At 39.0% G+C, this 144179-nt stretch overlaps 3 protein-coding genes and 1 long non-coding RNA gene across 7 annotated transcripts; 2 read left to right on the forward strand and 2 right to left on the reverse strand.

Moving 5' to 3' along the window:
* Positions 1 to 31748: 31748 nt before the first annotated feature.
* On the forward strand, positions 31749 to 66990 carry ITGA4 (integrin subunit alpha 4). Its single transcript, XM_039554911.1, has 28 exons — positions 31749 to 31969; positions 32058 to 32179; positions 38099 to 38205; positions 38300 to 38429; positions 39771 to 39838; positions 40487 to 40616; positions 44039 to 44124; positions 44457 to 44516; positions 44610 to 44747; positions 45421 to 45532; positions 46693 to 46787; positions 47162 to 47252; positions 48610 to 48655; positions 49025 to 49179; positions 50509 to 50663; positions 53776 to 53925; positions 55200 to 55276; positions 57528 to 57678; positions 58388 to 58486; positions 58928 to 59007; positions 59354 to 59440; positions 60033 to 60123; positions 60810 to 60917; positions 61179 to 61298; positions 62781 to 62900; positions 63418 to 63516; positions 63726 to 63845; positions 64727 to 66990. The coding sequence occupies exons 1-28, from the start codon at positions 31785 to 31787 to the stop codon at positions 64817 to 64819; spliced, it is 3075 nt and encodes a 1024-aa protein (XP_039410845.1). The 5' UTR covers positions 31749 to 31784; the 3' UTR covers positions 64820 to 66990.
* Positions 66659 to 119136, reverse strand: CERKL (ceramide kinase like). 3 transcript variants are annotated; one of them, XM_019290530.3, is made up of 14 exons: positions 101122 to 106224; positions 99244 to 99342; positions 97361 to 97603; positions 89885 to 90016; positions 84917 to 84980; positions 81928 to 82070; positions 75804 to 75878; positions 74557 to 74734; positions 74226 to 74294; positions 73861 to 73886; positions 73669 to 73777; positions 70631 to 70727; positions 69247 to 69422; positions 66659 to 68414 (listed from the first exon to the last, which is right to left on the reverse strand). In XM_019290530.3, exons 3-14 carry the CDS (start codon positions 97557 to 97559, stop codon positions 68333 to 68335), a joined length of 1350 nt encoding a protein of 449 aa, XP_019146075.2. In that variant the 5' UTR covers positions 97560 to 97603; positions 99244 to 99342; positions 101122 to 106224; the 3' UTR covers positions 66659 to 68332. The 3 variants fall into 3 exon arrangements, with proteins under 3 accessions (XP_019146075.2, XP_039410847.1, XP_019146074.2); XM_039554913.1 differs by lacking the exons at positions 99244 to 99342; positions 101122 to 106224 and adding an exon at positions 118914 to 119136; XM_019290529.3 differs by lacking the exon at positions 99244 to 99342 and having other exon boundaries at positions 101122 to 106226.
* An 8923-nt stretch (positions 119137 to 128059) lies between these two features.
* NEUROD1 (neuronal differentiation 1) lies at positions 128060 to 131860 on the reverse strand. The gene is given in 3 exon segments (XM_039555536.1): positions 128060 to 129780; positions 129783 to 130620; positions 131722 to 131860. Coding segments are annotated over 2 exon segments (1086 nt in total). The 5' UTR covers positions 130612 to 130620; positions 131722 to 131860; the 3' UTR covers positions 128060 to 129523.
* A 264-nt stretch (positions 131861 to 132124) lies between these two features.
* On the forward strand, positions 132125 to 139261 carry LOC109951013. Of its 2 annotated transcripts, none has more exons than XR_005602274.1 (2): positions 132125 to 133164; positions 138074 to 139261. It is a non-coding gene; the product is annotated as an uncharacterized LOC109951013 (long non-coding RNA). The 2 variants fall into 2 exon arrangements; XR_002273515.2 differs by lacking the exon at positions 132125 to 133164 and adding an exon at positions 133962 to 134977.
* The last annotated feature ends 4918 nt before the right edge of the window (positions 139262 to 144179 follow it).

Consider the following 144179-nt stretch of genomic DNA (forward strand, 5'->3'; position numbering starts at 1 on the left):
ATGCTTTGTTCCTTTGACCCAAGCGTATCCTCTAAATTTTCTCGTATGCCTCCATTACAAGTATTTCAATTTGAAATCTAGGAGAAAACACTTAAAAGCTTAGAATGCTTCCTCCTATTTAATTGTACAGAAAAAGAAGTCATACTTTGTATTCCTTCATTGATCTACAATAATTCACCCCATCAACACACATCAGTAAATGATGTTCTCTACTTGTTAGCATTTACCATGGCTATGTTTAAATTCTATATTACTCCCCTCTTTCTCAATGTTCATACGTTTTCAAATATGATTCATTACCATGGATGGAATATTTCTGAAAAAGAATTTAGAAACCATTGCTTTTTTGGAACACTCCAATTTTTGCCAACCCAGTAAGGTTGTTGCTTTTTTTTAAACCCTCCATTAACAAGCTCAGACAGAGAAAGTAAAACCATCACACTGTTCATATCAATGCTGTTTTTCTTCATATAATACAAGTGAAACAGCTCCAAATGCTCTAGAGAGAATGATTGAGCAAAAGAAATCTAACTTGATGGTACATGTTGAGGGATGAAATGGACAATGAAGTTTCCATATGTTGTTTTTACACAGTAATTAGAAACTGTCACACACCGTTTCATTTTTTAGTTTCCTTGGGGTTATTTGCATGTATGCAGCTTTCCTTAGAGCAGAATTGCAAGCATCAAACTGGCACTCAGTTGAAATCTGAGGCAGTGATACGTGGGCCTCTTCCACCTTATGGAAAAGAAGCCAGCGGCAGGTACTGTGACGGCCCAGAGCACGGCTCAGCAACAGCCAGCTGCAGCCTCACTCACCTCTGTGCCTCTGCCAAATTTTCTTTTCCAGGCTGAAGTAGTGGCCATTCCTGTAGTGTGAGTCTGTACATTCTTGGGCATGTGGACTAGCTTTTGTTCCCAACAGAAACAAGGAATTTAATATATTACTATGCATGCACATTCAGCAGGAGTTTGGCTCCTCATTCCCTAAGGTCCCTTTGGAAATCCTTACACAGTTTCTGAAGGGCAAGACAGGCAAACAGTGCTCTGGATCTCAGTTTTCCTCATGACTACATGATGCTGACTATTCTTTTCCAGCTCTTTGGTAATGATTCCTTTCTATATCTTGATAAACAACTGGTTCACTTAAAGCATCTGAATCTGGCTCTCAGAATTAGACCAGAGAAGAAAGACCAATAAAACTATTTGCAATTTATCTTCTTTATCCTGCTGGCAATGACAACTGAGAAATTGGTCATACTGAATGTTTTTTTCTAAAATAGGGGAGATATATATGTACTTTTTAAGTCAGCTGAGAAACTAAGTCAGTGTGTGTGTTGTGTAAGTGGGTTAATATTTTCTGTCTCTGTTTTCCAAGACTTCGTAAAATCCCAGAAAGCTGGATGTGTATCTCTCTTGTCCATGCAAGACAGATTAGCCCTCTGGATTGTTGTTAAATCCTAACGCTTAAAGGATCTATATAACCCTGAGAAGCAGGACTGTGAAAAACATCAAAGGACATTGATTACATTCACGGTTATATCTGAGAGGCAGAATTCAAAGATCTACCACGAAACTACTGGTTTTTAAATACTGAACCAGATCCCTGATATCACTGATGCTCTTTTGTTCATTCCTGACTACAGCAAAGTAGGGGTCTTTTGGGAAAAAAAAAAGTCTAAATAAAGTTTTTCAGCAATCAGAAATTACTTGTACTGTAATAGCACTGAAATGCTCCCCTTTGTCAGCTACTCTGCAATTTCCCAGAGATCCCCATCTTCACGCTCAGTTCAGAGATGGCTCTAACATAAATCTAATTCTTCCATACAAATGAGCCTTTGAGAAGAATAGGTCATGCTTACTCATAGTGATTTAAAACTGCATAACATAGATCTTTACTTTTATGTGTATTTTACTGGATATTTTTAGTTTTGACTTATGCTATATTCAAACTACAACTAGAAGTTTTTTTTAAACATGGAGGCACAAATCCTCAGAAAGCTATGAAGATAGGCTATTGATTTATACCAGCAAAATACATGGATATTATACTACACAGGAGCTTTCAAAGGCAGTTACAGTACCTTGCTTTATTTTTGCAATGAGTAAGACAATGAAAAAAATTCAGAAAGGAAAATTTTTAAATGGAAAATTATGTACAGCTAGTTTGAGAGATAGCAGATATTGGTCAATACAGTGGAAGGCATGTCATTGGTTATAGCACAGCTGCTGGAGGTGACTGTGTTGGTATCTGTAGCATGTTGATGTGTGAAGTGCAAAAATGAATCTTATTCCTCAGGAGAATCCTGCATATGTCACGTATATTGTCTCATTAAGCCAATCCATTTATCAACCCACTGAATGCCAATTAAATTGCACAGGATGGTGCAGGTATATGGTGGGCTGATGGTGCCAAACTTTATTACAGCTGAGCTTTTCTGGCTCAGTACATTCCTGCATAGCAAAATGGCAGACATATCAAAGCCAAATTAAATGTTCTTGAAATAATGCCTTTAAAGAGGAAGAAATGCCACAGTCTGGCACAAAAGAGTATGAAATGTAATGTCACTTCTTAGTGTACTTTTAGTTCCAATGAAGATGTCACGGCTCAGATCCAGCCAGTGCCAAATGTCTTCACAGCGTGCAAATTAGATCAGTGTAATTTCATCAGGATGATGATCAGACTCTGTTGCAGTTCTATGGCTGCATACACAACTTCTGCTGACTGCTGCAGTCGGATTGGCACAGCTGAGCTAATGCTGCCATCCTCAGAAAGAGACAGAAGCTGATTTTATAGCATTCTCTTGATGCCAGAGTTCAAAGGATATTCCTAAATCCTGGGAATATGTTGATTAGTATTTACTCTGAAATTTTGACTCAAAGCACTCCCCTTTTTTATCTCTGACCACAGTAACATGAATATCTTTATTCAATATATTCCTGTTATACATTGTCAGATGATCAGGCTTTGACTGAAAGTATTTCAGCTGTTAAAATGTGAGCAACAATAATCTAGGCGAGAAGTCCATTCTGTCCCACAGCTTCAAGGCAGTGGCTGGTAGAAGATCTACTGCTTTGAGACAGGTCTAAAGCCTGTGATGTGAACACAACCTCTTTGGCAGTATTCTTTAAGGGCCCTAACAGATGTACTCTGTTGGATTTAGTATCAGTCACTTAGACAGTATTTTTCTGACTGTTCTCATGACTCCTTTGCTGGAGGTTATGCCCTGTATAGCAGGGATGGGAGAAACTAATATTTTTCTTCAGTTCCCAATTCCCAATTCACCATATTAGCTTGCCTTGTTAATTCTGAGCCCAGCATATCTGATCTTCTGAATCTTTGGATATCAACCCTCTCCTAGAGTGGCTGGTGCACACATTTTTTCCTGCTAACATGGTATGAGGCCAGTAACCCTCAGTTCTGCGGAAGGACAAACAGATGGGAAAAGTATGGGTTTAAAAAGACTCAGCCTGCCTGCTGCCTTTTTGTATGCCAGGTCTCCAGGTATGCAACATGAGCCTGGTTCTTCTCATAAATATCATTGTTGTACAGCAAGATCAAATCAATAATTTGCTGATAAATGCTTTCAGAAGCAGGAACATGGTGTTTGGTTCTAGATAACAGAGCCAGTGCCAAGACACAACTTGTATATATTGAAGGTTTGGGTTTGCTTTAGCTTTTTGAGTGGAGAATATTATACATTAAATTGTTAGATTTGGTGATTTTTCTTCCCCTAAAGCATTTGGTAAAGAGCAATTACTTACACATATAAAGCTAAAATCCCCCAACACCATGGCACACAGCCATTTGAGGCAAGTTGCCAAGTCTGTATCTTCAATTAACCTTCACATATCCCCCCAAACTTGGAACACTATCAGAAGGCTATTATGTTCAAGCCTTACTCATGTGGTGAGCACTTAGACACTGAAGTTGAAATCAATAGCACTGGTGGATACATGATTGCTCATGTATTCAGGTTTGCACAAGCAGACTTGACTTTGTAGCAATCTCATCCAGTCTGAAGCAGGGAGATGCAGAAACTTGCAAATACACAGCGATTTCAGGATTTTGGCACAGAGATCAAGTCCATTGTCCCTCATACAGCATCTTTCCTTTACCTACTTGGTCTCAGATAGCAGCCACTGAAGGTGGGTGAAGGGAAAGGAGCACAGCAAGATTTGGATGTCCCGTTAAATCTTTGAAGTAGCCACTGATTCCAGTAATAGCTCTGTGTTCACCAGACGTACTGTGCAAATGGATTGCTCTCCCTGGAGATTGAAACAGTCTCTATGCATCCCAGATGTTCCTAAGCAGTTTGCTTACCCTCCCCTGTGTGCATTTAATTCTCAAGATGGATGGAGATGGAGCAGAAATGGGAAATGAAATAAAAAGTCAGTTTTGGCTCTGAAAATGTTACTTATGCTCACATGGAAAATGTAAAGCTTCAATAAAAGCAGATAAACACAGTTTTTATGTGGGGGCAGACAAAGGGCTAAATGCCCAGCTGGTACAAACTGGCATAGCTTCACACTGAAGTTGATCAAGCATAGTGCAGCTTGTGCCAGCTGAAGATCTGGCTTACAGTTACTGCTCAGTATCCCCATTGTGTGGGTGAAATCCTATCCGTCTAGGACAGAATACGGAAACCAGCGATGGATATATCATGTGCAAAGGCTACAAGAAGCTCGTAAGATTCAGTCTGAAAAACTTACACAGTTTTTAAACCTCATGAATGCCATTACAAATGACTAGAAATTGAGAAAAAGTACTACTACATAGAACCTGAAGTCCGGGGGAGGGGAGTGGGTGTGTGAAGAACTTCTACCAATAGAATAAAGGGAAATCAAACTTAATAAATGTACATGTTTTTATATATAGTGAGAAATGCTTAATCTGAGGCACTTTTACTCGAATATTTCACATTTGTGGCCTAGAGGATCTACACTCTGAAGCAAATTAGATCTTTCAGCTGAGACAAGAAGCAATTTGCCCCGCCTTTGTGTTTGTGCACCTACCCTAATGAGGGGGGTAGCACCCTAGGCCGCTCCTGGGGCATGCCAGGACCCAGATGCCGAGCTTGGGAAGGCTCTAGCAGCAACATCTGGCTCTGTGGCGAGGTCTAAAGGCAGTTGCGCTAACAGATCTGGAATAGCCTCTGGGTCTGGGCTCACTCATGCTCTCCTAGGACACATTTTCCTTCTGCTTACCTTTGTTTTGTCAAATGTGTGGGGTTTTCGTTTATTACACGGTAGAGTAATATGGAAAGGCTTTCTATCTCACCAGCAAGGATGTTTCCTGTATAGTACTTCTTATTTTCCCACAAATCCTTGCCTCAATAACTGCTGCCCATGTAAATTCTTGCCGCTTGATTTTTACCTCCTTCATTTTATCAAAAAATGCTCTGTAAGATCTAAGTGCTGACAGAAAACTTGTGACATGAACTTTTCTTCTCAGTTTTAAACAAAAAAATGTTTTTTGACAAATCAGTTTGCTAAAGCAGAAAAAAGAAAAAACAGTATCTTTTGATTACACTTATATTTTTGCACACATAGAGGTAGAATTAAGCAATACTGATTGTGCACTAAAATTTGCTCAAGTTGCTTCTGTTAATACAAAAACACCAACAAAAGGACATTAAGCTATGAAAGTTGCCACTACATTAGTAGTTGCTCCTACATTACATTAGAGGTAAACTCTTTCATGCTAATCTTATGTCTGTAAGCCTTTGCTGTGCATTGTATATGCAGTACAAAACTTATGAAAAGACAGATCCTTACATCATTAATATAGAATGAAAAAGTTAAGGACTTCTGAATTCATGGCAAACATTTTTCCTGTAATTGCTCAAAATGTATATATATGACCTAAAAAATTATTCCAAGGGCACAAAGTCTGTTCCATCTACACTTGTGTGCTTCCAAAAATTCAGAGTTTTCTTTGTATCCTTTAATTTGCAACAAAAAATTTATAAAAATGGCAAATCCTTTTTAAATAATATCAATTAGGCTTAAAGGGATCATGGCTTAGGAACTCACTAGGTAAGCTAAATAATATCTTATTGTTATTATTTTATATTATTTATCAATTATATTATTTATATATAAATATATATTAATTATAGTATTATTATACATTATTAAATAATACATGAATAGGTCACTAGCTTTTGGCCCTGAGCGAGCAAGAAATATGTCATTGCACATCTAACATTCACTAATATTTAATAAATTAATGTTTACAGTATTCGACTTTTTCCACAGGCAGAGTACAAAAAGAAATATCATGGGATGGCATATGTTAGTTGGAATGTTCTGTGCACTGCTAAAGGTATTCAACAAATTTTAATACAAGCTGAAATTTGCTTTCATAAGCCTCTACATAGCAAACAAAGAAATATATGATAGAAAAATAATGCTCCAAGAATTGCAGGTGTCTAACGGCAAAAAATTATTTTTCCCAGTAGTCTTGTGGGAATGAAATAACTATGATAGTTATAGTTCTGTGGAACTAAGGAGATCTTCCTCTTCATGGATCAAAAAAAAAAAAATTCAAGAAAGCATAAATCCAGAAAACATAATCCAAGGGAATCAGAAAGGACATGTGGATTAATATGGAAAAAAATTAATTGGAGCATTAAATGTTAAAGAAAGCATGAAATGGATAAACAAGAGATCTCTAACTTAACATGTTTTTTAGGGATTTATGTGCAGCTCTGCTTAGCTACAGGCAAATTCATGGGCTCAGGCTCAGTTTTTCTTGAATTTAGAGTTAAGCTTATGGTACATTTAAGTACCCATACTAGGGTTATGTCATGTGTGAAGTGTCAGAGAGCTGGAGCTGGGCATAGAGATGGTGCAGTGATAGCCATTGCCATGATACTGTGCTGTGTTTGAAACTGTCTCATGGAAACTGAGTTGACCATGACAACCTCATTTATACAGATTTGTGATTGAGCTAATTAATAATCTGGGGTTATCACTAAAAATAACTCAGAGAAGAGTGAGAAAGAGTTGCTATTAGTCTGTAAAATATAGTTACACATATGAATTGGAATCTTGGGAATGTATTTACTAATAAACTGGTTAGTACAGACCCCCAGCAATTGGTCCCTTGCATCTCAAGGAGGAATGTAGCCTGCTGTTCACAATCTCCTAGTACATGATATACTAAGCTTTTCCACTTTTTGCATGCATCTGTGGGTGGGTAGATGACTGAGAGAAGCCATTTATTCTAAATGAATTCAAAATGACTGGAGCTAACTTCATAGGGAAATGAACTGTGGAAAAGAATTTTGGCACCGAAAAAATGGTAAGTATGTCTGACAGATTTTTCTTTATTGTCCAAACACAGCTGAACTATAATAGGGTAAATGATTAACTACAGTTAAGAGGTGATGTCACTAATTTTTAGCATATAGGAAAAAATACATTTACTCAATGCAAAGGAATTTATAACCAACTGTTACAGTCCTGCCAGTCCTTCACTACACAAAAAGCATCAAAATAACTCCAAAAGAGTAAGAATAATGATCAAAGCTTCATCCTGAAGGAGATGTCACACTAGTTTCCCTTGACAAGGGAAAGCTTATCCTCATAACAAAACTTGCCTCTCTTCCAGGAAAAACAATGAAAGCCATGAGTTCAATTCCCCTTCTGTGACATATTGAAGAAGCATGGCACTAACCCCAGAGGGTGTGGGGGGCCAGCCCTAGGGAGACTAGAAGAGGCAGCCACATGACCTTATGGATCAGCTAAGAGTATTTAAATCTGCTTCTTGTCATAAGTGTCGACATCTAGGTGATATTAGACAGAGCTTTATGAAATAAAATCACCTCACTTGCTGCTCTCCATATTGTTTTTCTTAAATAATGCGCTCTTGTGACAGGAATCTGTCCAAATCTCTTCACAGAGTGGTGCCTAGTCAGTGGCCTTGCCACAAGCCCTGACAAAGCGAGTAGCAATGTTTTCTTTATAGCAAATCCAGATACAAATACATGTACATTATCTGGTCCACAGCTATTCTTCTACTTCAGAGAACCTAGCCCTGCCTGATGAGCAGTGAGGGTAGGTAGGGACTTCAGGATCACCCTTAGTGATCACAAGAGTCTCACATTCTTGAGATCAGTGGACTGAACTTCATCACAGGGCACACAACAAAGTCCTACTTTCAGTACATCTGTATTGTTTAATTCCACTGTAAGGAAAGCAAAGGTCATAGTAATGTATATCCTAATCCTTGTCTGTTTCTATTTATAGTTGTTCTGCTCATCTCATTCCTCTGATATTGCACCAAACAGCAGAATGCAGCCTGGGGGGGTTTTTTATGTTAAAAGAGTCTCACAAGACTATTGAAGACATGAGCAAAGCCTGTCCAACTTTGCAAACATGGATCCAACATTTCCATCTTAGGCGTACCTCCAATTTACATGACTGGAGCTAGCAGTGAGGCATTCATGACTATGATATGACCACTCAGGGCATCAAAATTCAGGTGATTTGGAGAAATTTTCACAGAATCCTTCTTCTTTGCTGGGCACACATTTTCCTGAAGGTTTATAGGGGTTTCAGATTTTATGATTTCTATTCGTCCAGAAAATAAAACAGTTAAGTATATTCTATAATATTTAGAGTAGGACTTTCTTTTTTAATTAATACGTACTATAAATTAACTTAGTCCATTGGATGACACACCACATTTCCCTTATTTACAGTGTTGCATCTGCTAACAAGAGTGGTCTCATTGATGCACCCAGCTCTTTAAGACTGTTTTGTTACATAAGTACTCTCCAAACTGAAAATTAATATGAAATGTTGTATCATGTTCATCTTTTCTAAATTAACATTCTTCAGCATGCCTCTTTGGTTAACGCAAAGAAGGCACGGATTACTGTCTTTTCCATTGGGTATAACAAGGGGAATACTCTGTCATAAAATACTAGTTTGGAATGTATTTGGCAGATTTATGGTGATGACTTTGGAAAATGCTGGGTTAGAGAAGTAATTTCGAGCACTCTTTTCAATTCAAGCAACTTGGCTGCTCTGGGGAATTTCCTCTTGTTGGTACCAATATTGGCTATATAAACTACAGGGAACTTGGAGCAAATACTTGGAAGTGCACAAATGAGCTTTCACAAAGGTCATATAAAATAAGCCACTGACACTTTATGATTATAAGTAACAGCATCAGATCTGCTGTTTATTAAATATGCTAGATCCAGGGGAACTTCACTTAAAACATCCTTGTGAAGGAATAAGAGCTGCAGCATGGCTCTGCTCTGTCATAACCCTGAGGTTGATTTACACAGGCTCTGTCCCTGCCACAATTTATTCTAACTTGATGGCCAAGAAGATCAGTAGTGAGACAGCAATAACATAGTTATCATTACTAAATTCTTTTTTCCCTTGGGCATTCCAGCCGGAATAGTTGAGACTTGAAGTGAAAAGCTGACTTCATAACTTTCCAATTTCTTTGATCCAGGTCAAGAAGGGAATCAGAGTAGGAGCAACAGAAAGAGTATATCAGACAGTGATCCTCTTAAACAGAAACAGCCATTCAAGCCCACCCTGGGGCTGGCCTGCACAACCAGAAGAAAAGAAGCTAAACATGCTGGAATACCTAAGAAAAGGATTCAAGTTTAAAATGTGTGATTGATTCCTGAAATTGTTGTTGAATTATGCAAAGCAAAACTATTTCATGGCCCCAGCTCTACTGGAAACAAAAACTTGCCTCTGTCTGGAATCATCTAAATTAACCTTGTTGTTTCTTTAAATACTTTTATATCATTTATAGAGACTTGACTGTCATATTTGGTTACTCTAAGGTTTGAGGACAATATACAGATGCTTACCATTGTAGTCCTGTCTGAGGTTAACAGGACTCTGCATGGTTAAATATCACTTATTGCCTTGACAGTATATAATACACTTAATTTTTTACACACAGATCAAATGTTAGTAAGGAAGAACATCTGTTTCTGCTCATATACTATAGAAAAAACCCAGAAGATTAAAAATTGGTAGCAGAGTTGCAAAATTTTCTCTCAGAACTTAAGCAATCATAATGTTAGCAATCCCTTCTTTTCTGGGTTGCCTGGGCTTTATATTTTTTTAATATTTAATTTCTGATTCATTACTTAATTTTCATTTTAAATTAAGCAGCAACAGATACTCTTGTATACTGAATAAATATATTTTGTAGTTGAACTGTTTGAAACTTGAACAGGAAAATAAGATACTTGAAGGTCCATTCAGTTCAATTTAGGAGTGTCAGCCTATTTCATTCTGTCATGGGGCACTAAGAAAACTGCAGCAGCTGTGACAGAACCACATCACTCAGTGGCACAAAATCTCCAATTAGTCTGCTAAGCAAAATGGCTATAGCAGGTACATGGTGATTTCTGCACTAAGACTTCTGTTCCACAACACGTCACACTACACAGACACACAGCTGCCAAGGTCTTGTGCCATGACTCAAGTGAGCACCGTGCTTGCTCCAACAACCAACACATCCACATCCACCCAGCCTTCAAGGTACAGTACTCAGCCTCCGGCTCAGACTTCTGCATGGGGTTAGACTTTGAGGAGGTGTGCCCCTGCAAATTATTTTTCCATGATTTACTGATTTCTAAGCTGAATGGTCAGGAAAAGCCACCAACGGCCTTACTAAACCACTTGACCCCCTAGCACGGTCGTTAAAGTGGACAGGTGGGAATCTCTGGAGCCAGAGCCTAAGGATGAGGTGAGTACATTAAGTGGGCCTTTGTCTGCCTCTGCAGGTCACTCAGCTCTGTGGGCTTCCAGCCTTCCCACTCTGAAAGGCAGCAGCTGTGCAGTAGCCAAAGTCCCCATGGCAAAGGGGGTGAGCTCTCTCAGGGTCAAGGTCCCATCTTTGAGGCAGCCCTGGCTCCACAGTGGCTTTGCTGCATGACCAGGGAGGGATTCACAAATCCAAGGAATCACACCTCTCTTTTTTATTTCCCCTGTGAAAATTATAATAAATATTAAAAATTTCAGTCCATTTGACCAAGCTAAAACTGCATGTCTCAACAGAAAAGGATTATCATGGGAAATTTCTGCCCAGATACAGTAACTTCTGTTTGTGATTGAGAGATTTTCTTTCTAGCTTTTCCATGTATCACATTTTTTTTAACATATATGTCACAGATACTGATTTACTGAATTAAGGTTTTTCAACAGTAGCTAGTCTTTTTTAAATTCAACAGGAAAAACTCCAGGGTCTTGCCTCCACCATTTATCTGGATTGTTTAAACAATTTAAAATCACATTATTATGTAATATATGTTCCATTTATCACAAATGGTGGTAATTTAATTTAATATAGTAGCTCTGCAGTTTGCATTTTTTTATAAATACTTAACAAGTAACTTTACAAAAATGTTCATGCTTTTTTCTTCTCATTAATGTTTCATTGTTGCAACATTGTTCAGTAACAAACTAAAATTATTGTGTCACAAGGAAGACATTAAACATTTTATAAGAGGTTTTATTTGGTGAGTTAGCCAGGTATTACCTCCTAGATAAAATTTCATCTGCAGATGAAATACCTTCCCGTGTGTCCTTCATTCCTTTTTCCACCTACTGCTACTGTACTACTGTATTATACTTATGTTAAGAAAAAATTGCTAGAGATAATGGAGAAAATACTGTATCAGCCTCAATGTTTTCTCTTCTTCTTTTTCTGTATCTGCTTCCTATTCAGTACTGGAGTTGTACTTAGAGCAGACGTCATCTGGACATTTCTCATGTAGGGTAGAAGGTTATCACGTAGATAACCCCAATTAGTGTAATAATGCCTCAAATTTTTGCTTATAAAATGTTTTGTCTTCAGAGAGGAAATGGACCAGCGTAGGTAATGGGAAACATTCCTTGGATAAATAAGTTGTTTTCCTTTCTTCTTGTTCAAAACCAAAGTGGCTTGCACAGTTTTAGATTTATTCCATTTACTCAGGAAAGCTGTCATCTCCCTACATTTTAGAGGGAGCTGGTGGTACTGAAGCCTTTATCTCGGGCTGCTTCCACCTGGTGCCATTTCTAACTCAGGGGTACATGACCTACCCAAACCTTTGAGTTAGAAAACCATTCCTGTGGTTTTGGCCCATTTAACTGCATTTTAATTTCTGTTGATAGCAACCATAATCATATCTGTCAACAATTCTGAAACAACCTCTGAACACACGAAAAAAGTACTATATACCAGAGATCCTGAACTTCTTCCTTTGCCCCATTCTCCCACCCATTTTATTGTGCCCTTCAGAAATCAGCCCACTTTACCACTTACATACAATAATCTCTTTGTTCTTCACTTGAAATCATATATAACTTTCATTTATAAGCACTGCTTCTGCTCAGCAGTATTTAAAGAATTTTAAGCCTTCTTTTTCCCATATTCAGCAAGAAATAAATTCAGTACTGATTAAGAAGCATTCTCAGTATTTTTATGTGTAGTGTTTTCATGCTATGTTATAGGTCTTATCCAAGACCAGTAAATAGAGTATTGGTTACGTTTTCTTTTATTTCTCTGTGATAAGAGAATAATCCTTCAGATACACTTCATAAAACTTTTGAAAATCTTGTATTTTCATTCTATAAACAAGTTTTTCTAGCACATTCATTAGACTGGAGGCATAGACAAGAGGATATTAAATTAACCATGAGATTTTTTTTAAGTACTCAAGGGATACCAGGCTGCATCTCTAAAAAGCTTGCAGGAGCTACAGATGTGTTGCAAAAAAGTTTAAAAATCTCATTTTATTTGTTTAACTGGAAAGTAATTGTTCTTATGAGTGGGAATATAACATAGCAGAATTTTTCCAGTCAAATGAAATAAGTATTTGTGAAAAAAAATTGGGTTTTTTTCCAAAAGTTTTTGTCTGTCAGGATCCAACCATTCATATAAATGGAGACCCTTGCAAAGCTATTTTCTGTTTGGGCTTTGTTTACATCAAACTTCTGGTTACCCAAATCTCTATGGAAAGGTCTAGTGTAAAGCATGGCTGTTGGATTGTGAAAGAGCTCTGCAACTGCATTAAATTAACACTGAAAACAAATAGAGGGGGGGACAAAAAAGAGGAAAGAACTATCTTGAATTTTCTTCTTACATGAAATAGATTTTATAATTAAAATATTCTTGTGATTTTAATAAGTAAGGCAACTAAAACAAGATACACAACAGTGTTTTGTACATTTTTCAACTCATAGGCTCATTTGAGTTTATGCTCCTGAGTTTTCTAATGAAAACTAAATTCTACTGAAGCCACTTTTTCTGTAACAAACCATCCAACCATACTGTTGTTTGTAACTAAAGTCTCTCAGTTACATCCAAGCCCCTTCACAAATTTTTAGCCACTGCCAAGGTATATAGGAAAGAAAATGCTCAGTCTTCCAAATCCCCAGGCCTTATGGAAAAATGGCCTGGAATGACTTTTCCCTGGATCTTTTCAAAAAGCATTCAGTTATGTACTCTGTAGGGCAGCAGAGTTTAGATTCTCTCAGGGCATAGTTTAAGGCAAATCAGAAGATAGTAGGAACAAAAACCTGTTAATAGGAAATAAGAAGCATTGGTAAAAACTAATCTGAAAAAAGATATTCCATCCCTTCTACTCCCTTCCCTTAAAAAATGTCACCAAAGCTGGAAATAGAATTCTCTTAATTTGTTTTAATTAAAAGTTTCAAAAGAAGAGGAACAATTATGTTGTATTGTTTGAAAACAGTGAATTCTGTTGTATGAATATTGCTGTACTGAAATGGGAGTTTTAAGTTTGGGTGCTTCACAATTTTCCCTGCTTTGTACAGGCTGAGCTGATGGTTTGCCTGTACCTTCCTTAATGCATTTTATACCATTTAGTATAAGGTCTTTGCAGGACAGAAGCCTTTTTTCTAGCACATCACTGGAAACAAGCTAGCTAGTATCTGCTTATTTGAGCATGAGGAGATAGATGAAGTCAAACCACATGTTTGAAGAAAGATCTATCCAAATAGAAATAGCTCATTTTAGCTGCTGAGTCACCTCACTGCTCTCTGAGATGGTTAAAGTATTTGGCAAATTCATGTTACAAAAATTCTTGTTAAGAAGAAATTAGCTTAAGAATCTAAAATCCTAGCAGTGTGCAAGCTTTATTTTTCCATATGCCCCACAGCAAAATTGCTCTTGCTTTAATCAGTTTCACCAAGACCAAAAGACCAAAAGAAGCATGAGTATTTTGGCATTATATCCTCCTGATGGACCTGGTTCTGCTGAAGTTAGGAAATCAGACTTAATTCAGTAAGTGCCTAGCTTTGGTTCTGTTGCTTCAAATATACTCTGCATAATAATAGATGAGAAAAGTATTGTACTGTACAAACAGAAGATACAAGAAGCTAAGAGACTAAGCTTAGATACAGAGTTAAGATTCTGAGTCTTTTCAGGTTTCCCCTACGCATGCTATTTATTGTCGTAGCTGATACAAAAATCCAAAATGCCTTGCCTTCCTGCTGTTGCTGTGTTATGCTATATGCTATGAGAATGAGTGAATTACAATATATTTCAGTTAGTAGGGGAAAATATAAATTTGCAATGAAGTGAAAAATATGCATCATAGAACATAATAAAGAGGAAACCCACTTTGTTTTCTATTTTATGCTGTACTTTCAACTCAAGAACATTCTAATCTGCATTGAAAGAAGATCACAAAACTGAGGACTGTTTTAGTACAGTTGAATGCCTTAACAAAAATACCATTTACTAGCAGAAGTGGTGCTTTTTCCTTCAAAGGAATTTTCCCATATTCATTCTGCTTAAAAATTTAACTGCGTGAAATTTACACTAGGGTATCAAAATCAGTAAACTCCCACCATATGATATCCTGATAACTGAGATGCAGCACTGTATGGCAGTTCACCTTCAGAAGAAGATAAGAGAAACACCATTTCTGTGAAGTTGCAGTTGACACTTTTAGTATTGAAAGCTGTGACTATATGAAGAAAAATTACTCCACATGGATATCAGAGCACATGTAACCTTGAATGGTCACCCAGGAACAGGGTCCACAAAAGGAGCAGCTAAGTAACCCTACCATTCACTACATCTCTAACACAAGATGATAAAAATTATTAAGCAAAGGTTTTTCATGCAACCAAGCTTTAAGCCAAGGATGGCTGTAGAAGATCTGTGTGTGATTCAAAAGATGAAAGGGCAAACTTGTGTAGTATGGAAAAGAGGACAAACAACATCACTAGCTATTGGCTGAACATTGTATTCAGTACCCATAATAATTAAAGTATGTTAACAAATAATTTATGCTACCCTACATCTCTCAGATCCTACAATTTTCATTCTAAATTTCTGAAATTTCATGCTTAAAAGATGTCAGATAATTGGGAGTGCTCTCCAGTGTACCTTGGCTCCTGAAAACAAAAACCTTTAGGAGATGAAAACTGGAATCACATGAAACTGACAAGAAAAGCACACATGAAAATATTATACATCTGGCATTTTTGGATTAATACTATCACCAAAGAATGTTTTATTGTACGCACAGCTAGAGTTGCTCTTGTTGTAAGGAGCACATTCTTGACTTGCTATCTATGCCTTATTTGCAATACAGAAATGAATGGCTGAATATGAGAATTGAAACCTTGTCATCTTTTCCCTTCTAGCAGAATTGGATGAACATTCAAAATTAACACTGTTTACCACATGTCATTTTTCCTGTTAGAACTGAACCACAAATGAATAATGATTTTACAAAATTTGCTTGCTATTCATCACTGCTCACTGACACTTGTCCAAACAAATTACTGCCTATGGATTATCTGAAATGTAAGGCTATTATTTGCACATAATTATATGTGATAGATCACTCAAGTCACATGTTATTTAGCTGTTAATTAGTTGATCTCTGTTTCATAAAAGTAAGCATACCTGAAAATCATTTACCTTTAGAATCCCTAAATCATTAGACAAATCCAATTCCTGGGTTTGGGATTGGAGCTTTTTATTATTTTATATTAAATTTTTTTAACTTTGTGTTGAGGGGATAATCTGACTAACTAGCGATATCTTTCCTGGTACTACATGGAGACGTCAGATTTCAAAGCTCATTCTGGTCTGAGTAAGCTGCCTAACAAAATTTTCATTTCCTTTTTCCTTGACATACAAGTCTCAAGCATCAGGAGAGATGTGCTTGATCCGTTCGCACACACTGCTCACAGATCCTGATCTCACTTTGATTACCAATATGCGCATGCTGGTCTCACTATATCCCTCCTCAATCCACACCATTTCAGACACCTGTTTCATGCTTAGCTTGAAACTTTTGGCCTTTGAAGAGTCATACCTAATATTGTTCTTACTTTGTTCATTTTCCAACTCATTACACCTGTCCTGAATAAAAAAAGCAATATGTAGTGATTTCCAGTACAGTGGGTGTAGTCCAGTAGTGGTTACTACACTAGTGGTTACTAGTTCCAAAGGCTGTAGCCCAGAGTCCTGCTGGAACCCTGGGAATCCCAAACACCCAGACTCCTCTCTTCCTGCCAATGAAAACTTGGACAGAAGGCAGAAAATGTAGATAAATGTTAGCTTTATGGTTGTCTCTACAACAAAGATCCCCAAATATAATTTTACTGATGAGTGGTTGCAGACTTTGCAGTACCTATTTATGTTTTCAGCACCTAATTATTTCTTCTTTTCAGCAACTACCTTGAGAATGGGTTTTAACTTCAGATCTGCTGCATGGATCTGAAAGGGTTACACATGATTTGTACTTGGAGTTCCTCACAGTTGTTGGACATGATATTTATGTTAAAGTTACTATAAGCAGTCTGCTTCATCTGGCATTTCATCCTGGCCTCTGACTTTCTGTTCAGGCAAAACATTCTCTTCAGTCAATGATACTTTTGTGGAAGAACTAAAAGTATGAGCCCAAGACTTCCTTCCACTATGTTACAATGGTGTATCTATACTTCAGACAGAAATGAAACACGGTTTTCTTTCTTGTTGATATGAAGAAAATGGAAGCAATTTTGTAGGCTCCTTAACATAAAATCATGCAGGCCAAGTACTAGTAATACTTCAAGAAAATATGCCATTTATTTCTTTTATATGGAGAGTCAATATGATATTCAAAGTATTTCTAATATGATTTAATTAAAACTATCTTGACACAGATTTCAATCTATTTCCTTAAGTAAGCACTTTAGGTAAGTATTTTCTTTAGTATTCTCTAATAGTTCTTCTTTGTTAAAGAAAAGATTCAGTTGCAACATGCTGTGGGCACTTCCTCTGATTTTTTGGAGTCATTTCCAATGCTTTATGATTATTACATTTGTATGGGACAGTGATTATAGCATAAGAGATTACTGAAATACAATTATTTTTAGACATCAGGGAGTTTTACATTGTTCCTGACTGCATCTGTTAAGATCCTGTAAAAACCGAGCCAGATGCTGCGTGGTATGCAAACACTCTGAGTTGCAGAGATCATATGTGCAAAGACTACAAAAATACTCTCTAAAAAGTAACTGTGATTATGATCAACATGACAGGCAGCTAAGATTGAATTCTGTCCATTTAAATTGCATAATCCACACAATTTTATGGGAAAACTTCAGCTGTCACTGAAACTGGTCCTACTTGTGGCAAAATTGCTCTCAAATATTTAATGTCAGCAAGGACTGCTAACAGAGGCAAGTGGGGGAAAATATTTTAGAAAGATAAAAATAAATACCTACTGCTCAAGGAGTGATTGGAAATAACTCACCATACCAGCTTCTCAGCAGGTGTAAATCAGTTTAACTCCACTGACCTCTCATCCCCAACCCTCCCTCAGGCACATACCATTTACCTTTGAGACATGGAATAAAAGTCTGCAGTCTGCCTAACAAACTGTAGTGCTGCATCTTATAGTTTTTAATATATGATCTGCATGATTTACTATGGTGTATTTCTCTACAAGTCACGGCTCACTGTAAGCTCTGCCGGCTGTTCCAGCCTTAGATGGCAAACACTTACTTACTCCTACACGCATCGATTGAAGTCAGACCCTGTGCTCAACTGATTGGATCCAGAGCTGCAATTTTGATCTAAATACCAGAACTGTACATGACACTTCCTTTGTGCTTATGAATCTGTGCTTCAGATATCACCCCAGACTTAAACAAACGTTTCCCTACTTGCAAGTAGCACAGTGCTTGCTGCATTCTCTCTTTACAGTGACAACAGTCCTTGTTGAAAGACAGTTTGCCATGTTTAATATGTAATTTTAAAAGATGCATAGGCACCAATTTTAACCCTTTTAAAAGATAGTTATTTTGCCTTTCCTGGACGTATGTGTGTGTATACAACTGCATCTATAGCTACATCTGTATCTACATTCGATATCTTCCTGTATTTAAAGTGAAGGCCCCCAAGGATCGATATAGAGCATACTGCTCTTTAATATTTTCATAAATTGTCTGGATGATGGGATCAAGTGTACTCTGATGAAATTTTCTGATGATACCAAACTGATGAGGGAAGTGGACATTTTGGAAGGGAGAGCCACCCTGCAGGAAGACCTGAATACGCCAGAAGAGTGGGCTAACAAGAACCTTGAACCTGGGAAAACATAATACAGGAGCACAATGCAGGCTGGGATCTCCCTGAGGAGCAGCTCTGTGAAAGGGACCTGAGGATCCTGGTGGACAAGCAGCTCAGTGTGAGTGAACAGTGCTGCTGCTGCTGCCACGGCAAAGAAAGCCAGCAGGAAGGACACTGAGCTGCATCAACAAGGACATCACCAGCAGAGAGAAAGAAGTCATTATCCCACTCAGTATCCCAGCATTATGCTTCTCCTGGAGGTGCTACTTCCTGGTCACACTTGGAATATTGGACTCAGTTTTGGTCCCTGATACACAAAAAAAATGCAAACAGGCTGAAGAGGGTCCAGAGAAGGGCCACAAAGATGATCCAAGGACTGGGAAGCCTGCCATATGAGGAAATGCTGCAAGACCTGGCTTTGTTCAGGCTTAGGGGAGACCTTATCACTATGTTCCTGTATTTAAAGGATGGGTATAAAGAAGATGGAAATCCCCCTTTTACAAGGACTCACATGGAAAAGACAAGTGGTAATGGTTACAAGTTTATCCTGGAGAGATTCCAGTTGGACACAAGGAAAATTTTTCACAATGAGAACAATCAGCCATTGGAATAGTCTCGCCAGGGAAGTGATGGATTCCCCAACACTGCACAATTTTAAGATTCAGCTGCACAGGGTGCTGAGCCATCTTGTCTAGACTGTGCTTTTGCCAAGAAAGGTTGGACCAGATGATCCTTGAAGTCCCTTCAAATCTGGTATTCTATGATTCTATGATTCTTTGACTCATTACAGTAATGGACTCCAAACAATTCATGATTGTAAGTGAAACGTTTTTGTTTCCAGATTACTCTTTTTTCTCTGAAATTTTAATGCCAATACTTCTTTTTGCCTTATCTTTTGTAGAAATTAATATGCAAACAAAGGAAAAGCAAAATCCCTTGTGAATAATTACCCATTGCTTGTACTTGACAGCAGACATGAACAATGATTAACAGAAAAAAATTACAATAAAACAAACTTCAGGGAACACTAACATTTGCACTGAGATTTCCATCAGTCAACTTGTTCCATTTAAGCATGAAGACATTTGAAAAGCTACAATTCTCTTCTCTTGTGGAAAGCAGGCACCTACTATTAACTTCTGGGATTGCTCTACCCTTCTCTGAAGAATAAACCTGAATTCCAGCAGTCATTGCAGCCTCTAATGATTTAAAAAGCACTGGATTGCCCTTTTTATAGAAAAGAGCAATACTTTAAAAAATATTTAGCATTTTATGGCTACATCAAACTGAGTGACTGTGACTCCAGTACCTGTTTTGGAGTAGAATTGTACTACTGGACTTACACATGTGACTAAACAGAGCTATTTGGCTTCACAGTCTTCACAAACTGTATCTAATAGCATTTTCAAGAGCTAAACCATGAAAGGAGAAGAAGCAGCCAACACAAGATGAATATTCAAAAAGCTTCTGAAAACAGAGATGATGATACAAACCTAAGGATAATTTCAAAAAAAGTAGACATTGCTGATCTTAAAAACCAGAGGTAAATAAAAGAATGGATCTAGACAAGAAGAAAGCTAGAAAAGTAATGCAGGTATTTCTGCACGTGACTCAGTTGGGTTCAGAAGGTTACTACTGTATTCATGAAGAGATATACCCAACTCGGGCTTTCCAAAATACAAAAATTTGGTTGATTATGAGATTTGCTCATTTATGCCTTATTTACTGTCTCAGATAAGCAATAACTTTGAAAATGAGTAAGTGGTAAATGGTCAAAATTATCTGGAACAGATTTCTTTTTAAACTGATAACTGCCCTTTTAACTCTATATTTTCATACATTTTATGTTTGTAAAGACCTTTAACCTCGACTTTGAAAGATTTACTGCCAGTGCATGAATCACTGGGACATGAGAAGGGCTATTTATTGACTTGTTCCTCATAGTAACTGCAATAGATTTATAGCAGAAACAAATTTTTTTCAGAAAGAGATGTACAATATTACACTTCCTTCTACTTCAGAAGAAAAAAATGTAACATCTTTTCACAAAACAGAATATTTATAACACTGATACCATGTAGTAAGGACATTATAACACACTGTATCATCTCAAAATAGAAATATCTTAGGAAAACTCATTTAACTCTAGAACGTATTTTTCATACATTGTGCCAAGTGTTTATGTAATCATATTTTAAATAAATATGCCAGAACTTTTGTGAGGCTTTTAATTAGAAGATCAATTTTCATTAGCTAGAAAACTTACAAAAAACAACAAAATCACACTGCAAAGCACATTAATCTGATTTTATCTAATGATTATGCTTCAGTTTTCACCCAGTCCCAAATGAATACACAGATTGTGCCTGGCTGAAAACAATGGAAAAACTCCATTAGCTATTAAAAGAGGTAAAATTTCAAACCGAGTCTAAGTTTGAATAGTGAATAGTATGGGCAAATCTCTGCTTCATTAAGGGAAATGCCAAACAGCTTTAATGGCTACTGAGGGTCACAGAGCCATGGCCCATTGCTGAAGATGTCCAGCCTGTGTTAGCTCTAGATCTGAGTTTGTTTTTCTGTGAAACTTACAATTTTGTCTTAGCTACATAAAATATATATTCAACATCTTATTTTTATCCATCTGTGATGACACTCAAATTCTGGTTTACTTTTCTCTGAACTGCCTTCTGGGATGTCAGTAAGCAGAGTTTTATTTTAGATCAGCAGCACTCATTTCTCAAAACAGATATTATGTCTTATTACCCCACAGGCATGTCTGTGGTGCAAACTGTATGCTCATTTATGGTCAGGTTTGTACATGGAATAATCCTGACTTGGAGAATAAAGAGAGAATTGTGATTCAGATATGTCACAAGAAAGAACAAGGCTAAGTTATTTTTGCTGTTTTCTTATGTGGTAGGTTAATAACCACATAATTTTTCATATAAAATGAAAAGTGCTATCATGTGGGATTTATAATGATGTTTAAATATATGTGTGGGGTTTTTATTAATAATCTTTTCACTTGCTCTAAAATCATGACCATAAAAAGATAACTGTATCTGCCTAAAAGAAGAAAATCTTTTGTTCTTAGAATTATGATGCATTTTCGTATCTCTAAGCATTATGTCATAAATCCTGTTCTGTAGATTATCCACTCACCTTATCTCAAACTGATAAAATTCACATATAGAGGACAAGATCCCCAATTGTTTTTAAATTCTGCAACCCTCTGTACAGCCCCAGAAAGGATTCTCATGAGGAAAACATAGTAGGGAAGGTCTACCAGAGGTGAGACCACAAGATAAAATTCTGAGATTGTAATAGCTGTAAACCCCAGTGAGATATTTGTAAAACCAAGAGCTGGAACCTTTGCTTATACATCATATGAGAAACATAACATCACTTTAAAGTCTGTAAAAATCAAAAATGTGTGGTTTCTTACTGTTTAGTTATGAAGAACTAGCTTGATTCTTCTGCAGGTACTAGACCTTGATTAAGCCCTCTTTTATCATGACTCTCATGGTAAACTGCACAAAAAAAAAAGGGTTAAAAAAAGTACTAAATTATGTTTTACGTAAGAGAGTTAAATAGAGAACATAGTTGTGATATGATATAAATTAATTTACATATACCTTGAAAATTATCCTGAATATTGGTTATACCTCTAATTTTACAGCCCCAGTATCTTTACACTGAAAGCAGTATTGAGGAATTGGAAAAGGTCTGGAACTTTGTGTTGGGTTGACTTTGTCTGGCTGCCAGAGAGCCACTTAGCTGCTCTCTCACTGTCCCGCTCAAAGAGGATAAGGGGAGAAAGTATCATGAAAAAGCTTTTGGGTCAAGAAAAACCACTAGCAAGTCACTGGCATTAGGAAAAGATTGCTCAAGTTGTAGAAAAAAAATTCTTTCCAGTTAAAATAGATTTGGAGGCAAATTAAAACATCACCTTCCCCATCACCAACAGTTTTGTCACCCACTCAATTTCACTCTTTCATTCCCAGGTCCCCTATATCCCCCAACCATATCCAAGAGGTGCAGAGGGGATGGGGAGTGTGAGGTTGCTATGACTACATGACAGCCCCATCCTGCCTCTCCCTCCTTCTCACATTTTTCCCCAGCTCCACTGTGGGTCCTGTCCAGGGGCTGCAGGTTCCTGTCCATGGGCTGAAGTTCCTCTCCATAGGTCCCAGTTCTTGTCAGGAGAAACTGCTCCAGTATAGCCTCCTCAGGGCCACAGTTGCTGTTACGAGAACCTGCTCCAGCATGGGTGCAATTCCTGTCACTGGCTACAATGTGTGCTCTACAGGGCCGTGGTTCCTGTCAGGGAAAACCAGCTCCAGCATGGGCAGTCCATGGCCACAGTTCTTGTCAGGAAAACACTGCACCAGCATGAGCTCTCCAGGGCCAAAGTTCATCTCAGGAAAGCTTGCTACAGTGTGGGCTCTCCAAAGCCAGTAGTTCCTCCAGGCCATATCCCCTGGTTCCAGGATGGGGTTCAGGAGGAGCCACAGCTCCAAAAATGGCGTTTTGTCCTCCCAGGCCGCAGGCGAGTCTCTGCTCTGGCACCTGCTGCGCCTTTCCCGCTCCTGCCCTGCCCCTGCTGCTCCCAGGGTTGTTCCCTCACTCTTTTCCCCTCACACATCACCACCTGAGCAGTGCTTTGCCCTTTGTCAGGGACTGTCAGAGGTGTTGCCAGCACGGCTGCCTGGCCCAGCCCTCAGGGGCCACTGAGGGAGCTGGCTGGAACCGGCTGGAGCAGGCCGGAACCGGCCAGAACCGGCTGCGTGCAGCGCAGGGTGACCCCCGCCTGGCCCACAGGGTGCCTGCAGCCGCCCTGGTGCCGCTGCCCTGCCAGGCACGGCCTAAGCGGCCTGTGGCAATCCCTCAAGGCTCAAGGCACAACGCCTTCCTTGCAAGGTGTCAAGGATTTGGCCAAGCCTCTTCAGACTCGGGACAAGATGGGAGAGAGCACAGGGAACATGAGCAGGACATGGCCACCCCCTGAGCTCCCCGGTGCAGCAGCTGGGGGAAATCAAATACAGCCGGGGAATCAGCTCCCAGACAAAGCTGGGAGCGGGTACAAACTCAGTCTCTGGGTCTCTAAAGAGGAGCTCATGTACAAGCTGAACCTTCAGTTCACTAAAATTCAGGGCCATGCTACAGCTGCACGTGTGCCTGCATGGTCCTCCAGGACATGAGTGATTTTCTCACTGGAGTTATTAAACAGCCAGTTCCACTGTGCTTTCTACTCCTTCATAAACATATATGCAGAGAGTAACTGCTCTGTGTATCTGTACAGATCTCCCCACAAAGTCACAGACCAGCAAGTGTAGTTGGATGCAAACTACCACTATGTGCAAGACACACATATGGCCTTTCCTTAACTTTTGGAAGTACTGTTACATTAAAAGGAAAGAAAATTATTCCTTCCTTAGGAAATCACCAGTGTCTATGAATTACATTTTTTTTATAAGAAGGCTCCTTTGCCAAAATTTGTTAAGGCATCTTGTTTATTGTGTTGCTGTAACACACAATTGTTTTGGGAGTGATGTATTTTAGCCAAAAAAGCTGAATATCAATATTCTTTGGTAACTGAAGAAACAATGCACTCAGGGTATTCTCTTCTCAGTATAGATTACACTGTGGTGCACCTGCTCTGAAAAGGGGGAATAACATTTTTTTAAATTGATCCCAATCTATCTAAATATTCCCAAATATCTAGAATGTGTAAACTTTTAGAATAAGTAAATGCAAAAGTATGAGTATGCTATGAATGCTCCGGTCCATTTTGCAACAGAAGACATAACCCATGGAATATGGGATTAAAATACATATGTACATAGTGTATACATGTATACTGGGCAATAAGTCTACAGATTTTACAAGTGCACAAAAGGCCACATACATTTCAAATACACCCAGCTATGATTACAACATTTCAGAAATAAACTGACAATTAAGCCATTTGATAATTAATCAAAACCAAAACCTAAAAAAGAAAATATAAAAGCTACTACATGCAGTACTCTAAAACAGAGCAAGGACAACTCAGAGAAACTTTGTCAAGTAGAACAGCAGCTCACTGGTTTATTTCATTACAAGTTTTATAGCAACTTCTAACATGGTTTATGGTGTCCATTATATAGATTACTATACAGAGGAAAAAAACCAGTCAAACAAACAGGCAAATAGACACAGCCTACTTTGACAAAAAACCAGGAACCAGGACAACTAAGTTTACTTGCAAGTGGATGAACTCTTAGTAGTATATCCTCAACGTACTTGGTTATCTGCCTAGTCTCAATACTACTTCATTTTCCTTCAATGAGACTGTAACTTGAAAAAAATTCTCTTTTAAATTACATAACAATGATACAGATTTGGTCTCCTTAATATTTAATTTGTCAGGGTCTAAACTTTTATTGGACCTGATAACTATGAAATCAGATACACAGCTGGCAAATAACTACTTACGAATGTAATGCCAGCACTGAGGGCATTTTAAGTTGACATTTTAACAACTAGAGCTCAGATAGCTTGCCAGAAAGCTTTTGTTTTCCCTAATTTTTAAAATATTTAAAAATAAATCCATGAAGACATGGATGGGTTTTGGAATCATACTAAGAGTATCCATGAAAGGAGTACTAGAAAAATATTAATATACAAACATAAGATACACAAAAATCTAGAAAAATATTTTCTTTTCATCTCTTCTGAAAAATTCCAGAAGTGTCCTGTTTTTCATATGGCTATACAAAATCACCCAGTTTTCACTGCCTTCTACCATAATTCCTTCTTATCATATTTTTGTTCTGGATGTAGCTGTAGCTTGTCTTAGACTTTTCTCTGCAACTCTCTTGAACTCTCAGGGCTGGCTCCTGTTTTGAGATGCCTGCTTCCATCCTCACACAGATTAGGAGTTTGTGCAGTAATCATTTTGTGCATATCTAGGATTTCATGCTAGCATCAAAGAAATGACCAGTTGATGAGAAATATTTTCAATATACTCTCTCAGGAAGCAGAATCAGACATAATGATTACCATCCTTCACAAAGGTGACCTGGAGTCCATATTCAGAGGTATGATCTCATTGTGATGCTGTCTGATGAAGCACAGTATCACATCTTGAAAAATGTATGTTATGGTATACCGAAGACAAGACTGAAATTGGAATGGCATTTCCTCCAGATGTTTCCTTTCAACAGTTCTCTTCCAACAACTGTTTCAGTTTGGGTTTTTGGTGGATTGTTTTTCAAGAAATAAGGGGGTCTTGTGAGGTATTTTTCCTATCTGAAATACAGTTGTCACTGCTGAAAGAACATGGTCCACACACAACCAAAACCTTTCTAATTTGGGGGCTGTTTTCACAGCACTTACTTTTTTTATGGTCAGCATCGTTTGAGTCACAGTTTCCAAACTATTAATTGTACAACTTGCACCAATCATGGACCATGCATATTTTTTTGTTAAAAATTATTATTAAAAAAAATTAAAATAAATGAGAGAGACAACAAAGAACACTCACACTCCTCTCAAAATATTCAATCATTTAAGTGTCCTTGTATGGACACCTTTGGAAAATAACAATTAATATGTATTAATATAATAACATTGTTATATTGTATTGACATATGCACATACTCAAACACTGACACAAATTGAAACTATCACTGATGGTAAGTGCTACATAAATTCATACCTGAGTACAGAACTGATCCTTCTTTTCAGCAAAACTAATACCTACTTTTTTAAATAACCAAAGCTTGTGCTTTTACCTTGTTCTCTGGTTTATCTTGCTTAGCAGATGCAACAGACCAATGTCTAACTTAAAATTGCTTTGAAGCTAGGAAATAAATCTAGACAAAGTTTTTTCAGATTCTGTTCCATTCCCACTGCATCCAATCTCATCAGCAGCCATGTGGAACCCATGGAAGAATATAAATATGAACAAACCAGAAACACAATATCAAGAAATGGTCAGGATTTTTTTATATGTAGAGATGAATATGTTGAAACATTAATTATGGGAAATTAATTATAGGAAAGTGTTGATTTAAATAAATTATTAATTTTGAAAACAAAAAGAAAACTACATCATATTTTATGTTGAAATTCTCTGAATATATGTATTTCCTTTTCATCTTAAAGTAACTATATCTAACTAAAATATTTGTTTTAAAAAGTGATAATAATGAAAAAATGCTACAACTGTGCTGGGCCAGACTTTTGCAAAGGAAAGCACAGAGATGGTACATGAAAACACTCTTTGTTTTAATTTCAGATGGGAAAGTTGCAAAAGCTCAGCAATTCCTTTGGGATGGGAAAAGAGGTTACTGCCCAATTCTGCTCAGAACTGGTTATTTAGTTGTGTCTGATCTTGCAACTCAAGAATCTTAGACGAAATTTTAAGAAAGAATAAAGGATATGTGATGCATTAATCACACATATACATATAATTATTAATTTCCAGTCCTATCTATCTGTAAATCAAAATGCAGTTATTAGTTAAGCTGTTGTTAATGATAAAAATCTTTTTGTTTGCTTCTCCTAGTCAGGTTGCCATAGTCATTGTCTGTATGACACTATTATTTGTTTAAATATTGGAAAGCTCTTTTGGGAGATCTGTCTTTACTTCAGCAGCACAATTGTTCAAGGGAAGAAAAAATCTTCTTTAAAATATTTCCTAAAAAGTTGAGTTTAAAGCTGATTAAACTAAAAGATTGTTCCTCTTTAACTGATTCTAATTGAAATTCAGATCTCTAAATAGAATATAAGCAAAATGATTAAATTAAGACCCTTGCTAACATTTGCTTCTTTTTGGTGCCTCAGACATCTGTGCTTAATTATCCTTGTCAGTGGACAATATAACCTCTTCATGCAGGCTCACATGTATTTTACAGCAGAGGGAAGATGAAGTTTCTTGAAGAGAACCTTAGAGGCAAATGTAAGAGTGCATTTATTTGCCTTCTATAATTTCTCAGATGACAGCATATGAATAATAGACTTTGTGGCCCATTGCCATTGTTGGGGAGCAGCAGGGGAGAAGCTTACAGGAAAAACAAGACATAGTTATGGTCTGACCAAACTCCTAGATTTTCCATGTTTCAGTAAATCAGAAAGGTTTAGAAATTTCAAATTTGAAATAGCACTATTTAAGTATTTAGACGATTTAAAAATTAAACTTTCAAGTCTTTTTAATTAGGAACAGGAATTCAGCCATGGATTGTTTTTATTTCTAATTCAGAGTAGATTTGGAGACACTCTTCCACAAGCAGTGATAGGCTTACATGACACACAGGAGACCAGGGACAGACACAGCTGAAAGCAGCCATATCCATGAAGATGTTTAGCAACATGTGCTTTCATGTATTTACAACACAGCAAAAGCAGTCATGTGATCAGTTACCCAATGCCAGTCCATACACAGGACTTAATTGCCTTCCAGCTTCAGGAGTCAAAAAGGGTGTAGTATATGTTCCAAAGAAGAGAGCTGACATTCAGAATCAGTATGTTCTTCCTTCAGTGATTTTCTTTCCCTTCTCATCAGCACTGGCATGTATTACAGGTAAGCAATGATGACAGAGCGATTAAAGACTGAAACCACTGTTTTTCCTAAATTGAACATGGGGAAGACAAATTTTTTGCTTGTTTGTTTTCCAGTAACTTTCTTTCATACTCCGCCCAAATGCAAAAGCTAACAAATTAAAATCTCAACAGTAGCTACTACTTCATAATTGCATTTGAAATATTAAATATTGAAGGACCATAAATGAACTTTTATAGAACTTGTTCATATGATGTTTGTTGACATTTAGCACCAGTAATTCTGGTTTACTCTAACATAGCTCTTTTTTAGCTGGGACTCATGCAGAAGAGTATTTCGACCAAGATCCTTGAGCTCCAGCAGGAGATCAGTGCTGGGGAAATGGATTTCTGCTTTGTTTTAAGGTAATGTGTAGGTTTTAACTTTGCAGACTTGCCACTTCTAGAAAGTTAAGGCTGTTACCTGAGAAAGTTCCTAAAGCTGCAGCATCAGTTTAAACCACCCTATAAATACAACCTATACAACTGGCCAGCCACAAAATATACAAACTACAAATCTGATCTAGGTTTGGGGGGTTTTGCTGAGTTATTTTTAACCCAGATCACTTCTCTGATGTGGTTAACTGCTCAGACTCTGAACACTATTGATGCCTTTTCCTGGTCTTAAAATCAAGAGTCAAACACGGTTAGAAGGGAAAAAGGGATTTTACCTTGGTATTTATTTTAAGGATCCTTAGGTGCACACGTCCAGGTCGAATGCACCGAAATGCACACCGCAATGCACACCCCAAATCACACCCCTAAAAGACCTGGTATAACATTATAGGTCTTAGTAATTAGCATATCTATCAAAAATTCCCCAGTGAGAGGCTTGAATGAGCCCCCCTCCTGAAGGAACCTTCCCCTGGATGGTTCTATCTTAGTTTACAGAATGTGTTCTGGAGAGGACTTTGGGGTATGGGGCACACTGATCCCTAGCTACGAAGCTTCTAAAATGTTTAGTCTCTTAGCTGAACAAACAAGTCTAAGAATGTAGGCAAAAAGCACTAAGAATACAGAAGTTGTAAAAAGGTATAACAGGGGTATAAAAGAAAAGGCAAAAAATCTTCATGGCATCGCTATCAGTGTAACAGGGGCAGCAGTATGATTCAAGAATGAGCAGCAAGAGACGAGGACAGTCAGATGAAATGCATACATCTGCTATAAAAAATGCTGCCAAACTGTGGACTAATAAAATTAACAAATCATCCCACTGGCTCCTCTGAAATTGCCTTAGACGGTGAACCAAATTCAAGCACAAGAGCAAGTCACTGCGATATTTTCCTTGTAGTGTTATTAACCCACAAAGGACTGTGGGAGATGTGCTGTTCTGATTGCATAGCAGCAATATGTTTTGGGGAGATTTTTTTTTTTTAATTTCAGGATAACTGATACATAAACTGATATATAACTGATATTTGATTTGTAAATACAGGTATCTGGCTTCCAGTGCTGGTTCCACCTTTTCTGCAAATTCTCTTAATCCCTAATAAAACTCAAGTTCTCTCTCCATTACTCCATATTGTCAGTTGCACTTATTCTGCTCTCTGACTGGTCCTGCACCTGAATGGTACTGAAACCTGCAAATATTTCTCATAATACAGATTTCTCACTCTCCAGTAATTTATATTCCACTGATTTCATTGATGCCTGGTGGATTATGATCACATCCACTCTAGCAGAGTCTAGGAGACAACACACAAATTTCCTCCTGATAGGTGAGGTACAGTTCTCAATTTCATATCATAGCTGATAAACAGCTATTTATGTGCCAATAATTGAATCCCACGACTTAAGAATCTACCTTCTTCTGTCAGCTCGGAACCCTGCCACCATCTTAACATCACAACACGGCTCCTGCATCATGGTGGTGCAACCATGTTACAATTTCTCACCAACTAAACCACAATTTAGCATTTCAGTTCTGAATCATGCTTGTTTTGCTGCTTTGAAAATGAGGGGGGAAACTCCTTGAGCAGTAGAAATGCAGATTCACAGCTGCTGTTGATTGTTTTAACTCCTTTGATGTCAGTAATTGGAAGGAAGATGAATAGCAGCTGAGGAGCTGTTTGACTCCTTTACACAAAACAGTGTCATCCAGAGAAGCCCTCTGATGGCTCTAGAGATGAGGACTTAAAAAAAGATACACTGCTGACTGACTGTCGCATCTTCCACTGTGCTGATCTCATTCCAGAAACTACACATCTGCATGTGGTCAGGATGACATGTTTCACTCTGCATTGCCTCAGTGCCCTGCTCTGGTAGTTGCTCAGCATTTTGCAGAAGTGTTAAATTTTCCACATTTCCTCTAACTGAATGGAAATGAAATGAGGGTTTTATCTCAACAATCTTAAAATGCCATGTTCTGAATTTCCATTAGGGGATGATAGTCTGCCACCTCACGTTATTTCTAATGTGTATAATATTTGAGTTTAAATCATACTGGATTTTATTCCAGACATAGTAAGTAATCTTTGTAACTAAATTTTCATTTTAAAGTTCTGCTGTTCTTGTTCCTCAGGTTTGAAATACCATTATACATAGGTTACTCATATACAGGGATTATTATAGCTACAGGGAAGGCCTAGTATTCAAAGGACTTCAATGAGGCAAGGTTTGCAGATAGAAGTAACAGCCTTAATTTCAGGATGAACACAACTCAGTATGAGCTTAATCAAGAGTCAGCAACTGATTGCTGAAAACGTGCACAGTAAAGCTCCTTGCTAAGATCAAGGGAGCCCTTTCAAGGCCTCCTAAATACCAGATCTCTTGCACAATGCTCATTTTCCTTTGTTCATTTGCTGTCTGGAGTCATGGCTGCTAACTTTGTCAGCAACTGAAAAACTGAACAGGAATGTGAAAAAGTTACTCTAAAATGTAAAAGAAGCCATGGGGGGTTGTTCAGACTACATCACACATGAAAGGAAGGAGACATCAGCAGCGAGCAGTCTTGCACAACATGGGTAGGCCAGGCACACTGTGCTCTGCTTCTGCAGCACGGGTTTCAGGAACCAAATACCCCCCAGCGAGGGACAGCAAGGAAGACCCCCTCAGCACAGCGACGGTGGAGAAGGCTTTCAATACAGGGGTACTGGGATTTCTTCCTAAATCTAAAAGGAAAACTCAATATTCTCCACACTTCCTTTCCCAGAACACGGTCCTACGCTTGGGTGGAGCTGCAAGCCCGGAGCTAGGCGGGAAATTTTAGGACAAGTTTGCAGTATCTCCCCCCTTTGCCGGCCCCGCCGGGCAGGTGTGTCGAGGTGAAGCGAAGGGGACGCGGCCCTCTCTGCCCCGCCGCTGCCGGGATGGCCGCGACCTAGGGGGCCGTGCTCTGCCCGGTGACACGAGGTCTCGGGGGCCATGTCCCTTCCGCAGCGTCCCCGGGGGCGCGGACGGGGCGGGGAGAAACCCGACCCCCGCCGCTTGGGAAGGGAGAGGGGCTGCAGCCGCGCGGGAGGAGGCGGCGGCGTGGCCGTGCGACTCCCCCATTCGGCGGGGACACCCCCAGCCCGGGCTGCGGAGAAGGCGACCCAGGGCGGGGCAGGGCGGGGCGCGGCGCGGCGCTGCCCTCTGCGAGAGGCGGGAAGCCGGCGTCGGTGCGCTGCCGGCCGGCCGGAGCCATGCGGAGCTGCGGGAGGGCGCGGGGCGCTGCGGGCTGGGCCGCCCCGCTGCTCCTGCTGTGGCAGTGCCTGCCGACGGCGCGGCCCTACAACCTGGACACGCAGCACGCGCTGCTCTTTCGCGGGAGCAACGGGACCCTCTTCGGGTACTCGGTTCTCCTGCACCGCCACGGCGAGGAGCGATGGTGAGTCCCCGGCCCGGCCGCCCCCGCGGGGCCCGTCGCGCCTTGGCCCGGCCGCGGCTCCCCTCACGCTGCCGTCTCTGCCCCGCAGGCTGGTGGCGGGCGCGCCCCGGGCCAGCTGGCCCGCCAACGCCTCGGTGGTCAACCCCGGAGCCATATTCCGGTGCTGGATCGGGGGGAACTCCAGCGGGGAGTGCGAGCAGCTCCAGCTGGGTGAGTTGGCGGTGGGGCGTGGGTGGGGAGACCGCTGCGCCGGGCGGCGGCCGGGGACCGAGGGTCGGTGCCCGCCGCGTTGCGCACACCGCTGCTCCGCTCCGCTCCGCTGCCTAACGGGTTGTGCTGGGCCCTTCTGGCTTAAACTGGCTTCTGCCTCTCGCTGAGGGGTGAGATCAGCGCTACTGCCCAAGGACTGTAGCGGCGGCATCAAGAGAAACATGCACCAAAGCTTGATTTGGGGAAGTTAGGTGTGACAGCTGCCCCTTCCCACAGCCGTTTCTCACCTTTCAGCCTCCGGGTCAAAAGCCCCATGAGAGTTTCGGTCTGACTCCCGCACTGCTCTGTGAAGAGCTAGTGCAGCTTTCAGGGCAGTGGGCGAATGCAATACTCTTGGGGATGGGAGGGCGGAAGTATATGCCTAAATCTTGTTTTCTTTGGCAAAGCCTTTCTTTCGTAGAAGCCACCCTAAAGTAACTCCGAACCACAGTTGCCTTGCTGATGGGTTCTCCCTGCTTGCAGATTTATTGAAAAATTGAGTTTCAGGGGAACAAAGCTATTTTTGACAGAATCAGTTTTTACAGGTCCTGCATTTAAGGTAACTCCTCTATCTCCACAGTCTCCATACTTAGGCGATGTAACTGGCTACACTTATCCAACTTTCAAGTGTTTGACACTTGTTAAAAAGAAGAAGGTTTTGCAATGGGTTACCGTGTGAACATGTGTGAATTGCTTTGGGCTCTCTTCCTGTCCCACTTGCATACAGAGCTGTTCACTCTATTCATATACTGTGTAGAGAATCTTCCTCAACTTTTACTCTGCCACCCTCTAACCGAGAGTATCCCATCCGTTGTTATGAGCCCAGTAAGGATTAGCGCGGGAAAGGCCCTGCTATCAGAGTATTTGAAAGCAATAGTGCGCCATGAATTGGTGGGCTGTCAGGGCAGAGCTCAGCATTCTGTGATAAAAATGGTAAAACAATTATTTCTCTACATGTCTGTGTGTAAAACTTAGAACTGACAGGTTCTGTCCAACTGTTTTGCTACAAATGGATATAAAGAGTTATGTTTTGTAGGTGGGCTACAAAAGCCTAAGATACTTCAGTGGTGTTTTTCTTACGGTCACATAAGAAAAAGACTAGCAGTTGCCACTAGAAAGAATGGCAATTAAATTTGTACCAGCCCAAGTAGCTTTTGCGGGGTTTTTTGAGTAATTTCATTCCAATACTATATCTATTGAAAAGTTATACATAAATAAGAGCTTTTTTTTTTTTCTGACTGCTTGTTTGTGAGAGGAGGCTTGCAAAAAGTCAAAGAGGTCAACTAAAGTGAAATAGAATATGCTGAGAGTCAGTAAACCCCTGTTCTTGGATTGGTGGTAAAAATAGTCCTTTACTGTGTGAGGAAAGGAAAGGAAGGCTTGAAAGTTTCAGGTTCTTTCAAAACCACGCACATCTGCAGTGCCTCTCAATTTACTCATTTAGCCAATGGAGAAACAAAAGCTCCAAAGAAATAATATGATGGGTTTTTCCTCAATAGCTTAGGGGATTCTAAGTGAAATGATGCAACAGGCATATGAAAATGTTTATGTGGTTCCAAAGGCTTAAGTTAACATGGCCTCTATTCCCAGGTTCAGAGGCTGCAGGTTTACCCAATGTAGTTTACTGTCCTGTCCTTTTTAAAAAAGTAGTTGCACCACATGAGATTTTTGCAAACTGTAGATTTTCTTTACTGCTAGATGACATCTTTGCATCACTGAGGTTCATCTGTAGCATTTCTGAAGTTAAATAGATGCTGAAAAGAAGTGCTGTATTGTAAAACAGGTCAATGAGGTCAATGAAGAAGCCAGAGGCAGCTGTGGTGCATGGGATGTGAACGAAGTGGGGTAGTATCTGAGGTCACAGAAATACACAAGGGAACTTGCAATTACAAAGCAGAACTTAATTGTCTCTCATCTAACTCATTCAAGTTTGGGTTCTGATCTCACAGAATAGGGAATTTCCTTAGAAAAATGTGTGGCGATATATTACACTGCTGAACAGGCACAATGAAAATTAAGTGTTTCTATCTTGCTCTTAAATTATTGAAATCACATTTTGTTCTGGTAAAAGCATGTTTGAGGTGGTAAGTTTCTAATTATAAGTCATAAAAACGTGGAGGTGATAACAGGCAATAGAAGTGACTTCCCAAATGTTGGGCTTCTGTAATAAATGGATGTGAATTACTTAGAGACGTAATTATGTTAAAATACTTTGTGTTTCTTTTTCGCTAAAGTGGCCTTGAAACTGGCATAACTAATTAATGAAGGATTCATGAACAATTAGGAAGCCTTTGATCACACAAAACTGCTGTTGTATTTTTATATGTCACAAGTTCCTATCTGCTTCTTCAGTTGCAAGAGTTGCTGGGAATAGTCTTATGCTGCAGTCACGACAGTGTCTGGGATAACTCATTCAGACATATTTTAGAGAATTTTAATGTTGTTCAAGGTGTTGCAGGCCCTGGGCTGGTTGAAGAGCTGAAAAGAGCCGTGAGTTTCACTAGCAAGTCTTTGTCTTCCTAGCCTCTTACTGGCACTTTTGTATCTCTCTCTGACTGATGAATAGAAAAGTTTTCAGAGTCTCTTTTCGAGTTCTAGTACCTCTGTTTATGGTATCAAGTGTTCCAGACTGCAGACTTATTTGTATTTGGAGTATTTTTAAATAATGGCTTATGTTAGATGCAGAAGCTTGTAATCAAACTTCAGGCACAAACACAAAATACAGTGCTTCAGGCTGAAGCACTAACTGTCCATCTTCTAGTCTTGAATTTCACATCCTTGCCCATGTCAGTTTGGGGTAGTCACAGAGTATGGCAGAGGAACTTACACAAAGTTCTTTGGACATTTTGACCTATTGAATTTTGGACTTACAAAATGTTACAGAAATTCTTCAATAGCACTGGCTCTCAGATTTGAAACAGTGATTGACTGGCTAAAGTATATAGGAAACAATATGTGCTATTTTCCATCCAGTCTAAAGAAAGAATTAGTTTTAACTACAAATGAATGCAGGAAATTTAGCGCATACCGTTTAACATAAGGCCAGAAAGCTCTGCCTGCAGTTTCAGTCTTTCTCCCTTCCTTTAAGTCTGTGCTACAATTAACCTGTGAACAAATTGCCCTCTAGCTCCCCCAGCTGAATCATTACAATGGTAAAGTGAGCAGTTAATGGTTTTCCCCAAAAGGCAGAGCTGTGTTTGTTCAACTTTGATTTTGGTAAGTTTGGTTTTTGGTAGTTTGGCTTTTTTATGTCGCTTGCATTGCTCATACCTTGCAAGTGATCTCTTTCAAATAGCCTTACCTATTCCAAGGAATATGAGATCTTCTGGACCTAGGTCTGTTACAGAAGTATGGAAAAAGGTGTCACTTAAAAATGTTTTGGGTAGAAGTCGTTTGAGGGGTGTAAGACAGATAAAACCTGTCAGATCTGTTAAAAGAGAAGATATTTCCTGGGTGAGTAAAAGTAGACTCTGAGACCCTGACATCTGGAGCAGGATATCAGAAGGCTTATCGCCTTTGCAGTAGGCTTTGTAGTTTTCATCAGTTAGCAGGAGGACCAGAGGAGTTCTTGGGGGATAAAATGGATCATGAGAGTCTGTTGGGCATGGAAAACACTGGAGCAAGTTATATAAAACTGGTTTCTCAGACGACATTGCAAACCTCTGTATAATAATCCTTGAGGCCAAAACCAGAAGTGGCTTTATAAGTTGTGACCTTATTTATATGCAGTTGCATTGTTTCTGTGGATGTGTTCAGTGGGGATTATAGCAGGAGTGTATCTTCCAGCTGTGTAATGTACACAGGCATGGGCAATTACTTATTTCTCAGTGACTTTATGACAGCACGTGCTTCTTTTCCCTGAGGCAACCAAGCTGCCATGTCCTCTTGAGCTTATGCAGTGCTGCTCTGTTGCTTGTGCAGAGAACTGCATTTTCTCATTTGATAAAGCTTTTATAATGTCATACCCTGAGCAGGGACTCATCAGGGTGTCTGGGATGTCAAGTTATCACTTCTCTCTCCCACAAAGGTCTGTAATTTTCAAGGTGGTTGAATACTTGCCAGCCAGAGAAAGAGAGGAAACATAAGGCAGCAGGTCAGCAGAGGGCCAAAATAATTCTGACTCAACATATACTGGAGCAAAGGAAAAGGGGATTGCAATCCAATGAGTGTCAAGGAATGGTGGTGCTTTTTCTTTTTACAAACCTCTGAAACAGGCACAGAAATGAAGCACTAAGGCTGAACTTACTCATCTCTCACATCATCATTTTCTGGTTTTATTTGATTTACTGATAAAAAGTCTTAATTGCTTGGGATCTAAATTCATTGCCCTGATCTTCTCTACTTCCATTTCCTGCAAATCCACATAGAAGCAAGTCCCAGGTAAGTCATTGTTATAAGAGGATGGAATGCATTGCTAGAAGGGAGTTACCAAAGTGCCTTTTGCAGTTCAAAGGAGGACTAATTCTTACATGTGGGAGTGTAATGGAGTTTTCTTTTCTGAGGAGATTTCAATCAGGTTAACATGCTCTATAATTCATGCAAACTATGGAAATGTCTCCCTTAGGAAGTGAGAAGTTTTCCATGACGTAACTCCAAAATTCAATTCCAAAACTAAATTCTAAACTTGTTTCTGAAAAGTGGTATATATTTAGTACATGGAATTTCCTATCTCTGACATTAGCCAATAGGATAATCTATGTATTCATTTAAACTCTCTAATGCATTGGACAGTAATAAATGCCAGTTCTGCTGTCAGCACGGGTGTTTTGTTTGGTGGGTTAATTGTTGAAGGCTTTTTGGTGGGGCAAGGAGTGAGAAGGTGTGGGGTGTGATTTATTTTTTCCATGCAAACAATGTCCCATCAGCATTAGCACTCTGTGGTCTGTACTGGCATCCTCTTCAGGGTAACTAAACTCACCCTTAAACCTCAAATATTTTGGGTTCACCTGTAACTATTCAATCTGAGAAAGTCTTAAAAATTATGCAAAAGAATTTGTTCAAATGACGTAATGTGTTTCTTTATTTTATAAGATTTTTTTTTTCCATGAACTGACATGCTGATGCATGGAAGGTACTGATTCAATAATTTGATTAATGCTTATTCATACAAACATCTTAAAAATTAAAAGCTTGCTTTATATAACTTAGAATAAATGTGTAGCTTCTCCTTATCCTGGGGACCATTACTACTTTCCAGAAGAAAGCAAATACTTGCTAACTTAGCAATACTGTAGCCTTTTGGGGTGTGGGGGCAGAGTTAGAAGAAATTTGCATGTATTCTCTCAAGGTTTTAAAAAATAACTCTTCTTAAGAACAAACACTAAGAGCTGCTGGTGAATAAGTGCAACAGTGAAAGGAGAATGCAGAACATGCATAGGTGATGATCTGGCACCCCCAGTATAGAGATTGCAGATATACAACCTTTATTTGATAGCCATTTGCAATAGAGATTGTTTTAAGGTCTGCTATCAACAGATATGTAGTTGGAGAGATGTTTGCTTTAGACTAGAGTTTAGGTGGCACTCACAGGTGTTACTTGTGTTTCTTATGAACTTTTAGGCTGAAGAACACTTACAGAGACAGCCTTCACCAAAACTGAGTGTAATGTCACTTTCTATCTTAGTAATGATGGAGAAGCCAATCCTCCGTGCCAGCCTATCACATTCAGAGCCAGTATGCTCCCTTTGGCTACCCACAATCATACCTTTGCTCAAGAAGAAAGTAGGAAATCTACATGACCTGTGTAAGACAGAGACAGAGGTCAGATCCACCAAATCCGAATTACTGCATTGTCCCCCCAGAGTTCTTGGGTGCTCCCGTTAGCCACCACATTGTTCTTCACTTCTCCCTCTGCTCAGAGCATTGGTCCTTGTCTCCTAGGCAACCCCAGTGGAGAGCGCTGTGGGAAGACTTGTTTGGAAGAGCGTGATAATCAGTGGCTGGGTGTCAGCTTGTCGAGGCAACCAAAGGAAAGCGGCTCTATCGTCGTATGTATTAACCATTGGATCTGCGTGTCTTGGTCAGACTGCAATGGCCTTTCGCATGCTTCCGTGTCAAATGCTGTCTGTTTTATATCCATAGGCTTGTGGACATAGATGGAAAAATGTGTTTTATGTGAAAAATGAACACAAACTGCCACATGGTATTTGTTTCGCCATCCCTTCTGATTTTCGAACTGAGCTGAGCAGGAGAATATGCCCATGCTATATAGGTAAGCAGAATGCTTGAGTCCTTTTGTAGGGAAGGGTGAGATACACAATTGGATGGTACAGTTTGTGAAAAGCCTGTGTTGCTCTGAGCAGGTGTTCTGCAGCCAAAGGTTTGGGGGCTGAGTGCTGATTATATGAGCCCAGTTTGTGATGTAAAGATGTTTATCAGTTTAAAGAAAAACTGCTTTCAAAAGTCAAAAAAAATTTATATATAATAACAGGGCATCAGAATAGCTTTTCCCTGGACTGCATTGCTGAAGGATGTGTGCTTCTCAAAAACAGGCCAGTAGAGGACATCCTCCTTTCCTTTACTCTTGTCATTTGCTTGCTCTGCTCGGGAGAGTCACACAGCAGAGCAGCAGAAATACCTGCAAGTGATTGTTGCCATCTGTTCCTTAGCCTTTGATACAAAGGTGCGGTGGTGCTTGTCACAGCATGTGTCCTTGTCCCTTACTTGCCTTCTGCCAAGCCTGCTGCTGTGGCATGAGACCTTCAGGGGTCTTTCCTCAGAGAACTTCAGGAGCAGAATAAGAGTCAAGACCTGAAGCTAATAAATGATTCCATCCATGCTTTTCCATTCTTATCTACCACCCACCCAGGAGAGCAATCTCGTGCCCTGATCTCATGCCCCTGTGTCTTGCCCAGTGCAAGGATCAGCTGATAATCTGACCTTTCTGTGCAGAGAGTGATGCCATCAAACATCCCACTGCTGGCTTTGGAGAATGTTACAAGGGATGGTGAAACCATGCTTTTATCTTTAGAGACTTTAGGTGTACAAATCTATGTATGGAATGAAGGGTATCCTGATGGCAGGCAGTCAGCAAAGAATTGCAGGAAACCAGAGCTGGGACAGAGTGTTGGATTGCTGAGGATGAAAGCAATATGTCAAAGATGGCCATAAAACGAACACTTCATGGCACCAGTGGAGCACAGGGCAAGTTCTGTCAAGATACGTAATCCTGTCAGTCAGAGTGTGCCAGAATTACAAAGTGGAAGGGTATCCAGATGTGGTGCTGAAACTATTTGGCTGTTTCATTCATGGAACAATTTTGAAAGGAAAGTATAGCCTTTAAGGTCACAACATTTCAAAGGCAGGTATGATCAAGTGATACATAGTGTTTTGAGTTTGTTACAATACTATATTGCACCCAAAGGCCATAGAGTGGAAACCAGTGTTTTTAGTGTTATTACAGAACTGACAACCAACTTTTTGGGGGATGGGGGGATTGTGGTTTTTTGGTTTTTTTTTCCCTAAGTTGTCTCAACTTCTGTCAAAGGCCTGGTAACAAAACTCTGGAACTACATGCTTCTCATCCTTTTTAATATTTCTTGCCTATTCCCAGATCATGCACGAAAGTTTGGAGAAAACCATGGGTCATGTCAGGCTGGAATGTCTAGTTTTTACATTGAGGTGTGTATTAAAGATACCAAACGTCGCTCTGTTTATATACTGACTTTTATGTATAATATGTAAAAGTGTATACGTAAATGCAAACATCAACGCCGTATTTTATTGGGGGAGGGAAAAATCACTTTTCTAATTTTTTTTTAATTGAATCTTGCTATGACTTGCATGATAATTCCCAAGTAAGCTTTTAACTTTTATTCCCAAGAATACTTTTACACCTTACTGAATGCAAAGTTATTTTTCATCTGGAAAAAAGGCATGGATATAGCAGAGGATGAAATTTTATTATTTTCTTTAATCTGCTTGATGTAACATTAGTAATGCTTACCTTCTTGCTTTACAGAGTAATACTCTATATTATTTAATCTCCATTCCACCCTAAGATTGTAATTTCTAAAAAACTCCTTTGAGAAGAGAATATCCTGTTTGTTTTTGTTCTTACAGTTCAAAGCTTTTAATAACCATATTTTTACAAAGTCTGGAAAATATTATCTGTAATCTAGTGGTAAACCACAGTGCTGAGCCAGATGCATCTCCAGTAGCATTTCATGGAATTCACAGGAGACCTAAAGAAAAGCATTTTACTTGTTTTGCTTATTTTCATGAATATTTCAGTGTGAATAACATGGCTTTGTTTTACTTTTCTTTTAGGACTTAATTATAATGGGAGCCCCTGGATCATTTTATTGGACTGGTTCTGTTTTTGTATACAATACAACTGCGAATACAATCCACGCTTACACAGATTCAAATAACCAAGTAAAATTTGGCAGTTATCTAGGTACTTAAAATATTTAATACTTTACTAAAATATAAGCTAAATAGCTGGTCTTGGGATGAGTGCACAGTGTTTTTCAGTGTTTTCACTATTAACCCCAGAAGCAATGGTTTTAAAGATGTGTTCTGATTTTGTTAAATATTATTGAATTATAAGGCTTCCTCTCTGTTCTTTTTATGAGGAAACTTCTCCAACATTGGATTTCTGTTCTTATCATCTCTCCACTGACTTTTAATCATTTCTTGATTTAGAAGGTAGAGATGCTTCTGATTAGCAATGGTTTTCACTTCACTCTTAAGTCCGAAATGCTGCCAAGAGCTTTCACAGAAAAAGACAATGATTTTACATATAAGAAAAATCTGAAAAGATTGTTACAGTGAAAGCTGCAAGCAAGTCTTAATTGCATTGTCAATAAGGGGAAGTATGCTATGACCTTTAGAGACAAAGTTTCCTCCAATAGTTTTTTTTTTTTTTTCTTTTTTATTCCAAACATATCTTGGTCTAGATATGTGGGAAGGCAAACCTCATCTATGAATGTCTGCAACCAAGGCCATGAAGTTCTATTCGTGTACCTATATCCAAGTGACAAGCTGAATTTAGGGCTACAGTTTGGAAAGGTTTATTCCAGAAAACATCAGCAGCTTCAGTCATTTCACAAACACTAAGAAAAGCTCATCTTTCCTTTCTGAAGTCCTGAGCAAGAATATTTTTGCTTGTGACCATTGGTTTTAGCGTTTTCCCATTCAGAGTTCCGGTTCACGTGGATAAACATTTCCTGTTTCTGATTCCACTCCTCTGACAATAGGAAGTTGGCATATGTTATGAAATAGCTGTTGTGAAACATAGGAACTAACTAACACTTCAGAATTCAGTTCTGAGCTGCAAAGGCCGCAGTGCCTCTGCGGGAAAGTCAAGCAAAAGAGAAGCTGTGTCGTAAAAGGGGATCAGGCACGCAGATCCTTAGGGTCAACCAGTAGCACTTCTAACCTTTCACAGGACAAAAGAAAAGCTTCAGAGAATGCTCCAGCTTTCCAGTAATAATCAGCAGAAAAACTACTGCACCTGTCTGGGGAAAAAAGTGCATTCCAGATTTCTGCTTCTACAAGTATAAGAACGAGAATTTCTGTAATGAATGAGTCAAATCATTGACAGCCAGAAGCCAGATACAGGCAAATGGGTGAAAACCTGCATAAGGACGATGTTGGAGAGAGTGTAAGGAAGGCCTTTCCACACAAATGTGGTCTCTCTTAGTTTCCTTGGCCATCCAGAACATGAAATCAGCTGGAGTTTGCTTCCAAATACTGCTCTAGTGATCTGGAGCATGTTGGCTCAGCACAGCCATATGTCTTCTAAACTTGCCCTTCTACAGGAAAGTAAAGAAGGGCACCATTAACTCATCTGTGTGTCTTTACAGTAGCAGCTGTGATAAACCTTGAATTTTGCATTTTCATGCTATACTTTAACCTCTGCTTCCTTCCTTCATAATAATCCATAGTGTGGTTGAAAGAATTTAAAGGTACCTTTCTTCCCCTCCCTCAGCTTCTGTCCCATCTTTGTGATTGTTGAAAATAAAAACTTGTTCAGGGTTAATTCTGTTACCAAATTTTCTTTTTAGAAGTCTGAGTTTGTTTTTTCCTTAAGTAATGAATAAAATTATCCCTACCAAGTGGTGGAAGAGTGTGACCAGAGTGTAATTCAAGCACACGATTAGATAGAATTATCTATTTACTCTGTTCTTCTTCTGGTAGGGACAAAGAAGTTGGCATCTTTATTTATGTTTTTCATGACACTGTTAAAGAGTAATAATTAAGAAACTAGAGACTACAGGAAGTGCAAACGTATTGTAGCATTTTCCATATGTTGGAAGAAACAAAGCTGTTCATGTACCAGACAACTGAAAGAAAGAAGGAGCTTAGAAAGACATTCGTAATACATAACTCTAGGTAATATTTTCTTCACTACTTCAGTTTCTACCCTTGGAGAATTGTAACTGATTTTTATAAAAGGAATTTTCTAAGTTACTCAGTCTTTCAAATCAGCTGGCCCTGATGAAAGAGTAACCTACAGTAATTAACAAAGTGCCTTAAAGAAATCATAAAGTAAAAGACAGTTCCTTTTAGAAATCTGAGGATGACAAGTAACATTTCAGAAAACTGAAACTGTAGTAAAGGTAAAGAGAAGAAAACTATGGAGTTGGAAATAAAACTTCGTTTCTCTATGCCTTTCAATTTAAAGTGTCAGTTATGTGATTTCCCCTCCCCTGCCAAACATTCTCATACCATTAAAGAAAAATGAGGACTATGCGATTACTGTAATTTTTGTGTATGTTTGGCTTTTTTTTTTAAGTTCTTAAGAATTTGTAATGTTTAAACTTTAGCAAAACCAAAATAACTAGAAAATAAATGACAGAGGAGGTAAATTAAGGTTTATACTTAATTTTTTGTTGAGTAAATAAAAACTAGGTGTTGACCTTCAAGTGATAAATTTCCCTGTTCATCTCTTTTAGCTTAAAATATGAAAAGAAAAAGGTGTCTTAATGGGAACTTGAATTCTAGGCAGTTATCTTCACAGATGAAAGATTCAAGGCTTGTTCTCATCTATCCAAGATGATTTTTCCATTTTCTCTGCGTGCTGTGAACATCGGCAGTCATTCAGTAAATGCAAGAGTAGCAGAATATGTTATCTGTCTTTCCTGTTTCAGCTGAGCTGTAATGTATTCTGGAAAGAGTAAGGATGACTTGTGCAGCTACAGGTTAAGATGTTAGCCTTTGTTTTGCCATTCTGTGTCTGGATGTCTGCAGCAAAATATGATCCTGTTTAAGATCTGTCTCCACACACAGAAAGGCTTTGGAATGTTGATTTATTTACAAAAGCTACTGTAATTGTTTTTTATTACATAATCAGGCTTTTGCAATTCGTTCCTGACATTTTCATGTGTTGTGTCCATGGTGCTCTGTGTGTGTATGTGCATCTAGAAGTAGCACTGCATTTAATTTTTCTTCAATCCACCTACAATAGTCAAAGCGTAACAATTGAATCAAGTATTACGACATTGTAGTGCATGTACTTTTGATCATTTTTATTTGTATTAATAATATGGACACCTGACCCATTGCAGAATATGCATTAACAGAAGGTGTTTGCAATTTATTTTATTTTCCTTTGAAGTATGGCAGATAATTGAGTTCTTGGGAAGAAATTAGTGTTTCTGACACTTTTTCTTGCTTGATGGAACTTACTGTTTGTATTGACCTTTTACTTGCACTTCAAAAACTTTCTGTTCTTTTTACATTGCTCACTTGTGTGAGGTCTGAATGTCAGACTTACAAAAATTTACGGTGTTGACAGATTTTATACAGCATGCTCCCATTCTTTCTTTGTTATGTAGCATTTCCAGTATTGAATAGTGCATTTCTAATTTGCAGGATATTCTGTTGGAGCAGGACATTTTCTGACACCATCCAGTACAGAAGTAGTTGGAGGGGCTCCCCAACAGGAGCAGACTGGTAAAGTAAGTGATTGTGATATTGTTTTGAAGACTATAACCACACAAAAACACTCATGATCTTCCAATTTAGATTAATATATTAAAGACAGGTATCAGATACGACTTCTCATGGGGGGGAAAAGTTGAAGAAGGAACTAGTGTAGATAGTCTAGGTAACATTGATATGAACTATGGTGTTAAAAAAAGGTGTGCAGGTAGGAAATAGGGGATAGCTGTACTTTGTGATATTGTGCATTGTTTTGCTGATTCTGTAGCACCTGCTGTAGAGAAAACACTGAGAAGTATTTCAGATTACAGTTTTCTGAATGCCACTTTTATTTTTTTTTTCATTTTAGGCATATATTTTTAGCATTGAGAAGCAACTAAATATCCTATTTGAACTAAGGGGTAAAAAGGTAAATGTTTTGTATTACTTTTCTGCACCTTGTAACTTCTAGCACATCTTCATCAAAATTCAAAAATAATAATGATTTCTTGTCTGCACACAGCTTGGTTCTTACTTTGGAGCTTCAGTCTGTGCTGTGGACCTGAATTCAGATGGCTTCTCAGACTTACTAGTTGGTGCTCCAATGCAAAGTACCATCAGAGAAGAGGGAAGAGTTTATGTCTATATTAATTCAGGTTCTGTAAGTATTTTCTCTTAAAAACACATGGCAACACAGCCGTTCTGGTTTAACAGGCGAAGAGGAAGAGTTTTCCTCTCTTCGTATCCAATATTTCAGGATATGGGAAAAGCAGCAGTAGAGCTGTGATGACTACCCAGGAGGCGTGCATAACACACCCCCAAAGGCTGTGGTGTCAGCTGTAGCGCAGTTACTCACAGCAGTGTTGGAACTGAAGACAGACTGGGTTAGTTTCCTAGGAGCTGTAGGTGGTGACAGCCTGTCGCTGCAGCCCCTTTCCAAGCTCTCCTCCACTACTGTGCTTCTCGCTGAACTGCCGTGTGAAGAACAGCTGATTAAGCCCTTCAGAAACAAACAAGGAATGAAACATTTGCCTGCTGTTACTGGTACCTGTCAGGAAAGCGACTGGTACTCCTCAGCTTTGCAAATAAAGTGACTGGACAGATCATGCATTAAAATTAGCTTCTTTTTTCTGAGGTTCAGTAGTGGAAGTGCAATCACTTTAATATTCTTACACTAAATACCATAAAATATGTTTGAAAATGCTTGCTTCTACTCCAAGGAATTTGGTGGGATTATATATGTACTATCCAAGGCAGTTTTAACATTTTGAGTGATGTTCCAGGTCACCTGGAAGATGCTCTGTTAATGTGCCATTGACTCTGTTTTCCTTCAGGGAGCAAAGATGGTAGAACTGAACATAGAGCTCAGTGGGAGTGACTCCTATGCAGCGAGGTTTGGAGAGTCCATAGCCAATCTAGGAGACATAGATAATGATGGCTTTGAAGGTAAGAATACAAAGAAAACCAATTTCTCAAAAGAGAAATTGGGTAATATAAAGTATTTCTTCTGTAGTAATTAAAAAGCAGAGCAGAGCCAACTTCTTTAATGATCTAAACCATCAGTATCAGCCCTGTAAAGATAATGGTGTGTGTGTTGGTGTAGAATCTGACCTCAAGAATGTGCGTGTAATTTTAATTGGCATGATTTTAACTTGACTGTCCCATTTTCCTCTCACCAGTAGAGAGACATAATGTGTTTTGTGTTCTTTAGTTACCACAGTATGGATTCAGTCAATGTGGATTCAATCAGGGAATTGTTCAGTAAAACCAAACAGTCAGAAGCTTTGTGTTTCTTGTGACTTTGGTTTGGTGCAGCATAAAGTATTTCTGATTTGCAGGTAATTCAGGTTTTGCTTATTTGTAAATGCAAGTTTGCAGTTATTAATAGTGACTTTCAAGATGGTTTAATAACCTCCCCCCCTCCCCCCCTCTCTCCCCTGGCTATTTCAACCATGGGGGTTTTTGGTAAGGGCTGTTGAGGATGGATTGGTGAGTAGGTACATTCATTCAGTTTGTTATGAGTTGCTGCACCCCTCTGGGGTTAAGTAATCTAGGCATAAAACATATCCCTTTGTACCAACCAGCTACCTTCATTTCCTCGTTAAATGCCTTTTCAAGCTCATTATTGACCGTTATGGACATTTCTTAGAAAAATAAATGGTTCATTTTGGCACTTTATAATTAGAGTACTGTATTTCAGTAACCTAACCTATGTGGGAAGAGCAGGAAAACCATCACTGTTCCATGAATACAAGGCTTTTTTTTTTTTCTTTTTGTAAAGATCATGATAATTTTGGCTATTTGCATGGTAACCTTTTAACCTCTTAAAGGTCAAAATTAGTATTGCTAGAAATAGACTTCATCTTTAGCATAATAGCTGTATTTGATTGTTGCTTTTCATACATAGTAACTAAGGTAGAATCAGATTACTGGTCTGTTTTGGTTTATATCTTTGTTTGCTTGTATCTATGTTCAACACTGCCTTTGAATTCAGGCAAGTGAATCGGGTCTGGCATTGCATGCATCATCAGGATTTGCATTTCTTTTAACTGTTCCTTGTTCATATTTCCTAGTGAACTGATCATTGCTAAATTTTTTTTCCACAGATGTGGCAATTGGGGCTCCGCAAGAAGATGATCTAAAAGGGGCTGTTTATATATACAATGGGAGGAAAGATGGAATAACACCATCATTTTCACAGGTGTGCTTTTTCAATGCAAAATACCCAATACAGAAAAACCCTAAGTTTAAATCTTAGAGGGTTTTTGCTTCATTTAACGCTGACCATCTGAAGGACTTTAAAAGACTTCAGAAAATTTTTACATGGTCTGTGATTTCCAGTCATAACATAACCTGTAAGAGTGAAAAAAATTGTTTTGGGGGGCTTTAGACAAGGTTTATGGGATTTTACATATTCAGTAATTGAGGAATATTATTTTCAGGGTTATACTTTCACAGTTAAGTCCATAACTGCATTCAGCAGCAGGATTGTTGTGCTAACATTTTTCACTGGAAATTGTAACTCAGAGATTAGTTTTCCAAGAATAATTTTCTCTTTTATGTTTTTCTTCTCAGAGAATACAAGGACAAGAAGTCAGTAATTCTTTAAGCATGTTTGGACAATCCATATCAAGTGGCATTGATGTAGATAACAATGGTTATCAAGGTAAATTAAACAATTTTGTTTATTTTTCATTTTTAAAAGAATATAAATTCATAGGGAACAACCCTACTGTGCTACTTGATACTTTTAACAAAAGCAGAATCTGTTATTGAGATGACATGTCACATCTCATATTTTAGGAAGAAAAAAGAAGAGGTAAAGCTGAGGCCAAGCAGTCAGTTTTCACGGTCATCTAACTATTATTTAAGGCCTGATAACAATGTAATAGTATGATCATAGTGCACAAAGAGGAAGAGAAATGTGATTTATATTTTTAAAGTAGCCATCTCATCTGATAATGTCACAGTGAGCTGGTTTGGGCACTGGAAGCGTGTTTGTTGTCCAGACTGGTGTGCTAACCTAAATGTATTGCTGGCCTTCCCAGAGTCTGGATTTTGACAGGAGTCATGGGCTCCTTGACTCTGAGTGAGCAACACTTTAACCTCACATAGGGCTCATGGCTGTGAATTAAGACCATTGTGGTGTTCTTGTGGCCATGACAAAGTAATGTTAATTTGGTGTAAAACAACTTCACTTTTTCCAAGTATATATTAATTGCTTTTTACATTTCATCAAAACATTTTGACATTTTGCAGACAAGTGTGATGTCAGGGCAGGTATGTCTGTCTGGCTCTTGTGGATGTAAAATCACAAGGTTACCATGAATTGTGTGTCGTATATTTGGCTCTGTCCACAGAAATGTTATCCAGGTTAATTTGTAATGCTGGGCTAAAAGGTAAGTTACAAGTAGTTTGCTGTCAGGTCAGCTGTTGGTTACTAATCTGGAAGTCACATCCTCAGGCCCTTACAGTTATCTGACAATTTACTTTCGCTACCTCATTTGAGAGGTATATGTACTGTCTATATTTATTTCCTTCTTGCACGGTTAGGTGTCAGTCTGGAGTAAAGTAAATACTTTTTTCTATCTCTCTCTATGTATAATTTCATACATAAATAGAGATAAGCAATTCTGCTTTATATATATATATATATATAAATATATATATATAAAACAATGTGCATGTATAGCAATATTGAATATCTGGATGGAGAAGAAGGCAAGTATCTCCTATTTAGCTGAATTGTCCTTCAGTATCAACCACCTAAACTGCTTTTCTTTGATTAAGAAATCAAATCATCACATTATCAATATCTGCAAGTCCAGGAAATTAGCATGCATCATTAATGGACAGTGGACAAGTATTTGAGGAACCATCTTTGAGTATTAGCATACCCCTTTTAATAAAAAAAGGGAAACTGGTGTTTTTATGACCAAAAGGTGAATACGCTATAACGTGCTTGTACCTGACAAGTAATTCCTGTTGACAAATTGTGCTTATTGATATTTTTTTTTGTGCAGATGTAGCCGTTGGTGCATTTTTCTCTGATTCTGCTGTGGTGTTGAGGTGAGATTGCTCCATTTCAGTGCTTTTGAAGACCATATAATTTAACTCAATTTTTTAAGTGCAATTTAATAAAACTCAGTAGTGTAATTTAACCTCATTATATTCTTGATGTCTTGAACTTCAGTCATTAGGCTCTAGAAGGCTCTACAAATGAAACATTTAAATAAACACCTTGAAAAAATGAAAACATCATTCTGAAACTTACTGAGACAACAAATAATGTACATAGAACAATTTGTAACTATCTGAAAAATGCAGATAACTTCAAAATTATAATTCTAAAATATAAAAATAGATTGTCAGAGATGGTTAGTTTTTGCAGCTATTTCTGGCCACTATTTGTGAACACTTACTCTTTTCTATTCGTAGAACAAAACCAGTGATAATTGTTGAAGCTTCTTTAAAACATTCTAATTCAATAAATCGAACTAACTTAGACTGCATGGAAAATGAGCAGCCTGCCACCTGTATGAATTTGAAGATATGCTTTACCTATAGTGGACGAGAGGTTCCTGGTTATATTGGTAAGCTACTGGAAGAAAAAGCCAGTATATGTATTCATTTTAAATGTACCTATTTACAGAATAATGCTACTGGTATTTATTAGACCATTAATCTAAGTTCAGTATAAAATGAAAAGCTGAAAACTTTTTTTATGTCATGATTACCCTATAACATCAAGCCATTATGCTTCTGTTCAGTTTAGAATAACTTACATCTACTTTGAGAGACAGCAGCATTAAAAGGGTGATATTTAGGTGTCCTCTAACAGCAGTCCTCCCAGGCATGGACCAAACCAGATGGGACTCCTGTGGGATGCTGTCGTCAACTTAGCAATAGAGAGAAGACATTCCTTCATAAACCAGCTCAAGCAGCTGATCATGCAATTGTGGGACATTATGTGAAACAGAGGGAGTTCCACCAAGATTACTGAAAAATAAATCTTGTATTATATTTTATATAATGCATGTTTTGCTCTTGGCAAAACCAGGTATTGCTAGAGGCAATATCTATCAGAGGGAATATTCATGGAGAATTAATTTAAAATAATTTACTGTCTAAATTTGACTGTATTGCCTGAGTGATTTTAACCTACTTGTCATGTGCTATTTGTAAACTGCAAACAGCCCTGCAAGTACATGGTATATAAAATTAAATTGCTTAACTCTTCTGTGTGAGAACATTCAATAACCTTTGGGAGCATGTTACAGAGAACATATGCATTGATGACCTGTAAAGTTGTCTTTTGATCTTTATCAGATCTTTTGAAGCTCATATTCCTTTTGAAAGATGAGCAGTCAGACTGGGTCACCCTTGCTGGACTTTTACATAAGACTTTTTAACTTAAAAAAGAACTAGTAGAAACTGTAGATAACCTAACTCTTGGCAAAAATTTAGATGTTATAGATTTGTAATGCTCTGAAACTTGCTTGCAACTTGTTATCATAGCAATTCATACTAACTTAAATAGAAAAAACAGTGAAGTTAAACAATATTTGTCAGTGTGTGTTGACTTAACTGTTGTAATTTACTGTCAGCCCTGTAACTAACTGAAGTGGGTTTTCTATAAACAGATTTTGGTAGAAAACTATGAATACAACCTGATAAACTATCCCTGATACTAAAGCATGTATCAGGGAGCAGCCATGAAGCAATCAATTTTCAGGGTACTAGAAGTTTTTATTTCATATGGATTTATGTCAGAGCATTTTTAAGCAGAGCATTTTAAAATGGATGTTACAGAACATACTTATAGAAGTGAGTCAGAAATTGTAATTTCTACCATAAATTCATTAAAATTGTAACACTTAAAGATTTTACAACCTTTACTTTCCCTGGGTTTTATTTTGTAGTATTGCTTTATAATCTGAGTGTTGACGTGAACAGAAAAGAGGATACACAAGCAAGATTTTATTTTTCCTCCAATGGAACATATGATACAATCTCAGGAAAAGTAAAGATTTACAGCAGTATTACTGCCTGCAAAGATCATCCAGCATTTATGAGGGTAATGTAGTTTTCAGTATGTATTGTCCTGTAAATCCTTTGTTCTCCTTTGAAAAGCAGACCTGCTGTAAAAGGACCTATTCTGTTTTCAACTACATCACATCATTTTGGAAGTAAAATATTTGTATTCAGATCTTCCACAGTTAATATGTTGTAATTCTGATGCTTTTTCTGGGGAAGTCAGTGGGTCTGCCATCTCTTACATTGGTGACAACATGCATTATAATAATAATAACCACAGTGATGAAGTTGGACCATGAGCATTTTTGAAATTTTTTTCATCATTTTTATGGATGACAGATCACACATAGATTGAGGTTGGTTTGGAGCAACCAAGAAGATATGATATAACATGCATATTCTGCTGAATGTTTCTGATGGAACTTTCCTATGTACTGCTTAATGCAATATCTTAAAACTTGTTATTTTTGTGTTTTGTCATTTGTAACTATTTCAAAGAACACGTGTATGGTCTTGCTCCTGTTTTTATTGTGAGCAGATAAGGTAGACTTGGCTAAAAAAGAAAGAACCCACTCCTGATCTACAGGAAGTGAAATGAAGACCATTGCTAGAAAAGTCTGTAGTTCAAGGTTTATAGTGTGGTGTGCTTTGTGAATTTGCTGCAAGGAGCCAAATGCTAGCAGGGTGTGAAGAAGAGCACTTGCTTGGGCTTGCTTGATTTTTTTTTCCTTCAAGGAATGCAGCCCTCCCCCATAATCTGAAGGTGGAAATGGGGTAGGAAGATCACTCATGAGAGTTCCACAAATGAATTTAGAGCTGAACAATATGAAGAATGTGCACTGTGCTGAAAAAGTGATCTCTCTACTTCTCTGCTTACAAACGTGAAACCTGCACAGATATGTCTTTCTCCTGGACCAGATTAGTAGTGGTTACAGTTCTCCCTCTGTGATGGTGCAGAGACAACTTTGCTGTAGAAAAACCTGCTGATAGCAGTGCTTCAGAAGAGAAGCCACCGAGATAGAAGGTCTGCCAGAGCAATGGGCACAGCAGGAGGCAGTTGGAGACCTGCAGGGTGTTGGCCGGGGAGGCCTGTATCAACACCAGGATTAGATGGCACCAGCTGCTGGGTTGACTGTTGGTTTCTGCAGAAGTAGAGTTTGATCCAACAGCCACCATCCTTTGAAGCTGAGCATGGTACTGACCCAGAAGTAAGTTAGTAAGAATCTAGTCAGTAAGATCTTAACTGCCAAAGTAGTCTCAAAGTCACTGTTGCCCTGGAGGGTATGAACTGTTGTGTTCATGCTTGATGTATCACTCTGAAAGATGAATGAGGGACTTGTCTTGAAAGTGGAAAAAAAACCCAATAATCAGGACAAGGATATAATATTTTTAAGGCCATTCAATAAACAAGAAAAAGCTAGTCACTTGTATTCTATCAAACATCTTAGAAGCTTGTCTTCCAAAACAAAAATTTTGGAAAAACTTCGAAGCCCTAAACCACAACTAACAATAAAAATTAGTGGACACAAAGGAACCATATTTTATTAAACTCAGAAAAAATAGACTTATCTCCTGTCAGACCTTGTTTAAGGGGGAGGAGAGAGGGAGTATTTAGATGTAAAGGGGAAATAAGGGCAATAAAATAATGGACTAGTTTGCCTAGACTTTTCTTAAAAATCCTCAAGGTAGCAATTCTGTGACCTTTTGAAGCAAACATCTATCAGGGTGAATGGTGCAGTTGATCCTGTACAAAGGCTGGAAAATAAATTTAATTTTCTACAGCTACAAAAAAACCTGCAGGGAAATATTCTTCCATGTATTTTTCTTCTTCCTTGGTTTCACTTACTTTTTGTTTATGACACCATTAGAAGCAAATTCTTCATCATAAAGCTTCAGGATAGAAAGGAAAGTTTATGTTACCTACTGGAAAATTGCCCAGATGGATCTCAACTGATAGTTGCACCTAAGTGAATGTTGCTTGCAGGAGCAATGGCAAATTGCCACTTACTTTGTAAGAGTTCTGTAAACTAAGAGAGATGTGATTGACAGCTGACCTTGTACAGATTGCTGTACCAGCATTAGCAGGTATTTGTGTAGGAGGAAGGAATTGATTTGCTCCATCACTTCCTATACTCGCTCATTAGTATTTTTTTTCCTCCATAGAATTCAATTTTCTTTTTAATTCTTAATTAATAGCATTATAAGCATCTCCTTCCACCCACTGAGGTTTCTGTGCTTGTATGAAGCTCCTAAAGTTAAGTAAGTGTGAATGTCTGTCAAGTACAGTCCTTGCAAGAGACAATATAAATTTTATATATTTTGAGTAAAGGCTAATTAATAGCTAATTAGTATAATGGAAGTAATATAAAGCAGATGCAGAGAAGACCTTGTGGAAAATTATTGTGAGTTACATAATACGGGATTTGGCCAGTACAAGCTTGCAGGTAAGAATTAAAATAGTGGCCATGTGGAAGGACAATCAGTCTCTGTCTATCCCCTAGACTTAGGCAGTAATTTAATCAGGTTTGTTACTGTTGGTGCTTCAAGCTGTTCAGTTTTCACAAGTAGGTAGTTTGGGTTCTGATCTGAACATTGCTATGCAGGCAAGGCTTCAAGTACAAGTAGTCATTTATTGAGGACTTCAATCTTTTTAATACAGAATGGGAAATAAAGAGGCAGAAAAATAAAATGCAGTCATGACCTGATTTAGTGGTACTGTGGGAGAACTCATTTTGATTTCATTCATAAATACCCATGGAGTTTGTCTGGCCATATTCCACTGGTTGACTTTCTCCATTTTAGCCAACTTTGCCTATTTTTCTACTTGGGCAGTGCAGCATTTCATAGGTGTGTGAGGCGGGATTATTGACAGAAGTAGGCTCACTATTCAATAAGTTTTCTCCTCTTGGAAGAACCATCTATTCTGAAATGCCTGATGCTGTCATTGAACATATTATGCTTTTATGCATTTCTGATTGCCTCCTTCAGCAACAAAGATGTCTGGAAAAGTATATGAGCCATATGGAATTATTTTACATATGAAAAATAAGCGTTGCTGTTTTAGTGAGTTCTAGGCAGCCTTATAATTTTAAAACATAAGCATACATGTTTTGTCTTATATGATTAACTCATTAGGTTTCCAATTTTCATAGAAAGATGTAAGGGATATCTTGACTCCTGTACATGTTGAAGCAAGTTATCATCTGGGGCATCATATTCTACAGAAAAGAGATGCTCAAGAATTTCCACCACTTCAACCTGTTCTTCAACGCAGGAAAGAAAAAGATGTTATAAAAAGCAAGGTTAGTGTATGAGTTCTCTAAAATAATAACCTTTGCAGAACTTGTATACAATCTGTATTATGATTTTAAAATAAAAAAGGTATGTGCAGAGAACTTGCATGTAGTATGTGTGTAGTACTATATGCCTCAGAACACACATGTATGAAATTCACTCTTTGAATATCCAGTCTTTTTCAACAGTATGAGTCTCTTTCCAATATAAAGTTATACTTTAAAATTATTTCTGTGTTAAAAACACAATAGTGTGTTGGTATTGACCTTGAAGTGTTTGAAGTGTTGATGTTGCTGGAATATTAGTTCTGTGAAGGTATTGCAGGTTTTCAAACACGAAGTTTGTGAGGGGAAAGAAAGAGTGTGTTCTGTATCCTTTAGTAAGTATGAAATTAACCTGTTTTCCCCAAAAAAAACCCAGCTTATTAAGAGACTTTGACTTTAGCGAAAGTCAGAGTGTGCTGAATTTTTAATTTTTCACAAATAGTTAGCTCCCCAGGAAAGTGGTCAGAGCACCAAGCCTGTCTGAGTTCCAGAAGCATTTGGACAATGCTCTCACGTATGGGCTGTGACTCTTGGGGATTCCCTGTGCAGGGCCAGGAGCTGGACTCCGTGATCCTGATGGGTCCCTTCCAACTCAGCTTTCTCTGTGATTTGTGTAACTGAGATACAGTTGGCCATAAGAACTCCTGAGATACGTAAAAGCTTCTATTAAAATGGCATGCTTTGACTTCTTGTTTTCATTCAAAATTCTGTTTTAGAAACCTCAAACTTATAGAGACAGAAAGAGGGTGGTGTTGAATACAGTGACATAAATGTACTCTGTAACATATTGATAGCCAAGGCATGGACACCTGCAACTCATGGTGTCTCTACTCTCATCAAACCTTACTAACTATGATAAGTAAAGGCTGTGTAATGAAATTAGTGCAAAAATTAGTGTGCTGTATCATAGGAGAAACTGCACAGACATCAGTTCTGGATCTTCTAAAACATTCTGCCCTCTGTATGTACTGCTGTAAAAAATTGTCTGAACATACACCCACAGGTTTTACTGTGAGAGACAGTCTGGAAAGCCTCTTCACTGTTACTCTGGATGCACAGAATGTGTTTGGAAAATGGAAAATCATAGCCTGATTGAATTGTATGTTAGGAGTAAGAGCTATTAGAGACTTCCTGATCCTTAGTTACTAGGTGATGGGTTTCTTTCTTTGGAAATACTGTTACTCACTATAGGAAGCATAAGACACTGAAGTGCCTTTTTTTTAATTTGGCTTTTACAGTTTATTTTTGCAAGATTTTGCTCCCAAGAAAATTGTTCGGCTGACTTGAGAGTTTCTGGAAAAGTTGTTTTTCCAAAGTAAGTATAACGTAGGTTTCATTTTTTTGGACAAGATCCAGTAAGATTTTATCTTAATTATTCCTTACTCTTTTGTAAATAAATAACAATAATTTGCAAAAGTAGACTACGGACTCCCTAAGAAAATACAAGAAGAAAAGTTGTGCTTAATTGAAGACTATCTTTAAATCAGAAATCTTCCAGGAAATGTAACAGAAATATATATAATTGAAGAAATGTTATGGCATAATTAGAAGATTTTACAGCTCATAAAATACATCTTCACAAAAACATAAATTTGTGCTCTACACTTCATGTATAACTGGGCTAAGATAACGCTGCATAGTGCATACTCAGTATGCAGACATTGTAACTATTGGCAAATTGACAAGTTATTGGTTATTTCTGCTGCTCTTTCTGGAGATACTGTACAAAGTCTCAATCAACAGTATAAAACTGAAGATGTCATATTCTTAAGCAGAAGAGCCATTTAACTGTTTCAAGTTGTATTTTATCATCACAACTTTTTCTTTATTTCAAAGTAAAAAATACAGGTAGTTGGTGTGCAAAAAGAGGAATTGTACCTGTTTTAAATCCCAGACACTTAGATATTTTACATGTGACCTGGATTTCTTGTCATTCATCACTTTTAAAGTTGCTTCTACTTAAATCAAAATACTAGGTTGAACAACCTAAAATGGCATCAAAAGACGCTGACAGTCACATAATGCAGACTAATCACACCTGTATAATCCTTAGCAAAAACTTTGTCATCTTCATAGATTTCAGAGTAAGATGAGTATTTTTCTCCCTACTTTAACACCTAGCCTGTTGCACGAGTCTTAAGCCCTTTCATTTTCTTAGGCTGGATGGTTATTTTATTTAAACACTCATAAACTTTTCAGAAAGAATGATTGTGCAGAATTTTCGTTTGTGACATTAGCAATGCAGTTTTTTAAGTACTTTGAAGTTCTAAGAAAGGAAAACAGATTACAATATACCTGCTTGACATTAGGCACCAGTAGCAGATTTGCAGTGTGAATAAATAGTCTAAATATCTTGATAAAGTGTTAAGTATCACCTTTAATTACCTTGTGCCCCTGGAATCTCAATTAAAAACTAGTTAGCTGTGAAGCGATAATTTATTTTGTCTAGACAGAATGCATTCATTATCCTTGAAGAGCAAAGCAAACACCTTTGGTTTTAAAAGAATGAAATCAAATAGGGATGGCAATGCAATGCTTTATTTACTGAGTAACAAGTCTTCATGCATACACTATCGTGTTTTGTTTAAATTGCGTCGATTTTGGCCTGCTCTGTAAATTTCTAGTCTGCATCATGCATTTTTTAATGAAGAATGAAATATGATTACCAGGGAAAAGCTTTAGTTCAAGCTTTGTTGTAGTCCCAGATGTGCACCTGGTACTTTTGTGTACTTGTGTGTTAAGCTGGGAGGTATCTTTGTGACAGCATATTGTTAATGAGCTTGGCTTTAATGCATGTAAGAGGAGTGACTGGTGGGTATATAAGTAGTAAAACAACGTTCAAATTTAACCTAAAGTTGACAAGCTACCGAAATGTTAACATTGTGTTTTTCTTTAATTTGCTTTTGTCTTGGAACCTATCTGCTTAGGCAGTGCTTTTGCCTTCTGTTGCTTTTATAAGTGCCAGCTTCTTTCCCAAAGGTGTTCAGTGACTAATGCTTTGGTTTCGAGCCAGAATATCTGATAAATGTCTATTTCTAGGCACCCTTTCTACAAGTCTTAATTAAACTTTAATGTCAAGCTGAAGTTTACTTTTAGCCCCTGATAGGGTGTCTGTACTTGTAACATGATTATAGAACATTACATAGATCATAAAATAGGCATGTTTACTATGCCCCTTTTCATATTAGCTCAATCCCAGATCTGGAGTGCAAAGAGTGAATGTTGAAATAATGTGTGAAAATACTGTAGCAGTGGTACATTGCTATTCTGGCCTGTAAAGGAAAGGACTGATCTCGTAAAGGCCAAAAGCCCAACTGACTGATGACAATTTTCTTGCCCTCTCATTAAGCAGGTCAAGCTTTTAGAGGTGCAGGGCTGCAGTTGACCATCATATAACTAGTATTGTACCTTAGTTACAGAATTGAGTAAAACCTTCCCCTTACATCTCCAGCTGGGCTTTGTCAGAACCAACTGAAATTACCTAAAAGAGCAGTGGGGGAAAAGCTTTGCATACAGGCTATGTCTAGAATTACTTTCCATTTATATTATGGTAATTATTTTTATAGGCCTCATGATAAGAAAACATACCTTGGTGTTGGAAGTGTGAAGACTTTATTGTTGAACATTTCTCTGCTTAATGTTGGAGATGATGCGTATGAAACTGTCCTTCACATTCAGATCCCTAAAGGTCTTTATTACATTCGAGTTTTAGAATTGGTAAGGAAAAAATCTCTCAAACAGTAATCCTTTGATATTTTTCTTTTTCAGCCAGGCATTTTTCAAATTATGTTTATGAATTGTTGAGTTTCTTCAGCTACTGAACCTACATCCCTTCATCAAAAGCTGCCAAAACACCAGTTTTTAAGTTCTTAGACTTCTAGCTACCTAAATCAAGTGCAATTTAATCAATACAGGTGACTTCCATAATTTCAGTAACAACTAAAATAATTTTAAAAAATGTTTTAAAATTATTTCAGGGTGTTACGGCTGGTTTTTGGCTGATGATCATGTTTTCAGTGATCACAAAGATCTCATGGAATCTGCTTTTTCCCAAATACACAGGCTTATAAAAAGTCATAAACCTAATTGGGCTCTATTTCTGCCTTTTAAAAATAACTGTTTGCCTTGTAAAACAATCCCCCAGGTCCACCTTTGTGAGGTTGGCTTTTCATGTGGGTGGGTTGAGATCTGCTGCATGTGCCTTAGGTTCGGTAAAAGCAAGAAGCAGATGAAGTAACTGATACAATAATCAATATAATCTGTTATGTTAAAGTGGTGATGGGTGTCCTGGATATTGGCATCAGTGAAATAACACCTGGTTCAGGAGAATACAAAGCACCCAATTTTAGTGTGTACATGTAAATTGAAATGTCCGGAAAAAAACCCTTTTTTCTTTTAATCATTAGTAATTTGTCCTTTATTTTAGGAAGAAAAACAGATACATTGTGCAGTATTAGATAAAGAAATTAATGCAGTGACACTTGAGTGCAGTGTTGGCTATTTATATGTAGATCACGACTCAAAGGTAAGCTATAAATGAAGTTCCTAGATTTAAAAAAACCCTGAATACGTTATGAGGATTTTCATGGGGGAAAAACCCCTTTTTTTCTGAATCTCTTCGTCATTCCAAACTAACATCTTTTACCATGTTGGTATCTGTATCTCTCCTGTTCCTTTTAAAATGAGTTGCTTAAACACTCCCTGCAATAATTCCTTAAGGGACAACAATGTTTGCAAGATGCATCGACTGATTGTGCTTGGCTTCTAGACAAGTGAGCTGACTAATGCTATGGACATATGTGTTAGGTCAATAGAAAGGGAGTAGAAGACACAAAAAGCAAGTATTTTCTTAGTTCTGAATTTTTTAGGGCAGGAAATTCTAAATGACTTTAATAAGATACTTGAACTGAAACTGTGTCAAGGTGCACTATCATTTAATATAAGGAAAATTTTATTTGTTCTACAGCTGGATTATAGTTTCCTCTTGGATGCAAGCTCGTTAACCAGAGCAGAGGAGGACCTCAACATCATCATTAATGCTACCTGGTAAAGTCTAATAAAAATTGAATGAATGAGAAATACTACTAGCTTTGGAAAACAAATAAAGGAACACTGGAAAGGCTTAGCAAAGCATGATTGCAAGAAAGTACATTGGTTGCAAATCTGTAGAGACAGAGAAATTACCAAGAAAAATAGGTGATAGATATTTAAATAATGAGCAGGTTTCTGCCTGTAAAAAATGTGGGGGGCTTTAGTGCCTGACATGTAGTTACCAATTAAATATTTTTATTTTAATAAGCTGAAAGGTCTGTTTAGCATTTGTTTACAGAAAGAGTGCATAGCATATGATGATACCTTCAATACAGATTTTTCTCACTTTGCATTTTTGTAGTAAAAATGAAGATGGGAACATGTTGCTGGATAACATGCTGACTTTACCTATACCTCTAAAATATGAGATTGAGTTAAATACTCATGGGTAAGTCACCTGTTGGTATACCTGCACGTCCATACAACTGTTGTCTTGTTACTATTCTAAATTCACAAAGTTTTTAAGCAGAAGTGTGACATAGCTGACAAAATCCTGGGACTGCTCAGCTCAGCTATCCTGCACTGTGACCCAGACACTTGTAAGAGTTTGTTTCCCCTATTGTAAGATGAGACCATTGGTATCTATGGTGCTTCAGATTTGTTCCTTAACAGACTAATGTTTTTTAAAAAGTGGAATATTTTTTATAGAAAGATGTATTTAATAAGAGCATAGCAGATCCTCAGATTCCTTGCTTAACATGAACCATACTCTGGTTTTCTTGTGGGACATTCATGGAGCGTAGTTTTGGGTGAGGATTATGACTTTTTGTGATTCATCTGCCTTTTTGAGAGGAAAGAATAAAAATGTGGAGGGTTTCTATTCCAAAGGCAGATGATGTCTACCCTGTGTTCCTAGATTTACTTAAAAGCAAACTTGGGTATTTTCTTACAACTAATCTTACTGGAGGCAGCATGGAGCAGAAAGTTATGCTAATGATATATAGCAATTCTGTTTATTAACAATTTCTAAATTGCTGTAGGTTTGTGTCACCAACCTCATTTCTTTATGGAGCAGAAGGGAAAGATTCACCAGTTACATGTATGAAGGAAAATATCAACTTCACTTTCCATGTAAGAGTTTTCCTTTGTAAACCCCGTCATCCTTGTTTTGAGGGTTAATGTTTAGTGTATCTAATGACAGTCTAGACAGTCAGTAAGGAAACTTTTAAGAGTACAAGGGCACCATGAGTTACTTTTGTGCATTAGTGATGGGAAGTTGCTGTTAATCCCTCTTAGAACACATTTTTTGGCCTGGAAAATCTTCCACTGAATCATCAGAGAAAAAATTCTTAACACAAGCAGGATTGAAAGTGGTAGAGCAGTCCTGACTTGCCCCTTTTTCCTTTCAGAAACAATTTGAAAGGAATTATGGTAAGAAAAATGAATTAGGAGCTTCTTCTAAGAGTATCTATAGCATCAAATTTGTCTCCAGTGGATTAAAAGCAGGAGTTTGGACATAGATCTCTCCTAGTTCCTTTTGCATACTCCCTGGCAGGCAGTCTGTATGACCTCAGGTACTCATCACAGATTAGCACTTCTTACTCATCAGCTTTGGAGGAGTGAAGGGTGTGCAGTAAGCCCACAGAATGAATGAGCAAAATGTTAACACTCCTAGCACAATCCACTTTCATGACAGCATAACAGACCAGCTGCTACCCCATTCTGTGAAGTTTTATGTATTTATAGATGTATATTTTTGTTTGTTGAATAGGTACTGTTGAAGCTTTAACTGTGTAACTCTACCTCTTCCCCACAAGGTTATCAGTGCAGGACCAAGCATGTCTCCAAACACCAGCTTAGAGATAATGATACCGAATGCTTTTCCACCCAGGGACTCCAAATTATTCAACCCACTGGATATCAAGGTAAGCAAAGGTTACTTAATGTATTACTAGCTGTATAACTCTGTGAAAAAGAGAAGCAGAACAAAGTCAGCTAGGTACTTAGTCTGTGTTTGATTTGCTAGCCATGGTGAAGCAGAGTGAACAAGGATAGGATCATCTTCAGCCCCAAGTGTTTCAGAATTCTGGAAATAAAATTTACATTTTTTTTAACCTTTCAGAAATCTTTATTCTGATTTTAATCTGATACTTAAATTCTAATAATGACGTTATATTTATTTCCAGACAACAGCTGGACACTGCTCCTATAATAAATATCCCAGAAACTGTAACACAGCAGAAAATAATGAAAACATATTAAAGGATGTCATCACTTTCTTTTCAAAGCCTACTAAGAGGCACATGGTAAGGTCTGTCTTTTGGCATCAGTGGGAAATGAGTGTATGAATGAGCCTTGTACAAGAGTGTATCTTATATAATAAGGTCACCAGAGCCATCTTCCAAGGATGTGTGGTGAGACCTGTGATAAGTTCAGGGTAGTCATAAGTGACTTCAGTGAATGGGGTGAGAACTGAGCTGAGAAAGTTGATTAATGACACATTGCTGAAGTCAGGGTGGATGGCAGGCGCCTACAAAGAGCTGCCAAAGGGGTATGGAACTGAGTGAGTGGGCAAACAGAATGGCAGAGGAAATTCAGTAACAAATAGAAAATGATGCATCAGGGAAAAACAGGATTTATTTTAATTACATGAAGTATGCAGATCAAATATTGATTGTCTTTTCCACATCAAAACAGTGCTATCAAATATAACTAACAGGAGCTAGGTAAAAAAACCCCAAAAGAGTACTTGTGGTGGAAGTTCTTCCTGACAGGTGTTATGAATGTTAGAAATAACTGAATTCCAAGGAAGACTATACAAGTTAATGGCACTGGAAGTCAATAAGAATTACAAAATATATGGAAACCATTTTTGGCTGGGAAGCTATTAAAAATATTTGGGAGGCTGGGAGAGTACCATACATGCCTGGCCTGCTCCAGCTCATCCCTCTGTTCCTGCTCACAGACCTTGCTGGAGATCAGACCCTTGACTACAAAGTCCGAACCAGAACTGCTGTTTTAGCATTGCATTGCTGAGGGTTTGTCCTCATAGAGATCTGTTTCCTGCACCTTGTCTTTGATAAAGTACAATGTTGTTTAATCTGTCATCTTTAAAAAAAAAGCAAGAACAAAAACTAAAACCAAAAAACCAACAAAAAAACCCCAAACCCAAGAAAAAAACCAAAACCACCCATTTTTTAAATATGTTAATTGGGGACTTTTAAGTAAGTGCATTACAGGGAATATCAGACAATGATTGAGATACACCTTGCACTAGAATATCCAATCAGTACATCAGCATGGTAGCCTTGGATAAAGAATAATGATAAAGATTTAATAAACATAATCATGTACAGCCTTGTGGTTTTGTCTTCTCCAAAGCTCTGTGAAGTGTGCTAGTTGTCAGTGTACAAATGTAAGGATCAACCAATTACACTGTTTGTACTGGATAGCATAGAGTCATTTATCATTATTGATAAAAGCTAATTTGAAATAAATGTGTAAAAATAAACCTTAAACATATAAACAAATTATGACGCTTGTTCTTTTCCAGTCTTAAAATAATCGAATTATTGAGAAAAATGATTTGTTTTGTATAACAACTAGGCTGGTCTCTTGTTACTGTGCCTTTAACACCACAGGAATGACAGGGATGGATGACAACCTCGAGTTATACCCTGAGTTTTCAATAATAAACATTAATCTTTTTGTTTTGGTCAGTTCCTGATTGTCTTTATAATCTTAGCACTAAAGTTGATTAAGTTTTAGTCTTTCCCTCCCTTGTACAGTACTGCATGAAGAACGACAGCCTGTGCTTACAAATACACTGCAAGCTGGGAAACATGGAAAGTGGAAAAGAAGCGACTGTTCAGTTGCATCTGGAGGCTACTCCTTTACTTTTAGAAATGGTAACACATGAATTTTTCATACTTGAGGGGAATATTTCAAGGCATATTTGCAGTATTCCCTGCATATAAATTCTAGGTGTTAGTATTTGTTTTCTAACAGTGAAACATGATTCAAACATGATTAAATCTAAATCTTTTAGGTTTTAACCTATTTTATGTTGCCAATGCTAAGGCTTAAGGTGATGTATGAAAAACAAAAATATGTATTTTAGTTTGTCACATTATGGTGTGCATTGCTTTCCCTATTCTGGCTGGGTTATATAGGATGGGGATTTAATTTCAACTCATAATTGTATTTTTCTAAGAAAAGCAGTGTGGATGTGGACTTAAGTAAAATCCAACCTGGCTTCATTCCAGCTTCTGGAACTAATTTGTTTTGTGCTCAGAAAAAGGCACCATTGTGTGTTTGTGTGAAATTGTGGTTATGGCAGCAGCTGTGTTACCATTTTTGCTGGGCAGGAATCAATGTGTTTAAATTATTTTTTAAAAGATAGCATTTTTTTTTTTTTTAAATCAGGATGATGCATCAGTATTGAAGTTTGAAGTGAGAGCAAGAGCCTGGCCAGAAAAAAATGCAAAAGTTATTGAACTACATAAGGACAAGCAAGCTGCATATGTAAGAATTCTCTTACGAATTTGTGATAAACATGTTGAAGTAGAAAAACCAACAGCGATTAAAATTGTAGAATCCTATACATACCTATACACAGGCAATGACTAGAGTGTTAATTACATGAAAATTTAATTAATTTTCATAGGTTTTTTACTATCTTTTACGGGAAAAAAGCCCAACAGTTAACACTAAGCTTATTTTCTGTTTTTCAGGTCTATCTGGAAGGAGTGCACCACCAAAAGCCAAAATACCATGTTACTTTGCTAATTATTACCCTAGGCTTGATAGTTGGTGTTACCTTGTTTTTGGTTCTTTCATTTATATTATGGAAGGTAGGTTTTCAGTATTTCTTAGTTGCTCTCAAGTCAGGAATTCACACTATTGAAGGATTTTTGGATCTGGGTTAAAGCAGGTTAAATAATAAATAACGTTTAATTATGATCTGTCTTTTCTAAAGAAAGAAATTCCTCTTGTAACTTGGGGTTTTTAAAAAGTATTTCTCTGGGTTTTTTTCATTTCATCTTCTGCATATTCTACATTTTCTATTACTCAATATCACAGTCCCTTTACAATGTTTTATGTGGCATCTCATGTTTGCAAATGATTTATGTAATTTAATGATATCAAATGGATCATTTTTGTGGGATGGTGCTCCACATTTAATGTCACTTGACACATGATGACTGGTAGTTTAAAACATGGTTTCATACCAGTATAAAATGTTTAAGATTTCAAACTGCAACATAAATACTAAAAAAATTCTGTGCATAAGTAAAAGAGAAAACTAATAAGAATGCAGCTCCTCTGACAAGTGATTAAGAGATTGTTAACTTCTTTACCTACATGGAGACTTTCTCTATCCATCATTTTTACATGGACATGTAGAAATGAAATAAATTGAACAGGAAAGTTTTATTACCATTTCACATTTTCAAAAGTACTGAATTCTGTGGACTGTTAAAGTTCACAAGCCTAAGTCTTTACTCCATGCAGGAGAGCATTAGCCTCCCAAAAAGTAACAGAAGAAAAAGCAAACCCTAGCTTTTTTGATGGATGAGTAACACTTGATTACTTGGTATGACAAAGCACTGATAAATACCATACTTCATAAATGCCACATATATGCATTTTTGTTTTAATTATTCTTTTATATGGTTTTGATTTGATAACAAAGATTTGCTGACAACAGATTATGACAAATTATGTATTTCAGATTGGCTTTTTCAAAAGGAAATACAAACCAGTCCCTCAAGACACGAACAGAAGAGACAGCTGGAGTTTTAAAAGTGGGAACAAAAATGACTAAGAAGCCAAATAAATGTTTGATTTTAAAATGAAGAAATTAAAATTCAGGTTAATTCACAGGAGAAACAATCTAGGCCTTGAGCTCACTTCTCTTACAAAACATGCTTTATTTCCTTGAACTGTGTGGAGGATACACCTTACAGTACTGTTGTTCTAATATCAAAATAGTAAACCAGTCTGTTCTGAGGTCTCACAGTAATATTTGAAATGCCATATATATAGATCTGGTTTCAAACAGACAGAAGAACACTAAAGATAAAGAGAAGAATTACTTACCAGAAAGAAAGTAAAAATTTTTGGCCAATCCTGGAAAGTATGATCTCAAGCACATTAGCATGAGTTATTCTATTAATTTTAAAGTTTCAATAATATTTTGAGCAGGCGTTCAAGAAGAAATCCTCTCTCATCTTGCTTTGGCATTTTACCAAGGGTAGATTAGCTTAAACCAGCAGGACTGTAAGCAGAATGCACAGACATAGAAAATGGTTCTCAGAAGCTCTGGGCTTCTGCAGGTCACCGTGTAAGCTTTGGCTTCACAGGCACAGCCACATCACTGAAGACTCAGACACCCAGGCACGACAGAACCAGGAAAGCCAAAGGTGGATTCAGAGCAGGGAATTGTGTGGGGTAGCCTGGAGATGCAGCTGTAGAAAGATTAACATATTGGAGATCATAATCTGTAGCCATCTTTAACATGGTACTTGGAAGCATGACAGAATTACTTGTTCCATCCTTTCCTCAGATAGTGCTGCCATAAGGCTTGGGACTTCTCCAGTGAATTATTTCTATGTGGGTTTTTTTTAAAGCAAGTATTTATTTTTATTTATTTGAAGATTTTTCTATAGTACTTATAATAGTATTTAGTGCTGGCATTCTTCCAGAACCTGAAAAAAGAGACAGGCTTCAGCTGACAAAACAGAGACACATACCCAAAAGACTCCAACTGCAATGGGCCAAATTTTGCCTTTAGCTGTGCCACCCTTTACCTGAAAGTACTTAATAAGGAAGTCACTTGGAGAGCCAGCTTGGGTTCCTGGGAAGGTGTCAGATAAATACCATCCAAACAGGCACCCTCAGCAGCCACTCGGTGGAAAGGCAAATGACTGAACAGAAACATGGATCAAACCACTGCTCTGCTACTCCAGGAAGCTTCTTCAGCTAGCTAAGTTTGCACTGCCACCTAGCTTTGGTGAAACAGCACAAGCCAGGGAAAAAAACCTTCCTTTGCTCCCCAGAAGAGCTGGAGAATGTACACCTTCTTCAAGAACTGAATCTCTTGCAGCAGAAGGACAGAGTATGGCCCTGAGGCCAGGCCTTGGACGTCTTTCTGAACTGCACAGAGAAAGGAATGTCATCCGTACAAATGCTTTGAAGCTGCACCACCCTCTGGGAATTAGCCTGAAACTCAAACCCACGAGAGTGCCTTCAGCAAGCGCTTCTGCTAAGAGAGTGCTTGGTGCCATAAAAGCCATGTTGCCCACAGATTCCAAAGGTATTTGGGACCATTTTGTAACTTCCTTTCACTTCATTTGATGCCAAAGATGTGGATCACTCCAAAGTATGTTTCCCTCTAATAGCTACAGTGCAAGGACAAATGAATGTGCATATATTTTTTTTAAAAGTCAAAATAAAGTATGTCAAGAATGAAATACTTTCTTGCAAGTCTATGAAACTGTACCAAAAAATGCTTACCTTCCACATGGCTTTAGTGAATTTTTGCACTTTAACCAAAAAACCTTTGAACAGAAATTAGTTTGACATTACAGCATACTGTGAAAAATATACCTCAAATACTGGAAGAAGCATTCACGTTCTTTTGAGTACAAGCAATGCAAGGAAGTGAAACCAAAGCATTTTATTTATCTTTGAAATAGTTTACATAAGTCAGTACATGTGATCATGATGCCTTGGAAATTGTACACTTTCTATTCAGATCTGATTGTTAACGTGTAAATGTTGGCTACCTGTTCTTAGGATATGAAGCAAAATTATGAAGCTTTTATAAACCAGGTCAACAAAAAATGAATGTACAATGTCCTGATGGTGGCAAGATTATAAAGCATTATTCGATTACATTTTATTAAAAACCCAAACAAGTTAACATGAATGCTGTTTGTTCTCCAAGTTCAATTATTTTGTTAAATTTCATTTAATAAATAACATTTAAATCTACTAAATGGTGCTGGAATGCCTTTTTAGACAGCTTTAAGAAGCTTAGTTTGAATTGCCTTAGCATGTTAAAAATATTTGATGGGATAGAGTATGAATTTTAACTGGAGACTGGTCCCTGTGACTTTGACAACAGGTAACAGTTTGGGTCTAGGAGCCAAATCTTCATCTGCAGTACTTAAGGTGCAGTACTTTGTCCTGTGTATTTATCACAGATGAGAATTTTTCACAAAAAGTATTTAAAATCACAGTAGCTATAGATCTCTTGTAAAGGTTTAAGCCCTTGACTTAGCACCATCATACAAGGACTGGATTTCACATTACCCTTGACTGCTTCCTGAAGAAAGCACCTGAAACAACTCATTCTTGCCCTGAAAAAATTCAGCTTTCACACCATTATTTGTGCTCTGCCTTCTGAACGATTCCTAGATCAGTGACCAGGAGAACATTCATTATCCATGGTCCTGCAGACTGAAAAACACACTCTGCTACTTTTCAACTCAAAGGAAGCCAGTTCCCAGAAAAATATAGTCTTAATTTGCTGTCCTCTGAAATTATTGTATTCAATATTAAGTAAGTTACCAAAAAAAACAAACACGCAAAAATTGTGTTTATACCCTATAGGGAAATTATAAAAACTTAAGTCAACTACGAATTATTTATCATAACTTTAGTCTCAGCAACAACAAAAACTATGCTGAATAACATTTCAGTTCTAAGATAGAGAAAATATTAATTTTATACAAAGAGCAGTTTTTAAAATACATTTTAACAAAGGAAAGCTGTATAAGACATCAGCATATTCTCTTAGATTATTTGACTAGAAACATTTTGAGAGCACAAGTATTAAGGCAATATTAAAAATTGTAACTAGAAGTACTTGATTAAAAAAATAAATGCAAAATAAATTAATTTTTATTTTGCCACCACTCTTCAACTAGAGCTGGTGAGTAGAGGTATGGTTCTTCCCTGTTCTGAACTGAGTTACCTGACAACGTGGATAGCAGCAGCAGACTTAGAAGTATCTCATTCTAAAAAAATCTAGACTATAATGAAAACCAAACTTTTTTCTATTCTGATGGACACTTCTCTAATCCCAAATTTGTAAGAGACCAATATAATCAATTTTGTTAAAGCCTAACAGCTCCTATACAGTTAAATACTGTAATATCATTTAATAAGAATAAAAATATATCATTTAATAAGAATTTAAACCCAGAACTTGAACAAACATCCCAATCAAGCTTCTGCTACAACTGACATCAGTAAAAGTCCAGCACATTGGAAGGCTGTGCATAGAGGTGAGAATAAGATTCTTTATTACAGAATTTCCAGTGTGTCCCTTCTATATGCAGTTGCACGTTGCTTGGGAACTCTCCAGGTCATCAGTGTTCACTCCATAGAGATCAATAAGTTGAGGATGCACCCTGTGAAGCAAGGAAGTCAAACTTTATCAATCAAACTTCATCAACTTTTGCAATGGGTGTGCTGCTCTTTGAGGTTGGGGAGGAGAACAAATATGTATGAGCTTTTATATGGAAATAAATCAGAGTGAATTACATTTTGGCAATTCCTATAGGATCATCTTTAGAAGAATATATTATATATCCTACAACATGATCTACCTTTTATTTCACATATCAGACTTACTCTGAGCTGTGTGCCTTCAGCTAACCCTGTGTGCATTGCAGAAAAATGAGCCACTGCCCCCTTAATTCCACGGGTAATCCTCCCATTTCCTATGTATTTGTAGTCTCGTTCTTAGATGCTGGAGACTACAGAGACTATTCTCAAGCAGCATTAAGTTTTCCTCAGTTGAAGAACTACATGTTTTTCTTAACCTTACACATGCTGCTTTTCCAAGTAGCAATCCCTGTCCCAAAAGGAGCTCCTTATGGAGACACATTATATACATCTGTTCTCCTCCAAGAATTGAAAGGGTAAAGTAACAGGAAAGAAGAAAGAAGAAGCAGTAAAGTAACAAGAAAGAAAACTGGAGTGGAAGCTGATGGAGGACCAGGATGGAAAGGCCATGTGAGTTATAACAAACCTTTCCAAAGCTGAGCACAAGGCAACCAGGCAGAGGCCCAAACAATGGCAGAAGGGCCAGACCCTGCAGTGCACAGCAGCTCTATTGTAGGAGCATTAAGAACACCTAACTTTGGTGCCATCTGTGCTCTACAGAGATGTAACACATCTAAGATTGCAGCACTACTCTGTTATGGGTATATGGTCCTTAAATGGGATATTTGACCTTACCGAATGTGAACTTCTGATGCTTCTTTCATTAAGTCTCCATCTATATTCCAAGGGTAATTTCCTTCTGCAGAGGCAGCGTTCAGACGCGTATTTTCCTTGGCATCAGGTCCACTTTTAAGCCTTGGTTGTACTTTTACTTCTTGAACTGTGTAGGTCTCAACAAAGGGAAAATTGAACTAAACCAAACACAGATAAACATTAAATGAAGATGAAAGATATAGGTGGCAGCTTAGAACAAAACGGGTTACTTGAAATTTAAAAACTGGCTTTTTTTTTTTTTTGTTCTAAGTGGGAACATTTAACTCAAGCTTTGACCACATGAGCCATTATATATTCCAGCTAGCATTTACAGACTAACGTGGTGTTTTTTCCTAAATAGTGCCTCAGAAAAAAAACGGTAGTGTTCCATTTTTATTCCCATATTGGACTCGATCAATCTGCAGGTAAGGGGGTATATTTTGCACATATCAAATATGTGAAAGTCCAAGCAGATTTTTTCCTGTGCTCTGTTCATCGTTACCAGTAATCTTGTCCAAAACCAGGCTACTTAGAATTCTAGCAAATGGTTGTCTTAAGCTTAAAGGACAGCCCACATCTCCTTGTCTGATTTGTAACTACAAAGGCAGACAGAAAAGCAAGGACTTCTTCCAAAAGCATAACTGGAAAGTTTAAACTATTTCCTCAATTCAGCCATTAGTGCTGTCACCTGGAATTGTCACCCATCTCTCCCCCAAACTCCCTGACTGGAGATGAATTCAAACCCAAACCTTCCTGATAAAATGATTTCACACAATCCCAGAACATTTGAATGAGTACCAGTGTCCTTGGGCCATGCAGTGGGTCTTTAGACAGCAATAAGGTCTGTGTTTGAATGCTTCATTTTTCTCTTCCAAGACAGAATAATGACTACAATTTAGAAAAGCAGTTCTGCAAACACTCATAACTAGATGGAATGCATCCCTGCTAAAAATCAATGCTCACAACCTACTGCCACCAGCACAGCATGCTGTGACCTGCTGAAATTAGCAACTTTACCAATTTCTGACAAAGTTACATTATGCTGCCCCAGTTGCGCATTCTTGATCTCTGTACTACACAAAATTCAGCCAGCATGCGTTTCCTTATTGTGGTGAAAGGGCTTTACACCCATAAAACTATGGTACAACACAAACACAATTTAAACCACAACAGATGGACTGAAATAGGCTAATCTGTATTAGTCTAGTGATTTAAAAAAAGAAAAAAAAATCAGATAAAAAGGGGCTAATGTATTCTGACAGGAAGCTAAGTCTCCTTATGAGGATGCTAACATTAACTCTTGCAGCTTGTCTACTTTCACGATTAACTGTTCTTTTTATAATCACCAGAAAGAAATTAACGGTACCTGATTTTCTACACTGGTGTATCTTTTCAGATGCTTTATAAACTCTGTTCGAGAAGTATTTTGTACAACAATAAGAGCCATGCTCCCATTATTCAACCTGAAAAGCAAACCAAAGAGAAAATTCATTAATTTGGAAGTATAACAGGCTCTTCAATAGCCTAGATTAGAAAGAAAAACTTTTAAAAGCCTACAAGAGTAAATTAATAGAATAGTCTCAATGGTATTTCAAATCCTTTTGCTGACCCCCACTCCATGGATCAATATAAATTATCCAATGAAGTAATTTAGCATTGATATATTTATAACATACACTGTAATAATAAACTGTAGTCCTTTATCAATATCCATCATTTCTTGAACACAATACATATAATCCAAGAAAACTTTGCTTTTCTACTTAACAGATGGCTTTTAAACATCAGGGATCACAAATTTCTATTTTTACTCTTCTCTGCAGCAAAGTATAACAACTACCAGAAGTGCTGTGAGGCAGAGCTGTACCCAGAAGACATTGCCATGGTGCATGGAAGCCCCCCCAGCACAGACCCAGTGCAGATGGGTTGCCCACCCCCTCCACCAACACCCACGCTGCCCTAACAAAGGGTGCCATCTTCAACTGTGCCACTGCTCAGGCTCTCTTAGCAGTTCTTCGTACAGTTCTATTTATACATTCCACAGAACAAAATGAAAGTTAAGGACTAAGAATTTTGTGTGAGATAAAACAGTCGTGTACTAGAGATTAAACAAGAAGAGCCCCCACAGTGCAGATGCTCAGTGGTTCTCAGTATCTGGTCACCATGGGTATTTTAGCATCTTTGAGAATTGGGGTCAGACAGTGAGCCAGCGTCAATTCCCACATTCCTTAATGGAAAGTACCTGGACACAGAAGCTAACAACTGGAACATCCATGCAACCATGCCTAAGTCCCATTTGAGTTATAGAGACAAATCAGTGTTCAACAAGAGTATCTGGTGAACATGGCAATCCCTGCTGAGACTGCCTTCTGGAGAGAGATGGTCTATTTCCTGTCTCCTGCACATATATGCATACATATATTTATTTACTTATTCAGCATATATGTTTGGAAAACATCTCAAGAGTGTTTAAAAAAATTACCTCCAGCCTACCAGCACTGGTAGTAATAGTTCAGATAGCTACTGAGCAGCTGCATCAGGAATGTTCTCAGACTATGATAACAGCACTGTCTGGGAGGATAATTGTTACATAAACATTGAGCAAGTCACCTGGCACAGCAGTACTTTGCTGATTCAGAAAAGAGTGATGGTGACATTTAAAAAGTTGCCTCCTTATCTTATTTGTTTCAATGAAAGGGCACAGCAGACTATTAGGCATTCAGCACTAGGGCCTTTCATCTTCAGGAATGACAAAGAATTCTCATTAATTCTCAAGGAAGCCCCATCTGCAGTGAAGCACAACACCTATGTTGTGAAAAACACATCCCACAGGGCTCCCATAGTACAGACAGTTAAATGTATCTGGACATGTTTCTGCAAATTTAGACCAGTGTAACTTGTGTTGCAGGCAGCAGCCAAAGCTTGCATCCTACTTCAAATGTCTTCATATGGCAGAAACCTCTTGGGGAAACAAGAGAGAGAAGAAACCTAGATGAGTTCCTTCCATAGTGGGTCTCGAATCTCTAACAATCAGTGCAACATTTTTGTTTCCCATATTGAAAAGACTTACAGTCAATTCACTATGACAAAGGAAGCTCCTGTTTGAGGAGTCTACCCTTCGTACACTACTAGCTGACCACACTTTGAGATTATCTTTTAAAAGAGATGAAAGAACAAAGGGTGTTCTTATATTAAAAAAAATAGGGAGATCCACTGAGCAGCTACACCGGGAGAGAAACGGCTCATTCACACCTGCGATAGTTGCATGGAGTTGTCACAAAATTCCCTGTCACTGAGAAATGGGGCAGAACAGATGGAAAGAAAAAGCAAAGCTAAAATTCTCATCAGAATTTTCCAACTGACTGGAATATAAAAACACTAAATGCAGAACAAAGTTCCTAAGACAGGACAGCATCAGAGCACTATCTTGAGGAGTATGAGATTAGCGGGACCCTGGTAGCAAAGAAAACTTCTCATTAAGAGTTTAATCATAAATAATTTGGTTCTACATTGTATCCACGAAGTCAAATTCTACAAGAGAAGCCAGTAATTTTGAAGAAAAATACCTCATCAAATTCTTCTCTAATTTTACCTAGTGACAATCTAATGAAACAAAAGAGACTCATTCCATAAACTTCCCTGAGTGTTGGGGGTTTTTGGTGCGCATTCATGCACACACACAAGTCTCTGCATTCTTCTTTGAGGGAGCATTTTGTATTTTGCATACAACTACAAAGTTTGTACTTGCTATTCTGCTTAATTGCCAACTGGATACAACAAGTACATATATTTATCACCTAAGACCTCTTGTGGTCACCACAAAGAAGGCTCTCAACAAGGAGCTAAAGGCAAAATGAGTCAATGTCAACAACCACATTACATAGTCCTTTTTTTCCCCAAACCGTGCATGTAGAAGCTGCATTTCTCAAGTTCAGAGGAAAACAAAAGAAAAAAACAACAATTAAAAAAGATAAGTGTGACTTTTAGTCCTTAATAACATGAGAAAGACTTGTATTTTATTTTTGCTGGCTGTAGAGCAGAAGACAAGGGCCACTTTTATATTTGAAAAAATAAAATAAAGTCCAAGGGTGAAGTTTCCCCATAAAGCCAAATCCTATGACAGATGACTGCTCGATGACTACTACTTAAGTCAGACTTGCCAACTAATTTAATCACAGCAATTATCCACTCATAATTCTAGTTAGACTGCTTGACCTTATTTGCCTGATCCAAAAACTGATTACAATTCCTGGGATTATCGAGTCTGCTGCAGTCTCTGCTCCCTCCCCCAGCCCAGAGGGACTAGACTACCTAAACATAGGCTCATATTCTCAGAAAAGCCAAGGTCTTAAGGTAAGATGTCAGAATTTATAGACATGACTAATTCTCTAAACCCATACTGACCTCGTATTAGGTGCCAAGCCTCTTGGTGCCATTGAACACAGACAAGGGATTGCCATAATGCTCACATTCAGGAAGTGACCCTGAATTTTCTGCCATTGATCCTTGCTACCTAAATATAACAGAGTAATTTTATATTACTCCAGTTAACTGGCCATGGTTCACTTTTAAAAAATCCTAAAAGCAGAAACTCACCTTTTTTCATTTTCTCTTTCTTCTTTCTAAAATGGTGGAAACATGTAGGTAAAAAAATTAAAGTCATTTTTTGCACATTTAAGCAACACATAATTTAGGAAAAAAGCAAGATATTAGTGGACCTGAACAAATCAATAATACTGAGTGGAAGACTACCTGGTAACAAAATCCTCTACAACAGTCCACAGGAAACACTTTACAATGTGTACAAGTTTGCAGTTGTCAAAATAAATATTTTAAAATTATATCACCTGTTGATTAAATTTGAACAAAGTAAAGAATCTTATTTTATTTTATTTTTCAAATTTTATTCTTCAAAGACACTTTTTTGTAGCTTTGGAATTGCTTGACTCAGTTTTACTTACCTGTCCTTCTCCTGACAGTCTTCCTGCGGAATTTGTAGAGGTAGAAATGATAATTCACATTCCTCTGGCCTAGAAAAGTATTGATATTTACTATGATGTAAACCAATATTCTGACTGCTAGACAGACTTTTATCGAAGTTAAGATGTTTCTAGGGAGATTCTGAATGTACAGAATTTCTCTCGTCTTTAACTTGTAAGAGGGATCCACATCACATCTGAGTTAACTGTCTGTAATTAAGATAAGCTACTGCTATCTCTTTATCACATTAATTATTGCTCTTTCCTTAAGAAAATGAGAAATACTAGAAAAACATAGCATCTCTTGGCATACTTGAGATCTGCCAGTGTTTTGATAAAAGCAAAGTCCTTCCTCTGACTGGAGGGCATCCAGCGGTGCTTCTCAGCCAAAGCCAAAGTCCTCGCCCCAAACCCAAACATGGCCGAGAACCCAAAGCGCAGCAGCTTGCTTGGAGTGCTGAAAGTACACACATCTACTGCTTGAATGTGTCCTACAGTTTCATAGAGAGGACAGAAAATAAAAAGGACATCTCTATTTCAAATGACATACAACATAGCATTTCTTTTTCATCTACTTTAGCTGGGGGAAAAAACCCTCCAGACTCTTCTCTCTCTAGGAAATCAAGTTTTACTAACTGAAACCAGAATCAATCTGGATAAAATTAAGACTCTATGAAAGTAGTCATTTCAGGTACTTGAAAACGTTAAAGTTATGGTAAAACATTCAGCTACTCCATAAGGCTGCAAGGGGTCTGACTCTTTATGCACATTTTCAACAACTAGTATCAAAGAAAATGTAATATCACTAATATTTGCATAAATCTCTGCAACCATTTCACCAAATATATGTAATGACTGAACATTGTACTGGAGGACTTATGGGAACTCTTAAATATAGGTTTTAAATATATTCATGTTTACAGTTATAAAATACAAACATATAATTCTTTTCAATATAGGATATACATTATTTCTGTTATAAACCCTGGGCATTTTCCATTAGATTCAGTGCTTCTGATTTTTTAAAGAGAGACAGGTTTGGATTTTGCCTGTAAAGGGTTTTGTATTACTACTTGAGAAACAGAGCAAAGGCTCTTCCACTGCAGACTGCAAGACCAAGAAAAGAGATACTCAAGATGGACCTTCCCCATTTCTCTCTTTTTTTTTTTAATTTAAAAAAAGTCCTAAAGAAAGACTGCTTTGAGAGTAATATTAACATTGCCTAAGTATTTGCTATTTCCTAAGAAACAAATATAAGTTTTTCACTACCAACCTAGTTCTCCTTTCTAGCACAATTACATTTTCACATTCAAAACCCATTTATTGTGCAGACCCAGTGGCAAGAGATACATTTTTTTCTAAGAATAAAGCTTTCTTCTAGAAACTGCTAGTATTTAAAAGAAATAAAACCAGGATAGAATCATTTGGGTTTAAAAGCCTTACAGTATAGTTTACACTGACAGAGCATAGTGCTATGCCTTTACTGAGCAACTGGTTATGACAAACTTCTAAATGCTGCTTTATTATTTGAAATCTGGTAATGAATGTAAAAATATTTACCCATTACAATGTGCAATGTTGCAGTCACTGCATGTTTAATACCATAGAGTGTGTGGGCCAAAATATTTGTAGTACCTGTAAAAGTGAACACAACCTGCTGTAAAAACATGAGAAATGCAGAATAACAACAACAAATATATACAGTATTTTTAATTACTGCATTTTCAAAAAAATAAAGCTTCCCTAAATCGTCTTGTTAGCAGCAGAAATGCTGAATAGTGTTAAATTACAACCTTTGAAACTTCCAGAGGTCTATAAAATCTTCTCTGCAAATTCATTTATAAGAGTCATAAAAAACAAAAGTGGCGGGAAAAACAAACTTTTCCAAAATTTGCCTTTTTGGGTTTTTTTAAACCATCTCCTTAACAATCACCTCTTATATACCTAAGTGCTGTACTAAGGAACTAGAAGATTATCTAATAAGTTGTATTAAGGGAATATTTTTAAGGTGGTAAAATAATACCCATGACAGTGTAAAACTGTACATTTTCCAAGCCAAATGGTACTAGATCTAGTCAAAGACAGCTGCTGTGCTTCTTGCAGGCTGCTTTGTAGATTCTTAGAAGCAATAGTGAATAAAATTAATTACTGCACATCAGCTGCACAAATAAGAAATCAATGACTGAAAGACAGAGAAGGCAGGATGTGACATCTGACAGAGGTGACTTGCATTCAGTGCATCCAAACTCATCCATAGCACTTGTATTGTCACTGCCTGGACACTGGGAGAGGAGCGGAGAGGAGCGGAGAGGAGAGGAGAGGAGAGGAGAGGAGAGGAGAGGAGAGGAGAGGAGAGGAGAGATTTTGAAACAAGGGAGTGAGTAATTCAGGCGGCAAATAGAAGGAAAAGTCAAAACCCAGCAGTGTCAGCACAGAGTTGAAAGAGAGAGTGGAAAACCAGCTGTCAGTTTGCAAAAGAAAGAAGCAGAGTTCTGAAGGCCCGTGACTGGTGGTGATTGACATGTCAAGGCACTTTACCTGGGTAAGAAACATGGAGATACATATATGTAAATTTTGCCCTTCTGCTTTAATGCCTAGGACATAAAATACTGTGGATCAGCTGACTTTTAAACATAAATTTATTTTTTAAATCATGAAAAAGGAACAGTCGTGTATTTCCTAAATGGGTATAGTTTTAAAAAATTTCAAATTTATTTTTCTCATTTCTGTCATTACTTTGCCAAGCAGCAGAACAAAAGAACTCACCTCCAGAAAATAAAGAAGTAGGGCCTGCCACCAAGCAGGCAGAACACTGACTTCTTCATATCACTCATACGGGATGAATAATTCAACAATAGTTTAATTAAAAGAACAAAAATTACAAAAGAACAGTTTAGAACCTAACATTCCCATATGAAAATGAGCTCACACAGATTTCCAAATTATTTTCTTTCGAATTATTTAAAATGCTACAGCAGCAACAGACAATTCTGGATGTTAAATTTGCCCTAAGTTTTATGGAAGAATTGCTTGTCTTTCTAAAGTAGGGTAAAGGAGAGGAAAGGGAAAGACTATCACATTTCAAACAACAGGCACTCAATATTTAAATAAGCACTTTTAAAGCATCACATACCAGATTGAAAAATTTTGTTTATCCCCAAATTCTGCTATCTTTGATGTCATGCAGGTGGTAGAAAAAAAATACTGCAAAGACTGATGTATGTAATTACAAAGCTCTAAAGGCATCATGTCATTCTTATTCAGGAATGTATTGCTGATTTTTTTTCAATAATTTCTCTAAATAAAAAATTGTAGTATAACTGGGAATCCCACAGATCACCAGTAAAGTCCTTAGGGCACCTTAACCTCTGAAAGTAATTCAGGACTTCGTGGAAAACTGCCATAACATCAGAGAGAGGAGCTCTGAGTTTCTGCTATATGAAGGAAGTGAGGTACATCTATTTAGGAAACAGATACCCAAAAACTACAAAAACCCCCACAGTTGCCCTAAAAAGCAATTCTTCACAGAATACAAGTATATGCCCAACACTATTTCATGTTTGAATGACTTCAGGGATTTAGCTTCCAGATCCAACTAGTTCTGCTTTGCCAGTGAAGGTAGCTGAAGATGTAACTCAAAAATACTCAAATATTTCCTTGAATCAAAATTATACAGCTCTTATCAACTGTTACAGGTATCTCTCCAAAACAAAGGAAATCACACACATAAGCAGCAGATCGTTACAAGTCAGGCAAATCACGCTTACTTCCTGTATGTTGAAACAGGGAAGTTGTTATTCTGAAAAAAATATTTCACTTCTCACTAAAGATCAAACTAATAAAAGAGCACAAGGTGGAACACAGTTTGGAAGATCAAGCTTGGTATGAGTTTAAGCTGCAATCATCATTTAGGAGTAATTTATCAAAGCAGATGGCAGCAAGATACCAAATAACCACAGCTGAAGTCGGTACCAATCTTCAAACTGACTCTAATGAGACTTAAATCACATTCCTACTAAACAGGATGAACACAAGTAATTGCATCCTTCTCTTAAATCTTTGGAGCTCATTAACATTTGCAGAAGTAAACAAGGCAAAATCCCACCTTTTCACTACTCCAAGGAAGACAAAACAAGTTCTGTGCTCTAAAACGTAAGTACCACATCCACCCTTCCACAAATTGAAGAACTAGACCAAGCACAGTTTTGTGGGAGCAAGCACCATCATATTCTCTAAAAACCCCACTTGGTACATGCCTACCACCATTTTTGGTCCCAATAATGACTGAATAATGTGCCTCATTAACTAAGTCCTATACAAGCAGGATGCCAGACAAAATAACCCAAAGCAAAACAAACATGCAAACCCAAAACATGCAGCCTATAAACAAAGCAAAAACTATAAAAGTTATACAAAAATTATAATACAAGCTTTTCTGATTTAAATAGTGATTCAATAATAATGGTTTTAATGCCCTTATTCATACTCCCAACTAATCTTTTTTCTCCCTATGCAAGCTCAAGATATCATTTACTAATAACAATTGTTCCCCTGAACACTATCATATTACTTCAGAGACTAAAAACCTTTGATGCCTATGACTTGCACCCCTCACACATTAGTAAGTCACATTTTTAGTTCTCACTCCAGCTACTCAATTTAATGTGAAAAGGTTTCATCCATACAATTCCAGTATCTCTATCATCTATGTTTTTACAGAAACAAAGAAAATTTTATTACTCCAAAAATGTAATTCTGTTCAAAATATCAATCTATTTTCCTGATGTTGCAAACAACTTCCTACCACCTCCTTCCCACCAAAAGTGCAAAAGCATCTCAGTAAGGACAGAGTATCTGCAGGTCATGTAAAGCATGACTGATGTAGGTACCAAACAGAAATTGTAGAGAAAAAAACTGTCCTTGGAAGTGCAAGCACTTCTGCAGTACAATTAACTTAATTAACCAGACGGCATGAATATTCATAAGGCTGTTAATGTCTCCCCCATCCAAACAGATAAATGTGATGTAATGACTTCCTAGTCAAGCATAGCTAAAATTCTGATGAAAACTGCACCAACATTTTGGTTCTTTGCCTGAAATATCATGGAAATTAACAGTCCCTCAGTAACATTTTATTTTCTGAATTAATTGGGAATCATGAATTTATTTAAATGAACCACTTTGGACCAAAAGGTTCACAGGCATCAGATATAGATTGTCTCTTGTTCTGTAACAACTGGATAGCTTTTTTAATGTCCTTCCAGTTCCCCCTCCCCTTTCTCTGTTTCCCCCTCCGTACAGTTTCTTAGCAGTAGTTCCCATAGCAACAAACACTCTTGCTAATGGCCAGCAGTACAACTGCAGGCTTCCCCACATCTCATCCATTTGATTTGGACCATAATAAGGCAGCTCAGTAGAGTATTTCAGTAAAAACATACTCCCCTCTGGACCTCTCTCTTCAGGAGGTAAATTGTTTCAAGAGCATCTCCTTCACATCAAGATGATTGAAAGTTCAAAATGCTGTCTTAACTACTTATTATAGAGGCTAAAACCAGATTTTAAGCCACTCACATAATACTACCCTGTAATACAGTTGCTGTTTCTACTTGGCTGGAAAATCGTAATAATTTTGTACAATGGATTTCTGGTGGGGGAAAGAAGTTAACTGACCAGAGTTGCATCCTCATGAGAACATGTATCATACTTACCTGTTTCCTAACTGACTACCTCATGGAATATCAGCAATATGGAAATCGAACAAACAATAGATTATTTTTAAGAACTTATTAGGAATTCCTCACAATATCATTTTATAAACTGTTCTCATCCTCTTTTACAAAATCTATGCCATTCTGTGTAAGAAGCTGTACAGAATTCTTTTGGGTATACAAGTGCTTTCTGACCATGATGCATTTGTCTTAAACTGAGGAGAGTAAGCACCAATGATGAGGCACAGTGACCTCCACACAACAGATTCAATGAGGTGAGATTCAATGAACTGAGATATTCAGAGTGACTGAGCTGGTAAGTGATAGCCCAACTTATGTACTCAAATTCATTAATTACCCTCATGTCTTTGAGACTGCTCTCTTTACCAAGGGTTTTTTAACCTGAGAAAAAACCTAATGTAATCTTGCTCTTTTACAAGCAACTAATACTCTTTTTATATGTGCAAACCAGGTCAAAGCATTTAAAAATCTGCTTGCTCAGTTCAAAGTGATGTGTTCCTTTTTTTTGGTAGAAACTAAAAACAGTGATTTGCTGTTTTACTGGCTGTGGGAATTTTTTCCTTACTAGTTAAAAGCATCTGAGAAACTATGCCAAGTAGTCTTAGCAAACATCCACACCAGAGAGTAGTGTTCATGCAAAAGTACCTCTCTTCTTTTCAAGAGAAGTGATTCATATCCTAGTCCAGAATCAACCCTGGCTGTACTGATTTGTGCTGCCTTTGGCTGGGGTAGGTTTAACTTTCTTCCCAGTGGCTAATATGGAGCTGTGTTTTGGATTTGTACTGAACACAGGGTTGATAACAAGGAGATGTTTTTTTCATTGCTGAGCAGAGCTTACACAGAGCCAAGGCCTTTTCTGCTTTTTGTACTGCCACGCTAGTGAGGAAATTGGAGGTGCGTGGGAGGGTGGGAGGAGACACAGCCAGGACAGGTGATCCCAACTGACCAAAGGGATATTCCAGACCATATGACATCATGTTCAGTATATGAAATAGGGGAAGGGTGGGACATTTGAAGTGATGGCATTTGTCTTCCCAAGCCACTGTTACATGTGATGGGGCCCTGCACTCCTGGAGATGGCTGAACACCTGTCTCTCCAAGGGAAGCAGGGAATGAATTCCTTGGTTTGCATTGCTGGTGCACACAGCTTTTTCTTTTCCTATTAAATTGTCTTTATCTCAACCCAACAGTTTTCCAGCATTTACCCTTCTGATTCTCTCCCCGATGCCACTGGTGGGGGAATGAGCGAACGGCTGCGTGGGGCTTGGCTGCTGGTTAAACCACAACAGTTCTTGCTGAAGCCTTCCTGCTGCGCAAAGTTACACTCCAAGAAGGGCAAATACAAAAACTGTGAGAAGAAGGGACACACAAATCCCCCAATACAAACAAAATCGCACCACAAGACACAAGTTAATAAAAGGAGCAGACTTTTCAAGAGAAATAGATTTTCACATCTGTAAAACTAAAGAGAGAAAGCAGCTTTGTGTGCAATTTTTTTTTTTTAATATAATGCACACAGTGTATTTCTGGGACACCATTTTAAAATAGACCCTAAGCATGAATCCAACTAAGAATTCTGCCAAGAAAACTGGAGATACAAGAAAGGAAAATCTAGAAAACAAAGCTTTCGTTTGGTATAATTTCTGTCAGGAAATAAGGGTGAAATTCGATCTTTGTATGGATCAGATGAAAATTATTTTAGTTTTATTCCTTCTCAGCTTCTTCCTTCAGGCAAAGAGCTCATCTGTGCCATTACTAAAAATTATCATTACAATTTAAAATCAAGTCATTTGTAATCAATATAAATCACTAATTTAAGACATTTATTCAATAGCTCCCTTACGTAACTGAAGCTTTAGCATCAAGAACTGCCTTTAGTAGCCAAAACTGCAGAACATGCCAGAGGCACTTAAAACAGATGACTAACAAAACATAACAGTACCTTTCATTCTCACCTGCTGGTATTACTCCAAGAGGAACCGGTGCTCTGACAGGCTTTGATACATAGTCTGTGTCTTTCCCAGCATCTATCTGGGCTCTAAGTAGTAACCCATGAGCAACTTCGCTGACAGATCCATCTCCACCAACACAAACTACCCTATTACAAAACAAAAATGCCAAACACTTCAAAACAAACTCTTTCATAGCTGAACCCCACACCATATACATAATGAATCTTCAAAAAGCTAAAAAACATTCTTTCTTTAACAACAAGCTTGGGCTTCGCTCCCAGATCAGTGAATGTTACCTGAATGTTCCTTAAGCATTCTTATTTCTGCTTTCAGTCTGAGTAGGAGTAAATATATTTAACTTACATCTAAGTTAATATATTAACTTACCAAGTTTTTCTTATCACATGAAATGCACATAAACTGATCAGGTAGAAGAAACAAACACGTTTAAGTGCCTCAGTGGAAAAGCTCTTTACATCTTTCAATCCTGACCCATACAAACATTCCAATGCCTTTTAATTGCCCTTATAATAACAACTCACCAAATATTACAATAAAATAAAAAAACCACTTGAAAACAGCTATTTTCACACACTATGCAGGCAGTTGAGGGATTTAGCAAGGTATAAAATCCTAGTGCCAGCAATCCTTTGCACAAAGGTACTTAATCACTGCTTCTGGAGCACATAATTAAACTCCCACCTGCTGTGGCTACAGAGAAGAATGCATTTGTCTGTAAAAGCTCTGTTACAGCAAACCATTTTTTATCTTGTTTTTGTTTATTTAAGTACATATTACAGAGATTCTCCAAATTAGGAAGCATATTTTAATAATAAGAATAGTAATAATAAATTCCAAGCACTTATGACAGAAGTGTCAGAGTTACTTTAGGAGGCATTCACTTAAATTATATTATTTTGTTTTATCTCTGAATGCAGCTGGGAAACCATGTCCAATAATTCAACCAGGTAAAGCTGGTCAGATCTTTATAAGAAAAAACTCATTTTATGAGTTTAAATGTTTAAAATCGTTTACCTCATCTTCAATATTTTCTTCAGTTCCTATTACTATTTGCAAGATGATTTTCCATCCCTAATTTTTAGGAATGTTTCTTCTATCTAGCTAAACACTGCCACATTAAATAAAAAATACAATATGTAGTTTGAAGAATAGAATACAAAAGTTTGAAGAACATTTTCTTCCTGCTCGCAATCAGGAGTCATCGCCTGTCTTTTGACTCATTTTTTGTTTATTCCCAGGCTTAAAATTTTCTGTCACAGTAGCAAAACCAGTAATCTTTGAAGTCTGATAAATTGAATACCCAGAAGGACTTGTGTGGATTGTCTTCTGGCTATTAAAACTTTTGAAAACAGATATATTTTCCTCTGATTTTGGAGAGCTGTGTAGATGAAGAGTCCCAGGAATAACATGAATGCTGCTAAATTTGACTTTTATTATTTTACCATTAATCATCAAGAGTTGCCTTTTTGGCTGGAAATAAAGGTACCATCAGGCACCTGGGATTCCAATGCTAATCAGTGAGAACCTGCTATGCATAAGGAGTAGAAAGTCTTGAGCAAACAAATTTTACTTAGACCTTGAAAAAGGTTTTTGAGAGGAAGAAACATTTAACCATCAGATGCAACTTTCTTAATCAACTATTCACTAAGGACTGACTAACCTGGGCTACTCTAAATATCCTTAATATTTTAGGCTCCTAACTAGGAATGAAATATGCATGGACACTGTCTATTTCTGTCACTGTACAATGGGAAAACCCAGCTGAGATAGCAGCATCACAAACGCAGTCTCTCTATTTGTCACCAAAGCTCAGCCATAAATCAGGGGGAAAAAGCCAAATTGACAAAGTGCCTAAATTTTCAGTGTCCCTAAAAAAGAGTGGATAGCAAAAAAGGTAGAGTATATAAAACATATGCCTATGGTCCTTCAAGACAGAATGGTAGCTGGGGAAATCAGAGAAAAGAAATTATAACTACAAACAAACAGCTTTGAAAAAGAATTAACACATAGGAGTGCTGCTTTCAGAAAGCACTGAGATATAAACTTCCAGTTTACTACTGCAAATCATAAGCTTAAGTTTACTTCATATGCTGTTAACATGGAAGGAACCATAACTCTCCTAGAGAGAAAATCAAGCTCAGAAATTGCATGTTGCTATGTTGCTTACATACTGCAGTGGATTTTAAAAAAAACAGTTGTCTTTCCATTTCTCCATTTTCACTTCAATTAGGTTTCTGCCAGTCTGAAACAGGCACCACTTGACGAGCAGGTGCTGATTAGAGCAGCAGATTAATGCACCCTGGCATGGCCTTCAGTCCACACCTAACCCACCTGCAGCTGCCTCCCAGCCTGGGCAAGGCGTGCAAGGTCTGTGTGCACAAACTGCACACGAACCAACTCGCCTCCTACCACCACACACAGCGCCCAAAGGAGGCACAGAAGTGCTGCTCCAGACAGGACAGGGGCCTTTTCACCTCAGAAATCCTGGCATCATACTAAGGGTTATATTCTTCCAGCTTCTTCCGCTCCTGTTCGCCCTTAGGTGTGACTACTGGAGAGAAGCCTTACAGGGGAAGAAGTTCCCAGTGACTCTACCCAAAGATCAAAGATGAAACAATTCAAATATGACTCAGTGTAGAAGATATTTGTGAAAGAAGATACAATCCAGGCTTTTTCTTCTTTGTCTTAGTATTCTTACAGAGACTGAAACTTTCATGAAGCATATTTCGGAAAGCTTTATTTTTTTATCTACTGTTACTCTTTATTTACCATTATTTATGAATCCAAGATACATTTCTATTGTCAGTAATTAATAAATACCAAAGCATTTAACAGAACTGACTTTCCCAGGTTTCATATATATGAGAAACAGAGTAACTCATTAAATACCCACTAGCATAATTTTGATTGGAATACAAACAAAAATAACATGATGAGGTTTACTAACATTCATAGTCACTAACCTACTTACCCATCAAATGCCTGCAGTTCACATTCTTTAAGTACTGAGAGAGCATGTCCTTCATATTCAGTTACTGCAAAAAACATTAATTATCAGCAGATTAGACCATTTTAAAGGGGTTTAAATTATTTTGCCCATAAGGAACAAAAGAGTAATTCAATTTAGATTATTTTTTAAATCATTAATGCATTAAAAGTATGAGAAGTTATATTTTACAGTTATGCTAAAAGGCCAAACATTAAAATTCAGCTGCTATTAGATACATGGCTATTTAGTGTATTTAAATTCAGATAATTCAAGAGGATGTTTGTTGCATCAAAATGCAAGTTTTAGCACTGACATAGTGGGTAAACTTCAGGAAAATAAGCATATCCTCAGTTAAGATTGAATTACTTCAGGATCAATCAAATTTAATTGCCTTTGTGTTAGGATATGCAAATTGCTAAATCAAAAATAAGAGGACTTAAACTCAGAAGTATGAAATCAAGCCAAATACCAGTGACAACAGAATATAACACACAGAGGAAGGTGGCACAAGTATACACCAGAGTTCATAGCCTCTGGAGGAAATGAATCTGTCACTCCACATTGATGTCTCTGTGTTTGCTGATACCCTATATAGTACTGTAAATGCCAGTGAAGACAGGATAAACTGGCATACTACAGATGGCACGAAGCATCATAACTACATTTAGCATTTTCTAGGGCAGCTTTGCCAGAAGAGACAGCCCAGCTGCAGCCACCCATCAAAGATTTTTGCTGACTGACATGACACTTGCAGATGGATTTTTTGTGTAAGAATGTGCATCATTATATGCAAAATTACATTAATCTTTCATGCTTGTCTGTCCCTGGTGCTCACATAGTTCAAGGCTTTTCTCCAGTGTTCCTAAACACTGCTAAAATTATTAGTCTTGGTGTCTAAAACAATCATTCCATATCTGTACCTGTTCCAACAGTATTTCTACAGACTACTCAAATGCTGCTTACAAGAACTGAAAACACCCCTATCTCCTCCTATACACACACACACGTTTGTGTGTATAGTGCGTGCATACACCTTTTCTCCTAAAAAATAAAAAACATCAAAACAAAATCAAAACAAAAGTGATACTATTTTTACACTTCACATTAAAAAATTGTATATATTGCCTATAACTTCAAAATCCCCCAACCAGTATGAGCAAAGTTCTAGTGCTTGGTGTTTTGAAAATTCTTAACTATAAACTAGAGTTGTTTTGATTATCTGGAAGGCAAAGATTTATCATTTTGCTGCAGAAACAGCTATCACTATAACAACTTCTAGAAATCATTTACAGAATTTACTTCCATGCAGGGTCTCTCTGGACTATCCAAGCACAATATTTAAGCTACCATATTCAGCTTTGCATTACCAATAGGAATTATGCTTTTATCAGTATCTGTAGGCTGTGTGAAAAGTGACCAATAAAAGTGTGCATCATGCAAAAACGCAGAAAGGTTCAAGTATCTTACCATTGCTTAGCTGTGAAAGAAACTCTTCCCATGAAAACATAGAGTTGGTTACCAGGTTACATGCCTTTTTAAATGAACACGATGACATTTAGAAAGTTATGAGTACAGTCTAATTAAAATGGAACAGTAAATTACATTTATTTTGTAACAGAAAACATGCTCAGTGCTTTCCTACGCTTACTATTACAGAATTAATTCACTCACAGAACAAGGATGTGAAAATAAAGAGGGCTCATGTCTACAGAGAAATCAAGAAAGACAGTAAAAATGACTAATGTTAACCAGATTAAGAACAACTCCATCCTCTTTGCATCTAATATCTTAAGTTTGGAAATTATGTAGAAGAAATGCTCAAGGCTTAAGATTGGGGAATTCCAAGAAATTTAAAATTTGATGGGAGAATGACAGAGGATCTATTTTGACACACTGTGACAAAAAGACAGTGAAAAAATGAGGTTTTCAGGAAAAACTTTGGGAGAACATATAGAAAATCACTCAAGTAGAAAAAAAAACCTAGAAAAATCCAACACAGACATAAAAAGACCATGTCTAAAAAGTTTTCTGCAGGCTTGACAACCTCCAGAGGGACATGTATAAATCATTCTGATGGCTGGAAAAAAAGCTAAGTGTTTGAATATTTGGCACTCTTCCAATTCAGGGGGAAGAACAAACAAACAAAAAAACCTACTCAATGTATTTTGGTAATAGGAGGAAAGCTTCTTTCGTTGTTTGAGAAGGATCCAGATTACATATTTGGCAAAAATATAATTGCAAAAATATAATCACAAAAGTATTACTTAATGATTTTTTGACCATTTCTAACACATAATTAAGAAACTTGGGGGTTTTTTTTCAAGAGTGTTTTGCTCTTAAATCTCAGATAACAGCATTCTGAAGGAAGGACACCAAAGGTGCACCTCCTTTGAACAGAGTCACACATACTCCAAACACTTTCAAGCCCTCCTCACATAGCAAACAAGAACTAAGGGCTTGGCCTCTACACATAGAAAAAGCAATACACAGTTAATTCAAGACTTCCAAACAGGGGATGCTTTCAAGTGATACCTAAATATACTGGCACTCATGCCACACACTAAAATCAATGGGATTATAACTGCTAATGATAACATTTTATTTTCATCCAGCATCAACACCAGTTATCTGTTGTTATTTATCTTATGGTAAATTTAAACCAATGCTATTTGTCCAGTTCTCAAGTATTCTTTTTCTTTGTGATTCTACCCTAAAAATAGGAGTTTGGGAAGACTTGTTATTTTTGCCTAGATGTCCGGGTTTTAAGTGTACATAAATGGAAGCAAAAAAGTCAAAAAAAGAAGTGAGACAAGCTAGGATTCAAGTCAGGGTTTCCTTCATTTATTTTTCTTTAATTATGTGTAAGATTTTTCAAGATACTAATGTATTTCTAAAATACTAGCTCCAATTATCACAGTTTGCCAGTACTTGCAGGTATCTCAACAGCAGAGTGAGCTTTTGTAGAACTCAATTTTTGGAAGAGTCTAGCAGCCATATCCCAACTGCAGCACAAAAGATTGCCCAATTCATAAAAGAGGCCAGATTTTAACTATTATTTCACCTTAGCTACAGTTAAAAAATTGTTACAGTTTAAATTTGCTAATTCACACTTTATAGTGCACTAAGCACTTCAGAGACTTGCTTACTGCACATAACAAAAATAACCCAAAACCCCAACAAAACACAATCCACTCCCTAAGACCTTTGGTTCTTTTTATTGAAATTAATACTGCTGCAGCACACAAAGTCATTTGGCGGGGGGAAGAAAACCCTAGAGAATTTAAAAATAATTAGAAAAAGTAAATGTTACTTCAGCACTCGCTTATTTGCATTCATGTCTTTAGATTGCTGTATGTCCTTGGATAGGAGAGAACATTTCCACTCCAAACTTCTAAACACATAAGATGTTTATTCCAAGAGAAGCTACCATGAAGAATAAGATTTTCTGAGAGGAAGCAACAACCAGCTACCAATGTACAAGATGGGCTGAGGAGAGCTCTGTCTTTCAGCATTCCACTGTCAATTTTTGATGGTCTGAGGTGTTTTTAGTAGCCTGCAAGCTTTGTATTTTGTATGCACTAGAAGCCACTTCAGAGGTTAAAATTTGCTATAAAATTTTTGTGTTCAATGGATTTTAGGCTTTAAATATGTCTATGTGGAAAAGTCTAAATGTAAAATATCTTCAGTGCAAAAACGGTACAAAAGCATTCACAATTTCAGTACCTAATGCCACTAGTTATGTAAATACTGGCCATGTTCCAAAAAAGCAGGAACAGCAAGATGCACACTCCAACTTCACAAAATCCAAAACAACTATGGGATGAAAAAAACCAGTCCTAGCTACTTGAAATAAAGCGCTTAGTTTTATTAGAATATGATACCAGTGGACAGGACTTTTACTCAGCACCCACCACCACCCTCTTTTTTCCTTTAATGCATAGTCCTTAATTATCTCTACTAGCATTGAAAACTGATGTAGTTTTCTCATTTTGCCTGTAGGAGGAGTGTTAGGCAGCTAATAAGCACAATAGTATTTCAACATTGCCAAAATAACCTTAATTAAAGGATAGGCCATTAAACATTTTTCTGGCTCAATTCCGAAGTTTCCTATTAAAATTTAAAAGGCTAATAATTAAAAAATAAACTTAAAACTGTTTTTATTCCACTAGTAAAAATGTTTTTGAAACCTCTACGAATTATATTCGCAACTTATATTAAAACTTTTTTTAAAAATTGTGACCGAACAAGGGTAAGTTCAATTTCTAACATGACAGCATTATTAGTCTGTTCACACTATGATACATGCCTTCCAGGTGGAAAAATATGTCTGTGAGAATTAAAACTTATATAAAGCTGCTGGCATTCCCTCTCAGTTAAGTATAGTTAAGAAATTATCACTGCAGAATTATAATACAGACAATCTTTTTCACATTTCTTCTAATGTGTCTTTAATCTTCAATTGATTTTACTTTAAATTTTGGGATAAATAGTTAAAAAAATACATAGATACAGGTAATAAAATTAGCAAGCTAATTTTCATCTACCATTATTGTATTATTACATTCTCATGGCTAAATCGGATTTTCTCAGAATAATTTTTGGACTGCAACCTGAACTAGTCATCATTTCAGAAGAAGTTTAAGGAACACCTGCAAGATGAGACCTCTTCTAATTTGCTTAAACTGAGACTGATAATTTTTCAAGTCAATTACAATAGACACAGGAAAAAGCCTAGATTACTAGTATTGACTGCTATAGGTGAAAAATACTGAATCAGTAACAGAATTACAAAAACTTTTTTTTGACAAAATAAAAATACATTGTGTTGTATTAACTAGAGTTCCAAATGCACTACTTGCAGTCAAAGGCAATAAGGTTTAGCAGTAAATTCAAACTGTGCTTAAGCATTAGTTTCACAAAGGATTAAGCTATGCTTTTGAAGCAACTTACCTGTGACATCAGTTTTTATGTCAGCAAGTTTAAAAAGAGGTGCAACTTTTTCAAAATAAACATGGGTGGCTTCCCTTTTGTGGCTGCTTGGATTAACAAACACTTTCAAGGATTTTGGTCTGTTTTGAAACCCTAGAAAGAGAACACAAAACATTTCAGATTACACACAACCTGACTATTTTTACAGCTTAAATGAATTTCTAATGTCAGAACTGTTCCAATAGTTTGACAGGATAAGTAAATTATAGTTTTAAAAAGTCTAAATTTCTTCTTGCATGCCCACTACTTATCTTTAAATTACAGTATTGATTAATTTTGTGTGTACAGCTAATAAACAGTTGTAGGAACCAGAACAAAAGTGCATATGTCACAGCCTAGTTAAACCCTGATTCAGGAGCAGGATGAGTGTGAAGTTAAAAGTCTGGGCATCAAAAAAGAAAAGAAACCCACACATAAAAATGTATCCTTGTTGGAATTTAATGTGACTCAATTTCAGCAGGCATACAAAAGTAACACCCAACAAAACTGACACCACAATCCAACACTTTTCTGAGAGTGCAAATCAAACAATCGAAGGGAAATTTCCTCGTTGTGAAAGAAGTACAAAAATATAAAGAAATTGAAAACTTGGCAGTATCATTTGGAAATCTGACAATTATTATTCATTTAGGTCTTTGGAGTAACAACATCCAAGGAAACAACACTGAGAAATAGTGCTATGCAAAGCTGAACCTTGTCTTGCACATTGATCCCATGAAGTAATTTTATTATTTGAAATATGGCATTTTTGTTGAAGAGTAAGTAACTCACACTAAACCAGTAACATTACTTTTCAAGTTCTCTTTTCTAGAATTCCTACAATTGCCAGTGAGACTGCTTTGCTACAAAAAGCAAGCAGTAGTGTGCAATACTGCTCTTCTTCTGGTATTTACTTAAAACACACAATTTGAACAATTCTAAATTTTGTTTTAGTATCAGGGTAGACTATCACTTTCTTAGTCAAATAAAAGCTAGACTATCTGGCAAGTGTACTGCTTTCAACATTCAAGAACAAAATTAGTAGTAGGCCACAACTCCAAAAGGGAGTCAAGAATGAAAGCACACTTTCCTGCCCCATGAAGAACATTAGTTCAATTTTTACAGCCACATGTACCTTCAGAGTGTCAGCAAGGACTCATTCCACTCACTCTACCTCAAAAACTGAACAGGAACTCAAAGAAATTATAACTAAATACTATTTCAGCATTAAAGAGGAAAGTATTCCTAAGATCAAAACATAATTATAAAAGTCACGGAGATTATTTTTTCATATATTTAAACACACCAAAGAATCTCAAAATGAAAACTAGCACTTTAGCCAGTTTGTGTCAAAAAATTTAGAAGATTTCTTAAAGATACTGAAGGAAATTATTGGATCAGCTTGCTGCTATAACATAAAAAGCATACACAAAAAATTGTATAACCATATGTATGTCAAAATGTTACACAGAGTGCCAAGTCATGGCACAGCAAAATAATCCTGGAGAATCCTGCATGTCCTCAGTAACAAATACCTGTGTTCATAATCATCTCTTTCAAAAGGAGAAAAAAGGAAATAGGGAACTTGTGAGGGACTGCAGTTGTGTTGGAGGAAAGAGTTGCTGTTCATGAGGACCTGCTTAGCTACAAGAAAGGTCTGAGAAAAGCCTGAAAATATTCAATAAAGACAAACACAAAGCCCAGTACCTGAGCCAGCAAAACCTCAGAGCATGGGCTGGGGCTGGGCCAAGCAGGCAGCACCTCTTAGAGAGCACTGGCAGCTCCTGATGGGCAGGAGCTGGACACAAGGGAACAGGGCCACTGCAGCCAGGAAGGGCAAGGGCTCACTGGGCTGCAGCAAGAGGACAGCCAGCAGTGCAAAGGATATCCCTATACCCTTGTTCTCAACATCTTTGGAGCCTGAAGCTAAAAAATTGCATCCACATTCAGGCCCCCCAGCACAAGACAGATGAAGTGGAGCAAGTCCAACAGAGGACTGTGAATACAACGAGGGGCCGGAGCAGGCCACAGGAGAGTCACTGGCAGCCACCTTGGACAGCCCCAAGGACAAAATCTACCTAAAGGTTTTCCTTAAGCATCTACTGCGGGAGTAACAGGCCACCAAGCCAGGCTTCCTACAGGTGCAAGGACAAAGAGGCAGTGGACACAAGTGCCACAAGGAATATCCCAATGTGAAATAAAGAAAATTGCCCTTCACAATGAGGGCAGCTAAGCCATGGATGACATTGTCCATCCTTAGAGATTTTCAAAACTTATCTGGACATGGCTCTTAGCAACGTGATCTTTATTAGAAGCTCACCTGTCCTGAGCAGGAAGCTAGAACAGATAATCTCCAGAGGTCCATTCCAACCTAAATTCTTCCTGATTCTCTGGAAACTGCAACAAGGACTGCAGATATGTACTACAGTGGAATTTCTTATTACAGGAATTACAACATAAACAAGGAAGACTAAACAAAAGCTCCCAAAGACTATTATTACATATAAATAATCATCATAAACACATTATAATAATGCCTTAATTGAAATCTACTAACTGGTATTGCTGCAGTCTTTTAGAAGTCAGAAAAATATTAAGACCAAAAAAATAATTTCTGTGACTCTATCCTTTGCCTAAAACATCACTAGAAATTAAATGGAAAACTGTAAGAATAAGGATTCCTGCTTCAAAAGAGAAAAGATTTAACCAAATCCATTAATGTGCTGTCATGTTTCTTATTTACAAGAACCCGTGATCAGCTGCTCCTCCTAATACTCAACCCCCCACCAACACCCAGAGCTAAAAAACTGTAAAAAATTACTTCAGTCATGGATATCTAAGTATACCTTGAAACTTACAAAAAACAAACCAGAAACACCCCCCCAAACATACAAATATAAGAATATAATACATAAAGCAGTGGGAAAGAATAGGAAACAGTTTGTAGAAGAAGAGAAAGCAGCTGAAGTATCAAAAATTCTGTTACCCAGACAGTGTGAGTTACAGTATTGTGAAACAGACATCAGGAGAAAACTGAAGGGTATAAAAGCAAACATCACTACCTCACTTCAATGTTTTTGAGTATTACATGTAAAAAATTAACCCTAGGTGGTAGTATAAAGTTTCAGAAGAAATTCTAAGTAGGCAAAAGAAAATAGACTTTTCAGTTGGTGGGGGGAAAAAAATCCTAGATTTTTGAGGAAATGGTTGAATTTAATTTCTTTTTAAAGAAAAAAATCATTCATTAAACAATTCTAAACCAGAAACTGTATTTATGATTATGTATATTTGGCTATGGCTGAAAAGTCGATCAGAGCTAAGACATAAATCCTAGCAAGATTTTCAAGAACCAAATGCATTCGCAGGATGAAAGTATTACAATATTCTCTTTATGACTATTTGAATATCAATTTACTTTTTTAGAGAGATAAAATATTTCGTTTACAGACTTTTTTTCAAACAAGGCTTTTGAGCAGAGATGGTACACTATTGAAGTGATTTTGTTTGTGACAAATAATTGCCAACTGACATGAAAGGATGATCACGACAAAATTTATTACTTTATCATTCCTGGTGTGCACTAGACACATTAAAACACACCAAACAACTGAGTTTAATGAAAGCATATCCAGTAACAGCCACAGATTAAACTTTCACACAATATTATTGTGAAGCTTCTTTAAAGTGTTTTTAAATAATAATCTTTTAATTGTCTTTAAACAGCATCTATATGAATGAATCAATGTCATTGACTACCGTGTGCAACTGATCCCAGTCTGCCAGCCTTTTGGGGCTCTCCTAACTGGTATTCTGTTATCGTTTTCTGTGGCTGCTCCATTTGAAACGAGCCAGCAGCCCAAAGCAGGAAGGCCAACTGTTCCCCCAGTACTAACAAATGTGCTAATATGCACTAGTTTAAACTTGATCTATCAAGTGAATCAGTGAACCATGAAGGGTGGTGGGTCAATCAGGGTGTTCTGAAAACAAAGGCTCCTAGGGCAGCAGAGACGCTGTGCTCAGACATACATCTGTGCTGCTTTCAGGCCTCGGCCTTAGGAAAATGGGTTTATGTTACAAAAGTTAAGAGCCTGGAATCATGTCATTACCACCTACATTTATAAATACTTTATACAACATTAGGAATATTATACATGAGAAAAACTAACAATATGAGACAGTTGTTAGAGTAACTATGGAGACACCACTGTTAATATTAACTAACCTAAGTTAATGTTTAACATTAATGGTTTAATTAAAACTTCATGCATGAAGTTTCAGGCATTCATATCAAATCCCAGTGTGATAGATACTGCAGAGCAGTAGATAAAAATAAAATGGACTTCATGCTTTTTTTGCTATTTTATCATTTATTCTTAACCACATTTACTGTCTTTTGTTAGTTTACAGAGTTTTTAAGTAAAGCTTTTTCAAATCAACCGTTAGTAAGTCTTATCTTGTTAAAAAAAAAAATGGATAAGCATTGAAAACGGTACATTTTCTCTCATTTTTGAGCCTGTCTCAACCCTTTAAGTACCACTGTGTATTTGAATGTGCAGAGGATTTTAGATGAAACAGTGAATTCTACTGACACAGTGTGTCCCCACACGCCATGCCCGTAAGTCCTTTACAAAAAGATGTGTATAAATGGAAATCACAGAGTGGGGTGTGCACCAGGGCTGACATGAGATAACAGCACACTAGACCCTGTCTAAGCTGCCCTTTGGGGCCTTCCAGGAGCCAGCCCAGAGCCAAAGCTCCATAGGTGCATCAAGATGGCAGTGGTTATCTTACATCAGTTTAACAAACATGATGTGCAGAAGATCAGATTTCAGGAACACCACATCAGTGAGCAAGCTCTTCGTATCTAGCTGGCATGCACTGGAACAGCAGCAACATTAGGCAGAAAATAAGAACTTCTTTAAGTATGGGAAGATGGCAGTCCATCTATTTAGTTACCCTGACACGCACACAAAAACATAATAGCAGTCACTGTAACTAAATTCTAAACAGTTATGTCTCTGTGTACTCACCTATATGATAACAGGCTTCATAAAAAATTATAGCCCAGTTTAAACTGAAGTACTCTGAACACAAATTTAAAGCAACAGAGGACACTCACGATGAATATAATAGAAATGAACAGGGAAAAACCATGTATCAAACATTCATGACAGACACAGATCACACAGTAAAAAGGAAAGTGTACATAAAATTTCAGAAAAAATAAAATCCTCATTAGAAGATTAGAAATTCAGATAAACTTTGGCTCGTATCATCACTGATAAAATTGCTATTGTTGTTCCTTAATTAATGTATATGTATAAAAATCTAAAAACTTGTCAAAGGGTAAGGTAAACAAGTAGAAATTGCATTTATCTGCAGAGGAAACACACCTGTCAGTAACATGTACTCCCATTTGTCAGAATGTCTAAATATTACTGACCAAATATATATATATTCTACTTTGATAAATCACCTGCTTTTAATTTGCTCCAGCCCAAAAAAAAAAAAAAAAAATCCTTCCAGTAAATAATGCAGCAGTTAATGAAAAATTACTTTGTGATCAGATAGACTGGGGGAGGAAGGAGGGCAGGGAAGTAATTTTCACTATTTTAGAAGGATAAAACCAGAAGCAGCCAATTTGAGTTTATTAACAATGATGAGTCCAGCACTAGGACACAAAAAAAAAAAAAAAAAAAAAAAAAAAAGCTGCAGCAAAAACTACGAAAATCCATTACTGTTTCACACAGAAATACCAGTCACTGAGAAATCAACAGAAGTCAACTGCATTGTATACTTTTAGTTCAAACTTAGAAGAATATACACATTAGCAACTGGTATTAGGAGGGGTTTGTGCAGTTATTTTTATCACTCTGAGTCCTGTTTATTCCTGAGGTGGAAGGCAAGGAGAAAAAATGTACTGATCAGAGATCAAAAAATCTGTACAAGGTCTGAGCTTATGGAGAAAGACTGAAGCAGGAACTTGAAACAGCATTGCACAGAATACTTTTTTTTCAGGTTCAGGTGGCTTCCAATTACAAGGCTATAAAACAGAGACTGCACCTCGAGGTCAAGGCAACCTGAGCTAGAGATACTGCAGCTTTTTTTTCTGTGAACATATGGTATCACTGCTCCTGATAGATGGAGGGTAATCTGGGAACAAAACAGACATTTGCTCCTTATGCAAATGTCCTTGCCTTTATGGGTAGCTGGAGATCTACAGGAATCCTGGCACTTCTGCAGATTGAGATATTTCATGATAAAGTCTTTCAAAAGGGGAAAAGGGAAGGCACTTTTTAATACACATCTTCATTGGGAAAATCCAAAGCATACTGTAAACAAACAGTGTAAGAATGCACCATTAATAACTCATGTTGTTTCTCTAATACCTGCTTGTGAAACTTTACTAGAAGCACACTATAAATTGTTATTCAAAGTGTTGTTACAAACACTACAGATGTACAAGATTTGAATTCCGTAACCCAGCTCATTCTTAACAATTCAGCTGGAGTTCTAATAGTCTGTTACAAGAGAGACTGCTTTTCTTCTGTAACAAACAAACTCATTTGCCAAAATCTGTAAACAGAGGCACATTTTGGAGCTAAATCAGAGAGTTTAGTATTGGGGAAGGGGCGTCATTTTGGTTTTTTAAATCAAAAGTGTGCTATATTCTATGTCTTTCAAATACAAACTACAGTGAAAGGCTTGGATTTCTCAGGGCTCTTTTCCCTATATGGTTAATATTTTTTTCTTAATTTTGATGGAGCTTCCATAAAATAAAAAATAAAAGAAACCCCAACCAAGCAACCAACCTTATAACTGGTTAAACAAAGCATCCTGAAAATGGCATTAGCCTAAGCAAACACAGAAAGATATTTTTAAAGTAAAGAATTACCTTCCATCACTAGTGTCAATAAATTTTGTATCAAATTAGACAACAAGAGTCCTACAGAACCTTAAGAGCACTGCCCCCTGTGAATTTATGAAGATGAGGAAAGTATCTCCCATTAGTCTCCTAAAGAATCTGGAGGTCTCAAGTGGGATTTCCTAAACTGTCACCTGAAGAGCTCCCAGAAGTGCAACTACTGTAGTACCATCATGTGTGATGCAATTTCAAATGAAATTTTGTTGAAAATATCAACAAAATATATTATTTCATTCAGAAACAGATTTCCCAGAAGACTCTTCAGTCAGAATAAACTACTTATTTTCAGTAGCTTCCAAAACTCTTCCAAAAATAACATCAATTTGTTTCAGTTTTACAGATACATTAGTCAATTATTGTCACTTTCCTAAATTTTACACTTCACCACGTAAAACTTCAGTAGTAAACATTTGGCAGAAATAATATTCATATCTGTGTCTTAATTTCTACAGGCAAAACGTTTCTAAGCTTCACTCAACCTCACGTATTGCCAATAGAAATAAATATGACATCAACCTCAATTAAATGCTTACCATTCAGAATTTCCTTCAGATGTCTAAACCATGACTGACAATGATCTTCACTTAAGTTATTTAAATGGATAGCACAGTCTGTAAGCTTATTCTCTTCTTTATTCAAGCATTTAAAAATTGTGATACCCAACAAAGTACCACCTTTTTTCTGCCCTGCAAAACGACGACGTTTCAGTTTTACTGAAAATACATCTTTCATTTCAATAATCTCCTCTTGAGCCTGTAAGGCCACACTGGAATCACCTGTAAGAGAAAAAAAAGAAAAAAAAAAAAAAGAAAAGCATTACCAATATGTTTGGGAGTAACAACTAAAAAAAACATTGTTACAGCTTCATCTCTAGCTTCACTTCTTGCATCTGTTCATGCTTGCATTGAAACTTACTGCATATAATTTCCCTCAATCATTGGTCTTTTATTTTACCAACTTAGTTATGTATCCAGCTGTACAAACAAAACAATTTCAAAGAGGTTATTTACTCAGCTTTCTGGTGTTCAAAAAAATTAATAAAATTTCACACTCTAAGAAATACTTTTTTTTGCATTTGCATTCAAAAAGCAAATTCTTTATGGTATTCACCTAAATCATAGCAATCACAGCAGTTGTGCACTCCTAAATCATAAATCAGAAAGTGTGCTATGACCCAAGCTGACTATATGCTCACTATATTTTTTTATTTGATACAACCATTGCCTTTTGTGTTTATATTAGAAATAAATCAGAAAATATTTAAGCAAAAATAGACAAATAAAGCAAAACTCTATTACTCATCTTTGCTTTCATTTTTGATGTATGAATTCAGTTTAGAAGACAAGAAAAACAGTTTCAAAAAAGTTCTTGGGACAGTTCAAGATCCTCATCCCAAGGGAGATTTGTGTTAGGCAAAGTGAAGGTTTTGTTATCTTGGAGCTGTTATTTACATGGATGCTGTGGCTGCAGATGCTATCACTTCATTTCCAAGTGCATTTTGGAAATGTATCAACTGAGCCACTGTAGTACAGGCTTCTCCCTTTTCTGCTCTCTTGAGCTGCATTCCGATTCCTCAAAAACAAAGTCAAATACACAAACTGAAGGAAAAGTGTCACCATTTCTGTAGGTATCAGATTCTCTGGACACAGAAAGGTTTCCCTGATTTCTTCGTAATTACAGCAGATCTGATACAGCAGGCCAATAAAGGTCCCTTTGCTGCCCAAGGAAAGAAACTCTAGAAACCAGAAAACTTCCCCAAATCCAGCAACAGCTCTGTCAACTGGTTTCTCAATAGCAAAAACCATAACAGATTCTGTTTGATGAATAGTTGATACATGCTGTACTGAAGTGCTGGGAAAAGTCTATTTTAATTGTCATCCTGGGAAAGGTGGGCAGCACCACCACCTTCATTATACCACATGAAGCTGAGGGTTTCAGAAAGTCATACTTCCTCTGGGCAGGAGAAAGACCACTTTGTCAACTCTTGTAACAGTTTGATGCTGGCATTTCTCAACATCATTTCTGGAAGGAGACTATGCAGTGATCATCTCTCTGTCCAGGAATCTTGGATGACTTCTCCTCAGCCATGCTAACACAGCTAAAGCTCAAAACAATATTACCTCTCCTCACAATTCTCAAACAATTCGTTTTTTCCTGTTCCATACCAAATAACCTGCTACAAATAGAAGCATGACCTTGCTATACTTCCCACATATTTTTCCCAGCTTTTTATATTTTACCATCCTAATTTCTGTGTAAATCAGCTACTAAGGTGTAAAACTGGACTGAAATCATTCCGTTCTTAGCAGGAATACTGTGACAAGTAAATGTTGGTGTGCATTGAGATAGTACACAGGAAACTGTCTGTAGTGCAGATTTTCAGAAGTATACAGCAAATAAACAGGAGGAAACTCACCTAAATAGTTTTTTTAAAACCCCAACATAAATCTTAAAAGTACTGTAATGACTGCTGTAAAAGTATTTTCATTCAATGTATCCTGTAGAAATGAGGGAGCTGAGGGGGGAAAAATACTGTATGATTCCATTTGAACTATGATTTTACACAGACTCCAAGTGGACATTGTCCAAACAAACTTGATACAAACATTACCAAACCCAAGACCTTCATTTTTGTCAAACTTTGTATTGCTCTTCTAAAACATTTAGGGGTAAATAGTCTCTGTAAGTCTGAAATTAAAAACTGACTGGTTATGTCCCATATCACTTATCTAGAACTACATAGTTTAATACCTATATTAAAGATTTATTTTTATTTTTAAAACAGATTTTTTTGAGGGGTCTGCTTATGTTTTTTTCACGAAGTCTCACTGTGAGACACACAATACACTGAACATGCCAACACACAACCTCAATGCTTTAGGAAAATGAGTGAACAAAGACACGTGATATATAACCACAACCATTATGCAGCCATAACTGAGCTGCAGCATTCATTTCCCCTGACCAATACAAGTATTTTAAGTGGGCTTGCTTTTAAAATACTTTTAAATAAATCATACTTTTTAATAAATCATATTTTGGATTTAACTCTTAGTTCTGCTGAGGATATCACAAACTCTATTATGCCAATGTTATGAATGTACACCACAAACAAGTTACAAACATTAGTCTACTTGACAGGCACAAGTCAAGGAAAATGAAGGCCTGTTAAAATACTTTTTTATTCCCCACTAGCTTTCATAGAATGACATTTAGTCATAAACCAGGTAAGGCCTGCCTTTTCTTTTCATGACTATTTCAGCAGGTTACTTATTTGCTCATGCATCTTCCTCTTACTCTGTATTTATCAAATTCTTACATTGCTCAGATGCATATCAAAACTTTTGATATTTAAAATAAAACATTCTTACTAGGCAGCACCAGACTTTCAAAACCACTATTTGACTTTGGTTGTTTTACAGGAATACATTTCTAGATGCTACCTGGAGAAGGATTTAAACTCTAGGAATGTTGAACTATAAAAAGCTATCATCCTCAGGTTTTAATTTGTAGAGGAAATGTTGAAGCAGCTAGTAGGATTAGGACAGCCATTTTTTACTAAAGTTGTAAAGAAATCTGCATAAAATCCAAGGCAAATTCCATAATTTTCATCTTCTCTGCTTACTGAAAATAAGACCATCCCAAATGCAGTAAAATTTTATAAAACAACTCAGATAAAAAAAATGTAAGTCACGAGCTGTATTTATAAAATACTTCTAGTATGAGACAACAACCAGGCTAGTAAAATATTAGTATAAAGTATGTAAGTAAATAAAGCATATATTGGATTCGACACTTTTTTAAACTTCAAAAACCGTATTGGCTCATTAGTATCGTATTGGTTATTGCGAGCATTTTCAGGACATTAACTGTCCTCTCACATTACTTAGAAAGATATTGGGTACCATCTGTTCTTGCAAGAGATTTAAGTATACATCTATTAGATATCATGCTATTTATTTAATTCAGTACCCACTTCCCATTGTTGTATCTTCTGAAAAAGAGAAGTCAATTTAATTACAAGGAATAAAGATAATCTCTTCTACCGGGCTGCCCTGTCATCATGAAAGCACAGAGGGAACCTGTATAAAGTAGGTTACAGGCGTTAGGGAAGAGCAAAACGAACAGCACTTAACATTTAACAAAGATCTAACAAAACCACAATATATGGCACTTAAAAAAAAAGTTACTATAAGCCAAGGGCTTGTCTAAATCAATCTCAGCACATCTGTCTGATGTAGAGCGTAAACAGGATTAGAGCTGGATTTATCTGCTTGACGCTAATTGTACTCACAGTTTCTGCACATGTCCACTTTTTTTTTTCCAAATGCAGCATGAAAAAAAGAAAAATCTGCCTGGATAGATGAATTTCTAGGAAGTTTTATGCCCCTATTTATCATCTCACTAATTTCAAGCAATGAGACTATCCTACATTTTTCCTACTTATGGTAGTCTAATCTCTTATTTAACAAAAATTATGTCTAAATCAACCATACTGAGCTAAATCAAAAGATGAGGGACTAATACACTCAAATAGAGTTTAACTGTTAATAGCAAGCCAAATTTTAATTGTTAAGAGTTTTAAACTAGGCTTTAAACATACTACCTCATGTTTACAGCAAAATTGATGAAAATACATGCAAAGAAAAAAAGCAGTACTATGAAAAATAGAACAGTTTTAAAGAAAATGTGGTATTTAAATATAAACACCAACAGTTCAACAAGGAAACACTTTTTGGACTGTTATCTTACCACAGAGGCCCAACATCTAGAAGTGGTACTTAAGGACTTGATTTCCATAACAAATATCTGGAGTACATGGAAAATATCAGAAAACACACATGAAATGTGACTATAATTCAGGAACAAGAGTTGGACACAAAGTAAAATGTGTTATACTCCCTTGGTCACAAATGCTTCCTCTGACCTTTGGCAAGACACCTAGTCCCCCCTGACTATAATGAATAGATAAATCTTTTACACATTTTAGGCTCTCTGTCCCACTACATTCTCAAAGTTTACTTCCTTAATAGTTAATTGATATAGCTGAGGGCAGTGTAACTTAACAGAAATAATTAGAAATTTTAAAAAAATCATCAAGACTATACCAAAGCAAATATAGCAATCAGTACTTATTAAAGAAGTGGTTTATAATAAAAACACTTCTTTATTATAAAATTGATCACAGACCATCCTACACTGTATGAACACTACTTTTAAAATAACCACTCAAGACATACAATAAAACATAACTGTATTAATATAAACCCAAAAATAAAATAAATAGAATTAAAAATTAAACTAGTTTTGACAGTATGTCTATAAATCTATGTTTAGGAATATTTAATATGATAATGTCTAATGCATATAAACCAGCACCTATTAGCCCATCAATTATTAAGCCCATTTTTCCCTCACTGTAAATCAGCAAAGCACGATAAGCAGCATGCAGCTGATTCATAAAACCTCTATAGCTTTCAGCTACTTATTGATTAAAAAGGGCTGGAAAAGCAGGTATGATCATTCTTGCCAGAAAAGCCAAGAAACACTATAAAGCTTGTCTGGCTCTTTAGCACTTATTTAAATACTCTAAACATGAGACAGAAAAGCTATTTCAAAACACATGAATTTTGAATGATTTTTTTATTTCAAAAATATAGGTCATGCAACACTTCTGGCAAAATTTGATGCTATGCCTCTTACTCTCTGAAAGCAGAGAAAGCAAAATTCCACTTTCTGCTTGCCAAAAGTATCAAACAGTAAGCTGAGGAGAAGGTGGTACAGCAAAAGCCAGGTTGGGGAGGGGCTGATTTTCGTTTGAAGATTAGCTTTATGTTACTCTAGTCCTTCTAAAAGGTGGTGTAGAAGTTTAACACAAGCAAGGCCCTAACCTAGAAACACATTTCTCAGACTGTGTACAATGACCTGCCTGGGAGCAGCAAGGAGTTCAGAAAGTACTACAAGGGACTGAAGAGATGCATCTCAGTTTCTCCAGAGCTGGAGAGTAAAAGCAGGGTGCAACAACTAACTTCACCTTTTAATAGCAGCTATCCACTTGCAGCAGCAGCTGTATTCCTTCAGGGCAGAAAACTGAGCTTAAAAACATCTGACAGGGATACAACCCATTTTCATTCTCCTTTTCTAGAGAATCTTAGTGTGATGTATTTTGCCAAGCAAACGCAATACCTTGCTGCTAATCCATCTCTCAACACAAGACACCCACCCTCGACTCACCTGCCATGACTGTGCAGTCCAGCCCTTCTCCTGAAGTCTGGCTCTGCTTAGTCAAATCAACCCCCTAAAGTAACATAGATTGCCCACTTTTTCTTTTCCCCCTGCCTAGTCTTCTGACAAGTTGTTTAGTATAAGCAGCTCAACACCACTCCTATAGAACTAGAGATGCTACAAATTGATAAGAAAATTCACAGCAGGGAAGAAGGAAGAACTGGGACTGTCTCCTTTCATCAGCAGGAAGTCAACATGCCTTGAGCCAATCCGCTGTGCATTTTCACTTCCAACTGCTAACTCCCCAAAGATCACTGAGATCAATAAGAGTCTGCAAGAACTGGAAGAGATGAACAATGGCTTCTCTTAATTCTTTAGCGTTCTAGTGACATCTTATACATTAAAAGAAAATTGTAAGTCTCAGAACTAAACTCCACTTTACAAAACTATAATGACACATTCAGTTACATTTCATTGGACAAGGAGTTATCCACTCTTCCAGCTTAAAGAAGTCATCTTGTTTTAAACTATCATCACAGATAGCTACCTCTAAAAAGAATATTTTTATGAAGAATAACTGACATAATAAAAAAATAAAATTCTGGAACAAATTTGTACTTCAGATTTCAATTTTTCAACACAATACTAGCAAAAAACCCAATAAACCCAGTATTTTCCAATGCAAACCTCAGTCATGGGATAAAGGCTTACATTACATAATAGAATAATTTCACTTATTTTTAAACAATTTTACAATATTCACAGCATGGGTAAATCCATCTAAAACTGTAACCTCCTACCTTTCATCTTCCCCTCTTGTCTCTTACCACTTTTCAAATGGCTCTTTCCCCCAAGACACCACAACCAGTTGATTCCAATTCCTGTTCTCCACCATACCGGTTAAAAACTAATCCTCAAGCTTCTGAGCATCCCCATCAAATCAAGAGGGCTGTTGCACACACAGCCCCTGTGCACAGTATCATATCACAGCAACTGGAGGAAGAGCAGCTTTAGGGAACATTTGGAGTAGTCCTTGAAGTCTTGAGTTCAACCATACTCAAGCACTTAAAATTTGGTTAACTTTCACTACAGCTTTAAAAGAGGGCAATAGGCAAACTTCTGAAAAAGAACAACTATCACCAAGCTACTTAGTTCTGGCTGAACCAAAAGAAAAGAGGATTCTGGCTACTGGCAGAGCAAATATGGGAAGAGCTCAATTGATCCCATGCTGTAAGAGCATAGTTTAGTACAGCTCAGAGGCTGGTTTTGCTGGAGCTGATACCTTATGGAGAAAGGCCAGGTTTGGGGACTTTCCCTCTGAGCATGACCAGATCTCAGAGTGACACTTGTACACAGCACTGGGGGTCTGCTTGATGCCCAGAAGGCCACAGGAAAGGCCTTTCCTCTTGAAATGAGGCTCATTAGACATCTATCCATCAAGCTTTCATTAGTGTCTTGATTCAGCTCTCAGAGCAGTGAAGTACCTTGCTTACTAACTACAAGCTAATGGCAGAATTTCATTAGAAAAGCATACTGAAACTGGCAGTTTGAAAAGAAATCAAATAGCTTATTGAAAAAATGCCTCTGCAGAAAAGTGTGACTGAAGCTTTGGCAGAAGTACTAATGCTGTTCCAGAAAAAATCTTCACCCTAAGGAAGAGTTTCTCCTTCATTCTACAAGAAAAGATTTGAGGAAGATGATGAATTTAAAAATAACAAGATCTATTGGGAATAATATTAGAACAACAAGGTAAGCTGAAAGGAAGTAAGGCAGACAATGACTGATTCCCATCCTGAAGCATTTGAGAGGATGGATGAACTAAAGGTTTTGCTTTTAATAATTACATTTTATTATTAACACCACTGCAAGAGAGAGGTCACTGGAAATATACTATAGAAAGCTCTACATTTTATGTTAAGAATATGGTACACATACTGCCTAATTTCATAACACGATTTGAAAAGCAGCTGTAAACCTTTCATTTAGTGGCTGAAACTTTGAGGCTTTTCATTTAGTGAGAGGAGTTATGTAAGAAACTTTAGAGTAACAACAGGGTAAAAAGCGCCACTGATTTCCATCATTTTCCAAAACCTCTGCAAACCTCTGCATCAGATTAAATGACTGGTCTTACACAGACCAACCATAAAGCCATCATAAAATGGAATTTATTTTGAGAGAGATTTCTGAAATAAACAGAAGACTGGGATCTAATAGCCTACATGATTTAACAGAATGGGTTAGCAGAGCTGAAATATACTAAAGAATCCCCAAAGACAAAACATGAGCTTAATTTTACATTTCCTCGAAAACATCTCACACATACACAGTGTTATGTACCTACTAATTTATGTTACAATCATGCAATTACTTCTGTCATTTCAGAAAATAAGGCGAAGTGGGGAAACAAATGACCTATTATGGCCATACGACATTACTGAGTTTGATTAAGTACAAGTTAATAATTACTTTTACTTGGAGCCTTACTTGCACCAGATCTGCCTCAGCCTCAAATACAGATTTAGAAATCATCCATACTGCTAAATACCAGTGTTTCAGGGAACTCAATATGCCTCAAATATTGGAATCATAGTCTTTTCTGGAAAAGATTTTCAAGAAATATTTTCTTCAGGAAAAAAGAACAAGCAGCCCATTCTAAACATGTGTCAATGTCCTTCTGTAAACTATTGATAATTCATGTACCCTAGTAAGTCATACTTTTATTTATTAAAGCATAGCTATCAGCTGCTAGATGAGCTTATCCAGGAACTTCTACATGTTTGGCTTTATCCTCATTGATCTCTGATCTTTTCTTTTTTTCAGAGATTTATGAAGGAAACTCTGCCATCCTTTGTATCATTGTATCTGCATCTCCTACAGTTGCCCAAGGGCAAGAGATGGCAATAGCACCACCAGAATCCTCTGACAAGCATAAAACCCTTCCCTCACTCCAACGCTCAGTTGCCACTTAGGAACAGGAAGAATGCAGGCTACACCACTTTGCCTGCAGGGTGAATGAATCCTATTTTGTTCATGTACATCACACTTGTAACAAACTTAAAAGAAAGCACCAAAAACCCCCAGAACTTTGTTAGATGATCTTTTTAATATAGATTTTTTTCCCCCTTCTCCTTATGGACACTGTTCATATTTCTCTAACTTTGTAAAATATTTTGTCATATTAAAAATATAATTTATATTACATTATAGATGTACAATACAAAAATTACTTAGAACACAACACCAAATTTAAGGTATTCTTAGTCAATTGTGCAGTATACAAATTAGCACTTCATATAAAGAGAAAGCTTAAAAAATGCAACACTCCAGAAGCTTTCTGGTATTACAATTATTTTTATTATATAGAATTGACTCCATTTGCAATGATGCATAATTCTGTGACTGAGGAAATTACATTCTCAGACTTTCATCAATTTTAAATTTTTTTTGTAGCTTACCACTATGACAAATCTCTCACAAAAGATTTGATACCAATATGATGTGACACAACTGAACCAAACCTTAATTTCACTCACAGTAAGAAATCACAGGATTAAGTAACACTGTGCAGTCTTTTAGAAAAGTTTATTGCTTCCAGATGGATGCAAGTTTCCTTTCAGCACTGATTGTATCTTCTGTACACAGGGTGCCAGTGTTACTACAAATATAGTCAAAAGTAGTTATAAAGATAAATTGTTAAAATATTGACATAAACAAGCTCATACAATAGTGTCTCTGCACAAAGTAAGGACAACTACATTAGAGTGCTGCCTGTCACAAATGTTCAATACAAAAACATGCACACCCTTTTTAGAAATTACAACCCGTATATGAACAAGCACAAATTTCCAAGGTATTCATAAAATGATTTCTAATTCCAACTGTGTGCTCTTTGCCCCATGTTGTGTAGTGCCATGTGTTTCCCTGCATGGTGCACACCACCAGGACGCCCACCTGTGCCCATGTATCTGCACCAAGCTCAGGATACACTCACTTCATTTAGCAGCAGAACTGCTGCATACACACTGCAACACACGTCAAACGATAACTGTAAATAATAAATATCTTTAAGCTAATTTAAATTTCAGTCCATGTGCATCAAACACTGCAGATGTAGCAACAGGTCTACAAAATGTTTAGCAGAAAGAGTAATTCTGGGAAATATCTATAAAAAAATCTATAAAAAAATCATATACAATGCTATTTTGAAAATCAAAATACACTCAAAATTATCAGGTGAAGCCATTAATTTGAGTTGTTTTGATATTTTATGTTGTTACGCTGTTCACAAGTTATACGAATAAATGGTAATGAGTCATTTAAAACATTATTTGAGATTTTCATGACATTCTCAAAAATCTGGAGATCTCCATTTTGAATTGTGACGTAACCTGTGCATAAAGTAGGATAAGTTAATGCATTTCAGAGAACATGCAGAATTCATAAAATGGTTTATGAATAAAATGTCAACATTAAGTTCCATGAAATTCAAAATTAAGTAGAGAGATAATTTTCACTTTTATATCAAACTACATTAGTATATTAATTTATATACAGAAACCTACTTATTTTCTGCCAGGCTGATCAACAGCTTTAAAACAGAGACACTTGTCAAAAAAACCCTCCAAAAAAACCCACCCCAAAATGCTCCACAATGTATGCTTTGCATCCTGGCATGCACCGACAACTTCAAATAAGCATCTCCTCTGCACCTTAAGCAAGTTCTTTGATATCTACCACCAACTTCTCTCCAGTACGGTAACTGCACCTACACATGACATTTACATATCCATTCCTAATCCCAGTACTAAGTACTAAAATCAAACAGAGAGATTACTGATCGACATATCAAAAAAAACCCCAAAAAACCAAAACACAAACAAGCCAGTTTCTGATCAGATTTCACTGTTGAATAATCACGTAAAATGACAAAGATGCACTTCAAATCTCCCATAATACACACAAATTTTTACTCCCCAAAACCTTTTGAACGCTAGCATTACACCCATATGTACAGGTATTACCACTAGGAGGTTGAAGTAAATAACTTACTTGTAGATCCTATGAATTTTATTCACAGCATCAAGTTCCTGCATATGGTTCCAGGGTCAGAGAACAATTCCAATTCAGAGCACCCACACGGCAACAAAGAGAGATGCATCTTCAAACTCTCCAGCATGCACTTGCTCAGTGTGTTATTGTTACTATTGCATGCAAATTTTCCTCTATCACAATATTAAACTTATTTTGCTCATTTAAAAGTAAATTTAACAAATGTGAGTTTCCACACATATCCAGCTACACATTACAAATCATACAATAATCTTTGACTTAGCCATAAAGTGAATTAGTGCCAGAAAATTATCACCACCTGTGTTGAAGAAATAATCAGTATTGATACCTTGGCACACATCTTTAAGCTGCTGACATAAAAAATGGAAATGGATGTTTCATATTAAGGTTCTCTTCTGTGAACATCAGAAATCTTCTCAAATATATTTATGGAAAAATACCAGCAAAGCATATTGAAGCTACACTTTTTCCTTATTTTGAGGCTGATCAAACTAAATCATTCTCAATGGCTTCAGACTCTTATCCTATACAAGCCTAACTATGTCTTTGGAATTTAACTTCCTTTCTCCACAACAAAAATAAATATATTAAAAAACCCCAAGATTATAATAATTATAAGCATTCATATGAACAATATTTTCAAGGGAATTATGGCTAAGAAATTCAGGTTTCCTATACAGTCTCCTACTGCACTGTAATTCTTAACCAACATTTAATAAAATTAACCCCTTGGTATTTTTTCAGGCAAAGAACATGCATTCTTTAAACTGTATTGTTCCACCAATAAAAATAAGTACCTTGGCGATGGAAGGCTAGGCAAACTGAAGTTCAAATTTTATCATTAAATCTTGCTTGGCACTGCAGACACAGGTGGAACTACAGACTAGTGATGTGTGTGCTTTTACTCAAAATATCATTTAAATATAATTTAACTGGTTTCTGGTATGCAAGACCAGCAATACCAGGACAGAGCAAGCATCCATCTGTCCCAGTATCTTATATCAAACCATAGCCATAAGCAGATGCTAAGAGAAGAGAAGGATAAAGGAAGCATTTATTCTCTTTCCCACTAGTACTTTTCCATTCCCCACCTGTTTTCATTTGGGATACCCTGAACTGACTGTGGTTTCTACACATTTAACAGCACTCAAATGATGCCTTCCATCTCCATCTGAATCCACAAAATCTTTTAGCACTAACAATTTTTTGGCAGTAAGTTTTACAATTCTCTTAGCTATTCATTTGGTTTTCAGCCTGGTTCTTCTTAGCTTATTAGAAGCACCTTATTTCTTATGTTGCAAAACTGCCACTTTGTCCAGGCCACATGTCAAGAACCTTCCTTTTAGACCAAAAAGTGCCAGCCTAGTCCACCACTCTCATCCAGAAGCCATTATGTACCTTTAACCACAGTCACCCCTTGAACCTTCTCCAGTCCCACATCACCTTTGCTGAGAACACCAGAACTGCACACAATATTCAAGACACTGTTAAATAACTGCTGGTTTATAGAGCATACAAACATCTGCTTTAGTCTCTATTTACGTTCTAATTATCCTTAACATAATAATCCTAACAACTGTTTAAGTGACAGATGACATTTTCCACATGATAAACCTATAATTATACACATTAGAAATGGTATAGCTACAGCTCCTGATCTTTATTCCAAGCTGATGGCATTCAAATAAAAGATCAATACATTACACTATGTGCAATTATTCCAACTCTCAGACTCACTGTCCTGTTGCCTGGTCAAATCCGTAAAACTGCCATGGCTCTGAATTTGTGCTGTAGGAAAGAACTTGCTTTATTACTCTGCTCCCACATAAAATCAATATTGCTAAATGCTAATGAAAAAGGCAGTATCTCCCTTAAGCAAGACAAACATTTATATACATATAAATCATTATAAGTTCGGTACTGAATTCCTGTGTGTACCTTCCCCAAATGGTTTCCATAAAACAAGTGAGACCTAGGAACAAAATTTCAAAATCACCACTTGCTTGTTTCCCTCATATTTTAAGTAATTAACTACTCAACAAATGTAAATGCTAAAAAAAAAAATGCTCTTATTTAATTTTCATTTGTACTACAGTTAAAAAAACCCAAACATTGATCAGGTACTCTTTTTTTCTGCTAAGCATTGTTTTCCAAACCAACTCTAGTTGCTACTAGCCTTGTTTAATGAGCATGTTGCAGTCAAGTGACCAAGAAACATTACATTTGACATGAAATACTCAGAGTATTCTTTTTCCTTTAATAAAAACAATACAAAATTAAAACCAGACATCTAGATACAATCTTTTCCCAATCATGGTAACATACAATACACGTAGGTTTACCCGAGAATGTGTCAGCTGCAGAATTCACTGAATGAAACCACAAATCCGTTCAAAGTTTGATGTTGACATCAGTTACCACCATCTATAGCCATTTAACTGTTAGGGTATTATATGCTGGCACTATGATAATTTTGATCCCTAGCTAATCACCTCACTCCAAGTTAAATTACATAGATGTGACAGAGCAGACCTTTGGGAAACCCAAAACCATCCAAGTGTAAAATCTTTCAGTACCTTTCTTGACAGAGCTGTTTGACAAGTCTCCAAAAGGCCATGCAACAAACAGGAGAGCAGGGAGAGGACTTGGACAGGAGCAATCTCATTTTGAACCATCTTCGGAACAGTCAACAGATCAGCCAAGCAAAGACGTGCTATTTTCATACCAAAACCCAGCAAGTTACCTGGAATTTTTTCCTATTTATTGTTAGCAATTTATTTACAAGAATTTTCACTCCTTAGAATTACACAGGCTTTTTTCAGAAGTCATTTTCATATGTCATTTTTAAGTGAGAATATTTATTCTATTTCTACTATGCTGTACTAAAACAACGCAGAAAAATATAACTACAAGATAATTTTTAAACTTCTGTCAAATGACAGGAGGGTAATATAACAATGAGCATTTAATTACCCAAACTCAGATCAGTACAAGCAAAACAGCATTATATTTAGTGGTAAGGATTTATTGCTGTTACCCTTAACTTGATCATTCACGTGTCAAATTTTGTTTTTCCAAGACTGCCTGCACTGTGTAAAGATCTGTTTCCAGGATACCTACAATTGTGCAGTACATAACATCTGTTGCTTTGCATTTTCAGAGCCTCACAAAGAATACTTTCCTATATTCACTTGAGTGTATGGACTGACAGAACAGATATATTGTCACAGTTCAAATAAACTGACAACTACAGCAACGATTCAGCACTGAAAAGCATCCAACTAACTACCATCTGACGTTGCTCAAACAGGCAAAAGCCCGGAACTTCAGAGTTCAGCACTGAATTCTGTTAATGAACTGACCATTTGTTTAAACTTGCAACACACAGGCAAGAAATAGCCACACTCCAGACTAGAGAACTGTGACTTAAACCAATTCACTGAAAAAATTGTTGTCAGTGATTTAATATATTCCTATGACAACTAAGTGAGAAGTCGGGGAAGGAGGAAGTTGCAGATCTTAAACATAAGAAGTGAATTGTCTTTCATCAAATCCCTTACAGGTAGGCTACCAGACATCAAGGCTCACATGAATATTCAGGCCTAAAATTTCCACGGTTTTTTTATAACACCTGGTTTCACTGTTCAAATCTTCTCTTCAGCTAAAGGAGGAAGGGTTCCTAAATTGCAAGAGAAGAGCTCCAAAACATCTTCCCTAGTGAAATAGTTTGAGATGTACCGTCCACACCTTTAGCCCACAGACACCTGTATTTTTGAAACAACCTGAACAATTGAAAGGAAGATATTCTAGTCACTTATTTCAAGTCAGCAGTTAAAAAAATTTTAAAAATTTAAAAATCACAACCCAAAAAATTGACAGTTCATGTCTATGAGACAGGAATCAATTTAGAAGAGGATCCCGGTAAAACACAATTCTATCGCAGTCACAGTACTACATGACAAAAAGGTCAAACTTTGAAAGGAAACAGCAGATACCACCACAAAACTAGCAGATGTTCCTAAAGGATGATCTGTACAAAAACATAAGCATATGTGAGAGAAATCCAACACTATCATGAAATCAGTTGGTGTCTAACATAATAGCAGTTCCTTATGGCAATATGGTAATACATGTATCAGATACTCAACACATTATGGTCTTTTGTCTGCACATACTGTTACAACATAAGTCATAAAAACCAGGACCACTGATTTCCTTGAAAGGAAAACATTAGTTCCACAGCCCACTAATGTTAAGTTCCACAGACTACTCAGTTCTTCAGGTTACATTCTCAGATTTTCACCCACTTAAGCTTTTTCATAAATTGTCTTAGTAGGATAAAAATATCTTTGGAGTACTGCACGTATTGAAGAAAAACTTCCTTCTAAAGACAGTGCATAATATAGCCAGACATACCTAAATGAAACAGCAAACAAAAAGGGATTTCTTCTATCCAATACCTATTTGTTTGGGTTTTGCATAATTGCAACAGTATCTATTATTTACCTGCTGCTTCTGTAACATACATAGTTAACAAGACATTTACAACCAGAAGAAAATTGTTTTTCTAAGTTTATTTTTATTGACTCCAACAAGAGCAGATGACAGATTGTCCGGCTTTTATTTCTATTTTGCAACTGTAAAAAAAACTATGCATTTTCCAATTAACCACACTTAAAGTCAAGATAAGCTGGCAACACTTGATGCAATAGGAAAAGACAACAGCGCATAACAGAGGGATACAGATTCAGGGATGATATGGTAAAATGACAATCAAAGAAAGAATATAACCATATCTAGAATCTGAAAGAGGAGTTAAAAAATTAGCATTCCTCAAGGGCCAAAAAACAGGATAATTAAGAAACTGAGATAGGGGATTTCTACATAGATAAGGGATTTGACTGCATACTCTTTAATGATTTAAAAAGAACATTAATTTACACTGAGAAAGGGACTCAGTGTTACAGCACTATTGTGGATATGAAAATACCACTAGCATGGGCATCAAAGATTGGTTGCATACCAACTTTTTCTTAATATACACCTTTGGATTCTCTCCATCATGCTATATAAGGAAGACCATCAACTGACTCTTGCACACCTTTGCCCAAAAGGCATAGTCAAGAGCTGTCAATTACTCTGTGAACAAGAAAATTATGGAACCTTGATAACTTTTTTTATTAAACAAATTTGGATTCTACTCTTCATCCCCTTACTACGTCTCCTGTGACTCTCCAGTGATTCCCCCACCCTTTATCACACACACCCCACACTACAGCATCACCCTGCATGTCTCCCTGTCTGCCCAGCAGCAGCTCCATTCCATCCAGTGTCCCCTCCATTCACTCACATCCCTCTCCACAGTACCCACAGATCCCTCCCATACCCACAGGGCACTGCACCAAAACCCTTACACTCCCATACTGTATCAGCTCACCCCCACCACAGCACGCTTGATTGCCCCCTGATTCCCACCCATCTTTCTTCAATCCGCCTGCTCAGCAGCCAAAAACCAGCACCAGCTACGCCTGGCTTGCTCCTGGTGTGCCAGCTGCTCAGTGATGCATAATGTGCCAAGCACCCAGCCAGACACCATCCTCACTCCCCAGGAAGGAACAGGAGAGGAATAAAGCAAAACATGGCCTTATCTGTAATATCAGAACATGGCAAAGACTGAATTATTACACAGTGCAACAGAAGCAGCAAAGAAAAGAAACCTCCACCACAAAAACAGAACATATCGCCTTTACCCAAGTCAAAAACTTGCTGAGTTTATGGCCTACAACAACTTTAGGATAACACAAACCACAGTATCATCAACAGAAAGTTTTGCATTAAAAAGAAAAGGCCATGAAGAAGGGCTACTTTCTACGAAAGCTAAATAAATCCTGTTATTTCAAATTCCCATAGCATCAGAATCCAACTCACTAACATAGGCAGCACTTAACGTGTATGGAAACCTGAACACACAAATATAATTTGCAAGATCGAGCATAGAAACCTTTTGTTCTGGAACAAAGATTTAAATATCTGATCTCTCTCTTTGGAGGTAGAGAATTGAAGTGCATAGAAAAGGCCATATATTAGATCTCCAGGTTATGTTAGCCCCTTTCAGTGTAAGCAAAGAGGTGCATAAATGTGTGAAACACAAGAAAAAACAGAAAGCATGAAACAATGAAAGTTGCCACAAACACATGAACTGATCTTCTGATAAATGAAAATAACCACACGGACAGTCAAGATATTCTGTTTTAAAGTTCCCTGAAAAAAAGAACAAGTTTTAAGACTCCTTTAATCAGTGTATCCTAGTTCCATAAACATTTTTCAGTTTCCACAATAAATTGCAGCTTAATAAATTATTTCGCAGCTTCATGCAGCATTTTTCTGAAAAACATTAATTTTACGGACTCCCTGGAAAAAGATTTGAGTGTCTTATAAGTTCAGACCTAAGTTCAGAGAGTTTAAAACTGCATGCTTTCCTCCTTCAATTCGCATCTTAAAGCCATATATTAATGTGGCACATGAACACCTCACTTTCAGTTACACTTCATAATACTTATTTTTATGTCTCTTCCTTAAAAACAGTTTTTCTGTTTGGACACTAGATAAGCCACTTAGAGAAAATATGTTCTCTACATGTCAGAAGTAGAATCAAAAGCTTCGAATTTGGTCCTCTTGGAACTTCAGTAATTCACATTTTGTAACAGCCAGTTTCCATTTCCATTATTCCTGACTGACCGATAGACTGACAGATGTCTTACTTTAGAGATCCCAAACAGACTATTGGTATCTATTTCAGCCACATCTGTTCCTAAATAGCCTTGGCAACAGGCCACTATGCACTCGGAATTAATTTTAAGTCCTTTACTGCTGACTCTCCCACTGTTGAAATACATCAGTGATTCCTTTTCCTTATTGCTGCACTTATATAGCAAATCTATAAATCTATATTTTAGATGAATATCAACAAGAACTACAGCATACTATAGATAAGAATAGTATACTTAAACAATAACGATGTGTTTTACTTCATTATGAAAATACATATTTGTTATTTTTATTTTATTCATTATGAAATATATAGTCAACATTACATTAACCTCTGGATTGCTCCAAGATCTTATTTTCTTGTTGGATAATTAATTTAGAAATTATGTTCAATTACCTATACTTAAAAAGGAAGCTTATCCAAATTATTACTATTATTATCCCAATAGTCAGTCCAGCTTGCAAGCTGTCAGTCAGGGAATAACTTCATATACCATTCAGTTTAGTACACTACACACACAAGAAACTACACTTACAAAGTTTTTCATAATGATCAAAATCCTCCAGACTTCACATACTGATAAAGCACCGGGCAAGTGCCATTTTCGTTACACTTCCTACCTGACAGAAATCTGCTGAAAAACTGCAATTATTGTTAATTGGGAAACTCTGTGGCAATCTTTAAAAACATGCTGGAGGCTTTAAAAAATCAGATTTAAAGTCTTTATTTAACAACAAAAAAAGCCATATGCATAAAGACAATACAAATGATCTTCTGGGAACTTGTAAAAATCACGTAAAATTTTCAAACCCGTACTTAAGATAGCTTTCTCTGCTATAGTTTTGAAGCAGCACTCAAAACGAGAATCTCCACAGTTCAGGGCTGGATTATTAATAGAGAGAGAAGTCTTGCCTTTTTGCTAATTTCCATGATTATATTTACAGCATAGGAAAGCCACGTAGAAAGAAGCTAGAGAAAAAACTAGCAACTACTGACTGTGAGCTCTGCTTCTCGTTGAGGCACCAAGTGCACTGTTACAAGCAAGCAAGCAGCTATGGGTCAGAGGGGTTCTGCCTCCATGAGGAGAAAAGGCTCAGCTGAGCTGCACACCCAGGCTGTAGCCGCAGCCTTTCCAAGGGGGCAGCTGAGCCATGCCTCACACTTTCCCTTACTCCCACCTGACACATTCAGTCCCCCAGGCTCCACATCCAGTTGCCTGCCCAAGCCTCACTTCTGCCATAAGCTTTGTTATAATAAAGAACACACAAAATTCGTAATGGGTCATGCTTATTTGAGAGGGAAGAACTTTGCTGGAGAGTGAAGAACAAAAGAAGCCATCAAAAATCATCAGCAAGCATGGGCAGCCAAAAACCGCTTGGGGAGAGAAGCTGCAGAAACCCAGGACAAGGTAAAGAAGTAAGTCCTCCTGACAATCAGGCTGCCTAGAGCCCCACAGGAACAGTGCAACGGGGCAGAACTCCACATACGTCACTGTGACACAACTGGGCCCAGGTACAGCAGATGTCACCTGCTTGGGAACTTTGAGCTGGGATTTGGAGCTCTGGCAGAATCTGGAGAAGTCAAGGCTGCACAAACTACCATGTGTAAGAACAAACAATTGGAATCACAGAGCTGTGGGTGACAAATGACAACTTCAGCAAAACAGGAATTCATTTGGAGAACTATAGGGGATGGGAGGTTAGGAAAAAGGGAAGAAAGCAACTACCTTCAAGTTCTCTGATTTTAACAGACTGTAGCAACTGCCGAGAAGAAAGACCTTTTCCTGAAACAGGAAGAATTGCCACATACAAGTCCAAGCAAGAGACATTCAACAGCACTTGCAAAGCGTGAAGACCTGGCTTGACCTCTTAGAGCCTAAGGCAAACTGCGTTATGAAGCTTTTGGGTTGGAGAAAGCATGCATAAGCCAAATCTCAGTGGAAAGACTTGTCCAGAGAGCCGTTAGCCATCTCTGAACACTGCACTGCTGTACTTATCCAGGAACGATACCCTGCCACAGATGGCTCCTCCCAGCACCAGTACAGAACACCCCAGGGTAAATGCTGCTGGGAGCCAAGAATGAGGGAGAGAAAAACATTCAAGCTCCAGAATCCACATTTGACTGCCGCAACTGCAGCATCTCAAAAATGAAGCTATTCAGCAGCTCAATGCCACATAGTATAAAACCAAATTGTCAGAGAAAGAAGTTTCAGCAAATATTTAATACGTGTGCAGTAAAAGCCCAAATCCTGATACAATTGGCAGCAGCTTGTCAGTGCTGCTTTCCATAAGACTCCTGAAGTCCCGCCATCTGCTACAGGTCTGACTTTAGGCACTGCATACTTCATTACCTTTCAAGAACTACAAAAAGTTTCTGATGTCTGTATGAGTAACATGAAGATGAAAAACTTACACGAAGTAGCAACTGAGGGGGATGAATTTTTCCTAGGAAAATAAACAAACCAAACCAGCCAAACAAAACAAAAAAAGCCAAACACACACATACAAAAATCCCAAACCACAGAATATACTCCCCATCTCTGGAAGCATGGACCAATATACACCAAAATTCCTGTCTGCACTTAAAATCCTTCACTGATGACAATTAATGGACAATCACAGACCCTTAATTCCTGATATACGGCAATTCAATCTACATTAAAGGAGGCAGAACATAAAGTGGCACTCATATTAGAGCCCCACACACAGAACTAAATAACTAATAAATCACATTACAGATCACATACACAAAGACATGTAGTTAATCCCAAATGGGAAGGAAGAGAACCTTCAGCACTGAGTAACAGCATTATACTTAAGGCACCCAGACTAGCTCCCCAAGAGGAAGGACTGTGCATCCTCACTGGGTGCAGGGGTGATCAGAACTCAGCGGTCCTGCTGAAAAGCAGGTATTTAAGTCTGAGACAGCACTATTAACATGGTTACGCTATTCAGAGGAGAGGAGTCAATAGCAGGGCATGACTGTGTATTTGTTCAATTTCGGTAGCTCCGGTATCCCAACACTGTTACATGAAATGAACCATAATGACTTCATCTGTGAGCATCTGACTACTTCTTTGCTTCTCTCAATGCTGACTCTATGGCTATGAGATCTTACCTGTATGAACTTCTACATTCTGTCCAATAGACTTATAAACCTGGTAGTTTAAACCTGAACAAGCTAACCACGTTGTCCTAGAAGGCAAACATGCTGCCTGGAAACTGCATTCCTGAACACAACTTTGATTTCTTCTTCATGTAAACACTGGGAGGTCACGGAAATAAACAAGCACCTTTAGGAGTGTGTACACAGTTTCAAAACTACGAATATGTTTACACAGTTTCTAGGAGAAAAATATCTATTTGGATACGTTCAAGCAGCATTCCTTGGCTTCTTAAACTTTTGTGTATAATTTGTTTCACTTGATCAAATCCTTTAACCACACTTTCTCAGCATGTTGCCACGTGAACACCACAGAGCAACGGCGACCTGCAACAGAAGCCTCATCACAAAACTCAGATGCATCCCGCAAAACTACACTCTCCTCTCTGTGCTCTGGTTTATGTACCTGCCAAAGAACATATGCCAGAAAAAGTTGATGCCGCAGAAACAAAATCAAATCCTCTTACTGCTCTGCCTGGGGCTAAGAGGCCCGAAAAACATCCTCTCTACCTTCTGTCCTTTTCGTATGACCCACCAAGAAGACAAGGCTCTTGCCAGAGAGAGGTGGTTCAGGTACAAGACACTCAATGCGTCCGGAACAATTTCTTTTTCTTTTCAGTCAGCAAAGTACCCTCTAAGGGAACAGATGTGCCTGACAGCACTGCCCTTAAGCACTTTACTGCAATCCCGGTTTAGGGTGACTCAGCCCGCGCTGCCCGGAGAGCCCCCGGCCGCCTCTCCCCGCACGCCGCGGGCAGCCCAGCTCGCCCTGGGCCCCGCCGCCCGCTCCCGGCGGCAGCGGCCTCAGCCTGGGCCCGGCCCGGGGCGGACACCCCCTGCCCCGCCCTGCCCCGTCCCACCTGTGGGGCTCTCGGGCAGGATGGGGCTCCAGCGGAGCCGCCGGGCGCTCAGCACCACGTCGCAGCTCCTCTTGCCGATCTCGAAGATGCCCCTGAGGAGCGGCTCGTCCCCCGCCCGGGCCGGCGGAGCCGCGGCCAGCGGGGCCACTCTCCGCCGCCGCTCCTGGGGCGCGGCCCGGGCGCGGCCCTGCGGGCGGGGGAGCGGGGCCGCGGCGCCCGGCATGGCGGCAGCACCCCCGAACCCACCCCGCCACACCGCCCGCGGCCCGCCGGGTCGAGCAGCGCCCGCCCCGCCCCGCAGGCGGGGCCGCGGCCGCCCGGGGGCCGGCGGGAGGGAGCCCGTCCCGGACCGGAGCCGCAGTCGCGTCCTCGGTCGGCACCGAGGGATTGCCCGTGCCCTCGCCGGCAGCGGCGGGACAGAGGGGCCCAGCTGCCGGGGCCGCGCGTCCCTCCCGGCGCCGGGCAGAGCGGCACTCGGCCGGACCCCGCGTCAGGTGCGCTGCCCACGGGGCGCAGCGGCCAGAAGGCAACTCGGGCGTCTCAGCGCTCTGCTCTCCTCAGTTACTGCCTCAAGGAGAGCAACGAAGGAACGCTCCAGCTACAGAAATTCATTTTCCTTGTCAGTGTCCCACGTCTTCCACTTGTCTGTTATCGTTAACAATATTGCTGTTTCTTAGCTTTAGAAAACTACCACATGAAGTTCGAATAGACCTTCCATACTAAAAAGGCTGAGTCTTTCTCAAGTTGTGACTCTGACATAACCTTCATGTAAATACCATGTCGACATTCGTGCTACAAAACAGATTATTGCCATAAGCCAGGGTGGAGGCATCACCCAGTTATACCCTTCCTTCATAACAACCGAGCAACACCATGACTCGGAGTCTGACACTGGCTCGTACAACGACAGATCTGCTATCAAGTGGACCAGTGCAGAAAGAATACCCAGAAGGATTGTGTAGTCATCCCTCACCCTCAAAGCTTGAATGCAGGGGAGGAAGACCACTTTACTCCTGCTCTATAAATTATAGGCTTTACTGCTTGGAGGTATGACAGTTTTACTCACAGGTGCTGTAAGATTCACTGATGACAATCACCTTAGAGTGCAGGGCCAACTCCCATTTATAAGGTACTCCTGAGCCTGTAAGGGCTAAATTTGTACATTTTATAATGTCATGGTGGCTTGCTAGTGCACGAAAAGGATATTTTTAAACGAGAAGTTCAGTAATTTTATCTTTATTGTTTCCCTTTCTGGTGTGTCTCCTTACACACCAAATGTAAATGTCCTGAGAAATAAAGCAATGCATTGAAAATATCACCTTTTGCTGATGGATACAAGTTACAGTTCAAACCACATGTTAGAGTATTCAATGCTCTTCCTGTGTTTAGTACCGTAGAAGAGAAATGTTGTTATGGGTAAGGAAATCTGATTGCAATCAAACCAGCCAAGAGCACGAGCATGAGTACCTGTTCTCAAGACATGTTGCCTTTCTTCACAGTTCCATAAAAACAAGCTGCTAACTATGTAGCTGACAAGACGGCTTTAACACACATTTTAAAAGTCACCGTGGTACAACTTTTTGATACTTTGCCATGTTTAAAGTATATTCCAAATATTTGTTAAATGTGCAACCTGTAAGTGCTTTTCAATTTGCATCAAGCCATTAATACAGCTTGTACTGAAATGCAGACCTCACCAATTTGCCTTTCTGAATCACAACATGACCACATAAGGTTTTTGCTTGCTTAAAGCTTGTAATAATTATCTCTTTTTTTTTTTTTTTTTTTTGCCCCTTAGGTTTTCTTTGTTGGGATATGAATATCTCAACTGCAGAGTAATCAAATAGAATAAGGTGTAAATAATTAAAATTATGTGTGGACTGTGCAAGTTTTGTGCAAAATATCTTTAAGCAAAAAAAAATGAGTGACAAGGCAGGAAAAACTATGAGCCAAACAAACAAGCTTGCCTTAAGATTTATCATTCTGGTACAGCAGTAGATGAACCAATTCAACTTGTGTCTGTTATTTGGTGTCAGTGATCTTTAATGTGTTTGCATTGATGTCATTCAAAAGGAAAGCTAAATGATTAACTGGAAGATAAAGAATAACATGAAGCTAGAAGATATAGTCAAATCACTTTTGAGGCTGTATGCCCTATATAAACCCCCGCAGTCATTTGTATTTGTTTCTAGGACAATTTATTAACCTATATCACCTGGTGTATACTATATATTATCACCAGATAATTTCTCATAAGTTACAGGAAAGGATAAGCTGCTAACTGTCTTGGAACCATAAAATAGTACTGTTTTCAACAGAACAGGTTTTTTGGTTTTTTAATGGAAAACTATTGTGGTTCCTAAGAGACTTATAACATCCTTCAACTGATGTAATTAAAACTTCTAACACCCTCTTACAGACATTACTTGAAACGTCTATTAAATCAGTAACAGTTAAGATAGTAAATGTATTAGATAAAAATATAAAATAGTAAGAGAACTGTATATAGTAACAAAAACCATACTAGTCTGTTCACTCTGTTTTGCTACTCTTCACAAATCCTCAATCCCCACAATTCTTTGCAAATCTGAGACAAACACTTTTTTCTTGGGGGGAAAAGTTCTGAGCAAGTCTACTCTAACAGACTTTTTTTTTTAGGTATCACAACTTTCAGATTTGCACATTGAATTTGGAAATGCATGGAATAGCCCAGCAATATAACTTTATCCATTTTTCTACACTATGTCTGGAACTCTCACACACAGAACTTTCTTGTGCTTTCTTGTAAGAATATGGTTGTGTGTATCAGTGATCTAATGTAGTATCTTCTGTGATGTTCTCGTATCAGAGAAAGAAAAGGAAGATGCAAGACAATCCGTAGGATTTGTATAGTAGGCATTCAAGCAGCAGAGTACCAAGCCTACATGCCACAGTCTTGATTTCTTCCACATCTTTGATCATGGCCAATTTTGGAAGTGGAGCATACCAGTACCTGTGACAGCAGAATGATCAAGGGACTTCTAGAAATACAGTGTGCTGCATGAGGAAGTGGCATGATGTAGAAGACATTGCAGGTCAGCCAAAGCAGCTAGTGTGTTTTACTTTCCTGTTCTCTCACATGCATTTTGGTTCCGTTACCTGAAAGCAGCTTACAAGAAAGATGGAAAGAGACTTTTTAAAAGAGCATGTTGTGTCAGATAAGGGGAAATGGTTTCCAGCTGAGAGTAGGTTCAGCTTAGGTATTAGGAACAAGCTCTTTATTGTGAGGGTGGTGAGGAATTTGAGCAGGCTGCTCAGACAAGTTCTGGATGCCCCACCCCCGGAAGTCTTTAAGGCCAGGTTGGATGGAGCTCTGAGCAACCTGGTCTAGTGAAAGGTGACTGTGGTGATAGCAGGGATGTTGGTACGAGATAATCTTTAAGGTCCTTTCCAACCCAGTCCATCCTATGATTCCATACCAGTAGATACAAGAAAACAGAGAAGCCTTGTTCACCACTTAATAAAGAGTAAGTTGAATAACACTTTTTATAATAAGCCTTCAAATTAAAGTTTTCCAAATCAAGTTTTGAAACTTTTCAGGTAGTTCCGGAGAGGTTGTGGAGCTGCCTTGGAAATGGTCTTAACATTTTTATTTGGTTGGGTTTTTTTAGACAAATACCTCAAGTAAAGTCAGAACAAAAAAAAAAGAGGGCAGAGGGGGAGGAGACCCACCAGAAAGAGAAGCAAAGCCATTGTCAAGAACAGCAAGGGCCAGTTGCTCCCTAAGAAACAGGGAGCCAAGGAAAATGCCAGGGCTAGCAAGGCAGAGACCTTTCTGGCCAGGACCCACCTGGAAGTACCTGAGCAAGGAAGTCTGGGGAGTGTACTAGAATCCATCAAAGCCCCAGATCATCAGCCAAGTTTATAATGATGAGGCAGGTCTGGATCAGAAGGGTTCAGAGCCAGATCAGGGTTGTGGCTGAGCTGCAGACCAGCATCACACAGCATCTGTAAATGAAAAAGTGGTCATCCCAGACTGAGCTTGAATAAAGCTGCAGGCTCATGGATAGGGTCAGTGAGAGGGTTTGCAGGTGGAGCTGCTCAAGGTTTTTAAGGCTCAGTAGTGGCCTCATGGCCCTTGCAGCCAGAACGGCAAGAGGAGGAATTCTGAGGAATAGTAGGAGTAAGCTGCTTTGTAAAGGAAGTGGGGTTTAGAGTGATTACAAGTCAGGTAGGATCCCTACCTGACCAAGGTAAGCAGAACTGTGTGTAGCTAAGTTCAACAGGAGTCCAGATAGCTGGACAAACCCCTTGTATCAAGGTAGGTCCAACATCAAGCTGAAAAGCAGAGTCATTAGGTTAGGTCAGATGACAGTAGCCAGTGCCAGTGCTAGCCCAGCAGCCACCAGGGAAGTTTGTATTATCAAGGCAGGTCCAAGGTCAGGGAAGAATATCAAGTTTGTGGGTGAGGACCTGGATATGGCACACACATGACTGCAATAACACAAAGGCAGACACCATGCATAAGATCTTCTTTTAAATCATAGATCTTGCACGGGGTGGGGGGACAGACATCTCCCTTGTGGTCTCTTTGAGCTAGTTCTCAGCAGTCTGGACCCAGGGGAGGTTTTGTCCTAGGTCAGGGTGATGGTCTTGAGCACAACCAGACAGCCTAGGAGAGGGAAGCAGCCTCTGGACCAAGAGAAGTAGTAGGAAACAAAGAGAGGAGCTAAGCTCTCCTTAACTAACGGTATTTCTTTCTGGAAATCATCCCTTTCTCTCAAGATGCTAAGAAATAGTGAGAGCCTCCCAACTCTTTTCCAGAAGAACTTTGTGAAGTGAAGAAAGAGGTAGGACAACCTGTGACAGAAATAGCAAGTGAGGGAAGTACAGCTAGTGTTTACTGAAGGACAGAAAGCAGGTAAAGGTTGCTATTGGAAAATACGTTCTCCCACCTCAAGAAAAATGTCTGTAAAAATGCAATGAGGTAAGTAGGCCAGTTTTTGATTCATGAGCAATGTGATGTTCAAGTTAAGGAACAGGAATTTAGACAAGAAAAGATGAGGGGACACTCTGGGGAAATATACCTTATCCCCATTCTGAAGGTTTCAACTGAACATTTCAGGTAGCTGACTTGTTTTCAGTAGCTAATGGAGATTTCCTTCTGGAGAAACCTGAATTTTGAAGTTGGCAGCATACCCTTGGCTTGTATGTTTTTCTGGCTACAGTGTGTGTTTATACAGTGAGGGTTTAGTGTATAGTCAGTTACACTTCAGCAGTTCATTCACACATACTAGCTCTCCTAACTATGCTCCCTTCTTACGTTTCTACTTTAGAAAAGAATCCTTTGTAACTCTCAATATTAATTCAGCTCTGTTGAGCTGGTTTACCATGAAGAAGTGACGTTAAGCAGAACGTATTTTTTTTTGCATGATAAGCAAAGCCATAAAGTATTCTGAAGGAAAATGGCATCAATGATCCGTAGAAGAGAGCATTACTATTGCTATACATCTTTATCTTTTCAAAAGAAGGAAAGCATTAAAGAACAGAAAAGGAAATGTAGGTAAGGAAATGGACAAACCTCTGCAAGGAGAACAACAAGAACAAGTGAAATTACTATGCAGGTATAAGAAGCTGCAGGAACGCAGTCTGAAGTTGAAGCCATTCCTGATACCCCATGAATTGAAACTAATCTTAATCAGAGAAAAATGTGGTAATGGCAAGAATATAAAATGAGAATGTGTTAGTCAGAGCATGTTGTCTATTCTTTGCATTAAGGTTGGTATGCTATCTTTTTAGGGTGATTTTTTTTCTCTAAATCTTATTTTCTACTGCTCTGTCAGAGGGTTGGTAAATGTGTAAATATTAGTTGCTTCTATTTTATTTCATGCAAAATGCAGTTAACTCTATGCTGCACACTACTATAAGCAAGGGAACCGAAAACTAGGGCTGATATTCTATGTTTTACATACCCTGTAGGCAACCTAAATACTTAAGAGAATGCTTTGAGAGCATTGTCAGTTTTAATTTTGTATTGCATAGCTTCTGACAGTTTGTTAAATACATATATGAATTATTTAAAAAACACTTATGTAGATATCTAAATAACAGTGTATTTGTAGATCTTCAGCTCACTGTTTCAACATGTATTTATGTACTATGTTTTTCAAGGTTTTTTGTAATATGGGATTTTCAGCTAAGGAAAGAGTGTAGACCATTTATAATTTCTGAAATAATTACCGTGCAACCCATCTTAGTCAATAAAAACAAAGACCAATTTCTGCATATTTTCCCTGATACAGCACCAGGCAGAATTCCAAGTTTCATTTCTGTTCTTCCTCAATAGGAATGAGTGAGAAATGAATGAGGTTTTTTTGAATTTTTATCTTAAGTTACCTTATATATATGTGTAAGATATATATGGAATATATATATATATGGAATTTAACTCTGTAATTTCTAAAACTATTTGACAAGATGGTTCTCTGAAGAGAAGTATTGTATTTTTTTAAAAAGAGATTCACAGTTTTAATATGTCAAAAGCAATTGATAAGGTCATGGTGGATCTAGTTCTAATCAGTTACAATATTGAAATAATTGCAAGACTTTTTTACTCTTACAGAAGACAGAAAAGATTTGTTTTACTTGCTCTCAATACTTAGTTTAGAATTATTTCTATTAATCCTTATTACCTCTGTAATTACATATTGATTTTCCATGTTAGTTTATTAATATTCTGTAACAGTATCTTTTGGAGAAAGTGGCTCTCTGTTTTCTTCTGATGAATTCAGGAATCTTGGCTCTCCTTGAATCTACTTTCCTTCACCTGGAGACTCCTTCTGAGTACACTGGGCCAAAGTCTGACGTTGTTCAGGCACCTTGTTCATTTGTGCTAGGTGAAACTAGAGGCTTCAGTCTCTCAGACATCTTGTGCATGTAACCTGGAATTCTACCATTTCAGATTCCTCTGCTGTAGCTGGGGCCTCAGCTGTGTCTGTCACAGTCAACAATGGGTCCACAACCTCCTCAGATCTTCTTCTGTTGTTCCAGAACACCAAGAAGGGAAAAGCTGCAAGTCGTGACTCTTTCTTATATACTGTGCCTGCAGATTTAACCTCAAGTGTGCACTGGTGGCAGAGCAATTTCTGCTGCCAGAAGTATGTTATAAAGAAGAAGGGAAAGGCCACTGGTCACAACGAGCCCTAAAAATAGAGTTTTAGGCCTGTGCTGGATGACCCAGTGTGTGGGTACAAATCAACCCCAGAGTTTTCTCTGCATGTGGAAGTTGGATAATCCCACTATAGCCTTAGTTAATTAGCGATATGCTCATAGGAGAGGAACAGTGTGAGTAATTCTTTCCATTAAAAGAGACCTTGATAGACCTTCCTGTGGGAGTCATGAGCAGAAATTTCAACATTTGGCTTGATGTTAATAGTACAAAAGAAATATCATGGAGGCATCAGAAGCATCAGCAAAGCGGGAGAAGGGGGAAAGGTCTCCAATATTTTATACGGGTGGTGATAGGAAAAAAACCACCCAAAACTAATTGAAATAAGAAAACTCACAAGTGATTTGTAAAATAGAGCCTCTAGTTACCAAAATGCGTGATTCATTTTCCTTATTAGGTTGCTCATAACATTAAAATATTACTTTCTCTGAAGTATCGTAGTAGCAAACATTGAGATAGCCTAGGTAGATCTTTCAAGTAGGTTGCGTTGGCTGGAGGAGTTGAATTTTGTTATCAACAGTGGAAAAAGAAAAGGTAATTGAAAAGGTTTCTTGTGGTTTGGAAATGCCTTCCAAATATTCATTAAACATTTAAGCGACTAAATTTGCAGAATATGTTCCTGACATTGGCACTGGTTCTGTGGTATTTCTCTCATCAGATGGAAGTACTGTGTGTTATGCAGAGTGCATTCATGCATAAACAATATCATTTTCATAAATTAAAACCTCCCCTGCAGAAGGAACATCTGTGCCTGGCTTTGAATAAAAGATGGTGGCATGTGAGTTGCCCCTTGACTGACTAGAAGAATCCTTATATTTAGGAAGAAGGCACATAACCAAAAGGCAAGCAAGCCTGGGTCAGCTTTTCCAATTTTATCTGAAAAATCGTCATTCATTTACCCCCCTCGGGTTATCTAGGGCACATTTAGTTGTATTGCCACTGACCAGGAAAGGGTAATCGGGTGCTTGAAAAGTTGCCTTTTGCTTTCTTTCTTTTCAGATTCAGCAACAGTTTTCGAGTGTGGAGCTGCAGGCTTCAGCAAAACGCAGGGAGATGCTGCAAAATCCATCGGTCAGCATCGCAATTAATTTTTAGCATGTTTTTGATGGGGAAGCCTGGCAGCGGGGAGTGCTGAACTTCTAGGACAGGTTTGCCATGCTTACACGTTGGATTTCTGTAGCTATAAACACCTTTAAAATAGACACCAGTAGCTTAATTTCTCTGGGGAAAAAAAAAAATGATGCCCTCATCCATCGGAAAGCCTGTTTACTTTCTGCTGGGTTTAACTGAAATATTTATGAAATACCTCCGATTTGTGACAGGCTTCATATAAAGTATTTCAGGTAACGTCTTAAATCTGTTTTTGATAGTCAGAGGCAAAGACCTGTTGATAATTGTTCCTGGTCATTAGGGGAATTGCCCTCCTGCAGGTTGTGCCCCCGGGTTTCTTAAGCCTCAGAATAATCAGTGGAGATTAAAGGAATACGTTTCCCGTCTGGGAAGAGGAGGGGACGATGAATCGATAGCGCGGGTCCAGGTCTGCCTTGCAGGGGAAGGCGCACCTGCTGCCTCCGCGCCGAGGCCGAAGCGCCCGCTCCTGGTGTGCGGGTCCCGGGCGGGGCTGGCTGCGGACACTGCCGCGGCCCGGGAGGGGAGCCCCGCGGGCCGGGGCTGGCTGCGGACACTGCCGCGGCCCGGGAGGGGAGCCCCGCAGGCGGCAGGGCCGGGCTGAGCTGCCCGGGGCCGCCGGGCGGGTGCGGGCGCCCGGCGCAGCCCGCGCCGGCAGCCGCAGCTCCCAGGCGAACTGCGCTTCTGCCCCGTTCCCCTCATTCAACAAATCAGCATTGCAAATAGCCGGGTTCGCTGTAAACAAACGAACACCACCCTCCCCCCCACCCCCCGGCCCCTCGTGCTCTTCAAGGTAAGCAAAGAATCCGTGTCCTTTTTTTAGTCCAATTTTATTCTACAAATAATAAGTGTTGCACCTTTCATGAGCTATCCGAATAAAACAATAATCCCATAGGAATTACTTACACTAAGAAAAAAAAAAATCACATTTAAGGAAAAAATGCAACATTCGACCAAATGTTCAATACTATGTTGTTGCCAAAGGATGGATGTTTTTTCTAAAATCCCAGTGTGCATTACACCATAATATACAGGATTACAAACAAAATTACAGTACAGATTGATTCCAGTTGAACCAGCATTACATTTCAAACAGCACTTATTCTGGACTGCATTGTACATGCAATAGCTATTGTTCTAATTACGGATTAAATGGTTTGAATTTGTTTCAAGCTACCGTACTAATCGACTACAATAGGTATATAGCCCGACTTTAACAACCTGATTAGATTTCGGTTCAGATTTATAAGATGAGCATATGACAACCACGGATTGTGTGAACATGTATAAAATCATGCATTTATATCGCCTGGAAACATTAACATCTTCAAGTTATCTTTGAAAAAAAAAACAAAACAAAAAAAAGACCCAAAGCAAACGAAAAAACCCAACAAACCAAAAAATTGGAATGCCAAGGGGTTCAAAGACTAAAAAGAAACAGTGCAAATTGTATGTGATAGTCAAGCAGCTTTCGATTTAAAAAGGGTGTTGGCATTTGCTTATAATCTTTATATACAAGTTTGTGCAAGTAATGTGTTGAATTGATATGTTTTAATAGAAAATAAATCTATCGTTCTTATATCTTCTCAAGACCTAGGGGATCGGTTCTTATTGTACGGGGGAAAGGAAAAAGAAATAAAGAAAAAAGAAAAAAAAAAAAAAAGAAAAGAAAAAAGAGACTTGCACGGGAAAGAAATTGCCCGGATTGTGCATTTTTTTTTTCTTCTTCATCTATTTGAAAAGGAAAGAAGTGCTAAGGCAACATAACTTCTCTAAGCACTTTTCTGCTGGTTTAAATTAGTTAAATCATTTTGTATAAATTAGATATAATTCTACCTTTCCAATATGTATAAAAATTGATGAAGCTGCATGGTTTAAAATAGGAAATTCACGTTATAAAAAGTCATTAAAAATTCTGTACAAAATCACAACAAAATAATTCAGCATGGGAAAGGTAACAAGTAGTAAAATGTTGGTTGAAAAATATAGATTTCATATATATTTTGTAATTGGCCCATCGCTAGTTTAAAAATTGCATAGATCCTAATTATTGCTTGTGATTTTGTTATCCCGATCAGGTAATTGACGCGATCCCAATGCCCCTACCCCAATTTACAGCGTCGCTCCGAGGAGCGGAAGCAAAGACAGCGGGTGAGCGGGGGGGACGCGGCGGCCCCGAGGCGGCGGCGGGACCCGCCGGGCTGCCCCCTGTAAACAAGGCGGTGGCGGGCGGCGGGGCGCGGCTCCCCCGGCCCTCCCTGCGGCGCGGGGAGGCTCAGTCGTGGAAGATGGCGTTGAGCTGGGCGCTGAGGACGCGCTCGTGGTGCGGGTGGCCCTCATAGGGCGCCAGCCCGTCCACCGGGATCTCGCAGCGGGAGGCGGCGGGCGGGAAGATGGCGGCGTGGGCGGGCGCGGCGGCCAGCGCGGCGGCGGCGGCGGGGTAGTGCATGGAGAAGGCGTAGCTCTTGTCGAAGTCGGCGGCCGGCTCGTGCTTGAAGGAGAAGTTGCCGTTCACGCTGAGGGGCGGGCTGAGGGCCCGTCGAAGGCGGGGCTGGCGCCCTCCGCCAGCCCGCTCTCGAAGAAGGGCTCCAGCGCGGCGCCGTAGGCGTGCGGCGGCTTGAGGTGGAAGAGGTGGGAGCTGTCCATGGTGCCGTAGGGCGGGCTGGGCAAGCCCGGCGACTGGTAAGGGTAGGGATGAGCCGGGAAGGGCGCGCCCGCCGCCGCCGCCGCCGCCACGTGCGGCGGCACCTCCTGGCTCTGCTCGGGGAGGAAAGTCCGCGGGTTGAGCTGCAGGCAGCCGGCCACCAGGTTGGTGGTGGGCTGCGACAGGCCCTTGCAGAGGGTCTGCACGAAGGACACCAGGTCCGGGCTCTTGCCTGAGCGCAGGATCTCGGACAGCGCCCAGATGTAGTTCTTGGCCAGGCGCAGGGTCTCGATCTTGGAGAGCTTCTGCGTTTTGGAGTAGCAGGGCACCACCTTGCGCAGGTTGTCCAGGGCCGCGTTCAGCCCGTGCATGCGGTTGCGCTCCCGGGCATTGGCCTTCATGCGCCGCAGCTTGAACCGCTCCATCCGCGCCTTGGTCATCTTCTTCTTCTTGGGGCCCCGCCTCTTGGGCTTCTGGTCGTCGTCTTCCTCCTCCTCCTCTTCCTCCTCCTCTTCGTCCAAGTCGTCCTCTTCGTCCTCCTCCTCACCGTTCCGGAGCGAGTCCTCCTCGGCCTCGGCGTGCAGACCCTCTAGGTCCTCCTCCTTCTTGTCCACCTCGTGCTCCTCGTCCTGGGAGCTGAGGCACTCGTCCGTCCAGCTCGGGGGGCCCTGCTGCTGGGGCTCGCCCATCAGCCCGCTCTCACTGTACGACTTGGTCATGGTGAGCCTCTGCATCGCGGAGGAGACAGAAAAGAGACGCGTCAGCACCCGGAGCAGCGGCCGTGGCCCCGCACGGGCCCCCGCGGGGAGAAGTTACCCGCGCTTCGCTTCCCGGTCCCACCGCCCCCTCCCGAGGGAAGCCCTGGATTCCCCACCGTGCCAGGGCAAACTTTTAATTGTCTCTGTGTTTCTGCTTTGTAATTAAATTGACATACGTTCAAATGCCATTATGTAACTCGCCGATATTAACGGGGAATATAAGCAGATTATGTGTGCGGGAGGCAGCCCAGGCGGCACGACGCAAGTGGACCAAGCGTGGGTTGTTTTGTTTTGTTTTGTTTTGCTTCGAAAAAAATCCTCAAACATTTTTACCGAATAGGGGAAGGGGAAGGCGGACACACAGGGCACCTGCAGGACGGATGGCGCCTGTGACGCCTGTCCCCGCCGCTCTCCGCGGCTCCCCGTTGCCGCCTCCTTGCGTGGGGCTTGTGCCGCCCCAGCGGGCGCCGAGCACCTGCTCCCCCGGTCCCGCCTTCGTGCACAGGACTGTCGCTGGGTGCCCGCGGCGGGGCTGCGCGACCCCTGCCCGTGGTAACAGGTGCGGGATTGGCCCCAGCTTCCCGTCTCCGTCGTCCCCTCTGCTGCAAACGGGCATCGGTTCCCCCGCTTCCCGCGGGGACCTTTCGTGTGGGGTTGTGACCGCCCCCCGGTAGCGTCGGGTACACCGGGAAGAAACAATGCCGCCCGTCCGCCGAGGCGCTGGGACCTTGGCGATGGCGCTCCGCTGAGGAAAGGGAGCTGAAAGTTCGGAGGTGCATCGGTGGAAGGACGTTAACATATGTAACACGCGTCTGTATAAATGGACGCACATATACATATTTATATGTGCGTATGGACGCATATACACATTTACGCATATGTATGTGTGCGGATGGATGGATTACAGGTGTGCCCGCACACACCAGCGGGAACGACAGCAAGCGACAATAAAACCCGAAGCCGTTCCGGCAGAGGTAGATCCCGTCCGCCCCGACCTCCCAGGGTCCTCTCCCACCCCGGCAGCCGCCGCGAACCCTTTCCCCGCGGGGGCAAAACACGGTTTCCCGTTACCTCCGTTGCTCAGCCTCTCCTGCGCGGTGACGGTCTCATAACCCCGGCACAGCTCTCCGTGCGAGGGCGCCGCGCGTGTGTGTGGTGGTTTTTTTTTTCCCGAGGTTGCCCAGCGCCGGGCTCCCCCCGTTATATAGCGGGACGGAGGATGCGCGCCGGGGGGCCGGCACCGGGACCCGGGTACCGCGCGGGCGCCGCGCCCCGCGCGCCTGCGCCCCGCCCCGCGCCCCGCCCCGCCCGGTGGCACGCGCCATATGGCCGCCCACGTCAGGCGCGGCGGCGCCCCCCCACGTGACGCCCCTTATTTGTATGCGGCCGCGCGCCGCCCGCGGAGCCGCCACGCCCGCGCTGACCCGGCGGGCCGCGCCATCTGTCACCGCGCAGCGCCCCGGTACCGCGCCGCACCGCCGCCGCGGAGCGCCGGCCCGCGGAGCCGCATTGTTCCCATTGTTCTGGGGTGCGGCCGCAGAGGGTCCCTCCGAGCCCCCCATAGCATCTCCTAAAGGGCGCCTCTGACCCCCGGAGACTCCCTGTCCCAGTCCTTGTCGTTCTCTATCCGCCACAGATCCCCTCCCCTTTCCCCTGTTTTCTCCAGAGCTGGGGAATATGGACGTCCCGGGGCTGTTGTGACACCCCCCACCCCGGTCTGTCCTAACGCCTGGAGTAAACGCCGGTTCGCTTTTCCCGGGTTTTCGGTGGGAATACTGCCGGTTAAGGGGAAGTTTGGAAGAAAGACGCCGAGTGGTGGCTTTTGAGTCTTTAAACGCCTCGGCGGAGTTTGCAAACGGGGCCAAACCTTAGGGATGCGCTTTAAGGAGGGAGATGTCCCACTCGTATGATAGCTGTGCTACCGGCACGCGTTATCCGGATATTTATTCAATAAAAATAAAATTATTTTCCCCTCTTGAGGCTTTAAATGCGAAACAAATAATTCCGTCCTGAGGAGATGGATTTGGAAGATACTTTTCCAGGTCGGGTTATTTTTAAGATGCTTCTCTCCTGTTGGTGACCTACATAGCCTGGCAGGGCAGCAGGAGGGGACTCCGGGGATGTTCGCCTTCTCGGTAATCAAATACAGAGAGCAACCGACTGCATTTTGTTATTTCAAAGCTGGCCGGTTCTCTGTGGGAAGCGAAGGCCAGCAGTGCGGTGTGCGCCGCCAGGTCGGGCGAGTGGAGCTGGAGCAGGGCACCCTCGGGTCACCGGCGGCTGCGGCCCTTCCCTGGGGCACGGAGGGAAGGGAAGCGGCCGGCGCCGACCCACCTGCCCGTGGCGAGCCTTCTCTGGCCATAGAGGGGCCCCCGGGCCAGGATCCGGGAGCATGACCGTACACTGGGTCGGACCTCCCGCCGGACCGGCAGCCCCCTCGAGAGCGCGACCCCATTAACGGGAGCTGCTAGGGCTGCCGCGCTGCTGGCGCGGACGCGTTTTGGAAGCAGTGAGGTTCGAACAGGTTTGGAGGGCGCAGGAGGGAGATGGGTCCGGTCCAGCCCTGCCTCGGCTGCTGGAAAATGTTCCTTAGAATGGGACTATCTGGGAATGCACCCGGGAGTGTGGGGCGCTGAGAAACACCAGGCAAAAATACTGGGAGGAGGGAACTGGCAGAAAATTGAATTTCGGGGAGCGGTGAGAACTTTGGGGTGCTCGTGTGCTTCTGAGCGTGATCAACACAGTCATCTTCCCTGGGAGCAAAATAAAATCAACACGTTGTCGATTGGCAGATAAGTAGAGAGACAAATAAAGAGGCAGAGGGACTTGAACCCTCCGAGCCCGGCTCGTTCCGTCACATCGGCTCTGGGCGAGGGTACACGCGTGGCCGTGGAGCCGGGCCGACAGGTACCAGGCACTGCTCCGGGCCTCCCGTCGGGGCCGGGGACGAGCGCTGCGCTCCGGGGGCGCAGGGGCTCTCTGCCGCTCCGCCTTCATCCTTCCCGCTCTTCCCGCTGCTTCGGCACTGGTTTTCCTCCTGATTTCCCAGGCAGTCGGCTCTGCCTTCCCTTATCGGGCCGTCCCCTGGCTCAACGGCTCCAGTTTCCCACCTTCCCTGTTTCTCCTCTTCCCCCAGCCGCTTGATTTTATGGCTCCAAGCGTGTCTTTTTTTTCTCCCTGACCTACAGACTCCTCCTTCTCCATCTGGCTTCTAATTCGGCTTCTGTTTATTTTTCCTCCCGAATCCTTTGATTTCCTTTTCCCTTTGATTTTTTTATTTTTAATTTTTTTCCTTTTGTCTTTCATTTTCCCTTTCCCTTTCCCTTTCTTTTTCTTTTTTTTTTCTTTTCCTTTTCCTTTTCTTTTTCTTTTCGCCCTAGCTCCCTCCCTAGCTCCCTTCCCGCTCCCCCTCCCCTCCTCCCGCAGCGCGGCACGCGAACCGCACGCGTCCCAACAAAGCTCCGGCCGGCCCGGCCGCCCCCCGCTCCCGCCTCAGCTGCTGCCTCCCGGCCCTGGCAGGAGGCGGTCCCGGGGCCGCCTGGGGCCCGCTGAGGCGGCGGCGAGCGCGGCCCCTCCGCGGGTCGCCACTGGGGCTGAACCCTGTCCCAGCCAGGCGGGATGGGGTTTTGTTGCGGGGGAAGCAGCGCTGTGGAAACGCCTTACAGTTGTCCGGAGCTCGAAATCCGCTCCCGATGAAATCTCTTGGGTTTGCGGCATTATCTTAATTAAGATAATTGATTCATATTGCACCTGCGAGAGTGCGGGGAAAAGATGCCTCCCCAAATAGCTTGGAGCTATCGGAGAGAGGAAGCCGCGCTTATAATTGAGCGAGTGATTTACTGCCCGGGTAGCCCGGACTGTTCGGGCTCTCTCCTCTCGCTGTCAGGTTTCCCGTTCCCTCCCTCTCCAGGGAGGCACCCACACAAACCCTGAAGGTTATCCTGAATAAAAAAAGAGAAGGGAAAACGTCTCTCCCCGCTGCCCCTGTCCCTCCGTCCCACCCCACCGCATCCCACCGTGGGGCCGGAGCCACCGCCGGCGCGGGGATCGGGCTCGGGAAGGGCCGGCTTGGGTCTGCCCGCAGCTTTCCCCCGCTCGCCCATTCCAAACGCTGCGGTGAGAGGAGGGGACGGGAGGAGAGGGCAGCCCCATCGCCCGGATCACTCCGAGCTGCGACCAGCCTGCTGCGGCTGCCGTGGCTCGGGAATCACTGCGGGAGAACAACGCTTTGAAGTGCCGCTCCGGTATCGGTTCGGTGCGGAGCGAGACCGCATCTCACTTGGTAGCGTCTCTCTAGGATACAATGTACATCTGGGCTCGGAAATTGGTACGGCTGATTAAGGTGCCTTTTCTGCTCTTTCCCCCCTTAAAACTCAGTGTACTAATTTTTTTGAGCCTTTCCGCGCTAAATAAATGCTATTGTTATTTTAATTCTATAAATGTAAACTTCTATTTAGTTAATGGAAAATACATCACCACCAAGGTTTAATTATCATCTTTTTAAATTACTCTTTTAGTCAAGTGCACACAATTATGAAATCACAATAGATTTAAAATATAATTCAAATTGATTAAAAAAAAACAAATCAGAGAAGTACATACCATTAAAGCAAACGTCTAAATTGTATTGGTAGGCCGGCTACCACCTGAGCTACAGTTTAAATAGCGTCAGCAGTCTTTGCTATCGGTGTCAAACCACCTCTGTTATTAGGAAAAAGGATTCTTATCAGAGGGGATTTAGATGCTGTTGTAACTGCAAAATCTAATTATTTTTGATCCAGGCATTTACCCCCAGAGTCCCACCTTGTTTAAATAAAGTGTTTTCTTTCCTCTTGAACAAATGCATTTCCATTTGAATTAAATATTGATAATTTGACCTTTTAGTTCCTTTAACTAATCAAAAGGAAAAAAAAAAATCCAAATGTAGATCCTAGTGCCTTGCCCTAGTGGGTCTTTCCGCTTGAATAGACACTGAGATTAAATGAGTCAAACTTCCTCTTTCATTGCACTCTCTTTGCACTAATTGCTTATGCAAAAATGCAGATTTGTATTAATTAGTAACTCCACTGATTAGTTCGGTGGTATTTTCACGTAATAAATCATGCTGCAGACACGATTTTTGGCACGTCCCCAGTAGTGGCTCAGGATGCAATAAGTTTTCCATATTAAATAAAATCTTAGCCTAAATCTACCTTTTCGTTGCAGGTACACTGTGTACCACCTGCTGTATGCACCTGCTACGGGAAATTACCTTCTGTCCCTGGCAAGCCTCTTTCCTTGATAATGCACTCCTCTTCACAGGGTGTAGACTTTAAAATGGGACACATGAATCACAGAATCAAAGAAGGAGAGAAATATGATGGTTTTTTTAACCCTTTCAAATGAATAGTGCTCATTTTTAAGGGGATGAAAGATACATGTATCTATGTAAGATACATCAATGTCGATTTTTTTCTTTTCTTTCCTATGCCCAGCCACGTTACCTCCTTTTACAGCACCATTCACTGTGTGTCCAAATTATAAAACCCAAGCCCATTTTTATTTTGTACCTTTCTTTCTCTTTCCTTGAGCTGCAGAGGCTGAACTCCTACAAACATGACACTTGTTAACTGGAGTTCATATCTCGGTTGGATACAGAGGCCTCAGCAGCAACAAGACTCCACAGCATCTCTAATGATATCTACACAGTAGATATCCGCTTGCTTGTATCATGAAACCTCTATAAAAATGTCTCTAGATCACACACAGGCTGATGCACAGCCTCCAGCTTTCTACATGTGAAAAACCTTTCCCAATTCTTTCTAAAATCATCCTAGATATTACCTTTCTCCTGGTTCCCTCAGACTGAGTGGTCTATATTTCACAGTGCCCTCAAGCAAGGCAGCACAAGGCACTGGTATATCTACTACAACAAATAATGCCAACTGGTGCAATGCTTGTTAAAAAGAATATGAGGCTCCAAAGGAATATAAAGGATGATGACACTGGTGTAATTTCCTAACAGATGACACTTTCAAAGGCAGATCCTGACCAGTCTTTGTCTCTTTTCTGCTAAAACTCTCCCTCACACAAGCAGGACTGTTGCCACAAACACACTTACAGGATCTGGCCTTTGGCCTCAGTCTAAGCAGTGCAATGGGGTGGAAGAGCATCAAACACAGGTGCCAGCAGATTATCCAAAGCTTTGCTGAGATTAAAATCTTGTCTCAATATGAGTTATTGCATATTCTCTAAATAGAAATCTCCTTAGTGGTGGCTTTAAAAGGTCTGCTTTATTTTCCTTTAGAGAGAAAGTAGCAGTTGAACCCCAGGCTGTGCACAAAACAGTTTATGCATTTGTTCCCTATGGCAATCCAATCTGAACATTTTGCCAACATTTTGCAGCTCCTAGCAAAGCCATTGCTTCTGTTAGTGTTCCTTTATTGAAGAAAGTTAAAACCAAAATGCTCTTAAAGGGTTATACAAAAAAATGGCCCTGATTAATCTCAGAACACGGTTACTTGTTTAAGCAATATCCTGTGAACAAAACAAGAAAGGTTAAATCAATGATCCACAGGGATGGAAAAAGAGATTCAAATAATCATTAAATCTTATTATGTAATACGGCTTTGTTTTTACCTCTTGGAGTGAGTTCACACCTGGGTCTGTGCTTTAAGTCCTCAATAGTGAGCTGGGCATGATGAAGAATCATTCCCCATCACAGCACAGTGAAACCTCTACAGCTGTAGAACAGAACTAGTCAACTGAAACTCTTGCTAAGCATTTTAAGTGTATATGAAGATATTCTTAGTTATACACATCACCACATTTTAAGTAATTTCCTTCCTCTGCCATTCCTGTCACCACTCTTTTTACCCCCTGGACTGCCACTGTTAGTTCACAACGTTGTGCCAAATGCCTCAGTGTGTGTTATCACATGTAACTGCTTTCCAGAGATGCTCCTAGGACATTAACTATCCCAGCTATGCGTGTGATTATCCCCAGACTACACTGACATGATGTGGTCCTTCTCTGTGTCTTGAAGAGGAGTGTCGAGGAGGTGTCTAATCCTCAAAGGACAGGATAAGCACTAGATGGCACACTTTGTTTGCCCTCTTTCACTGCAAAGATTCACATAAAAGATGGTATCTTGTCATCCAAAAAAGCATTTTTGTTCTTATATCACTTCCTGCAGAGTGTAATTTCATTACCTTCCATCAGCTGGGGGCAATCTTAAAGTTCACCTAGAGGAGGTATGGACATATCAAGGCCCTGGGGTTTGATAGGTCCATATCATACCAAGCGCAACATAGACATAAATAGACTGCAGTCATGTTCCAAGGACTTTCAAAGGCAAGTGTCCATTAGGGTCAAAAATACATCTAAACACCAAAATATTTTATTGTAAGCTCTCATGCAAAATTAACTTTCTGTCATCTTTCAGCTGGGAAGATGCAAGCCTTGCTGAAGTGCTCAGTGTTGGAGAACTGATGGCCGTGACTCTAAGTAATTGTGGAAGAAGTGTGGACAAGCTTGAAAAAAGCAGTAAATGAGGAATAATCTACACACTGTAGCCTGTCAGGTGTCCTTTGGAGAAAGGCTGGCTGTAGTGGAGTTATGGCATGAGCAGCCAGTGATGCAACAGCTATGTTCTGGCTGGAGTAATTTTGCAGAGAGACATCCTTAATGCTGAGCTTTAGTCCAAAGCTCTAGGTCAGAGTACTTCTGAGGTGCTGGGACTGAAGTTGTGTGCCACAATGCACACACACTTTTCTCATGTACCAGGTAGACCTTTTCTATTTATTTGTGATGACTCTGTCCCAGGAAAACATTTCTCTTTGCTAGTCATCATGTGAGCCCAGAGAAAAGTATGTACTGAAAACTTGTAGTTCTCTCATCTGGCTTAGTCCTTCTGTCAGAGTTTTTTTCTCCATGCTGAACCTTTGCTTGGTTTATGTGGATTCCCAAGAGAGGAGGAACATGCTTGTAAATCACTGTTTTCTCAACAACTGAGCTCCAGTTACATGCCACTATGATAATATAAATATTTACTCATTTTGTCCCTCTTCACCCTTGCAAGTGGATAAGAGCATCTGGCCCTTTGTTGGTAGTCTATTGTCAGTTTGCTAGAGCATCCAGTTGTTTACGTTGACTTGAAAAAGGGCACATAAATAACCCTGCTCTCCACTGCTTTGCAGAGTGTGGTCACTGTTGAAAGGGGGTGTTAAGCCTATCCTTCCAACAGGAGAGGGGAATTCTCACCTGGCCACTCTTCAGGTGGCTTGCAGATCTGTATTTGACAATTTCGCAAAAGAAGCAGTGGAGAAGAGATCTATGGGTTTTGTATTTCTGTATATTTATCCTCAGAGTTCATGCTGTGGTATTTACAAAATCTTTTTGGCAACACAAATAACCTCAAAACCAACGACAAGACGATTTTATTGGAGAATAGATCTAGCATTTTTAAAACTGAATTTTAAAAAGCTCTGGTGGAAGAAGAAATAGAGAGTATAAAGTTAAGATGTATTTTTTAAAGATCTATTTCAAACTATCATCTGTAGTCCTTCTGTATCCATGCCATCTCCAGGTAGACTGATGCTCTGTAAAACTATCAATAAAGAGAATGACTACATATTCTTTCCAAAATTAATTTTAAAATTACTGTTGTCCAGGATTGAAAAGCAACTGTCAGCAGGTTGTTTGGTTTTGTTTGTTTTCTTTTAAACTAGGGGGTCAAGGTTCACAACAGCAAGAATCTCTACCCCTGATAGGTTTGTACTTCTAAAACGATTTGTTATTGAAAAGGATCAGCAATTTCAGTTGGTGTCAGGCACATACTCAATCTCAAGTGTAATTAATAGTCCATTTCTTCTACTATAGATGCACAAGTAGTTATAAGTTTCTTGGATCACCGTGATTTCAAATTTTCTGTTGAAAGTTTGGGGCAGGTCATTCAGTAGCTGCTCTGAACAAACACGTGTGGGAGCTGTGAACAGTAAGCAGCAGCGGTAAGGAGTCAGTCTGGCCGATGGTTGGCAGCACTGTTGTATTCCCACCCTTGGATTAAGGATTGAGAAAATGAGCCCGAGGGTGACAATGTAGGTGAATGTAGCACTTGAGGACTCAGTAAAAGCCGTGTGATTACTGCACATCTTCTAGCTCACAAGTCTGTGGGGCTGGAATTAGGGCATTATGTCACCATGTGCAGCTGGAGAAATGTAACAGCTTGATGCTGTTCGGGTGGGAAGGCTCACTCCCTCTGCCTACTTTTCTATTTCTCTCTTCCCTTTGCTCTTGTTGGTGTGATCTGCTCCATCCTCTGAAACAGATGTGGTGTCTGTGAGACTCAGTTTAGAAAACTCTTTTGTCACTGAACTGGCTACATTGGCTCATAGAAGACCTGACAAACACCGTCACACATGCAGGACAAGAGGCCAAAGCACACAGCCAGGAGCAGCATAAAGACAGGGAGAGAGGGGGGAAAGGAATAGATGGAGAGCCTCACTTTTTCTGCTGCAATGTGGTTCTGCATTGAGCCATCAAGCCTGGTGGCACTGCACCATTTTCTGCTCCTTGCTAAACCATCCAGGATGGACCTGCTGAACACATCATTAGCAGGCTAGATGAACCTTTGATCAGGTCCAGTAGGGGATCACCGTGTTTTTATGTTTATAGTATTTTGCCCTTTTACTCATTTTTAGCTTTGTAGGAATGGCAGAAGGGAAGTCCTGCCTATCCGAGCTTGGATCCCTAAAAAAATGATCTCTGAGATGTCTTCAGGGAAGCTGAAGTCTCCCTGGATGGCTTAAGTCCATGTCATCCTACCCTCTGCACTGTCCATCTGCAACGTTTCCTTCTCACTCCAAGCTAACCCCAATGTGTAACCTGTGCTCATTCACTCTGAAGAACAGACACACAATCCTGCTTAGATCTGCATTTTCAGTTTGAAGAGACAGCAGCTTTTTATTGGCCAGGTTTATCTGGCCAATAGAATTGTTTTAGTCAGCAACCAAACTAGCAAGAAAATATCCAGCCAAATACTGGCGTTCTTTAAGACCGGGTTGGAGAGAATTCTGTAAAAGGATTCCCAGCAATATTTGGGACACAAGAGTCCGTATCAGACTCAGAGAAGGAGGCATTCAGTGCCCATCGCTAGTGGCACAGTACTTCATGCATCAACCACCAGAAGCTTGCTTCTAACAACCTTAATGCTAACATTCATTTGAATAAAAGATTTAGTATTTTCTATTAATCCTTTTTACAAATAGAAGAAAACCTCTTTTCTTTAAATACTTGGGATTGTTAAGTAAACCTTATGCTAAAGGCAACATAAGAAAGGCTTTGTTTTGTTTTGTTTCCAGTTAAGTGCAAGAGAACACGTCTTCATTTCTTTGCATTAAGATGAAAATTAGAAATAATATTCTTGACCATTATGGTGAGGAAATTTACAAGAGACTGAAAGCAAGCCTTTAGTGACATACAGACATTAGAATATTAAAGGAAGGAAAAAAAAAAGATCAGATATTTTTCTTCATAGAGGCAACAGAGAAGAAATGGAGCACCTGCAGGCAAGTTCATTTGTGAGTATTGCTGCCATGGTGGAGAGATGGATGGCAATGGTGGCAGTGCTGTGCAGATGAGTGGGAGGAGTGGGGCAGGACACAAAACAAGGTAACTTAAAGCCATTTCTGTGCTCATTTGCCTCCTGCATTCCCAATCAACCTCTGAAATAAATTAGAGAAGATGAAGAATGTCTCCAACTTATACCAGCTGCCAGTTGCCTGGCACAGTTAAAATGTGCAGAGAGGTACTGCTGTGCTCCATGATCTGCAGGGGCCATGGAAGCTCCCAGCAGTTACTGATGTATCCTCAACAGGCCCCTCTCTTTGTCATCGAAGACCACGCCACGGTCACACAGGAGCAGGATCCGCCGAAGGAATTCCACCGGCTCCCCCCCATCTCCTGGACCTAGCTTTAAAGGCACAGAACTCATGTCTGGCTTAGGGCAATACAGTATCATAGAGTCACCCCAGGACAGTGCTCCATTCTGCTCTGAAATTGCACTTATATCTGAGCACAAATTTCTCTTTCTCCACCTCTGTCCGCAGTCCAGCTCAGCACATGTATAATTGAAGATGGCACAGAGGGGTTGCTGTAAAGTCAGCAGTAAAGTGATGATAATGACAATGATCCTCTTCTCCTTTGCAAAAATTGTCTGCTTTTTCTGGCAGAGAAGATGGGAATGTCCTTTTATTGCACACTCAGTAGAGAAAATATTTATTAGATGATGAAAATAAGAATGCTAACTCCCCCCCCCAAAAAAAACTATGTTCACATTTGCATTTACTTGAAAAAAAAATCTTTTTACCTATTCTACATATACATAGTAATGCTCTATGTGCTCCATTTATTTGCATACATGTAAATTCATGTAAATGTGTATGTGTTGAAGGAGTAGAGAGCATAATACAAATTATACAAGTTATATGCAGAAAAAAGAATATCTGCTGCTAGATCGTGTCATTCTGTTCAATAAATTGGCAGAAATAAATATCTATATTGACATTTCGTCTTCTCCACCCTGCATAAGGTTCAGCGCCTCAGTCGGTCTTCCTGTCGATCATGCCCACCAGAGGATGGCACTGAAGAGCCTGTCCTACGGACAGAACCGAGAAGGAAGAAAACTCAGATTCACGAACTGGCTCTGTGTTTGTGAATACAAAATAATTCAAAAGGTATCTCTCCTCGATAGTATCTGCTTTTAGGAAGGGCTTAAGACTTTGGTTTTTTCATTTTGTTCTCAAGCATGATGCAGAAGAGGCTAGAAGTCAACCAACCATAGTACCTAGTGAATGCCATCTGAGCTTGCCCAGTGAAGCACACTGCTGTTTTCTAAAGCAAGTCCTCTTATCAAACTACAACACTGATGAACTTTCAAACACAAGATCTTATGAGCAAAAAGGGATCTGCTCATATAATTATTATTTAGAACTCCTGTTTTCTGAGTGAACAATCAGGCTGTTTTGAATATAATTATAATTCTCACTGAAAAAAAAGCACTTTAGCAACTTCATGTGGAAATGCATTTTTAAAAATTTTAGTAAAAAATGCAAAGGATTTTCTAGTGACGTGAACACTTCCACCTTTTAAAGACTTACCTGGTATATACTAAATCTTTCTTTGGCTTATTGCAGAATTTCAATAAACTCATATTCCTGTCTTAAGATGCAAAACAGTGCTTTCAGATAGGTTCCTACTGTTGAATGACAGCTGAAGGGATGTAAATCTTTCAGAGTCAGTAGCAGAGACATGAGAAGAAATTACCTATATGTAATATTTTTGGGGGAAAGGCTAGTTACCTAAGAAAACATAGAGATTACAAGACAGAAACTTGCTCATGTCTCTTTCTCTCCAATAGCTGTTACTTCTCATGAAGATTGATGAAAATGTCTTCAACATGATCTAAATGGCACTTATGCCTCAGGGTTCACTTCGTGTCTTTTGATGCGTCCCTGATCAGGCTTTGTTTTGGGAGGTGTGATGGTATAGGACCATTAACCGTTACCAGTAAGTGCTAATGTTAATTACATTAAGCACAATCCTCCAGTTGGTCCATCTGTTACTCATTTTTTATGTGCTACCTATTATTGTTTGGGGTTTTCTCTGTGCTCCAGGAAAATATCTTCTAGTTTTCTTCTTGGCTTTATTTAAAAGAAGTTAATTTATGTGTGCCTCAACGAAATACTTCTATATATTTCAAATTTAGCTTTCATTTTTGAGTGATTTTTTAAATATTATTTTTGCATGTGGCTTCAGTATTTAGTTAGGGTGTTGCACCTGAATGTTTAGCTTAGTAAACCACCTCAGCATCTTGTATTTCATATAGTGTGCATCTTGGAAATTATCAATGTTGTATTTTTGGATGAATTTGGGCTGTTTTCCTCATATTTGAATATCACAGGTTTTTGGTGTTTTTTTTGCTATCATTGTGTGCAAATTACATCAGTTCCCATTTCCCTCGCTGTATTTTCCCTTCTTTTTCGTGTTATTCTAAACTGAAAAGGGTATTTTAGGTATTATTCGCCTGCTGCTTTACTTCTGGTCGGACTCAGCTGTGCCACTGGCTGAAGAGGTGGCGACAGGGACAGGCTGCTGACCCATAGCTCTCGGTCCGCAGCGCTTCGTGCACTGCAGCTAATTACTGTAAAGTCATAAGCAGACATAAAGCGGTCCGATTAGGATTTAGATAATTGCAGTGTGCTTAAACTGGGGCTCCTGGCTGGTGCTGCTGCCCCCGGGAGCGATGCGGGACCGGCGGACGCGGAGCCGGGGCAGGGACGGGAGAGGAGCCGGGACAGGGAAAGGAGAGGAGCCCGGGCAGGGAAAGGAGAGGAGCCGGGACAGGGATGGGAGAGGAGCCGGGACAGGGACGGGAGAGGAGCCGGGACAGGGACGGGAGAGGAGCCCGGACAGGGAAAGGAGAGGAGCCGGGACAGGGAAAGGCGAGGAGCCGGGACAGGGAAAGGCGAGGAGCCGGGACAGGGATGGGC

This window comes from Corvus cornix, chromosome 7 (assembly GCF_000738735.6).
Source record: "Corvus cornix cornix isolate S_Up_H32 chromosome 7, ASM73873v5, whole genome shotgun sequence".
In the NCBI taxonomy this organism is placed as follows: domain Eukaryota; kingdom Metazoa; phylum Chordata; class Aves; order Passeriformes; family Corvidae; genus Corvus; species Corvus cornix.

What these genes read in the sequence shown, in the direction of transcription:
- CERKL (XM_039554913.1), bottom strand. Translation starts at nt 119,136, where the DNA reads ATGCCGGGCGCCGCGGCCCCGCTCCCCCGCCCGCAGGGCCGCGCCCGG. An exon ending in TCTGAAGGAAATTCTGAATG is followed by an intron (nt 90,017 to 97,360) that starts GTAAGCATTTAA and finishes TTCTCTTTCTAG; the next exon opens with GGTTTCAAAACAGACCAAAA. An exon ending in AACATTGCACATTGTAATGG is followed by an intron (nt 74,735 to 75,803) that starts GTAAATATTTTT and finishes ATGAAACTGTAG; the next exon opens with GACACATTCAAGCAGTAGAT.
- ITGA4 (XM_039554911.1), top strand. Translation starts at nt 31,785, where the DNA reads ATGCGGAGCTGCGGGAGGGCGCGGGGCGCTGCGGGCTGGGCCGCCCCG. An exon ending in AACAGGAGCAGACTGGTAAA is followed by an intron (nt 44,125 to 44,456) that starts GTAAGTGATTGT and finishes TTTTCATTTTAG; the next exon opens with GCATATATTTTTAGCATTGA. An exon ending in AGATAACAATGGTTATCAAG is followed by an intron (nt 47,253 to 48,609) that starts GTAAATTAAACA and finishes TTTTTTGTGCAG; the next exon opens with ATGTAGCCGTTGGTGCATTT.